This window comes from Bubalus kerabau, chromosome X (assembly GCF_029407905.1).
Source record: "Bubalus kerabau isolate K-KA32 ecotype Philippines breed swamp buffalo chromosome X, PCC_UOA_SB_1v2, whole genome shotgun sequence".
Taxonomy (NCBI): Eukaryota; Metazoa; Chordata; class Mammalia; order Artiodactyla; family Bovidae; genus Bubalus; species Bubalus kerabau.
The window spans coordinates 40141926-40286104 of NC_073647.1; positions in this window are offsets into that span (position 1 = coordinate 40141926).

The window sequence follows — 144179 nt, forward strand, 5'->3', positions numbered from 1 at the left end:
ATGTTCAGATTTACAATTGTGAATATATGAAATTCTACCTATCCACAGTCTACACCATACCTATATACATACTACCATCATCCATGTTGCTAAAACAAATATAAAAACACAAACAAGGACCTGTACAACATGATACTAGTATTATATTTTAGAACCTGACAGCAGGCTATTTTTATCTTTAGCCCAAACTGAATATTGACTTCGCCTTGATTTCACTCCCTTGGCAAGGGCAGAAACAACAGGTAAGAAGTCTCTCTAACCTCCCACAACCCAGTGCTTAACCTACAGGTTTATACACAACAATCCTTAGTGGATGTCTGCTAAATCAGTGGGGTTTACTATGAGGTATGTGTCCTTGGGGTACACAGATAATCTCCAAATGGTCCACAGGCATGACTACATCTAAGGACATCACTTTTCAGATCTTCTACCACCTTATGTACCCTTTCTAAAACTAACCTGCATGATGTAGGTTTATGCTGGTTCTCCTTTCACATGTTCACTTCAAAATCTCCCTCCCACTTACAAAATAAAGGCATCCAACTCATAAATCTGGAATCTTACTGTAGTGCCTTCAGTTCTACTGATAGCCTCCCAGATGCCAAACAAGAGAGAAATTTGCAGTACCATAACACTCCCTTTAAACAAAGAATGGAATTGAAATGTGGTATTTGGAGTTATCTTGGAAAGTTCTCAATTGAGATATATTGTAGAAAGGGGTGATGAAGAAAAAGATTGCTTAATGAACTCTCTTCATCCATATCCCAAATATTTTCAAAGAATTGATTATCAGTAAAGTTTTGTGAGAACAAAAGAAAGAAAGCACTGTTAAGAAATATTGAGAGCAATGGTATTTAATTTCAGATAGGTGATGAACTCAAGATAGTGCTTTGTGCCTTATCCATCTTAAAAAGTAAGTAAAGTGTTAGTTGTTCAGTCATGTTCGACTCTTTGTGACCCCATGGACTGTAGCCTACCAGGGTCCTCTGTCCATGGAATTTTCCAGGCAAGAATACTGGAGTGCATTGCCATTTGTTTCTTCAGGGGATCTTCCCAACCTAGAATTGAACCCAGATCTCCTGCACTGTGGGCAGATTCTTTACCTCTGAGCCACCAGGGAAGTCCTACCCATCTTAGATTTAGAATTCAAAAGTAAGATGCAGTCATGGAGAGTATACTAATACTGTTATTTAAACCAGAAAAAAAAGTTAGACTTTTTCTGACAGAGACTGATTAATTTGACAATGAAGACTGCCTTTGATAATTAGTTTATTTGACAAATTGGTTGCCAAATTTTTAATAAGCTAAATCTGCAATCCCACTATTTTGAAAATAAATATATTTAAAGCTCATAACAAGATGAATCATTTTATATCAGACATCTTTTATTTTCAAAAGTAAGTTGGAATTAACAATATTTTCATTATTCAAAGCTTTCCAAATATATATATATATATAAAGGCACCTATAAGTGAGGAATACATTTACCTAGGACCACTTACAAATTTTCAGAATAGCTATGAGGACATATTGGAGAAGGAAATGGCAACCCACACCAGTATTCTTGCCTGGAGAATCCCACGGACAGAGGAGCCTGGCAGCCTACAGTCCATGCGGTAGCAAGAGTTGGAAATGACATAGCAACTAAATGACGACAACGATGAGGACATATGTTCTGTAATGGCAGGAACCTTTATTTTCTTTGGGTGACTGCTTCATTTTAGCCTACAACAATACCTGACACAGAGTAGACACTCAATAAATATTTGCTGCTAAATTAATAAAGGTTTTTGTATTCCTCTGCGATTGGTTCTCAGCATGTTGAAGAAAGAGCAGCACATCAAAATTTGGAATCTTTTTAAACTCCACAATTTTCCACTTACAAAGTTGACCCAGTTGAACCTTTTACATAATTTAGTGCTGTTAGTTTTGTCTTTTTCTTCTGGAATTCACACATAATTTTTTCATTATTTTTTTGTATTTATTGGGAGGAAAGTTTGGTGATATACCTGTTTTGTCTTTTTCTTCTGGAATTCACACATAATTTTTCATTATTTTTGGATTTAAGGGAAGGAAAGTTTGGTGATATACCTAAGTTTTCTTAGAAATCCAAACTTTGGAAAGCTGTTCCATACTTAATGGGAAAATGAAGACAAAGAGATATTCAATGACTTAAACTCACTACTATTTCTAGTCAGAGTGTACTGCTCTTGACTGTTATCATAATGTAGTGAACCAATTGGCCTAATAACAATAACATGAAAAAGAATTTTAAAACAGGAATACATTTAACCAAGATGGTGAAAGAACTGTACACTGAAAACTATAAGACACTGATGAAAGAAACTGAAGGCAACACAGATGGAAAGGTATAACTATGTTCATACATTGGAAGAATCAATATTGTTAAAATAACTACATTATCCAAGGCAATCTACAGATTCAGTACAACCCCTATCAGAATTCCAATGGCATTTTTCACAGAAATAGAACAAACAATTGTAAAATTTATGGAATAACAAAAGACCACACATAGCTAAAGTTATCTTGAGAAAGAACAAAACTGAAGTAATTATTTTTTTCTGATTTCCAACTATACTACAAAGCCACAGTAATCAAAACAGTATGGTATTGGCATGAAACCAGGAACATGGATCAATGGAACAGAATTGAGATCCAAGAAATAAACTCCTACATATATGGTCAACTAATGTATGGATGTGAGAGTTGGACTGTGAAGAAAGCTGAGCACTGAAGAATTGATGCTTTTGAACTGTGGTATTGGAGAAGACTCTTGAGAGTCCCTTGGACTGCAAGGAGATCCAACTAGTTCATTCTAAAGGAAATCAGTCCTGGGTGTTCATTGGAAGGATTGATGCTAAAGCTGAAACTCCAATACTTTGGCCACCTCATGTGAAGAGTTGACTCATTGGAAAAGTCTCTGATGCTGGGAGGGATTGGGGGCAGGAGGAGAAGGGGACAGCAGAGGATGAGGTGGCTGGATGGCGTCATTGACTCTATGGACATGGGTTTGGGTAAACTCTTGGAGTTGGTGATGGACAGGGAGGCCTGGCGTGCTCCGATTCATGTGGTTGCAAAGAGTCGGACACGACTGAGCGACTGAACTGAACTGAACTGAATTTACAACAAAGAAACCAAGAATATATAATGAGGAAAGGCAGTCTCTTCAATAAATAGTGGTGGGAAAACAAGATAGCCACATGCAAAACAAGAAAAAATAAAACTAGATTCCTATCTTACTCCACATGCAAAAATCAAATTAAAATGGATAAAAGATTTGAACATAGGGCCTGAAATCATAAAACTCCTAAAAGAAAGCATAGGGGATAAGCTCCTTGCCATTAGTCTTGGTGATGTTATTTAGATTTGACACCAAAAATAAAAGCAACAAAAGTAAAAATAAATTAATGTGACTACATCAAATTAAGAGCTTTTGCACAGCAAAGGAAACCATCAACAAAATGAAAAGGCAACTTACAGAATGGGAGAAAATATTTGCAAGTCATGTATCTGAGAAGGGGTTAATGTCTAAAAAAGTAATTTTTAAAAATCCTACCACTCAAAATAAAAAAAAACTATCTGATTGAAAAATGGGCAGAGGGACTGCATAGACATTTTTTCCACAAAAAGGTGTACAAATTGCCAACAGGTATATGAAAAGGTGCTCAACATCAGTAATCATCAGGGAAATGCAAAACGAAACAACAAGATAATCACCTCACACCTGTTAAAATGGCTGTCATCAAAAAGACAGGAAATAACTAGTGTTGGAGAGGATGTGGAGAAAAGGGATCCCTTGTGTACTGTGTATGGGAATGTAAATTGGTTCAGTCACTGAAAAACAATGTGGAAGTCCCTAAAATTTTTTAAATAGAGCTACTATATAATCCAACAATTGGACTGCTGGGTATATATCTAAAGGAATTTAAAACAGGAGCTCAAAGATACTTCACTCCCATATTTCTGCAGCATTATTCACAATATTGAAGATAATGGAAACAGCCTAAGTGTCCATGGATAAATCAATGGATAAATAAGATGTGTGTGTGTGGTGTGTGTGTGTGTGCACATGCATGTGTGTTTGTATGTGTGTTATATATACACAACAAAATATTATTCAACCTTGAGAAAAAAGGAAATCTTGCTATTTGTGACAGCATGGATGGAACTTGAGGGAATTATGCTAAGTGCCATAAGCCAGACAGAGACAGACAAACACCACATAGTATTACCTATATGTGGAACTAAAAAAAAGTCAAACTCTTAGCAACAAAGAGAAGAAAAGTGGTTGCCAGGGGCCAGGGCAAGTAGTGGGGAAAAAATGGGAGGTTGATAAAATGTTAAAAACTTTCAACTAAAAGATTAACAGGATCTGAGGCTCTAATGTAAAATATGGTGACTATAATTTGATATAATACTATATTGTAAAACTGACAGTTACTGAGATAAAGAACTTACAGATTCTCACTAAAAAAGCATAGATACATGAGGTGATGGATATGTTAATTACTAGAAGGGGAATGTGGCCAAAAAGAAACAAATCCAAGCTCCCTATTCTGATTTGGGCTTACTTCGTATACAGTATTCAAATGTCAAAAAGAATTATATTACATGCAAACTTTTGGTTTAAAATGAAGTCACTCAGTCATGTCCAACTCTTTGCAACCCCATGCACTGTAGCTTACAGGGTCCTCTGTCCATGAGATGTTCCAGGCAAGAATACTGGAGTGGGTTGCCATTTCCTTCTCCAGGAGATCTTCCTGACCGAGGGATTGAACCCAGGTCTCCCACATTGTAGGCAGACGCTTTACTGTCTGAGCCACCAGGGAAGTCCTGCTGTTTGGTTTAAAAACCAACAGCAAATCTTAAATTACCTTCTCTGATAACCAGGGCGGAATTTATAGAATTTTATAAGTAATAAAGGTTATATGCTTTGTTCATTTTGAAACTAAAGGTTTGTACTCAGATATGAACCTGTTGCTTTCTTTTCTTGTTTTGTGAAATTTGTTTTGATTGATTGCTTCTAGAATGAGAGCTACAATAGATGCACTCCATCAAGTTCAAGTCCATGTCTATTTCATGGTTTTTTCCCAAGTTTCAAGGATAGGTTCTGACACAGAGACGAATCTCAAAAACGTGTGTGTGTTTGCATGTTCTGTAAACAGTACAGATCAGAACAGTACAATCATGCAATATGAAGAACAGTGGAAACTTAGTAATTATTATCCTGAAAAATATAAAATTTGTAGTTGGTTGACAGCTATCATCTTGTTATATGAAAGATATTTGTTTGTATACTTTGACAGCATTCAAACAAATAAATAAAAATATAAGAATTGTAAACCAAAAGAAAGACATTCCTAAGAACTCAGGCATATAACTAGAAACACTCAATTTTCTACAACTAGAAAAATTCAAATATCCTTATAATGGATGCTGTAGGCTGTATTCATTTTTAAGAACAAAATTAGATGCAGTTAATGCCGGCTATTGAACTAAAAATCCCATAATTTTATAAATCCTATGGTCCTACCACTAACTTGTGTTAAACATTTATTACATGTGTTCATTACCGAAATATAGTTTTACTTAGTTTTTTCTTTGGACCTATGTGATAAAACTTGTTATGATCACTATCTTACATATTTAAAACTACAGTATTTAAAGTAACTTACCCATGTTACCACAGGTATCAGGTGGATGAACTGGGTCTTGAAACATGTGAAGGCTGTCCCTAACTTTAGACTGAGTAAAATAACTCTCACCTCTATCATGCCCTTTTATTGTAACAACCAGCTACTTTCAGTGGTTGGGTCCAGTGAGTTACACTTACAACTTTAGAAGAGTGAATGATCAAATATGCAAAGTCTATGGGCAAGCTGTCTAAGAGTACAGCTAATTACTGGCATCAAAACTGGATCTTCAACTCAAAATCCCCAACAGCCAGTGGGGATTTTTATAGTTTTTTTTTTTTTTTTAAGTTTAAGAAGTATGTGGAATCTAAAATATGACACAAATGAACTTATCCAAGACAGAAACAGTGTCACAGACATAGAGAACAGACTTCCAGTTGCCAAGGACGAGGAAAGTACAGGAGGGAAGGATTGGGAGTTTGGGGTTAGCAGATGCAAACGAGTATATAGAGAATGGATAAACAACAAGGTCCTACTGTATAGCAAAGAGAACCATATTCAGTATCCGGTTATAAACCATAATGGGAAAGAATATATATATTCTTTCCAATTATGGTATATCTATATATGGTACATATATATATGAAAGTCATTCAGTCATGTTTGACTCTTTGCAACCCCATGGACTGTACAGTCCATGGAATTCTCCAGGCTAGAGTACTGGAGTGTGGAGTGGGTAGCCTGTACCTTCTCCAGGGGATCTTCCCAACCCAGGTCTCCCATGTATATATATGTCTGTGTATGTGTGTGTGTGTGTGTGTGTGTGTGTGTGGTGTATAACTGAATCACTTTGCAGGAGTGCTTAAATTAACACAACATGTAAATCAACTGCAATAAAAAATTTTAAAAAGTATAAGATGGGAAAAGACAAACTCTCTGAACATTTTTTTTGTGAATACAATGTATTCAGTAACCCAATGGCAGCTGATGTAGGAGAATTCTTTAGTATTAGCAATGACAATATCCTTGCAGGGTTTAAGCCTTAAAAATCCATGCCTTCAGCCATGATACATGAACTGAGACAGGAAGAAAGAATAACTAAAGGGCTTTGGGGAGATTTACACTCCCAGCACCTGGCAAACTGTCCCATGGATTCTCAGGCTCAGTGAATTTGACATTATGTGAAATTTTAAACCCCCATGCTGAAATTTACAGACATTGTTGTCTTTTGTTTTTGATGGAATTGGGAATAAGTCATCTAAAACTTGTATGATAAACCTTACCCTGCAAACCTTATACAACTTTAGTAAAGCAAATAAGCAAAGCAAAGTGCGTTGGAAATTTCCTGTATTTACAGATAGAACAGTCTTTCATCATATTCCAAGGAAACAGTAAATGATCTGGTACCATTGCTTGGGGGCTTCCCTGGTGGCTCAGTGGTAAAGAATCAGCCTGCAGGAGTTCAGTTCAGTTCAGTTGCTCAGTCGTGTCCGACTCTTTGCAACCCCATGAACCGCAGCACGCCAGGCCTCCCTGTCCATCACCAACTCCCGGAGTTTACCCAAACTCATGTCCATTGAGTCGGTGATGCCATCCAACCATCTCATCCTCTGTCGTCCCCTTCTCCTCCTGCCCTCAATCTTTCCCAGCATCAGGGTCTTTTCAAATGAGTCAGCTCTTCATATCAGGTGGCCAAAGTATTGGAGTTTCAGCTTCAACATCAGTCCTTCCAATGAACACCTAGGACTGATCTCCTTTAGGATGGCTGGCTGGATCTCCTTGCAGTCCAAGGGACTCTCAAGAGTCTTCTCCAACACCACAGTTCAAAAGCATCAATTCTGGGCTCAGCTTTCTTTATAGTCCAACTCTCACATCCATACATGACTACTGGAAAAACCATAGCCTTGACTAGACGGACCTTTGCTGACAAAGTAATGTCTCTGCTTTTGAATATGCTGTCTAGGTTGGTCATAACTTTCCTTCCAAGGAGTAAGCATCTTTTAATTTCATGGCTTCAATAACCATCTGCAGGAGACGTGGGTTCAATCCCTGGATTGGGAAGATCCCCTGGAGAAGGAAATGGCAACCCACTCCAGTATTCTTGCCTGGGAAATCCCATGGACAGAGGAGCCTTTGTGGGTTACTATCCTTGGGGCTACAAAAGAGTTGGGCATGACTTAGAGACTAAACAAAAACAACCATTTCTTAGGAAGTCAAAAACTTATTTTATCAACTATCTTTTTTAATACAGTTATGTCTTGATTGAATAGTATCCTCATTTTGTTTGCTTGAAAATAAAGAGATGGATTACTTAGACAAAGCTGGATGGATTGCCTGGCAATTTAGAAGTCATCTCAGTATAAAGAAATGCTGACTGAGTCAAAGCTTTGTCTTCCTATCTCTTGGCCATGCAGCTAAGAGAAGACATGTCTTGCTTTTCGGGTGCATCACAACAGCCATCTCTGAGCTCTCCAGTCACATTCTCAAGATTAAGCCCTGGAACTGACAGTCATTTAAAGGTTTATACTCAGCAGCAAGATAATCCTCATGGAAAAGAATGCCCATGAATTAATCTTCCCCAAAAGCCTGAAGTCACATTTTTCAACACTTTTTGAAGCCATTTCCCTCAGATGTTGACTGCATTTTTGAATTGTGGTTTTGGTACCCAAATAAAAATTTATAAGTACCATAAATTAAATTGTTTTAGAATACTTGTCATATTGGGAAAAGAAAGTAAGGCTATCAGTTGAGATATTACTTTTTAACCCTTAACATAGCCAAGATTAGTTGATTGTGGACTCTGAAGTCATATAGATTAAATTTTCATCCTTGATTACATTAAAATCCATGGGACTATCTTGCATGTTGAATAGGTCATTTGTGATTTCTAACATCCTATATTGGAGAAGGCAATGGCACCCCACTCCAGTACTCTTGCCTGGAAAATCCCATGGATGGAGGAGCCTGGAAGGCTGCAGTCCATGGGGTCACTGAGGGTCAGATACGACTGAGCGACTTCACTTTCACTTTTCACTTGCATGCATTGGAGAAGAAAATGGCAACCCACTCCAGTCTTCTTGCCTGGAGAATCCCAGGGACAGGGCATCCTGGTGGGCTGCCATCTATGAGGTCGCACAGAGTCGGATACGACTGAAGTGACTCAGCAGCAATAGCAACATCCTACATGGGTCATTTGGAAAATGTTCATAGAGTTATATGCTGCTGCTACTGCAGAGTCACTTCAGTCGTGTCTGACTCTGTGTGACCCCATACACGGCAGCCCACCAGGCTCCCCCGTCCCTGGGATTCTCCAGGCAAGAATATTGGAGTGGATTGCCATTTCCTTCTCCAATGCATGAAAGTGAAAAGTGAAAGTGAAGTCGCTCAGTTGTGTCCGACCCTCAGCGACCCCATGGACTGCAGCCCTCCAGGCTGCTCCGTCCATGGGATTTTCCAGGCAAGAGTACTGGAGTGGGGTGCCATTGCCTTCTCCTAGAGTTATATAGATCCTCCAAATATTGAAATATTTCACTATACAGTATCAAAAATCACATTTCTTAAGATTACTACCAGTCTGATCAGAGAAAAACTTCATGTATTGGGAAGCTGTCAAACTTATAGCAACAAACAGAAATTTTCCAAAAGTTTATACTTTAACAGTTTGAAGCTTGATTTTTACTGTTGGGAACAAATGTTGTCAGTTAATTTCCTTGAAGTTATAAGCTCATTTATATCATTTTGATAAAATGCTTGCCAAAGAGGAGAGATGAATGAATGACCATATTTGTCTGTCAGTTAGTCTTTCTAGAAACAATAGGATTCTATAAAAGAAAGCAGCCAGTTTGGCTCTCAACTCTGTCATACAAGTCCTTTCTATTAGAAGACAACCTTGATGCTTCAGTATGTGGATGAAGCAGTTTATCCAAAAGGTAGGACTTTCTATCCCCACCTTGACAGACAAGCTATGGGGAGCAGTTGCTTCCAGTGAGAGCCCTTGAGGTCAGAAGGCCTCAAAATGGTGGCCAAGGTGGGGACAAAAGAAAACTGAATGAGCCATGTGATAGACCTCTATTTATTTATTTATTTATTTTTTCTATTGAAATATTTTTTTTAATTTTATTTTATTTTTAAACTTTACATAACTGTATTAGTTTTGCCAAATATCAAAATGAATCCGCCACAGGTATACATGTGTTCCCCATCCCGAACCCCCCTCCCTCCTCCCTCCCCATTCCATCCCTCTGGGTAGTCCCAGTGCCCCAGCCCCAAGCATCCAGTATCGTGCATCGAACCTGGACTGGCAACTCGTTTCATACATGATATTTTACATGTTTCAATGCCATTCTCCCAAATCTTCCCACCCTCTCCCTCTCTCACAGAGTCCATAAGACTGTTCTATACATCAGTGTCTCTTTTGCTGTCTCGTACACAGGGTTATTGTTACCATCTTTCTAAATTCCATATATATGTGTTAGTATACTGTATTGGTGTTTTTCTTTCTGGCTTACTTCACTCTGTATAATAGGCTCCAGTTTCATCCACCTCATTAGAACTGATTCAAATGTATTCTTTTTAATGGCTGAATAATACTCCATTGTGTATATGTACCACTGCTTTCTTATCCATTCATCTGCTGATGGACATCTAGGTTGCTTCCATGTCCTGGCTATTATAAACAGTGCTGCAATGAACATTGGGGTACACGTGTCTCTTTCCCTTCTGGTTTCCTCAGTGTGTATGCCCAGCAGTGGGATTGCTGGATCATAAGGCAGGTCTATTTCCAGTTTTTTAAGGAATCTCCACACTGTTCTCCATAGTGGCTGTACTAGTTTGCATTCCCACCAACAGTGTAAGAGGGTTCCCTTTTCTCCACGCCCTCTCCAGCATTTATTACTTGTAGACTTTTGGATCGCAGCCATTCTGACTGGTGTGAAATGGTACCTCATAGTGGTTTTGATTTGCATTTCTCTGATAATGAGTGATGTTGAGCATCTTTTCATGTGTTTGTTAGCCATCTGTATGTCTTCTTTGGAGAAATGTCTATTTAGTTCTTTGGCCCATTTTTTGATTGGGTCATTTATTTTTCTGGAGTTGAGCTGTAGGAGTTGCTTGTATATTCTCGAGATTAGTTGTTTGTCAGTTGCTTCATTTGCTATTATCTTCTCCCATTCTGAAGGCTGTCTTTTCACCTTGCTAATAGTTTCCTTTGATGTGCAGAAGCTTTTAAGGTTAATTAGGTCCCATTTGTTTATTTTTGCTTTTATTTCCAATATTCTGGGAGGTGGGTCATAGAGGATCCTGCTGTGATGTATGTCAGAGAGTGTTTTGCCTATGTTCTCCTCTAGGAGTTTTATAGTTTCTGGTCTTACATTGAGATCTTTAATCCATTTTGAGTTGATTTTTGTGTATGGTGTTAGAAAGTGTTCTAGTTTCATTCTTTTACAAGTGGTTGACCAGATTTCCCAGCACCACTTGTTAAAGAGATTGTCTTTAATCCATTGTATATTCTTGCCTCCTTTGTCAAAGATAAGGTGTCCATATCTGCGTGGATTTATCTCTGGGCTTTCTATTTTGTTCCATTGATCTATATTTCTGTCTTTGTGCCAGTACCATACTGTCTTGATAACTGTGGCTTTGTAGTAGAGCCTGAAGTCAGGCAGGTTGATTCCTCCAGTTCCATTCTTCTTTCTCAAGATCGCTTTGGCTATTCGAGGTTTTTTGTATTTCCATACAAATTGTGAAATTATTTGTTCTAGCAAAAACAAGACCCCTACATATGTTGTCTACAAGAGACGCACCTCAAAACAAGGGACACATACAGACTGAAAGTGAAGGGCTGAAAAAAGATTTTCCATGCAAATAGGGACCAAAAGAAAGCAGGAGTAGCAATACTCATATCAGATAAAATAGACTTTAAAACAAAGACTGTGAAAAGAGACAAAGATGGTCACTACATAATGATCAAAGGATCAATCCAAGAAGAAGATATAACAATTATAAATATATATGCACCCAACACGGGAGCACCGCAGTATGTAAGACAAATGCTAACAAGTATGAAAGGAGAAATTAACAATAACACAATAATAGTGGGAGACTTTAATACCCCACTCACACCTATGGATAGATCAACTAAACAGAAAATTAACAAGGAAACACAAACTTTAAACGATACAATAGACCAGTTAGACCTAATTGATATCTATAGGACATTTCATCCCAAAACAATGAATTTCACCTTCTTCTCAAGCGCACATGGAACCTTCTCCAGGATAGATCACATCCTGGGCCATAAAGCTAGCCTTGGTAAATTCAAAAAAATAGAAATCATTCCAAGCATCTTTTCTGACCACAATGCAGTAAGACTAGATCTCAATTGCAGGAGAAAAACTATTAAAAAATCCAACATATGGAGGCTGAACAACACGCTGCTGAATAACCAACAAATCACAGAAGAAATCAAAAAAGAAATCAAAATTTGCATAGAAACGAATGAAAATGAAAACACAACAACCCAAAACCTGTGGGACACGGTAAAAGCAGTCCTAAGGGGAAAGTTCATAGCAATACAGGCACACCTCAAGAAACAAGAAAAAAGTCAAATAAATAACCTAACTCTACACCTAAAGCAACTAGAAAAGGAAGAAATGAAGAACCCCAGGGTTAGTAGAAGGAAAGAAATCTTAAAAATTAGAGCAGAAATAAATGCAAAAGAAACAAAAGAGACCATAGCAAAAATCAACAAAGCCAAAAGCTGGTTCTTTGAAAGGATAAATAAAATTGACAAACCATTAGCCAGACTCATCAAGAAACAAAGGGAGAAAAATCAAATCAATAAAATTAGAAATGAAAATGGAGAGATCACAACAGACAACACAGAAATACAAAGGATCATAAGAGACTACTATCAACAATTATATGCCAATAAAATGGACAACGAGGAAGAAATGGACAAATTCTTAGAAAAGTACAACTTTCCAAAACTCGACCAGGAAGAAATAGAAAATCTTAACAGACCCATCACAAGCACGGAAATTGAAACTGTAATCAAAAATCTTCCAGCAAACAAGAGCCCAGGTCCAGACGGCTTCACAGCTGAATTCTACCAAAAATTTAGAGAAGAGCTAACACCTATCCTGCTCAAACTCTTCCAGAAAATTGCAGAGGATGGTAAACTTCCAAACTCATTCTATGAGGCCACCATCACCCTAATACCAAAAATTGACAAAGATCCCACAAAAAAAGAAAACTACAGGCCAATATCACTGATGAACATAGATGCAAAAATCCTTAACAAAATTCTAGCAATCAGAATCCAACAACACATTAAAAAGATCATACACCATGACCAAGTGGGCTTTACCCGAGGGATGCAAGGATTCTTCAATATCCTCAAATCAATCAATGTAATACACCACATCAACAAATTGAAAAATAAAAACCATATGATTATCTCAATAGATGCAGAGAAAGCCTTTGACAAAACTCAACATCCATTTATGATAAAAACTCTCCAGAAAGCAGGAATAGAAGGAACATACCTCAACATAATAAAAGCTATATATGACAGACCCACAGCAAACATTATCCTCAATGGTGAAAAATTGAAAGCATTTCCTCTAAAGTCAGGAACAAGACAAGGGTGCCCACTTTCACCATTACTATTCAACATAGTTTTGGAAGTTTTGGCCACAGCAATCAGAGCAGAAAAAGAAATAAAAGGAATCCAAATTGGAAAAGAAGAAGTAAAGCTCTCACTGTTTGCAGATGACATGATCCTCTACATAGAAAACCCTAAAGACTCCACCAGAAAATTACTAGAACTAATCAATGACTATAGTAAAGTTGCAGGATATAAAATCAACACCCAGAAATCCCTTGCATTCCTATACACTAATAATGAGAAAACAGAAAGAGAAGTTAAGGAAACAATTCCATTCACCATTGCAACGGAAAGAATAAAATACTTAGGAATATATCTACCTAAAGAAACTAAAGACCTATATATAGAAAACTATAAAACACTGGTGAAAGAAATCAAAGAGGACACTAACAGATGGAGAAATATACCATGTTCATGGATTGGAAGAATCAATATAGTGAAAATGAGTATACTACCCAAAGCAATCCATAGATTCAATGCAATCCCTATCAAGCTACCAACAGCATTCTTCACAGAGCTAGACCTCTATTTAGAACCATTTAATCTCTAGCCTCTGACTGGTTCCAGAGACTTAATCTTTCAAAAACATCAGAAACTGGAACCTGCAGAGAGGTAGACATGAGTAACTTTTTCATCTTCCTTTTTACCACTATGAGGTTTTACCTTCTTTGTCTATATTACTACTGGGAGAGCTTGACATCCTCTGGAAGCTTTGTAATTGGGGGCCAGGAGGCAAGGTGTTAACCATAATATAAATCCTATATTTCAGCCCACAGTCAATATGTTTAGTCTTTGTGACAATGCCATGTGTCTCCCTCATTAGGCCTTGAAAAAATTCAACTGCAGACACATGTTATAGTATTTGAATCCTAGAATATTGTATTCTACTTAATAAACTTTTTTTTTATTTCAGACTGTTGAAATGACTATATTGCCCACTTTTTCTTCTCTAATATCAGCCACTGTGAGGGCCTGCTGCAGAGTCCTATTGCCTGTTTCAAATGTAGCTCTGAACACATCCCTTCCTTGCTCAAAAAGTTGTCTTAACTTGCTAGAAATTCCCTTGCTCATCTTCTCTATCCTATGAAGTGAAAGCTCATTCCACAAGGCCAAATATTTGCATTGACTGAAACACAGCAGTACTTAATCAGTGGTAACAATCTGAAAATACCTAAAGTAAAATAACATTTTCTTCCTGAAACCCTCAATGATGATCTAGTCTATAAGTCATATAATTAAAATATTGAAAAGATAATCTATGAAACACACTGTTCTGGCAATTCATAGAGCAATGACCAATATATATAATGATCGTGCTATCAGAAGACTTACAGTCTACTTCAGAGATGTTTGACCAAAAGATAAATACACAATATAAGCTTGAGTAATGATAAGACCTATGAAGAAAAACAAGTGACTGAGGGTTAGAGTGGTGAGTTTATTTCAATGGAGGTGATGAGAACGGCTTCTCTGAGGAGATAGAATGTGGGCAGACAACCAAATAACCAAGAATTGGCCAGCCTTGTAGAAATTCAGACATGTAATTATGGTGGCTTAGACTAACAGTAGAGATAGAGTACATAAATTTAAAATAATTTATCATTTTCATCAAAACTTCTACATCACTTTGATTTTATAACTATTGTCATATAATACTTGATATATACACAGCTGAATTGCAAGCTACTTGAAAGCACAGAATATATTTTTTCTCTCTTTGTATTCTTGTACCAACAATGGTGCCTGGCACAAAGTAGGCACTTGGTACATGTTTACTTGCTGTTGTCATTCAGTCTCTAAGTCATGTCCGACTCTTTGTGACCCTATGGACTGTAGCACACCACGCTTCCCTGTCCTTCACTATTTCCCTGAGCTTGCTCAAACTCATGTCCCTTGAGTTGGTGATGCCATCAAACCACCTCATTCTCTGTCGCCCTCTTCTCCTGCCGTCAATCTTTCCCAGCATCAGGGTCTTTCCCAGGGAGTTGGCTCTTCACATCAGGTGGCCAAAGTATTGGAGCTTCATGTTTACTGACTGAATCTAAATTTCTAAACCTTCTTGCCTGCCTGCACGAATCTGTGACAGCTGCATGATACCTCTTGTACAGACTGAATCTATTCTGATCCTCTTGCATTCTTCCCTCAGTGTTCTAGGCAGGCTTACAAGACACCTTTATAATGAAAGAGCTTACACAGCCATTCTATTAATCACATACAATTGTCAGTTCCAGATTAACTGCTTGTGGAAAAATTAGATGATCAAATAATTGTTATGTGTAATCGGCTGCTTGAACTCACTAAATAAGGTTTAAATGGTCAATTGTTCCAGAAACTAGCCTCCAAAGCCAACAGTTGGCTAATTTCATGTGTAATGAACTGTGTCTATTATTTTACCACCTGCAGCTAATTGTCTATAGATAATTATACCTTAAGAATGGAAAACTGCCCTTAGAAGTTGAGCCTAAGTTGGTGTCCAATATACTATATCTAACAGATCTCTTATTATAAGCAAGATAAAAAAGAATCAGGTCAGAAAAAATTTAGAGAAATGAAAACTGTCTCCTCTAGCGCTAGGGTCTTTTTAATGACCTCGGTGTTTCTTCAAGTTCATTTGCATATAAGCATATTTGTGTTTATCTAAAGTCTCTGTCTGAAAAGCAGAAGCCACAGGTCATCCTTCAGCATTTCTATCACCACCCCTCACTCATATGATCTGAAGATGTATCCAGATGATTATGGAGAGGACTTCATATTCACAAAATATAGCCATCTAATGTACTGGGCTGCTGCTACTGCTGCTAAGTTGCTTCAATCGTGTCCGACTCTATGCGACCCCATAGATGGCAGCCCACCAGGTTCTGCCATCCCTGGGATTCTCCAGGCAAGAACACTGGAGTGGGTTGCCATTTCCTTCTCCAATGCATGAAAGTGAAAATTGAAAGTGAAGTCACTCAGTCGTGTCCGACTCTTAGCGACCTCATGGACTGCAGCCTACCAGGCTCCTCCATCCATGGAATTTTCCAGGCAAGAGTACTGGAGTGGGGTGCCACTGCCTTCTCCAATGTACTGGGCTAGTTCTCATTAAATCACTATTCAAACTAACCAGCTGAGATTAAATATTTTCATGTCAAAATAGTCTGTTTTTATTAATAGCAGATGTTTGAGGAACAAAGTAAAAAGGCATGTGGAACTCAAACATTTGACTTTAGATATCATCTGATAAACTAATTCTAATAAATTAGTGGACACACACACGCACAATATACACATATAAATTCCAAAGTGAAAGTGAAGTCGCTCAGTCGTGGCCAACTCTTTGTGACCCCATGGACTATAGCCTATCAGGTTCCTCCTTCAATGAGATTTTCCAGGCAAGAATACTGGAGTGGGTTGCCATTTTCTTTTCCAGGAGATCTTCCTGACCCAGGGATTGAACCCAGGTCTCCTGCATTGTACGCAGATGCTTTACTGTCTGAGCCACCAGGGAAGTCCTAAATTCTAAAATGTTGGTCAAACAACAAACTAACTGATAAATATTCGTAAAGAAGTCTATGTTAACACTCCATCGTTGAGATGTTACTTTTAAATGATGTCTTATTGTCAACCTGAAGTTCAATACCAAAAGAAGGTCATTTGAAAATGGTTTTCAACATGTTCATCTTGCAAAACAGATGCCTCAAATCACTGATTGTATAATGGAAGGGGGAAAATATCCACAATCCTAAAGTTGTTCAAATTAACATCTTAGAAGATCTTTATAAATAAACACTGCCAATGCACTTACTGATACTCATTTTTAAACCAATAAAAAAGCTAATCAATTAATTCACACTGTGGTTAAGTGGGGGGGAAAATCAACAGATGGTGTGAGAACTCTGATCAAGATGGAGCTCTATCAGTAAAACTACTTTTTAACTTTGTTATTTGGGGCAAAGAATTTAACCTCTCTGAGCCACATCTGTAAAGTGAGAACAATATTGACAATTTACCAGAGCATTTGTGATAATTAAGTGAGATAATATTGTATTTTAAATGCTTTACAAAATGTGATACCCTGTGAAAAAAGTGAAAAGGTGAAATAGAAAAAACACTAAATAGAAATAGAATGAGACGATGTGTTTGAATCCTAACACTGCCACTAAATGGACTTGTTCTCTTGATAAATATGTAGACAGATGATTGAAAAAAATTAATAAATGGACTGCATCAGCCTTATTCATTGAGTCACGTGGTACTATGTATTTTAATAGTCACTATTGGTACAGACGTGAATCTTTCCCACAGGGAGTTGACACTATGAAGGAAGACTAACAAAAAAACAAACAAACAGATGACTTGTTATGTAGTAATAGATAACTGGGACATTATGGGACCCATTCATGGGCATCAAACATGGAATCCACCTTCACTTGGCATTTTGAAATTAAGCATATCACTTTTTATTAATCATTCATGCACCAGGAAATCTTAAAATTGCATAATTCTCAGATACCAGGTAAGTAAGCGTTTCTAAGGATCTAGAGGTTATTATCAGGCTTCTCTGGGTTAAATTAACGAATGTATATGGGATCTTGTAGAGTTGTAAAAATTATTAACACTGCACAACAAAAGGAAAAATAATTAACCAAATCATATCTTGCTACAGATTTATAAGCCAGTTCAACATGGCTCCTCCAATTACACATGAAAGTCCTTTCCAAAATAAACCTCAAACAAAGCATGTCTTCATAATCATTGTATTTCTTTCCTTTTTGATTAATATTCTTTAATATTAGCTCATTTATGTTATTAAGTAATATACTATTACTTTGCCTACCCACTGATAATCTCCTCTGTTTTAACACTTACTCCTGTTTCTTCAGAATAAGAAAGGAATAATTTTGTGTGAAGTTTAACATATAGTCTTTGAAAATTATAATTAATTTCAAAAAAAGAGAAGTCCACTTTGTTCTAAATCCCAGATGACTTTTTCCCAGTTAATTAAAAGCCAAGAGAATAGAATTTGAGTGCATACAAATTGTGGGGGAAAAAAGTATGCCTGTTATACCTATGAATGGCAAGCTCAGATATTTCATTTCCTCTGATTCTTATAGCATTATTATCAAAATGGAGAGATCAGAAATTCACCTCCTACTTTAATGGTAATGCCTATATGATAAGGGAATTGATAAAAAGCAGTGAAGATTACTCTGGAAAAAAGATCAAAGACTCCCAAGAAGTATTCAGTATTAACTTGGATCCAACACACATTAACTGAGAAGAATGGGGCTAGGGAGTTCCAAAGCACTGGAGAAAGAAGGTTTTCTAATTGCACTGGGCAAGTTTTATAACCTCAGAAGTTAGTTTCTCTCAATTTGCTATCCAAACTTTGAGTTAAAAGTGAAGCTGTGCAATGCATGGGTTTGATAAGAAACATAACATCAGTCAACTATGAGATGTTTTTCCAACTCCTATATGACCTGAAAACAAGAAAATCAGTCCATCTTTGAATATCATATGCCTCAGGTTTATCTTCTCTAGTCTGGAGTAAAGTTGCTCCCACTCATCCTAATCCCAACTGGTAAATAACTGCCCTGTGTTGAATGAGTCTAAGAAAATGATAGGAAATTTATCTACTTCCAAACTATGCTTGGAAGATAGTCTGCAAACTTGTCCTTATTATTGATCTCTTTTGTTTAAAATTTCTTTTATTCATTTTGATGTTTGGCAAAACTAATACAATTATGTAAAGTTTAAAAATAAAATAAAATTAAAAAAATTCTTTTATTGAAGTATAGTTGGAATGAAGCCAGTACAGAGGGAAGCAGAGACAAATGATGGAGAGATTGAGTCCTGAAGACAATGCTTGTGCCCCTGGATCAAACCATGCCTGAAGCTAGTATATCCCCTGGACTTTTCAGTTATGTGAATCAATAAATACCCTTCTTTGCTTAAGTTTTTAACAAAGTATAGTTGGGTCACAGTGTCATGTTAACTTCTACTGTACAGCAAAGTGATTCAGCTATATATGTGAATATATTATATGTATATATATAATATATATACAAACAGTCCTTTTCATATTCCTTTCCATTATAATGTATCAAAGGATATTGAATATAGTTCCCTGTGCTATACAGTAGGATGTTGTTATTTATATATTCTATATATTGATATAATAATCTGACCAATGCTGGCTCTCTTTAGGGAGTGCTGCCTATATGGATTACAGAAGCACAGACCAAGTTAGGGTTACACATTCTTCTATTGCTCCCATCAAACCAGATGGCTTTTCTCCTCGGTTTGACTCCAAGGCCCAGGGGTACCCAGAGTCACTGCCTTGTCTCTGCTTCACTGTCTATGAACTGATTTGTGCCTCTAACTTTGGATTTTGTGTTAATTAATTTATCTAAATTGAAAGATAATTACTTTACAACATTGTGGTGGTTTTTGCCATACATCAACATGAATCAGCCATGGGTATACATGTGTCCCCTGTTCCAAACCCCCTTCCCACCTCGCTCCCCATCCCATCCCTCTGGGTTGTCCCAGTGCCCAGGCTTTGAGTGTCCTGCTTCAAGCATTGAACTTGCACTGGTTATCTGTTTTACACTTGGTAATATACATGTTTCAAAGCTATTCTCTCATATCATCCCACCCTTCCCTTCTCCCACATAGTACAAAAGTTTGTTCTTTAAATGTGTATCTCTTTTGCTGCCTTGCATATAGGATCATCATTACAATCTTTCTAAATTCCATATATATGCATTAATATACTGTATTGATGTTTCTCTTTCTGACTTAAATCACTCTGTATAATAGGATCCAGTTTCATCCACCTCATTAAGAACAGACTCAAATGTGTTCTTTATAGCTGAGTAATATTCCATTGTGTATATGACCACAACTTCCTTATCCTTTCATCTGCTGATGGACATCTAGGTTGCTTCCATGTCCTAGCTATTGTAAACAGTGCTGCAATGAATATTGTGGTACATGTGTCTCTTTCAAATATGAATTCCTTGGTGTGTATGCCTAGCAGGGGACTGCTGGGTCCTATGGTAGTGCTATTTCCAGTTTTTTAAGGAATCTCCACACCGTTCTCCATAGTGGCTGTACCAGTTTGCATTTCCACCAGCAGTGTAAGAGGATTCTCTTTTCTCCACATCCTCTACAGCATTTATTGTTTGTAGACCTTTTTATGGTGACCATTCTGATCAGAGTGAGATAATACCTCATTGTGGTTTTGATTTGCATTTCTCTAAAATTCAGACTTAAATTGAAATTAGGGAGGAGCACTAGACCATTGAGGAATGACCTAAATCAAATCCCTTACGATTGTACAGTGGAAGTGAGAAATAGATTCAAGGGATTAGATCTGACAGACAGAGTGCCTGAAGAACTACAGACAGAGGTTCGTGATATTGTACAAGGGGCAGTGATCAAGACCATCCCAAGAAAAAGAAAAGCAAAATGGTTGTCTGAGGAGGCCTTACAAATAGATGAGAAAAGTAGAGAAACTAAAGGCAAAGAAGAAAAGGAAAGATATACCCATCTGAATGCAGGGTTCCAAAGAATATCAAGAAGAGATAATAAAGCCTTCCTCAGTAATCAGGCAAAGAAATAGAGGAAAAAAATAGAATGGGAAAGACCAGAGGTCTCTTCAAGAAAATTAAAGATACCAAGGGAATATTTCATGCAAAGATGGGCTCAATAAAGGACAGAAATGGTATTAACCTAACAGAATCAGAAGATATTAAGAAGAGTTGGCAAGAATACACAGAACTATACAGAAAAATCTTCATGACCCAGATAATAACAGTGATGTGATAACTCACCTAGAGCCAGACATCCTGGACTGTGAAGTCAAGTGGGCCTTAGGAAGCACACTACGAACAAAGCTAGTAGAGTTCATGGAATTTCAACTGAGCTATTTCAATTTCTAAATGTACACCCATGGCGGATGCATGTTGATGTATGGCAAAATCAATACAATATTGTAAAGTAAAATAATAATAATAACAATTTAAAAAATTTTTAAAAATGATGATACTGAGCAAGTGCTACACTCAATACAAAAGCAAATTTGGAAAACTCAGCAGTGGCCACAGGACTGGAAAAGGTCAGTTTTCATTCCAATCCCAAGGCAAGGCAATGCCAAAGAATGCTCAAACTACCACACAATTTCACTCATCTCAAACGCTAGCAAAATAATGCTCAAAATTCTCCAAGCCAGGCTTCAACAGTATGTGAACTGTGAATTTCAAGATGTTCAAGCTGGATTTAGAAAAGGCAGAGGAACCAGAGATCAAATTGCCAGCATCTGTTGTATCATAGAAAAAGCAAGAGAACTCCAGAAAAACATCTACTTCTGTTTTATTGACTACACCAAAGTCTTTGACGGTGTGGGTCACAACAAACTGTGGAAAATTCTTCAAGAGATGGGAATACCAGACCACCTGACCTGCCTCCTGAGAAAATGTATGCAGGTCAAGAAGCAACAGTTATAACCAGACACGGAATAATGAATTGGTTCCAAATAGGGAAAGGAGTACATCAAGGCTGTATATTGTCACCCTGTTTATTTAACTTATATGCAGAATACATCATGCGAAATGCTGGCTTGGATGAAACACAAGCTGGAATCAAGATTGCCAGGAGAAATATCAATAACCTCAGATATGCAGATGACACCACCCTTATGGCAGAAAGCAAGGAGGAACTAAAGAGCCTCTTGATGAAAGTGAAACAGGGGAGTTAAAAAGCTGGCTTAAAACTCAACATTCAAAAAATGAAGATCATGGCATCGGGTCCCATCATTTCATGGCAAATAGATGGAAAACAATGGAAACAGTGACAGACTTTCTTTTCTTGGGCTCCAAAATCACTGCAGATGGTGATTGCGTCATGAAATTAAAAGAGATTTGCTCCTTGGAAGAAATGCTATAACCAAACTAGACAGCATATTAAAAAGCAGAGACATTACTTTGTCAACAAAGGTCCATCTAGTCAAGGCTATGGTTTTTTCTGTAGTCATGTATGGATGTGAGAGTTGGACCATAAAGAAATCTGAGCACCGAAGAACTGATGCTTTTGAACTGTTGTGTTGTAGAAGACTCGTGAGAGTCCCTTGGACTGCAAGAAAATCCAACCAGTCAATCCTATAGGAAATCAGTCCTGAATATTCATTGGAAGGACTGATGTTGAAGCTGAAGCTCCAATACTTTGGCCACCTGATGAGAACTGACTCACTGGAACAGAATGAAGGGAGGGAAAGATTGAAGGCAGGAGAAGGGGGCGACAGAGGATGAGATGGTTGGCTGGCATTACTGACTCGATGGACATGAGTTTGAATAAGCTCTGGGAGTTGGTGATGGACAGGGAAGTCTGGTTGGTGCAGTCAATGGGGTTGCAAACAGTGGGACAGGACTGAGAGACTAACCGAACTGATCTGAATAATGGGTGATGTTGAGCATCTTTTCATGTGTTTATTAGCCATGTGTATGTCTTCTTTGTAGAAATATCTCTTTCTTTGGCCCATTTTTTGATTAGGTTGTTCATTTTTCTGGTATTGAGCTGCATGAGCCGCTTGCATATTTTGGAGATTAATTCTTTGTTAGTTCTTTCATTTGCTATTATTTTCTCTCATTCTGAAGGTTGCCTTTTCACCTTGCTTATAGCTTCCTTTGTTTTTTCAAAATTTTTAAGTTTAATTTGGTTCCATTTGTTTATTTTTGTTTTTATTTCCATTACTCTGGGGAGTGGGTCATAGAGGATCTTGCTGTGATTTATATCTTTGAATTTTCAATGTGGTGTGAAAACAGAATAGTGTTCTCTAACTCTCCAGAAGATTTAAACACTAGTCTTTTACTATTCATAAAGTGAGCAATATGCTTCCCCAAACATACTTGACTCTTGTTCACCCCTTTGTTTTGAAAACTGTCTTTGTTTCATATATCAAACATTTATATACACCTGTCATGGGCCAGGCACTATCATGTGTTTTATGAATATTAACTTGCTTAAATGCAATAACAATTCTGAAGAAGTTCTGTTACTACCCTATCCTTCAGCAAGGAAATCGAGGCACAAAGAAGTTAAACACCCTGCCCAAGTTCAACAGCTGATAAACTGGTTTCAAGTTCAATCAGCCTAGATACAGAAACTGTATTTTTTTTAAATTTTTTTTTAAATTTTATTTTTAAACTTAACATAACTGTATTAGATTTGCCAAATATCAAAATGAATCCGCCACAGGTACACATGTGTTCCCCATCCTGAACCCTCCTCCCTCCTCCCTCCCCATTCCATCCCTCTGGGTCGTCCCAGTGCACCAGCCCCAAGCATCCAGTATCGTGCATCGAACCTGGACTGGCAACTCATTTCATACATGATATTTTACATGTTTCAATGCCATTCTCCCAAATCTTCCCACCCTCTCCCTCTCCCACAGAGTCCATAAGACTGTTCTATACATCAGTGTCTCTTTTGCTGTATTTTAACCAGCTTGTATCCTATCAAAGAGCCAAATATTCAGCTAGAAACACAGAAGAGGGATGCAAGCGGTGTTTATTGTGCTGGTCTCATGTGGAAGGGATTATGAAGTGATCTTAGATGAAGCATGACTTCCTGAGGTAAATAATAAGTATTTTCCACATCCCTGGTATTATAATTATTTTAAGAAAATGTGACATATGTGGGGAGTACAATCTGATTCAAAACTTTTAGTCATCTTTCCCCATGTATCAATCACTCATTGTAATTAGTAGAGTTTATTTCTGCAATTCTTTAAATCTATAATAATAAGTTCTTGATTTTGACAACAATTCCATTCAGAAAGATATTGCACATTCCATAAGAAAAGCAATTAGAATTGTAAAAATCCAATTAAAATGGAATATCTTGATTTTTACATAGTCCTCTCTCTGTAAGACAAAGGATCTCAATTTTAGAAAAGCCCCCCCAATATTGTCCTCCAGCCTCCTCTTAATATTCTTTACAAAAATGAGCTGTCCCTCTATATCCATCTGGTTGATTTTCACCAGGCTGAAATACCATTCCATATTAATTTTATTATGTGTTTATTTCATTGGAGTATATAGCACCTTTTCCAGAATGTGAATGAAGACAAGTAGCTATGATTTGGAAGAACATTAAATACATAAGTATGATTGACTTTTCCTCCTCTATTTTTTTTGCTCCTGTCTTCATAACGAATGAAAATCCTAAAATCTTGTTTTGGAACGGATTAGTAGAATTTGAAAAGACGGAGTTCATTTTTAGACAACAGCTGGAGAGAAACAATATCAAGGCTTGCTGGCTGAAGTATGCTTTGTAAGATGCTAATGAATTTTCAAGCTGGTTTTAGAAAAGGCAGAGGAACCAGAGATCAAATTGCCAACATCCGCTGGATCATGGAAAAAGCAAGAGAGTTCTAGAAAAACATCTATTTCTGCTTTATTGAGTATGCCAAAGCCTTTGACTGTGTGGATCACAATAAACTGTGGAAAATTCTGAAAGAGATGGGAATACCAGACCACCTGACCTGCCTCTTGAGAAATCTGTATGCAGGTCAGGAAGCAACAGTTAGAACTGGACATGGAACAACAGACTGGTTCCAAATAGGTAAAGGAGTACGTCAAGGCTGTGTATTGTCACCCTGCTTATTTAACTTGAATGCAGAGTACATCATGAGAAACTCTGGACTGGAAGAAACACAAGCTGGAATCAAGATTGGCAGGAGAAATATCAATAACCTCAGATATGCAGATGACACCACCCTTATGGCAGAAAGTGAAGAGGAACTCAAAAGCCTCTTGATGAAAGTGAAAGAGGAGAGTGAAAAAATTGGCTTAAAGCTCAACATTCAGAAAACGAAGATCATGGCATCCGGTCCCACCACTTCATGGGAAATAGATGGGGAAACAGTGGAAACAGTGTCAGACTTTATTTTTCTGGGCTCCAAAATCACTGCAGATGGTGACTGCAGCCATGAAATTAAAACACGCTTACTCCTTGGAAGGAAAGTTATGACCAACCTAGATAGCATATTCAAAAGCAGAGACATTACTTTGCCAACAAAGGTTCATCTAGTCAAGGCTATGGTTTTTCCAGTGGTCATGTATGGATGTGAGAGTTGGACTGTGAAGAAGGCTGAGCACTGAAGAATTGATGCTTTTGAAGTGTGGTATTGGAGAAGACTCTTGAGAGTCCCTTGGACTGCAAGGAGATCCAACCAGTCCATTCTGAAGGAGATCAGCCCTGGGATTTCTTTGGAAGGAATGATGCTAAAGCTGAAACTCCAGTACTTTGGCCACCTCATGTGAAGAGTTGACTCATTGGAAAAGACTCTGATGCTGGGAGGGATTGGGGGCAAGAGGAGAAGGGGATGACAGAGGATGAGATGGCTGGATGGCATCACTGACTCGATGGACGTGAGTCTGAGTGAACTTCAGGAGTTGGTGATGGACAGGAAGGCCTGGCATGCTGCAATTCATGGGGTCGCAAAGAGTCGGACATGACTGAGTCACTGATCTGATCTGAATGAATTTTCTGCAAAAGCAAAACACAACTTTTTATGCCCCCAAATTTTGGTAAAAAATATATATATATATTCTCTTTTTCTGAATATTTACTCTGCATATTGGGCTTTCCTGATAGCTCAGTTGGTAAAGAGTCTGCCTGCAATACAGGAGATCCTGGTTCAATTCCTGGGTTGGGAAGATCCTTTGGAGAAGGGATAGGCTACCCACTCCAGTGTTCTTGGACTTCCCTTGTGACTCAGCTGGTAAAGAATATGCCTGCAATGTGGGAGACCTGGGTTCAATCCCTGGGTTGGGAAGATTCACTGGAGAAGCGAAAGGCTACCCATTCCATTATTCTGGCCTGGAGAATTCGATGGACTGGAGTCCATGGTTTGCAAAGAGTTGAACATGACTGAGCAACTTTCACTTTCACTCTGCATATTGACATAGGAAAAATTCTGAGAAACCATATAATGAAGGCAAATCTAATTGTATTCATACATTTAGGGCTTCCTTGCTGGCTCAGATGGTAAAGAAGCTTCCTGCAATGCAAGAAACTTGGGTTCAATTCCTGGGTCAGGAAGATCCAATGGAGAAGGGAATAGCTACCCACTCCAGTATTCTTGCCTGGAGAATCCCATGGGCAGAGGAGCCCAGCGGGCTAGAGTCCGTAGGGTTGCAAAGAGTTGTAACACAAGTGAGCCACTAAAACTTTCACTTTCATTATTCCCTAAGAAGCAATCTATTGATATTTCTAAACATATAGTATGTCCTAGAAATATAGTTGCAAAAAGAGAGACAAGTTTCCTGGAGATGAGAATGGGTATACAAGGCAATGAATATGAAGTCTCATAGAAGCAATATGTGGACTCTGCTAGCCAGAAGTGCTGTTCTGCACAACCACTGCTCCCTGAGGATGTCTGATACATCTGTGCATTAGAAAGCTAGAGCAGTAGTCCTGGTAACATGCAATCTGGACTTTAGCAAGAATACTGATAGTAAGATTACAAAGGCAGGGCAAATTCACGTGGCATTGAGTAGATTCTGTAGAAATAACAGATAATCAGTGTGAGACAGGACAGATTTTATCCAGGTTTGAATCTTAATGGAAATGTGCTTCTCAGGAAATATTTCTCTGGTCAAATCATTTTGGGAAGTTTCAAAGTTTGTTTGTTTCTCAGAGATTCATAGTATACATTGGCACGTGCATGAAAGCTCTCCTGTAAAAAAAGGCTGCTTATATTTAATTTTATTTTATGTTTAAACTTTACATAATTGTATTAGTTTTGCCAAATATCAAAATGAATCCACCACAGGTATACATGTGTTCCCCATCCTGAACCCTCCTCCCTCCTCCCTCCCCATACCATCCCTCTGGGTCGTCCCAGTGCACCAGCCCCAAGCATCCAGTATCGTGCATCGAACCTGGACTGGCAACTCGTTTCATACATGATATTTTACATGTTTCAATGCCATTCTCCCAAATCTTCCCACCCTCTCCCTCTCTCACAGAGTCCATAAGACTGTTCTATACATCAGTGTCTCTTTTGCTGTCTCGTACACAGGGTTATTGTTACCATCTTTCTAAATTCCATATATATGCGTTAGTATACTGTATTGGTGTTTTTCTTTCTGGCTTACTTCACTCTGTATAATAGGCTCCAGTTTCATCCACCTCATTAGAACTGATTCAAATGTATTCTTTTTAATGGCTGAGTAATACTCCATTGTGTATATGTACCACAGCTTTCTTATCCATTCATCTGCTGATGGACATCTAGGTTGCTTCCATGTCCTGGCTATTATAAACAGTGCTGCGATGAACATTGGGGTACACGTGTCTCTTTCCCTTCTGGTTTCCTCAGTGTGTATGCCCAGCAGTGGGATTGCTGGATCATAAGGCAGTTCTATTTCCAGTTTTTTAAGGAATCTCCACACTGTTCTCCATAGTGGCTGTACTAGTTTGCATTCCCACCAACAGTGTAAGAGGGTTCCTTTTTCTCCACACCCTCTCCAGCATTTATTGCTTGTAGACTTTTGGATCGCAGCCATTCTGACTGGTGTGAAATGGTACCTCATAGTGGTTTTGATTTGCATTTCTCTGATAATGAGTGATGTTGAGCATCTTTTCATGTGTTTGTTAGCCATCTGTATGTCTTCTTTGGAGAAATGTCTATTTAGTTCTTTGGCCCATTTTTTGATTGGGTCATTTATTTTTCTGGAGTTGAGCTGTAGGAAAACTTTATTTTCCAATTCTATGTGTTCACATCCCTTTCTACTATTTCAGCAAACAATTGAATAGGGGATAAACCTCAAGTGATTTTGCTATTCAAATAGTGTAGAATTATAGCATCTTAAAACTAGAAGAGACATAATTATCAGCAAGAAAATGATACCTCTTAACTTTAAGGCATTATTGTTTTGGTGGTAGGGGATCAACACAGTAGCGCTTTTCTGCCATAAAGATAGGGCATGATGAAATTCTTCAAATAGCCTGATTCTAAAATAGAATGAAGAAAATAATAAATGGAAAACATGAATTTGATGCAACAGTTTATTCTTTTTTAATTAAATTTTTGTCTCACAGGGCTGGGGATGTATTTTTCATTTTTGCATCCCTATTCATGATGCTTGATAAATATTTATTAAGTTAATCAGTGATGGAGGCCACTTAATACTTGTTTATGTTTCTACATACGAAAGTGAAATCCAAAAGAGCTCAAAAATCTACCCCAGGTCAAGTAGGTAGACTACAATAGACTATAGGTAAAGCAAGATGGCTTCAACAATTAGAAACAGGTATATCCACAGTGTTGCATTTCAATGACTCCAGTATGAGTTGTTCTACCATCAAAAATTACATGTTCAAATACTACAGTTCAGTTCAGTTTGGTCGCTCAGTCGTGTCTGACTCTTTAGGACCCCATGGACTGCAACACGCCATGGTTCCCTGTCCTTCATCAACTCCTGAAGCTCGCTCAAATTCATGACCATTGAGTCGGTGATGTCATTCAACCATCTCATCCTCTGTCATCCCCTTCTCATCCTGCCTTCAATCTTTCCCAGCATCAGGGTCTTTTACAAGGAGTCAGTTCTTCGCATCAGGTAGCCAAAGTATTTGAGTTTCAGCTTCAGCATCAATCCGTCCAGTGAATATTCAGGACTGATTTCCTTTAGGATGGACTGGTTTGACATCCTTGCTGTCCAAGGGACTCTCAAGAGTCTTCTCCAACACCACAGGTCAAAAGCATCAATTCTTCGGCACTCAGCTTTCTTTATGGTCCAACTTTCACATCTATACATGACTACTGGAAAAACCATAGCTATGATTAGATGGAACTTTGTTGGCAAAGTAATGTCTCTGCTTTTTAATGTGCTGTCTAGTATGGTCATAGCTTTTCTTCCAAGGAGCAAGTGTCTTTTAATTTCAAGGCTGCAGTCACCATCTGCAGTGATTTTTGAGCCCCCAAAATCAAGTCTGGCATTGTTTCCATTGTTTCCCCATCTATTTGCCGTGAAGTGATGGGACTGGATGCCATGACCTTAGTTTTCTGAATGTTGAGTTTTAAGTCAACTTTTTCACTCTCTTCTTTCACTTTCATCAAGAGGCTCTTTAGTTCCTCTTCACTTTCTGCCATAAGGGTGGTGTCATCTGCATATCTGAGGTTATTGATATTTCTCCCAGCAATCTTGATTCCAGCTTGTGCTTCATCCAGCTTGGCATTTTGCATGATTTATTCTGTATATAAATTAAATAAGCAAGGTGAAAATATACAGATATTACAAGATACTACTAAAATAAACCAAATACTTACAGTCTATTCCTGATTCAGTGAATTGTGGAGTATATCTTACACAGCACTACCAGATTTTGAAGCCAAACTCTCTCAGCAAGAGTGTTTTCCAACACATTATAATGGGCAACAGAGCAGAGGAATTAGAATGCAAAGTGTGAGTAACCAACAGAACTACAAAATAAGTGGATGTAATTTTCCCTAGATAATCACATCATTGCTGGTGTCTGCATAGTAATCTCTATTCTGCTTTATTTCCTCTCTGTATAAACTTTAAATATGCCTAAATGTGTATCAACACTGAAGTGAAAAGTGAAAAAATACATAAAACTTGCATTATATTTCTGATAGAATGTATGAGATATTAGGTATTGAACAGGCACAACTCAGAAAAAAATATATTTTGTACAGTAAATGACATATCTGATATAAAATTTCTAGGAAGTTATACCACTTCTAACGAGGTTTATGACTTACAGTTTTCACTGTATGATAAACACTATTGTATGGAATAATATATCAGGGTTTTCATCCTGTGCATGTATTCCAGCTGTCTCAAAATTGCTTTGTGTATGCCATCATGGCCTTGCCAATAAATACTTTCTTCAATTACTTCTATACAAATTTGCATCCATTAGAATTGTCCTAGAAATCCATTTTATGAAAATGTAGAGCCTAACTTACTCCCAGATTTTCTTTATATAGGAAGGTTTTGTTTTTCCCTTTTAATATAAATACCATACACATACCTGAAAGTACTCACATCATAAGTAAGCAGCTCAAAATATTTTCAAAACTGAACAAACTTATGCAATTAGCCCCTAGATCAAGAAACAGAGGAGGGCATGGCAACCCAATCCAGTATTCTTGCCTGGAGAATCCCAGGGAAAGAGTAGCCTGGCAGGCTACAGTCCATAGGGTCACAAAGACAGACACAGTGGAAGCAATTTAGTACACACACACAAGAAACAGAACATTACCAACATCTCACAATACTCTATTGTGCTAATTCCAATATACTATTTTCCCCAAAAGTAACCACTCTTCTGATATCTAACACCATAGAGTTTTGCCAGTTTTCATCTTGATATAAGTGGAATCATAGAGCATATATTATTTTGTGTCTGGCATTTCACTCAACACTATGTCTGTAAGGCATTCATGATTTTGCATGTAGTTCTAAATTGCTAATTCTCATTGTTATATAATATTACAGTACAGAGTGGCTTCCCAGGTGGTGCTAATGGTAAACAACCTACCTGCCAGTGCAGGAAACATAACAGACACAGGTTTGATCCCTGGGTCAAGAAGAAACCCTGAAGGAGGGCACAGCAATCCACTCCAGTATTCTTGCCTGGAGAATTCCATGGACAGAGGAGCCTTGTGGGCTACAGTCCATAGGGTTGCAAAGAGTCAGAACAGCTGAAGCAACTTAGCACACCAAGTACATAGTATTCCATTATGTGACTATACCACAGTTGAACTATTCATTCAGCATACAATGAACTTTTATGAATAGGAATTTTGTGAAAATATTACACATATGAAAATATTTCATATGGGTACATACCTAAGAATGGGATTCAAGGACAAGAGGTATGCATGTATTCAAATTTATTATTATAATTCAGTGTTCCTTTAGTTACAAATCAGGCTTCCCTAGTAGCTCAGCTGGCAAAGAATTTGCCTGCAATACAGGAGACCCTGGTTCAATTTCTGGGTCAGGAAGATTCCCTGGAGAAGAGATAGGCTACCCACTACAGTATTCTTAGGCTTCCCTGGTGCCTCAACTAGTAAAGAATCCACCTACAATGCAGGAGATTTGGTTTGGATCCCTGGGTTGGGAAGATCTCCTGCAGAAGGGAACAGCTACTGACTCCAGAATTCTGGCCTGGAGAATTCCAGTGACTGTATAGTCTATTGGGTTGCAAAGAGTTGGACATAACTGAGCGACTTTCACTTATTCACAAATCAAGTAAACATATATAGGTAGGTCTGCTTCTGAATTCTCTATTCTCTTCCATTTTTCAGTCTGTATAACTTCCGGATGTTCCAGCTGGATTTAGAAAAGTCAGAGGAACCAGAGAACAAATTAGCAACATCCGTTGGATCAACAAAAAAGCAAGAGAGTTGCAGAAAAACATCTGCTTTATTGAGTATGCCAAAGCCTTTGACTGTGTGGATCACAATAAACTGTGGAAAATTCTGAAAGAGATGGGAATACCAGACCACCTGATCTGCTTCCTGAGAAATCTATATGCAGGTCAGGAAGAAACAGTTAGAACTGGACATGGAACAACAGACTGGTTCCAAATTGGAAAAGGAGTACTTCAAGGCTGTATATTGTCACCCTGTTTATTTGACTTCTATGCAGAATACATCATGAGAAGCACTAGGCTGGATGAAGCACAAGCTGGAATCAAGATTGCTGGGAGAAATATCAATAACCTCAGATATGCAGATGACACCACCCCTGTGGCAGAAAGCAAAGAAGAACTAAAGAGCCTCTTGATGAAAGTGAAAGAGGAGAGTAAAAAAGTTGGCTTAAAACTCAACATTTAGAAAACTAAGATCATGGCATCTGGTCCCATCACTTCATGGCAAATAGATGGGGAAACAGTGACAGACTTTACTTTTTGGGGCTCCAAAATCACTGCAGATGGTGACTGCAGCCATGAAATGAAAAGATGCTTGCTCCTTGGAAGAAAAGTTATAACCAACTAGACTGCATATTAAAAAGCAAAGACATTGCCAACAAAGGTCCATCTAGTCAAAGCTATGGTTTTTCCAGTAGTCATGTATGAATGTGAAAATTGGACTATAAAGAAGGCTGAGAGCCAAAGAATTGATAGTTTTGAACTGTAGTGTTGGAGAAGACTCTTGAGAGTCCCTTGGACAGCAAGGAGATCCAAACAGTCCACCCTAAAGGAAATCAGTCCCGAATATTCATTGGAAGGACTGATGCTGAAGCTGAAACACCAATGCTCTGGTCACCTGATACGAAGAACTGACTCATTGGGAAAGACCCTGACACCAGGAAATATTTAAGATGGGAGGAGAAGGGGATGACAGAGGATGAGATGGTTGGATGGCTTCACTGATTCAATGGACATGAGTCTGAGTAAACTCTCGGAGTTGGTGATGGACAGGGAGGCCTGGCATGCTGCAGTCCATGGGGCTGCACAAAGTTGGACATGACTGAGTGACTGAACTGAATTATCCTTTCACCAATATCATACAATTTTAACTACTATGGCTTAATAATCTTTATATGTACTAAATTCTTGGAACTTGGTTCTTCTGTTTAAAACTGCATTGCCTACTTATAGTTGGTCCTTTGAATTTCCATTAAAATTTTGAAGTCAGCTTGTCAGTTTCCACAAAATAAACCTGTTGGACTTTTGATTGGGATTATGTTGAACCAACAGATTGATTATCAATGAAATGATATTTTATAATACCAAAGTGTCCCATCTATAAACATGGAATGGTTTCCATTTTATTTAAATGATCCATATAATTCTTGTCAACAGTAATTAATAGCTTATTTGTAGAGGTCTTTTACATATTTTGTTAGAGCTACTCCTAGTTTCTGTAAGTCTTTCCAAATTTTTTGTTCCTTCTCAAGATTATTTAGCCTATTCTAGGTCCCTCAAAATCAATTACATTTATGGAATCAATTTTCTAGTGTATTTAATAACCTACTTGGAATTTTGATTGAAATTACTATAAATCTATAGGCTAATCTGAAAAGAAGTATTTGAAATAATAAGCCTTCCCACCAATAAGAATGATGTATCTTTCCATTTTTAGTATCTTCTTTCATTTTTATCTAACTTTTCTCATAATTTCATGCACATAGATATAAAATTCTTAACAATTTATTAGCAGAGCAAATTCTACAATGTATAGAAAGAATTATGTACCACTAGCAAGTGGTATTTATTACAGGGATACAAGGCTTGTTCAATACTGGGAAACTGAGCAATGCAATCTACCACATCAACAGAGTAAATTGTAAACACTATAATATCACACAGTCACATAGGTGTTTTTCAAAGTCCATATTCAGCTAATCAACACTTTCTCCACCTTGTCATCCTAGGCTTTTAGCATAGTCTATGGTTTTTCCCAACTATAACCTTTTGCCCATGGTGGAAGCTAGTAATCTGAGATGAAGTGTTGGCAAGGTTGGTTCATTCTGAAGATTGAATAGACAGCCTTGAAATTAAATAACAAAACTGAGAGGATTCACACTTTCCAATTTCAAAACTTGCTACAAATCTTCAGTAACCACAATAGTGTATTAAAGGCGTAAAGATAGACATGTAAACAAATATATTAGAATTCATGTTTCAGAAACACTCCCATGTATCTATATTCAAGTGGATTTTGACTAGGGTATCAAGATCATTCAATGGGGGAAAATAGTCTCCTTAAGAAATGGGGAACACATGTATACCTGTGGCGGATTCATTTTGATATTTGGCAAAACTAATACAATTTTGTAAAGTTTAAAAATAAAATAAAATTAAAAAAAAAGAAATGGTCCTAAGTATATATTCAAATGGAAAAGAATGAAATTGGACTTTACTTCACACTATCTGCAGAATTTAACTTAAGATAAACCAAAGATGTAGATATAAGTATTAAAATCACAAAATTAAAAAGTAAACATATGATGAATAATAGGCTAGGCAGAACACTACAAACCTGGAGAAGCACAACAAATACTTAGGAAGATCTTGGTTTTGGTAACACTTTCTTAAATATGACAACAAATGCATAAGCAACATAAAACATTTCACATAAATTGAACATCAACGTTAAAAAAACTTTTGCATCAAAGGACACTAGAAAAAGAGTTAAAAAGACAGCCTCATATATCTGATAGGATTCCCTGGTGGCTCAGATGGTAAAGAATCTGAGACCCAGGTTCAATCCCCTGGAGAAGGAAATATCAGACCACTCTAGTATTTTTGCCTGGGAAAACCCACAGACAGAGGAATCTGGTGGGCTATAGTCCATGTGGTCAAAAAAACACATATGTGATATGGATCTAGTATCCAGAATTTCTGAAAATCTCTTAAAACTCAACAAGAATAAACAACCCAATTAAAAACAAAAATGGACAAAGGTCATTAATAATTATTTCTCCAAAGAATACATACAAATGGCCAACAAGTTCATGAAAAGATGTTCAATATCATTAACTAGAAAAATGCAAATCAAAACCACACCATTACTTCAGACCAAATAAAGTGTTAGGCACCCAGTTGTGTCTGACTCTTTGTGACTCCATGGATGGTAGCCCATCAAATTCCACTCTACATGGAATTCTCCAGGCAAGAATACTGTAGTGGATAGCCATTCCCTTCTCCAGGGGATCTTCCTGACCAAGGTTTCCAACTTGGCTCTCCTGCATTGCAGGCAGATTCTTTACTGTTGAGCCATCAGGGAAGACTTCACACCAAGAAAAAGGGATACAATTTTTTTTTAATGAACATAACAAGTGATGGGGACAATTCAGAGAAATAGCATCCTCATAAATTGGTGAACAGGAATATAATATGGTGTACTTGCTATGCAGAGTTCCAAAGAATAGCAATGAGAAATAAGAAAGCCTTCCTCAGTGATCAATGCTAAGAAATAGAGGAAAACAATAGAATGGGAAACACTAGAGATCTCTTCAAGAAAATTAGAGATACCAAGGGAATATTTCAAGCAAAGATGGGCACAATAAAGGACAGAAATGGTATGGATCTAACACAAGCAGAAGATATTAAGAAGAGGTGGTAACAAAACAGAGAAGAACTATACAAAAAAGATCTTCATGACCCAGATGACCACAACGGTGTAATCACTCATCAAGAGCCAGACATCCTGGAAAGCAAAGTCAAGTGGGCCTTAGGAAGCATCACGACAAACAAAGCTAGTGAGGTGATGGAATTCTGGTTGAGCTATTTCAAATCCTAAAAGATGATGCTGTGAAAGTGCTGCACTCAATATGCCAGCAAATTTGGAAAACTCAGCAGTGGCCACAGGACTGGAAAAGGTCATTCCAATCCCAAAGAAAGGCAATGCCAAGGAATGCTCAAACTACCACACCTTTGTACTCATCTCACACACTAGCAAAGTAATGCTCAAACTTCTCCAAGCCAGGCTTCAACAGTACATGAACCGTGAACTTCCAAATGTTCAACCTGGTTTTAGAAAAGCCAGAGGAACAAGAGATCAAATTGCCAACATCCATTGGATCATTGAAAAAGCAAGAGAAGGAGGTGGTCCTAAGATGGCAGAGGAATAGGACAGGCAGATCACTTTATCCCCTACAAATTCATCAAAAGAACATTTGAACACTGAGTAAATTCCACAAAACAACTTCTGAATGCTGGCAGAGGACATCAGGCACACAGAAAAGTGCCCATTGTCTTCAAAAGGAGGTAGGAAAAAATATAGAAGACAAAAAGAGAGACAAAAGAGGTAGGGACAGAGCTCCGTCCTGAGAAGGGAGTCTTAAAAAAGAGAAAAGTTTCCAAACACCAGGAAACACTCTCACTGCCAAGTCTGTGGCTAGCCTTGGAACCACAGAGGGCAACATAACCTGGAGGAAAAATAAATAATTAAATTTATTTTTAATTATTTAAATATATAATTTAAATAATTAATTAAATAAATAATTAAAACCCACAGATTATGTACCCAGTGGTAACTCCCCCAGCAGAGAAGCAGCCCAGATGCCTGCATCCACCACTAGCAAGTGGGCAAGGAGGCATGGGCAGCATTGCTTAGAGTAAGGACCGGGCCTGAATGCCCCAAGGGAAACCTGAAGAAACTAACTTGGGCTAGCAAACCAGACTGTGGGATAGCTACCACATGAATAGCTCATTCTATGAGTCCAAACTCATTCTATGAGGCCACCATCACCCTAATACCAAAACGTGAAAAAGATGCCACAAAAAAAGAAAACTACAGGCCAATATCACTGATAAACATAGATGCAAAAATCCTTAACAAAATTCTAGCAATCAGAATCCAGCAACACATTAAAAATATCATACACCATGACCAAGTGGGCTTTATCCGAGGGATGCAAGGATTCTTCAATATCCACAAATCAATGTAATACACCACATTAACAAATTGAAAAATAAAAGCCATATGATTATCTCAATAGATGCAGAGAAAGCCTTTGACAAAACTCAACATCCATTTATGATAAAAACTCTCCATAAAGCAGGAATGGAAGGAACATACCTCAACATAATAAAAGCTATACATGACAAACCCACAGCAAACATTATCCTCAATGGTGAAAAATTGAAAGCATTTCCCCTAAAGTCAGGAACAAGACAAGGGTGCCCACTCTCACCACTACTATTCAACATAGTTTTGGAGGTTTTGGCCACAGCAATCAGAGCAGAAAAAGGAATAAAAGGAATCCAAATTGGAAAAGAAGAAGGAAAACTCTCACTGTTTGCAGATGACATGATCTTCTACATAGAAAACCCTAAAGGCTCCACCAGAAAATTACTAGAGCTAATCAATGAATATAGTAAAGCTGTAGGATACAAAATCAACCAGCATAAATCCCTTGCATTCCTATACACTAATAATGAGAAAATAGAAAGAGAAATTAAGGAAACAATTCCATTCACCATTGCAATGAAAAGAATAAAATACTTAGGAATATATCTACCTAAATTAAAGACCTAGATATAAAACACTGGTGAAAGAAATCAAAGAAGACACGAATAGATGGAGAAATATACCATGTTCATGGATCAGAAGAATAAATATAGTGAAAATGAGTATACTACCCAAAGCAATCTATAGATTCAATGCAATCCCTATGAAGCTACCAACAGTATTTTTCACAGAGCTAGAACAAATAATTTCATAATTTGTATGGAAATACAAAAAACCCCAAATAGCCAAAGCAATCTTGAGAAAGAAGAATGGAACTGGAAAATCAACCTGCCTGACTTCAGGCTCTACTACAAAGCCACAGTCATCGAGACAGTATGGTACTGGCACAAAGACAGAAACATAGATCAATGGAACAAAAGACAAAGCCCAGAGATAAATCCACACACCTATGGACACCTTATCTTTGACAAATGAGGCAAGAATATACGATAGAGAAAAGACAATCTCTTTAACAAGTGGTGCTGGGAAAACTGGTCAACCACTTGTAAAAGAATGAAACTAGAACACTTTCTAACACCATACACAAAAATCAACTCAAAATGGATTAAAAATCTAAACATAAGACCAGAAACTATAAAACTCCTAGAGGAGAACATAGGCAAAACACTCTCCGACATAAATCACAGCAGGATCCTCTGTGACCCACCTCCCAGAATATTGGAAATAAAAGTAAAAATAAACAAATGGGGCCTAATTAAAATTAAAAGTTTCTGCACAACAAAAGATAGCCTTCAGAATGGGAGAAAAAAATAGCAAATGAAGCAAGTGACAAAGAATTAATCTCAAAAATATACAAGCAACTCCTGCAGCTCAATTCCAGAAAAATAAATGACCCAATCAAAAAATGGGCCGAAGACCTAAACAGACATTTCTCCAAGGAAGACATACAGATGGCTAACAAACACATGAAAAGATGCTCAACATCACTCATTATCAGAGAAATGCAAATCTAAACCACAATGAGATAACATTTCACGCCAGTCAGAATGGCTGCTATCCAAAAGTCGACAAGCAATAAATGCTGGAGAGGGTACAGAGAAAGGGGAACCCTCTTACACTGTTGGTGGGAATGCAAACTAGTACAGCCACTATGGAGAACAGTGTGGAGATTCCTTAAAAAACTGGAAATAGAACTGCCTTATGATCCAGCAATCCCACTACTGAGCATACACATCAAGGAAACCGAAAGAGACATGTGTACCCCAATGTTCATCGCAGCACTGTTTATAACAGCCAGACCATGGAAGCAACCTAGATGTCCATCAGCAGATGAATGGATAAGAAAGCTATGGTACATATACACAATGGAGTACTACTCAACCATTAAAAAGAATACATTTGAATCAGTTCTAATGAGGTGGATGAAACTGGAGCCTATTATACAGAGTGAAGTAAGCCAGAAAGAAAAACACCAATACAGTATACTAACACATATATATGGAATTTAGAAAGATAGTAACAATAACCCTGTATGTGAGACAGCAAAAGAGACACAGATGTATAGAACAGTCTTTAGGGCTCTGTGGAAGAGGGCAAGGGTGGGATGATTTGGGAGAATGGCATTGAAACATGTATAATATCATATGTGAAATGAATCTCCAGTCCAGGTTTGATGCATGATACAAGATGTTCAGGGCTGGTGCACAGGGATGACCAGAGGGATGGAATGGGGAGGGAGGTGGGAGGGGGGGTTAGGATGGGAACACATGTATACCTATGGCAGATTCATGTTGATGTATGGCAAAACCAATACAATATTATAAAGTAAAATAAATAAATAAATAATTCAACTTAAAAAAAAAGAAAGAAAGAAAGGAAAAAGTAAGAGAGTTCCAGAAAAATATCTACTTCTGTTTTATGACTATGCCAAAGCCTTTGACTGTGTGGATCACAATAAACTGTGGGAAATTCTTTAAGAGATGGGAATACCAGACCACCTGACCTGCCTCCTGAGAAATCTGTATACAGGCCAGGAAGCAAAAGTTATAACTAAACATGGAACAAGTGACTGGTTCCAAATTAATAAAGGAGTACATCAAGGCTTTATAGTGCCACCCTGCTTATTTAACTTCTGTGCAGAGTACATCATAAGAAACGCTGGACTGGATGAAGCACAAGCTGGAATCAAGATTGCCGGTAGAAATATCAATGACATCAGATATGCAGATGACACCACCCTAATGGCAGAAAGTGAAGAACTAAAGATCCTCTTGATGAAAGTGAAAGAGGAGAGTGAAAAAGTTGGCTTAAAACTCAACATTCAGAAAACTAAGGTCATGGCATTCAGTCCCATCACTTCATGGCAAATAGATGGGGAAACAATGGAAACAATGACAGACTTGATTTTGGGGGGCTCCAAAATCACTGCAGATGGTGACTGCAGCCTTGAAATTAAAAGACACTTGCTTCTTGGAAGAAAAGCTATGACCATACTAGACAGCACATTAAAAAGCAGAGACATTACTTTGCCAACAAAGTTCCATCTAATCATAACTATGGTTTTTCCAGTAGTCATGTATGGATGTGAGAGTTGGACTATAAAGAAAACTGAGCACCAAAGAGTTGATGCTTTTGAACTGTGGTGTTGGAGAAGACTCTTGAGAGTGAGTCCCTTGGATTGCAAGGAGATCCAGTCAGTCCATATTAAAGGAAATCAGTCCTGAATATTCATTGGAAGGACTGATGCTGCAGCTGAAACTCCAATACTTTGGCCACCTGATGCAAAGAACTGACTCATTTGAAAAGACCCTGATGCTGGGAAAGATTGTAGGCAGAAGGAGAAGGGGATGACAGAGGATGAGATGGATGGATGGCATCACCAACTCAGTGGACATGAGTTTGAGGAAGCTCCGGGAGTTGGTGATGGACAGGGAAGCCTGGCATTCTGCAGTCCATGGGGTCGCAAAAAGTCAGACATGACAGAATGACTGAACGTACTGTAGCTGCTATGGGATAACTTTGGTGGTTTCTCAAAAGTTAAATAGAATATGACTCAGCAACTCTACTCCTCCTTGTATATCTCAAATAATTGAAACCAGTTGTTCAAATAATATTCGTACTAGTGCTATTCACAACTGCTTCAAAGTAGAAACAACCCAAATGTTTTTTGCTCCTCCATATCCACAGTTCCACAATCACAGATTCCACCAACTGTGGATAATATAGTACTAGAATATGTATTTATTGAAAAAAAAATGCATGTATAAATGGACCTGCACTGTTCAAACATGTTTGTTCAAGGGTCAAATGATATATGTGCTGATACATGCTTCAACATAAATCAACCTTTGACAATAATACGCTAAGTGAAGTAAGTCACTCACAAAATGTCGCATGTTGCATGATTCCATTTACACGACATATCCATATAGGTAATATCCATCATAGGTAAATCCAGGGACAGCAGATTAGTGGTTGTCTGGGGCTGAGACAGACCTAGGTAAAAGTGTGTGTATGAGGGAAGAATAGTGGCTTGATTGTCCACCTAGAAGCTCACAATTTAAACACAGATTTGCAAGAAAAGCCTAAACCAGTGGAGAGTGGTAGACTTTCAAAAGTATCCAAGAGGAATTTGATTCACTCAGTAGAAATAGATGGGGGTAGGCTTGAATTAATATTAGAGAATCTTGATAGGATAATTAAAATGGACATATTTCCATACACATGTAATAAAGACTGACTAACTTAAATATTTGGTAGGGAAAAGTACATTAACATGAGTATTCACTCTTTCTCCAAATAAATTTTGCTTTGGCTAGGTCAGCTCTTTCCCTTCCCAACACCATAAGTATGGGTCAGTATTTCCCAAACTGACACATGAGATTTTAGTGATGCAATATCAAAGAGGGAAAAAGAAAACCAGAAAAGAACCCAGATGATCTATTTAATCAACTTCATTAAGACCCAAAAAAGAGAAGCAAGCATGAACAGTAGTAACTAGCTCGTTACCAGAGAAAACCTGTGGTTTGGTGAATGAGAAACTATGAAGTAGTTTCCAAGAATGAGAGAGTTTGGATAAAAAGGAAAGATAAAGTGTTGTTATGGTGCATGGAGTGAATACTTTATAATGTTTTTCAAGGTGATGAAAATCAATGTGGAGTTCTTTAAAAATTTCTTTTAGCAACTATACTAATTCTGTAATGCAACTCCCTGCAGAGACTTGGCCACAAAGACCATAGATTATGCTAAGAATTCTACATTGATTTTCTCTAGTTGATGGGATTTATTTCATGGGATTTATTTCAGGTGATTCTCTTTCCACATTTCTCACTTATTTTTTAAAAAATACTTTACAGGTATAATGCATTTTTTATATTCAGAGCTTCAAGTTTTTTAAAGACCAACATTAATTTTCACTAGTTGAAATAGTAAACAAAATATATAAAAATGTGAGGTGGGGGTAGAAAAACTGAAAGTTTGTAAAGTGCAAGAAACTTTTCAAGTCTAATATTTATTTAATACATTGCAAAAATTTTCACACTCACTAAGTCCCTAAGAGTATCTGTTTCATTGCATAGTAATGCACTGTACACATTTTATTTTAAAGTAAATATTTAACACATATTTATTCTATTTTAAATTACTTATATGAATGTATTTGTGTATATATTCAAAGTTATTTGTGTTACATGAAGAAAACATTAATTAAAAAAATATAGGGGATTTTTAAAATATCACAATTTCCTTTCCACCCAGTTCAGTCCGATTTATAATTCTACACTTAAAATGCTATTGTCAACATTATCAATGACATCCATATTACTAACCCTATAAAAATGTCTCTTTTCCTTATACAGTCATCCTCAATAGCATTCTACAAAGTTAAACTATCTTTCGTGGAGTGATTTTCCTCTTCTGGAATTCCCTTAAAAAAATTAATCCACAAGTAGGATCTTTTTTTTTTTTTGACATTTTGATCTTTTTAACCAAATCGCAAATGACTTACATGTGTCCTCATATAGGTCAACAACACATGTATAGATCTTATTTTCATTTCTGTGAATCAGATCAATTTTTTCTGATTGGCTTTTCTTATTGCTCCTTTTCTATTGTAAAATACACATAAAATAAAATGTACTCTTTTTACATCTGCTGCTGCTGCTAAGTCGCTTCAGTCATGTCTGACTCTGTGCGACCCCATAGACGGCAGCCCACCAGGCTCCCCCGTCCCTGGGATTCTCCAGGCAAGAACACTGGAGTGGGTTGCCATTTCCTTCTCCAATGCATGAAAGTGAAAAGTTAAAGTCAAGTCACTCAGTCGTGTCCGACTCTTCACGACCCCATGGACTGCAGCCTACTAGGCTCCTCCGTCCATGGGATTTTCCAGGCAAGAGTACTGGAGTGGGGTGCCATTGCCTTCTCCCTTTTTACATCTAAAGTGTTACAATTTAGTGGCCTTTATAATAGTCTGCAGTCCATCACTGGGTTTATTCTACACAGCTGGCTTCAGACAAATACGGAGGAAATATGTAGGCAAATAACTGCCCTAGTGCTCTGGTTCTACATGTGATGCTATCACACTGGAAAGACAGTAATAGTCACAGGTTCAAACTTGAGCATCATATTGGCTCTTCAGAGTCTACTTCATACTGCCTCATAAGAAATATATAAAATATGTTTATACATGGCTAATAAGCTTCTTTTTGTGGGGAACTGTAATTCAAGATGCCGAACTATCCCTGAATCTCACCAGGAAAACCTGTGAAAGACTCTGAACTGGACCAAAAGAAGCTTATTCAGGGAAATTAGTCATTATCTAACTCTTATTTTAGAAAGTGTGCCTCTCTCATTGTCTTTTGAGGTATTTACAACTCTTAATATTGTAGGTAACTGATAGAAATGCAAATATGGTCCAAATGAAGTTCAGTTTGCATTACATGAACACGTGGATAAGGAGGGCCAACTGTACTCCCCCCTTTTATATAAGGGACTTGAGCACATTTTGGTATCAAATGGGGTCCTAGAACCAATCCCCAGTGAATATGGAGGGACAACTTTAACCCCTATCTGAAGACTTCTTTCCTCCTGGTGGAAAAACAAATCACTTCTCTATCCAGTGGATAAAATCAATTTCGCATCTGCTGTACTTGTAAATTCTGTAAGTGTGGTACTCAGATTTCCCCTTTGAATCAGCTGTAACATCTTACTAGATCCTTTGCTAATTAAAGAATTAAATGAAATCTTTGAAGAATTTTATATGTGTGTGAGTCATGGTTTTATCATTTACTTTTGCAGTATCTTCAACAGTTTTGAAGGTCATTTTTCAGTACTCCCAGTGGATTTTCATTGGAGAAGTATACCTGACTAATAGCTTAAACTGTATCATCTCTTTTCTTGGCTCCCAAATGTGAATCCCAAGTGTCCTTGCTGACTCTTTTTAGTCTTTTTTCCCACCTCTCTGATGATTTAACATTTTTTTTCCTTTTATGAATGATTCTTTTGATGGCAGGAATGACTGGGAATTTGGTCTTATGGTTTATTTGGTGATCTCTGTAAATGAACTGGGCTTCCCTGGTAGCTCAGCTGGTAAAGAATCCATCTGCAATCCAGAAGACCCCAGTTTGATTCCTGGGTTGGGGAGATTCCCTGGAGAAGGGATAGGCTACCCACTCCAGTATTCTTACCTGGGGAATCCCCATAGACAGAGGAGCCTGGTAGGCTACAGGACACAGGACATGGGGTCACAGAGTCAGACACAACTGAGCGACAAAGCATAGCAAAGTAAGTGAATTAATGGATTACAAAGTTCTTATCTCTGGTGGGTGAAAGAAACCAAAGAATCTAGCTTGCTAACTTTTGTCTGTACCTACTGAGATAAAATAAATTAAGAATTTTGTAACCACTAGGAAGGAATTGGATTTTTTGGTATCTGGACTGTGAGTTTATTGTGTTTCTAAATCTCTTGTGCTTCTTGATTTCAAGATAAAATTAGACAATTTAATAGCAAGTTCCTTCTATCTCTGTATGATAATTCAGAAAGGCTATTATGTCTCATTGTGTTGAGTGTGCAATGTTTTATCTTCCAGAGAGAACTAAAAAAATTAGATTATAAGGACACTTAAATTAAGAGAGATCTGTCCTTGTTGGTTTATACAGATAAATAAGCACATACAAAATCAAATATACAGTAAATTCCCAGAAAATAGAGAAATTGAACTTCTAATTCATTAAATACGCTAGATTTAAAAATAATTATTCTTATAGAAACTAACTCAGAAACCTTTTAGGAAATCCAACTTTACACAATGAAAGTAAATCTTTGGTAAACAAGAGTAGTTTAATAACTTTAAATAAAATATCTATGTCTTTTCTAACTTATCAGCATTAAGTATACTGCAGGGATATAGTTTATCCTACCCTACTCAGATTTGTCCTTGATCAAGTAAAGTAATATCACTTTTCAATAATTAAAATTATGAAAACTGCAACCTGTGCTCAAAAATATTGAATCATTATTCTGCCAAACTTTATTTCAACAGTAATTATATTTTGTAGAATGTCACTGTGTCAGCTTAAGGATAATTGCCCGGGTGGTTAGGTCTGTCATTAAATTAAGAAAAATATGAAAAATTGTTGAACATATATATTATTTCTAAGCAATAAGAATATTGAAATATTATTAAGAATAATTTTAGCGTATATGCTTTTACCTCATTTTTTATGTTATAGGGTTTTAAAATATGGACCATGTTAATGTGTTGATTTCTGCAACTTAAAAGTCTGTGTAAAAGATATGTGTGGCTATTCAAAATAGTGCTGTATGTGCTCATGAACTTTGGTAACTGGCTAAAATATTTCTATAATATAGTTCTCAAGTATTACCCCCAATTTTCCCTATGAAATAGTATTTTGGCACATGAGTGTTTTTATTTGTGGGTGTCCTCCATCATATCCAACTATTTGTGACCCCATGGGAATAATTAACACTATATTTTGGAGTAAAGGTTATCAGATCAGATCAGTCGCTCAGTCATGTCTGACTCCTTGTGACCCCATGAAGCGCAGCACGCCAGTCCTCCCTGTCCATCACCAACTCCCGGAGTTCACCCAGACTCATGTCCATCGAGTCGGTGATGCCATCCAGCCATCTCATCCTCTGTCGTACCCTTCTCCTCCTGCCCCCAATCCCTCCCAGCATCAGAGTCTTTTCCAATCAGTCAACTCTTCGCATGAGGTGGCCAAATTACTGGAGTTTCAGCTTTAGCATCATTCCTTCCAAAGAAATCCCAGGGCTGATCTCCTTCAGAATGGACTGGTTGGATCTCCTTGCAGTCCTAGGGACTCTCAAGAGTCTTCTCCAACACCACAGTTCAAAAGCATCAATTCTTCGGCGCTCAGCCTTCTTCACAGTCCAACTCTCACATCCATACATGACCACAGGAAAAAACATAGCCTTGACTAGACGAACCTTTGTTGGCAAAGTAATGTCTCTGCTTTTGAATATGCTATCTAGGTTGGTCATAACTTTCCTTCCAAGGAGTAAGTGTCTTTTAATTTCATGGCTGCAGTCACCATCTGCAGTGATTTTGGAGCCCAAAAAAATAAAGTCTGACACTGTTTCCCCTGTTTCCCCATCTATTTCCCATGAAGTGATGAGACCGGATGCCATGATCTTTGTTTTCTGAATGTTGAGCTTTAAGCCAACTTTTTCACTCTCCACTTTCACTTTCATCAAGAGGCTTTCAAGTTCCTCTTCACTTTCTGCCATAAGGGTGGTGTCATCTGCATATCTGAGGTTATTGATATTTCTCCCGGCAATCCTGATTCCAGCTTGTGCTTCTTCCAGCCCAGCATTTCTCATGATGTACTCTGCATATAAGTTAAATAAACAGGGTGACAATATACAGCCTTGACGAACTCCTTTTCCTATTTGGAACCAGTCTGTTGTTCCATGTCCAGTTCTAACTGTTGCTTCCTGACCTGCATACAAATTTCTCAAGAGGCAGATCAGGTGGTCTGGTATTCCCATCTCTTTCAGAATTTTCCACAGTTTATTGTGATCCACACAGTCAAAGGCTTTGTCATAGTCAATAAAGTAGAAACAGATGTTTTTCTGGAAGTCTCTTGCTTTTTCTATGATCCAGCAGATGTTGGCAATTTGATCTCTGGTTCCTCTGCCTTTTCCAAAACCAGCTTGAACATCAGGAAGTTCACAGTTCACATATTGCTGAAGCCTGGCTTGGAGAATTTTGAGCATTACTTTACTAGCGTGTGAGATGAGTGAAGAATACAAATATGTACTTGTGTGTATGGGAAAGAATTTGAACTTGCCTGAAAAGAAGGTCTGGCCTTTATTCTTGGTATCTGTGAAGTCACCTCTAGGGTCTTGGAAAACATCTGCTTTTGTTTGCCTGGGAGCCTTGCATCATACTGGTTGGTATAACAATGTAATTTGACTGGGAGCTAGCCACCTCCATATAGTCTTAAGGTGAATGCTAGTCACATCAAAAAGATCAACAATGTGACTTAAATTGGGGGTCATATGGTATCAGTCTACCTGGATGCTGAGATTATTAGTTAATCAGTCACGCCAACATGATGATGCCCCAATAAAATCTCTGGACACCAAAGCTCATGTGAATTCCCCTGGTTGGCAATATTCCATGCATATTATCACAAATCAATTCCAAGAGAGTAATGTGTCCTGACTTCATAGAGAAAGGAAAATGGAAGCTCTGACCTTGGTAGTTCTCCTGGACTCTGCTCTATGCATTTTCTCCCATGCCTAATTTTATTCTGTATTTTCTCCTTGCAATAAACCATAATGGTAAGTATAACAGTTGTGGTGAGTCCTGTCATTTCTGTCCAGTGAAATATAAAACTTCAGACTGATTTGGGGAAGCCTCAAAGTTGCAGATGATGTCAGAACTGAGGATAGTTTTCTCTAATTTTGTAGTTGGTCCTAGACTTCATTATGCTTTTCAAAAAAAGGACATTCTGTCCTATAGCAGATATTCTCAGCCTTTTTTGGGGTCTCTGGATCCATCATACTCCTGGAAATTACTGTATATTCCAAATAGCTTCTTTTCCCATTGATTATAAAAGTAAATATTTACTGAATTAGACATCCAAAACTTTGAATTTTTAAACATATATTTATTGATTTATGTGAAAATAGGAATGATAAATGTTTCAAATGTTAACATAAATAACATTTTAGAATTAATGCAAAATTAATTTTGACATCATGGACCCCAGAGATATGTCTTAAATTATCACTTTGTTCCAGGTTATGGAAAAGCATAATGAATGTCAAAGCCTGGAAAGAATATTTACCATGGTTTGTATTTACTGTTACTGAAAAGAAGCTATTAAAATGTCAGCAAAGTTTACTCAATTTTGATGTCTCTGCTTCTTTGGTTTACTAATTAGTGTCCTCCTTCTGCTTCTATATTTATTTTTAAATGTTTTGCCACTTTGATTAAATAGGCAACTGGGAATTATAATAGGCCCAAAATGGAATCATTTGTGATAAGGCCCCATGACAGCAAATCAAGACTTAATACCTAACCTAATTGCAGTTACAACCACCCCAAGGACTGTAACCTTTAACCAATCAACCTGAAATTATCTGGTCAGCACTAATGAAATATCCTGTCCTATAGGTCCCTTAGCAGGGTGACCTTGCCTGAAACAATTGCTAATAATATACTTTTTCTACTTCTTTTACATCTAGCCTTTACTTTTTGACAAATCCATGGAGCAACTTTCTGTTTCATGATGGGATGTTGCCTGATTCATGAACCATTTAGTAAAGCCAAATTTACTCAGTTGAATTTTTGCTTAAACACAGGTAATTTCTGAGACACTCGTGGTCCTAATCTAATGTTCAAATCTCCTTTCAACAACTTAATTTTTTTTTCTTTCCATTCCTTCGATCCTAAATAGAAAAACAAACAATGTAAGCTTTCAGGGTATCTTTATACAAAAAACTATATTTTAAATTTCACAGAGGGAAAGATTTCTTTTGCCTTATAATCAGAGAGGCTTAGAAATAAGTAGTTTGCTTCATATTGTCACTCTTTCAAGTGTTACATGAGAAGAGCTGTCAAATCACAAGATAAATTCAACCTCCCCTATGTTAAATTTGTATAGGTAAAATAAGATTTATATAAATATTTCAGACAGTATATGCTTTATAGGAAGTCCCTGGAGATCTGTTAATGCCTTTGCCTTCTATAGTATGTTGCAGTTTCATGAGAAACACTGATCAAAAATATTAGGAAATAGTTCTGTCAAGTTTTCCTGTACTATACATCAGAGTGCTGTTATTTTCTCTGATGATATTATATAAGAAATCAGTATTAGGTTACCCCTCATAATTTCAGTGATTATCTAAAATGTTGATTAGTCAGAATTTTGCCCCTTTAATTTGAATCTAGCATTTTCAAGGGCAGTAGTTTCCAACTGTAGATAGATATCAGACTTAACCATGGAGTTTCATAAAAATGCATACACATAGGCCTTACTCTAGTATTATTGAATTGATTCATATTGATGATATTGGTATAAAACTTACTCGGTGTTACATCTTAAGAGTTTTTTCCCTCTAAATATTAGGCTTGTCCATTTTAATAAACTATTACTGTTGTAACATTCATGTCTGCTTTGAAATTAGGCTTAATAATTTTACTTGGATACAACTTATATCTAATTTTCTTAATGATTTTATTCCATTTGTCTTATATGCCACCAGACAACTAAATTTCCTTGTCAGTTGCATTATTCTTATTGTGAATGTCATAATAAATATCACACTTGAAAAACTGTCAATAATACATTAACCACAGCAATTTTAAGTGTGTGCTTTCTACAGATAATTTTTGCTTTGTTTTGATGTTTGTATGAAGGCTCTTCAATAAGCTAGAGGACAGAGTTTTTATCTTCAACAAAGGACAGTCTCAGTCTTATGAAGAAGGACTGTACCAAATACTTCAAACTATTGACACTTGAAAAAGAAAAAATATCTCAACTTTCAAACTGACATCAGTTAGACAACTGTCATGTTGTACCAGTAGACTGAGTTAGGACACCCTGGACTTTTTTAGCAGAGAATCAGATAGCTTCACAGCAACCCAAGATTCAGAAGAATGAGAATTAATTATGTAGACTGAAGGAAATTTTATTGCAGCTATTTTCTTGAAATATTGTTGATACTATTTTAATGCTTTATATTCTAAATATATAATGTAGCCTTTTCTTCTTAAAGCTATCTCTAATTAAACAATAATTTCATAAATTTTGCTTTTGTAATCTGAAATTAAATATTTTAAAATGACATCGATTTTCACTTACTTGTGTCTCAGATGATAAAGAATTTGCTTGCAATGCTGGAGACCCGGGTTCGATTCCTAGGTTGGGAAGATCCCCTGGAGGAGAAAATAGCTACCCACTCCAGCATTCTTGCCTGGAGAAGCCCCATGTACAGAGGAGCCTGGCAAGCTACAGTCCATGGGGTCACAAAGAATCAGACACAACTGAGTGACATTCACTTTATTTTTCCAGAAAGTATACCAAAAGTTTACCAAATCACCTAACTTTTCATTACAATATTGATACTTACATTGGCTCAGTAAGAATCTGCCTTCCTTCTTATAGGGACATTATTAACAAGTTGATTGTACAACCAAGGCACTACCTGAAAGGCCATATAGGAGAGCAATGCTCTTTAATTCATATATAACAAATCACTTTTATTGAAATAGTTTGGCTTTAACTTTGATGTCAATGCCTATAAAATCTTCCTAGGAAAACTGGCTTGCTACCTGAATTTCAGGGTGCCAGACTTAGAGGCTTTAAGAAAAGTCTTTCTGTTAGGCCAAGAAGCTTGAGACATGTTGAGGACCCTGAAAAAGCAGAAATTCACTCAAATCCATATGAAGTATACATACAATCTCGTGAAGAGGGTGTTTGAGATTTATCCCCTAGAATTAGAATAGCAAAAGAGAGACTCGGGAACACCAGAGCCTTTTAAAAATTCAATCTGAGATTAATAATTATGTAAATATCAAGATAGAAACTAATTTTGTGGCCTTCATAATTTTTTCAACAAGGTATGGCTCTAGATTTGCAAAACAAACTCATGGAAGACTATGATTCATTTTGATATTTGGCAAAACTAATACAGTTATGTAAAGTTTAAAAATAAAATAAAATTTAAAAAAAATAATAAAAAAAAAAAGAAATTAACACCATTGCTGCACCTATGTAAACAGGACAAATCTACTGAAACCAGTCTTATTTTGTGACTAAGAACGATTTTTATAAGACATTATTAAGATTACAGGTGGCACTGTTAAGAAAGATTGTGAAAAACTTTGAAATGGACCAAAAAAATCTGTATATACAATGGAAATCTAAATACTGCCTAAATGAATTTTTGGATTCTATGGGTTTTGCCTTTAAGTTTTTTACAATTCTGTACTTTGGAGATAACTGATAGCCATGTAAATGGCTCTTGCCCATAGACATGCAAATAAATTCTGTCCAGTAGAAGAACAATTGATTTGCCTTTGTGGGGACAAAAAATAGACTTAGGTCTATTTCCCAAAAATATACAGCCACTGAACCCTTTTCTCTGTGGACAGCGGAAAACATTTTGTAACTGTTAGGTTTAGTTCAAAAGTGCAAGCCTCTGCCAGAATCTTACTATTCCAATAGCCTTTTCAATGGGCCCTCTATTTGCCTCTTTCATAGCTAATTACAAGGTAAGTTCTGAGGTATGTGAAGCAAGAAATCCAAAAAGCTCCCAGATTTTGAGTGTAGTTTAGGATGTTGTGATTTTTATTGGACTGACTCTTGGAGAGTCATGAATTTTGTCACTGTGTTCCCGTACCACCTACATGTGGATACCCAGGGAGCTTGATAAAAAATACAAATTTTCTGAATCTGCATTTACCAAACTATTCAAGGCATTCATACATACATGAAATAGGGATAGAATCACTAATTACTATGGCTTCTGTTACAGTTCATAAAGCTTCAGAGAACTTAGATGATTTGGGTCAAACATTTCTGTTATCTATGACACTGACCATATTACATCACCAGAGGAGTCGTCTAACTGTAGCTATTTTTCGTCTTTAAAAAGATACAGTACAATTAACCATCTAAGTCTTAACTGCAGCTCCATCATCATTACTTTTCATACTGTAATTTTCTTTTCATACCTGAAGCAATTTTCTTCAAGAAAAATTGAGATACCAACGGAATATTTCATGCAAACATGGGCTCAATAAAGGACAGAAATGGTATGGACCTAAGAGACCTAAGAAGAGGTGGCAAGAATACACAGAAGAACTATACAAGAAACACCTTCATGACCCAGATAATCACAATGGTGTTATCACTCACCTAGGGCCAGACATCCTGGAATGTGAAGTCAAGTGAGCCTTAGGAAGCATTACCATGAACAAAGCTAGTGGAGGTGATGGAATTCGAGCTGAGCTATTTCAAATCCTAAAAGATGATGCTGTAAAAGTGTTGTACTCAATATGCCAGCAAATTTGGAACACTCAGCAGTGGCCACAGGACTGGAAAAGGTCAGTTTTCATTCCAATCCCAAAGAAAGGCCATGCCAAAGAAAGCTCAAACTACCACACCTTTGTACTCATCTCACACACTAGCAAAGTAATGCTCAACATTCTCCAAGCCAGGCTTCAACAGTACATGAACTGTGAACTTCCAGATATTCAAGCTGGATTTAGAAAAGGCAGAGGAACCAGAGATCAAATTGCCAACATCTGCTGGATCATGGAAAAAGCAAGAGAGTTCCAGAAAAACATCTACTTCTGCTTTACTGACTATTCCAAAGCCTTTGACTATGTGGATCACAACAAAGTGTGGAAAATTCTTCAAGTGATGGGAATACCAGACCACCTGACTTGCCTCCTGAGAAATCTGTATGCAGGTCAGGAAGTAACAGTTAGAACTGTACACGGAACAGCAGACTAATTCCAAATAGGGAAAGGAGTATGTTAAGGCTGTATATTGTTACCCTGCTTATTTAACTTATATGCAGAGTAAATCATGAGAAATGCTGAGCTGGATGAAGCACAAGCTGGAATCAAGACTGCCAGGAGAAATATCATTAAACTCAGATATGGAGATGACACCACCCTAATGGCAGAAAGCAAAGAGGAAATAAGGAGCCTCTTGATGAAGGTGAAAGAGGAGAGTGAAAAAGCCGGCCTAAAACTTAATATTCAGAAAACTAAGTTCATGGCATCTGGTCCCATCACTTCATGGCAAATAGATGGAGAAACAGTGAAAACAGTGACAGACTTTATTTTTCTGGGCTCCAAAATCACTGCAAATGGTGACTGCAACCATGAAATAAAAAAATGCTTGCTCCTTGGAAGAAAAATTATGACCAACCTAGACAGCATATTAAAAAGCAGAGACATTACTTTGCCAATCACAGTCAAAGCTATGGTTTTTCCCGTAGTCACATATCAATGTGAGTTGGACTATAAATAAAGCTGAGCGCCGAAGAATTGATACTTTTGAACTATGGTGTTGGAGAAGACTTGAGAATCCCTTGGACTGCAAAGAGATCTAAACAGTCCGTCCTAAAAGAAATCAGTCCTGAATATTCATTGGAAGGACTGATGCTGAAGCTGAAACTCCAATACTTTGGCCACCAGATGCGAAGAATTGACTCATTTGAAAATACCCTGATGATCGGAAAGATTGAAGGTGGGAGGGGAAGGGGACGACAAAGGATGAGATGGTTGGATAGCACCACTGACTCAATGAACTTGAGTTTGAGTATGCTCCAGGAGTTGATGATGGAAAGAGAGGCCTGGCCTACTGCCTTCCATGGGGTCACAAAGAGTTGGACACTACTGAGTGACTGAACTGAACCGAACTTCATTACTTTCATACTGACCACTCTACTCACTTTGTAGATACAGGCATAACTTCTTTAGGGGCAAGAGAACATTGGACTAGAATGTCCAAAAGTACCTGTGTCACCACCTGGAAATCTTTCCAGTGAAGATATTATTTTGGTAAGGTTTCTCAATGCAATAACACATTCAAATACCTGGACAATGGGAACTGTAACTGAGAATGGTTTTCAGAATGTTAGTATCTTTTTTTGCAGTAGAGTTATTTACTAAAGACAGTTTGTTTTTTGTGGTCAACTTTTGGTCGGGTCAAATTTAAGTAGGCATGAGAAACAGGTGGGGAGAGGGGGACTGTTTCATGTAGGTCCTCAGGAATATATCAATCATGATGGAAGAAATTCTGTTATTCATATTAATACCAGTCTTCCTGTTTTAAAGATTAACAATCTAGTTATCTAATGGGGACTGTTACAGTGTTATGTTGGGGTATTCATATTTTAACGAATAGATTATTATCCTATGGGCCAAGTGATGTGTACTATGCTTAGTCTTTCAGCCATGTCTGACTCTTTGGAACCCCCTATACTGTAGCCCACCAGACTCCTCTGTCCATGGGATCCCCCAGGCAAGAATACTGGATTGGGTTGCCATTTCCTATTCCAGGGGATTGTCCCGAACCAGGGATTGAACCTGCGTCTCTTGTGTCTCCTGCATTGGCAGGCTGATTCTTTACCACTGAGCCACCTAGGAAGTAAGGCCAAGTGATCCAGCATAATTTATCTGTTAATGTTCACTCATGCTTGGGATAATTTTTACAAGTATTGAATCACTTCTTTAACTCCTTAACAAGTGAAAATTTAGTAATTCTTTGAATCTCTGGTTAAGGCAGGACATGGTCCATTTTTCCACATTAGTAGCTTGTAGAGAAGCCTACTTCTCTACATCTATGGTTATATAAGCCATACTGAGCCTAGAACTAGAAATTCTGAATCACTACAGAAAACTGATGCAAATATCCCTTGAAAAGAAGCATCTTACATTTTGCAGAAAACTGTGTTTTGAAAGGTAGGCACATGGAAGATGCGTATTTTACCATTACACACAAATGGAAAGATATTGACCTTCAACCACATATTTGCACAGTGGGAAACACATTTCAGTGACTTTGAAATAAAAGGTCACTTGTCTCCTATAATCTTGTAATAAAAATGCTGTAATCCCACAAAAAAATTGACAATTCAAACAATTCCAATGGTTAAGCTATGAACTGCTCTTTCTTGTCACATTATATGATGTGACAAGATTTTATAAAGCTTAATGGGATGTAAACACTGATATGTCCCCATTTACAGAAGAGAGACAACTCCAATTATGTTATATCTATTTTCTAATGAGGTATAATTGAAATAGAGCAAACACAGTTATCTCCTTCCAGCTAGCCAATCAAATGTTTCTCCCACATACAGAACATGAAGAGCAAAGAAGAGATAAGAAGTAGACTTCTCTTTCTGATCCTGACAGCATATACAGATTTTTCAACAAATATCTATTAAGCGCCTACCATGTGTCAAGCCAGTGGGAAAGTGAAATAGTAAAGGTATAAATAAAAAAATACAAGTTGGACAAACATCCTACTTTCAATGAGCTCATTATCTGGTATTGGAGACAGAAAAAGAGAGAAAAGTAGTAAGACTAGGGCAATGGTAACCCACTCCAGTACTCTTGCCTGGAAAATCCCATGGAAGGAGGAGCCTGGTAGGCTTCAGTCCATGGGGTCGCTAAAATTCGGGCACGACTGAGTGACTTCACTTTCACTTTTCACTTTCATGCATTGGAGAAGGAAATGGCATCCCACTCCAGTGTTCTTGCCTGGAGAATCTCAGGGACAGCAGAGCCTGGTGGGCTGCCATCTATGGGGTCGCACAGAGTCAGACACGACTGAAGTGCCTTAGCAGCTTAGCAGGGGAGCAGAGGATAATAATTAAGCCAGGTAAGGCAACCCAAGGAAGTGAAGTGAAAGTCGCTCAGTCATGTCCAACTCTCTGCGACCACATGGACTATACAGTCCATGGAATTCTCCAGGCCAGAATACTGGAGTGGGTAGCCTTTCCCTTCTCCAGGGGATCTTCCCAACCAAGCTAGGGATCAAACCCATGTCTCCCACATTGCAGGCAGATTCTTTACCGCTGAGAAACAAGGGAAGTCCAAACCAAGAAAGGCTCTGTGGAAAAAAGGTTCTCTGAATTGTGTATCTAAATGAATAAGAATCCATTACAAAAAGTGAACTTAGTCAACTTTCCTACATTCTACATTCAAACTGTGCTTTTATATATAAGGTGTTTCTTGTCACATAGTTTGCCTTATCTAGTCTCAAAATCTCTGCCTGTTACATAGCTTAGTTGTTTTTACATTTACTGTAACTATTGACACATTACTTCCTTAGGTAGTTCAGACACCTAAGTATCTGCCTGTAATGCAGGAGACCTGGTTTGATCTCTGGGTTGGGAAGATCCCCTGGAGAAGGAAATGGCAACCCATTCCAGTACTCTTGCCTGGAAAATTCTCTGGACGGAGGAGCCTGATAGGCTACAGTCCATGGGGTCACAAAGAGTCAGACACAGCTAAGCAACTTCACTCCACTTCATTGACACATTTGCTCTTGTCTGACATGTTTTATCCTATTTGTTGCATAGTGCTTTTTTTCTTATTTTCATCCCTTATTCATTTGAAATTTATGCTTGTGTCCAATGAGAGAAATAGAAGGAATTATATTCTTTTGTCCAAATGACTATCCATTTTCCCAACATCATTTATTAAAAATCAATTTCTGATTAAAAGATTTAAGATACTATCTTCACTATATACTAAATTTCTGTGTGTACTTGGGTCTATTTCTGGACTTGCCATTCTATTCCTTTGATCTATTTGTCCACTCAATTGCTAGTCACACAGTTTTAACTATACAGGCTTCATATTATGTTTTAGTGTCTGGTAGTGCTATAACCCCTAATATCCTTTCATTCAGTGTTTTATAGTTGAGTGTGCACATTTATTTTTCACATAAACTTCAGTATCAACTTCTCTAGCTCCCTAAAGAAATTTAATATATTTTCGTTAGGATTGTGTTATATTTATTAAGTAATTTAGATAGAACTGACATTATGATGATATTGAGACAGCCTGGTGGCTCAGATGGTAAAGAATCTGCCTGCAGTGTGAGAGACCCAGGTTCGGTCCCTGGGTTGGGAAGAACCCCTGGAGAAGGAAATGGCTACCCACTTCAGTATTCTGACCTGGAGAATTCCATGGACTGTATAATCCATGGGGTCACAAAGAGTCAGACATGACTGAGCAACTGTCACTTCACTTCACCTCAACTAAGAATAAGTGATGTGTTTATATTTGTTCAACCTTATTTTTTGTTTCCTTCAAGAATGGCTAATATTATAGTTTTCATTATATATAGTTATAAAATTTCTTATTAAATTTATTTTTAGATATTTTATCTTATTTTTTGCTCTCATAAATGGGATTTTCTCTTCCATTATATCTTCTGAAAAGGAGAGTGTTAGTCACTCAGTTGTGTCTGACTCTTTGCAACCCCATAGACAATAGCCCACCAGACTCCTCTGTCCATGGGGTTTTCCAGGCAAGAATACTGGAGTGGGTACTTATTCCTTCTCCAGGGGATCTTCTCGACCCAGGGATCAAACCCAGGTCCCTTCATTGTAGGCAGATTCTTTACCAATTCTAGTTGGTTATAATTTGTGAACATAATGGTTATTGCTTTTCCATGTTAATTTTGTATACTACTACTATGCAAAACTATTTTATAATCTTAATATAGATTTTCTAGGATTTTCCAGAAGTACTATTTGCCATTTCATAATAAATATAGTTACATTTCTTTTTTTTTCCCCCAAGTCTTGGGCTTCTAATTTCTCTTGACTAATTTCACTAGTTAACACTTCCAGAACATGTTAATTAGGCATCATTGCCTTATGGGAATCCCTCTAATAGTTCCTTATTAAATTATGTGTGTGTGTGTGTGTGTGTGTGTGTATACAGTTGACACTTGAATAACACAGGTTTGAATTGCTCAGGTCCACTTATTTATGTACTGTTTTTCAAGAGTAAATACTATAGTACTACACAATGCATGATTTGTTGAATGCACAGATGCTGAACCACAGATACGGAGGAACCTTGGATACAGTAGGCCAACTATAAATTATACCCAGATTTTTTTGACTGTGCAGAAGGTTGGCACCCTTAGCCCATGTATTGTTCAAGGGGCAACTGAGTATATATACTTAGAATTTAAGGAAATAGGAACCATACATCCATTTCTAATTTCTCAAAAGCTTCTGAAGAATGGAGACTGATTTTTGTCAAAGACATTTCAGTCCATTATTAGCATGAATACAGACAAATAGATCAATGGAACAGAATAAGGACTCCATATATAGACCCAAACTAAGGTAGGTATTTGATTGTTGAGATAAATTCCAATGAAATTAAATGCAAAATAGAAAGCTTTTCAACAGATGGTACTAGAACAATTGGTATCTGAATGGTAAAATGAACCACAACCCTTAATTCATAGAAAGGCCCCAATTCTTTTTATATGATCAGGGACATAAATATAAAATCTAGAATCTATACAGATTTTGAAGAAAAGAAAAAAACAATAATTTTTTAACCTTAGGGAAGCACATTTTGCCTTAAAAAGATATAAAAAGTGACTAGCTGTAAAAGAAAATTGATCAATTGGGTTTCCTCAAAATTTAAGAATTCTCATCAAAAGATATGGTTAAAGTAATAAAGAGTCGAGCCATAGACTGAGATAAATATTTATCATAGAGTCAATTTTTTTTATGTGTAGCAGTTATGTTCTATAAAGTAACCATGAGCACTGAATTAGCAAATATTGAGCTATTGCTCCTAGGGGGAACACAAGGTTAGTTTCCTGTCAGCCTCAGCTCAAAACATTTTTGTCAACAGATCAATACATAACAATGTTTTATGTGTGTTTCTCTATAAAGACATCTTATTTAATATATAGTGTTGATTAATTAACATTGAACTCACAGCCAACAGTACTATAACTCATCCCTGAATGAAGTTTATTTAACACACATATTTTCTCCTTAAGATACATCTCAGAATTATTTCACTTAAGAACACAAGACAGCACCTCAGCACTACACTTGGGGGCTATTATAAAACAGTGAAATCACCAAGAAAAAGCATGAGAAGGTGAAAAATGTGCCACTAAATAGACTGCAAAAAAAGATGCTTGTTTACAGTATTAGAGCGGAAACAAAAGCAGAGAATTCCCTTCTTTGCCCTCAACTAGGAACATGGGTGTCAAGCAACTCAAATTTTCTGCCACTTCATACATCACTGTGAATGACTAGGAAAGTGCAACAAGTGTTGATTTTGGATTTAACAAATAAATTTTAGTGAGGAGGCAAACTCACAAATATGAATCTGTCAATAGTATGGATTGACTGTATGTATCCCTGAATATATAACAGATGGTTAGACTTTTTAGTAAAATCAAGAGGCAGAAGTAATCCATGACTCTAGAAATCAGAGCACTGTTTTCCTTTTTGAGGGATACAGACAAAGCAAGTTTCTGGGATGATGGAAGTGTTTCATATCTTCATTTGGGTGATCTGAGCTTGTGCAGTTTTCAGAACTTATCAAACCACGTGTTACATATTTGTAAATAATGTCTCAGCAAAAATAAAACATTGAAGACAGTTGTTTTCTATCATATCTCTTTCAATGTACATGTATCACCGTACATAAAGTGTCTGTATTCAATATACAGCTGACTTATTTTTATTAGCCTAAAATTTTCTTTCAATTGGAGTATTCTTATTTGTTTTACTATGATTCTAGGATAATTATTTTTAAGCCTATCAAGTTATTTTTTTTATTTGTCTCATGTGATATTTGTCAATTGCTTCCTTCTATCTTGTCTGTTTTGGGACTAGTCAGTTATTTCTTTCCATTATTCCATTTTTTTCTCTATTTGTTTTATATTTCCATTATCTTTGTTATTCTTTTATGATTTCCTTAGTGACTAAAATATGTAACAGTGACTGATTACAGTCTGAAAGTGAAAGTCGCTCAGTTACTCTGACATTTTGCGATCCATGGACTCTTCCATGGAATTCTCCAGGCCAGAATAGTGGAGTGGGTAGCCTTTCCCTTCTCCAGGGAGTCTTCCCTACCCAGGGATTGAACCCAGGCCTCCCGAATTGCAGGTAGATTCTTTACCAGCTGAGCCACAAGGGAAGCTACAGTATAACTTAAGCTAATACTCTTACCACAACAGGAAAGTGCCTACAAACAGTTAATCTCCAATTATTACTTCTTGCTTTTTCTTCCATTTTTGTCCTGTACTTTACTTCTAGATATAACAGGAATCTTTTAAGACACTACTGCCTTAGTTGTTTTGAAAGACCAATTTTATTTATTTTTTAAATTTATTTAATTGGAGTCTAATTACTTTACAATATTGTAGTTGTTTTTGCCCTACATTGACATGAATCAGCCATGGGTTTACATGTGTTCCCCATCCTGAACCCCCCTCCTACCTCCCTCCCCATCTCATCCTTCAGGGTTATCTGAGTGCACCAGTCCTGAGTACCCTGTCTCATGCATTGAACCTGGACTGGCGATCTGTTACAAATATGATAATATACATGTTTCAATGCTATTCTCTCAGATCATCCCACCTCGCCTTCTCCCAAAAGACTGTTCTATACATCTGTGTCTCTTTTGCTGTCTCTCCTATAGGGTTATCATTACCATCTTTCTAAATTCCATATATATGCATTAGTATACTGTATTGGTGTTTTTCTTTCTGACTTATTTCACTCTGTATAATAGGCTCCAGTTTCATCCACCTCATTAGAACTGATTCAAATGTATTCTTTTTAATGGCTGAGTAATATTCCATTGTGTATATGTACCACTGCTTTCTTATCCATTCATCTGCTGATGGACATGTAGGTTGGTTCCATGTCCTGGCTATTGCAAACAGTGCTGTGATGAACACTGGGGTACATGTGTCACTTTCAGTTCTGGTTTCCTCAGTGTGTATGCCCAGCAGTGGGATTGCTGGATCATAAGGCAGTTCTATTTCCAGTTTTTTAAGGAATTGCCACACTGTTCTCCATAATGGCTGTACTAGTTTGCATTCCCACCAACAGTTTAAGAGGATTCCCTTTTCTCCACACCCTCTCCAGCACTAATTGTTTGTAGATCTTTAGATATCAGCCATTCTGACCGGTGTGAGATGGTACCTCATTGTGGTTTTGATTTGCATTTGAGTGATGTTGAGCATCTTTTCATGTGTTTGTTAGCCATCTGTATGTCTTCTTTGGAGAAATGTCAGTTTAGTTCTTTGGCCCATTTTTTCATTGGGTCATTTATTTTTCTGGAATTGAGCTGCAGGTGTTGCTTGTATATTTTTGAGATTAACTCTTTGTCAGTTGCTTCGTTTGCTATTATTTCCTCCCATTCTAAAGGCTGTCTTTTCACTTTGCTTATAGTTTCCTTCCTGTGCAAAAGCCTCTAAGTCCCAGGGTTCAGCCCCGGTTGGATCCAGGGATTCCCTCAGGAGGACGGCTTAGGTGAAAGGATAGCAAAAGGGGAGAGAAAGAGGCTTGATTTGACTGGTTTACATGGGAAACTAATAAAACCTGTGACACCAGATTTGCTCTGACCACGGAGGCTGCAGATGCCCTCTCGAATTGTGGAATATGCCTCACCTTAGGCACCTTCTTGAGTGGGTCTTAGAAGCCCAGGCAAGTAAGTGGTCTCAGAAAGCACCCACGCTCAGTCAGTCATCCTGAAGGAAAAACAGAGGAGAAAAGGAGAGAAAAGGAAGCAAGAAAGAATGACACGGGGATACCAAGCCTGATGAGCAAGGCCCATAGCTTTATTTTCAAAGGGAGCTTATATACCTTAAGTTGTGCATAGAGGATAATAGGGGGTGTGAAATCATGCAAAGTCAGCAATCCTTGATCCTTATCAGACCAGGCTTTCTTTTCTGCAAACTTATCGTATACAAATGGTTTAGGTGATTTACATCATCTTCTGGCCAGAAGGCCTGTTAACATTTTATGACTCTGATAAAGGTTTGTCAACCATAAGACTTATTTTCTCTAAGAGTAATTATTTTAAAGTTTGGCACCATCCTCCGAAGGTGTAAGATAAAGTTGCATTCCTATAGGGCAAAGGTGCAGTGGGCTTACAACAAAGGAAAGAATTTATTACCTTAAGGGTCTAAAGTTTTTACCGTCAAGGCCACTACTTATTTTTCTATATACCAACTATATTAATTAATATACTTCCAAGGATACAATACAGGGGATGTGGAAACTTGGCAGCAAGCATTGGCTCAACAATGAAATCCTCTACTAGTTCTATTCTAACAATTTCTAACTCCCCGAGAGGCTCTATACTATTTGAGTATCTTAAGCTTCCCATGCCTCTCGCGGTTGGGAGACTGTAAACAATCGTATGTGTAGCTGTAGGGGTCCGGATAAACCTGACAGGCAAGTTAGAAAGCCATCTGAGGGGTTTGGATCGAAACATTCCTATTATGCCTAGGAGGCTAATTAACTAGAGCTCTAAGTTGATTTCCTTCAGAGAAAGGTGGTCAGGAATAGCCCCCCGTTAATGTCAGAGGAGTTGGTGAAAATCGTAAAATAGTAAAACAGACCGATTCTGGTTTTGGGGTAGATGCTCAGGCAGATCCAGGGGAGGCCCCTCGAGTCCTGACTCACCTTTTCATATCAGGCCTCTCCGCATGACCTTTGTCATGGGTGGGAACTCCCACGCTGGCTCCCAGCATCTAAGCTTAATTAGGTCCCATTTGTTTATTTTTGCTTTTATTTCTATTACTCTGGGAGGTAGGTCATAGAGGATCGTTCTGTGATTTATGTTGGAGAGTGTTTTGCCTATGTTCTCCTCTAGGAGTTTTATAGTTTTTGGTCTTACATTTAGATCTTTAATCCATTTTGAGTTGATTTTTTGTATGGTGTTAGAAAGTGTTCTAGTTTCATTCTCTTACAAGTGGTTGACCAGTTTTGCCAGCACCACTTGTTAAAGAGATTGTCTTTAATCCATTGTATATTCTTGCCTCCTTTGTCAAACATAAGGTGTCCATAGGTGCGTGGATTTATCTCTGGGCTTTCTCTTTTGTTCCATTGATCTATATTTCTGTCTTTGTGCCAGTACCATACTGTCTTGATGACTGTGGCTTTGTAGTAGAGCCTGAAGTCAGGCAGGTTGATTCCTCCAGTTCCATTCTTCTTTTTCAAGATTGTTTTGGCTATTCGAGGTTTTTTGTATTTCCATACAAATTGTGAAATTATTTGTTCTAGTTCTCTGAAAAATACCGTTGGTAGCTTGATAGGGTTGAATCTATAGATTGCTTTGGGTAGTATACTCATTTTCACTACATTGATTCTTCCAATCCATGAACATGGCATATTTCTCCATCTATTTGTGTCCTCTTTGATTTCTTTCATCAGTGTTTTATAGTTTTCTATATCTAGGTCTTTTGTTTCTTTAGGTAGATATATTCCTAAGTATTTTATTCTTTTGTTGCATTGGTGAATGGTGTTGTTTCCTTAATTTCTCTGTTTTCTCATTGTTAGTGTATAGGAATGCAAGGGATTTCTGTGTGTTAACTCATAGAATGAGTTTGGAAGTTTACCTTCCTCTGCAATTTTCTGGAAGAGTTTGAGCAGGATAGGTGTTAGCTTTGCTCTAAATTTTTGGTAAAATTCAGCTTTGAAGCCATCTGGTTCTGGGCTTTTCTTTGCTGGAAGATTTCTCATTACAGATTCAATTTCTGTGCTTGTGATGGGTCTGTTAAGATTTTCTATTTCTTCCTGGCTTAGTTTTGGAAAGTTATCCTTTTCTAAGAATTTGTCCATTTCTTCCAAGTTCTCCAATTTATTGGCATATACTTGCTGATAGAAGTCTCTTATGATTGTATTTCTGTGTTGTCTGTTGTGATTTCCCCATTTTATTTTCTAATTTTGTTGATTTGATTCTTCTCCCTTTGTTTCTTGATGAGTCTGGCTAATGGTTTGTCAATTTTACTTATCTTCTCAAAGAACCAGCTTTTAGCTTTGTTAATTTTTGATATGGTCTGTTTCTTTTGCATTTATTTCTACCATAATTTTTAAGATTTCTTTCCTTCTACTAACCCTGGGGTTCTTCATTTCTTCCCTTTATAGCTGCTTTAGTTTAGAGTTAGGTTAAATATTTGACTTTTCTCTTGTTACTTGAGGTAAGCCTGTATTGCTATCAATCTTCCCCTTATAACTGCTTTTACAGTGTCCCATAGGTTTTGGCTTGTTTTCATTTTCATTCGTTTCTATGCATATTTTGATTTCTTTTTTTATTTCTTCTGTGATTTGTTGGTTTTTCAGAAGCATGTTTTGTAGCCTCCATATGTTGGAATTTTTAATAGTTTTTTTTTTCCCCTGTAATTGACATCTAATCTTACTGCACTGTGGTCAGAAAAGATGCTTGGAATGATTTCAATTTTTTTTTTTTTTAATTTACCAAGGCTAGATATATGGCCCAGGATGTGATCCATCCTGGTGAAGGTTCCATGTGCACTTGATAAAAAGGTGAAATGCATTGTTTTGGGGTGAAATGTCCTATAGATATCAATTAGGTCTAACTGGTCCATTGTGTCATTTAAAGTTTGTTTTTCCCTGTTAATTTTCTGTTTAGTTGATCTATCCATAGGTGTGAGTGGAGTATTAATGTCTCCCACTATTATTGTGTTATTGTTAATTTCCCCTTTCATACTTGTTTGCATTTGCCTTATATATTGTGGTGCTCCTATGTTGGGTGCATATATATTTATAATTGTCATATCTTCTTCTTGGATTGATCCTTTGATCATTGTGTAGTGTCTTTCTCTCTTTTCACAGCCTTTATTTTAAAGTCTATTTTATCTGATATGAGTATTGCTACTCCTGCTTTCTTTTGGTCTCCATTTGCGTAGAATATCTTTTTCCAGCCCTTCACTTTCAGTCTGTATGTGTCCCCTGTTTTGAGGTGGGTCTCTTGTAGACAACATATGTAGGGGTCTTGTTTTTGTATCCATTCAGCCAGTCTTTGTCTTTTGGTTGGGGCATTCAACCCATTTACATTTAAAGTAATTATTGATAAGTATGATCCCGTTGCCATTTACTTTGTTGTTTTGGGTTCAAGTTTATACACCCTGTCTGTGTTTCCTGTCTGGAGAAGATCCTTTAGCATTTGTTGGAGAGCTGGTTTGCTGGTGCTGAATTCTCTCAGCTTTTGCTTGTCTGTAAAGCTTTTGATTTCTCCTTCATATTTGAATGAGATCCTTGCTGGGTACAGTAATCTGGGCTGTAGGTTTTTCTTTTTCATCACTTTAAGTATGTCCTGCCATTCCCTTCTGGCCCAAAAAGTTTCTGTTGAAAGATCAGCTGTTATCCTTATGGGAATCCCCTTGTTTGTTATTTATTGTTTTTCCCTTGCTGCTTTTAATATTTGTTCTTTGTGTTTGATCTTTGTTAATTTGATTAATATGTGTCTTGGGGTGTTTTGCCTTGGGTTTATCCTGTTTGGGACTCTCTGGGTTTTTTGGACTTGGGTGGCTATTTCCTTCCCCATTTTAGGGAAGTTTTCAACTATTATGTCCTCAAGTATTTTCTCATGGCCTTTCTTTTTGTCTTCTTCTTCTGGGACTCCGATGATTTAAATGTTGGGGTGTTTCACATTGTCCCAGAGGTCTCTGAGGTTGTCCTCATTTATTTTTTTTTTCTTTTTCCCCTCTGCTTCATTTATTTCTACCATTTTATCTTCTACCTCACTTATCCTATCTTCTGCCTCCATTGGTTCCCTCCAGAGTGTTTTTTATCTCATTTATTGCATTATTCATTATTGATTGACTCTTTTTTATTTCTTCTAGGTCCTTGTTAAACATTTCTTGCATCTTAATCCTTGTCTTCAGGCTATTTATCTGTAACTCCATTTTTTTTCTCAAGATTTTGGATCATTTTCACTATCATTATTCTGAATTCTTTTTCAGGTAGACTCCCTATCTCCTCCTCTTTTGTTTGGTTTGGTGGGCATTTATCATGTTCCTTTACCTGCTGAGTATTTATCTCCCTTTTCATCTTGTTTAGATTGCTGTGTTTGTGGTGGGCTTTCTGTATTCTGACATTTTGTGGTTCCTCTTTATTGTGGGGTTTCCTCCCTGTGGGTGGGGTTGGACAAGTGGCTTGTCAATGTTTCCTGGTTAGGGAAGTTTGCATCAGTGTTCTGGTGGATGGAGCTGGATTTCTTCTCTCTGGAGTGCAATGAAGTGTCCAGTAGTGAGTTTTGAGATGTCTATGGGTTTGGTGTGACTTTGGGCAGCCTCTATATTGAAGCTCAGGGCTATGTTCCTGCATTGCTGGAGAATTTGTGTGATACGTCTTGCTTTGGAACTTGTTCGCCCTTGGGTGGTGCTTGGTTTCAGTGTAGGTATGGAGGCTTTTGGATGAACTCTTATAGATTAATGTTCCCTGGAGTCAGGAGTTCTCTGATGTTCTCAGGTTTTGGGTCTTACTTCTGGTTTTCAGTCTTATTCTTACAGTAGCCTCAAGACTTCTCCATCCATACAGCACTAATGATAAAACTTCCAGGTTAATGGTGAAGATTCTCCACAGTGAGGGACACCATGAGAGGTTCACAAAGTTACATGGAGAAGAGAAGAGGGAGGAGAGAGATAGAGGTGACCAGGAGGAGAAGAGCGGGAATCAAAAGGGGAGAGAACAAGCTAGCCAGTAAACAATTCCCTATGTGCTTGCCACAGTTTGAAACCCTCAGAGAGGTTCATGGAGTTACATAGAGAAAAGAAGAGGGAGAAAGGATATAGAGGTGAGCAGGAGGAGAAAAGGGGGAATCAAAAGGAGAGAGATAGATCTAGGCAATACTCTGTTCCCTAAGTGTTCTCCACATCCTGGAACACACAGAGAGATGCACAGATTTGGGCAGAGAAGAGAAGAGGGAGGGAGGAGATAGAGGTGACCTGGGGGAGAAAAAGGAGAGTCAAAAGGGGGAGAGAGTAATCAAGCCAGTAATCACACTCCTAAGTAAAAATGGGTACTGAAGATTGGAATCTTAAATGTATAAAATTGATAACAAATACCAAAAAGCAAAGATTAAAAATCTAGAGTATAGGTTAGACTCTCAAAAATACAATATTAAAAAAAACACACAAAAAATAAGAAATATATATGAAGTTTGCTTAAAAAATAGGGTCTTTTTTTGCAAGGTAATAGTAGGTTGTAAAAATGAAAATTAAAGGAGTAATAGAGGACTTAAAAAAAAGAAAAAAAAATTTAAGTGATAATAGTAAAAATACATCTAGGAATTTCTCTGGAGCTGTTGCGGGCAGTGTGGGGTCAGTTCATTTTCAGATAGTTCCTTGTTCCATCTTATACTTCTCAAGATCTATAGGCCCTTTCCATTGTATTCAGTGTTAACAACAGGGATTTTAATCTGTTGCACCTGTCACTTCCAAAATGATTCCCTCTGTTTATTTGGCTTCTTCTGTTTGCAGGTCTCTTCAGTGTCTAATTTCTGCCCTGACACAAGGAGGCGAAGGTGGTCTCTTGTTTAGGCTCACTTGTTCAGTCGTGCTGTGGGGAGGGAGGAACACTGCAAACAAATATCACTGGCATGTGTGGGGAGTGGGTTGCCCCTGCTCACGGAATGTGTGCTTTCTCAGTCTACACTGCTCAGGCTTCAGGTTGCTCTGCGGGGAACGGGCCCTGGGTTGTGTGCACTTCCCAAGTCTAAGCCACTCTGGTTCAGGTTCTCAGGTACTCCACAAAGGCACAGACTTGGTTGGGCCTGCATTTTGTGGCCTTCCCAGGTCCTAGCAGCTCAGGCGACTGAGTTCTAGGTGAGCGCACTCTCCTCAGGCAGCAAGTGTGTCTTATTGACTCCCTGGTCCCAGCCTCTCAGTTTCCTGGGTGGCAGTGTGCACGCCAGTCTCTGGTGTTCTGTGTGTCTCTTCTGGGGAGCTGATCTCTGGCTGCAACCCTCCCAGCAGATGTCAACCGTCCAGAATCCCAGGAAGTCTTGGTTAGAAACTGAAGTCCTGTTTGCAGTTTGTTAGGGGATGGCATCTCTGGGGCCGAGTTTGCCCCTTTCCAGCTCTGGCTGGTGCCTGCCTGCCCCCTGCCTCCAGTGGGAGATGGGCTGGTCTGCAGCCTGCTAGCTCTTCTCTGGTATTTGCTCAGTCCTTTGTTCTGGGAGTGGCCTGGCAGTGCCTTAGGTTAGGGCTTTTCATAGGATAGTTCTCCCTCTCTCTCTTTTTTTTTTCCTCTCTCTCTCTCTGGCTATCCCACAGTTTAGGTTGCTATCCCACGTTAGCTCCCTCAGATTGCCCTCAGGGCATTCAGGCCTGGTCCTTACCCTAAGCAGTGTAACCCGTTCCTCTTCATTCAGCCCCCACCTGCTGGTGGTGGATGCGAGTGTCTGGGGTACTTCTCTGCTAGGAGTTGCCATTAAGCACATAATCTGTGGCTTTTATTTATTTATTTTTCCTCCCAGTTATGTTGCCCTCTGAGATTCCAAAACTTCCCACAGATCCCCCAGTGAGAGGGTTTCCTGGTATTTAGAAACTTCTCCTCTTTTAAGACTCCTTTCGTGGGATGGATCTCCATCCCTAACTCTTTTGTCTCTCTTTTTATCTTTTATATTTTGTCCTACCTCCTTTCGAAGACAATGGGCTGGTTTTCCGGGTGCCTGATGTCCTCTCCCAGTGTTCACAAGTTGTTTTGTGGAATTTGCTCAGCGTTCAAATGTTCTTTTGATTAATTTGTGGGGGAGATAGTGGTCTCCCCATCCTATTCCTCCACCGTCTTAGGACCCCCCCCCAATTTTAATTTATAATTACCTACATGTCTTTCTTTTGCATTCCTCTTAAAACAAAAATTTTTAAAAAGAGGCATTTCTGGTTCCAACCATTCTCAGCCAGTCCCTCATTTCATCTTAACTAGTTCTATTTTTGCACAATATTAATGATGCTAACAAATATTCCTGTTCTTCCTTTCCTGGCACATTTTCTCACTACCCCTAAGAGCAGCAAAGCATTACTGAGAGTGAATTTGTGTGTACACACAGCACTTAGCAATGCCCCTGCCCTAGAGAAATAGGTGCTCGACACACATTCATTAAATGATCCTGGCACCCCAGCTTTTCCCTGTTAAGCCTTTCAATTTCTCATTCCCACACCCAAAGTTTAATCAGGGCTCTGGCTTTGTGATGCCCTCTCCAAGGAAGACTAAGGAGCCTGAGGTTGGAGACAGAGGGCTGAGAGGGAGGATATGTCATAAGATGGTACATAAAAACCTGAACACATTTTTTGGCCAACCCAATAGCATATACTAGGGGTAATTAAGATTAACTACTTCAGAAAGCCCTCAAAGTACAGAAAGAAGGAATGTAGACACTGTGAGGAAGAGAGACAGGTTGTCCTCCAGCAAACATGTCTGGAAAGAATAACAAATTATTTCTATCCTTGTCAAAAACCTAAATTCCTCCAAGTATTGGGGTATGGTGTGGCATGAGGCCGTTTTGAGATTAGTAGCAAAACTGTACAAACATATTACTCATGAAAAACCCTGACATGATCAAAGGGAGATCACATCACACATGAGTGGTCATAAAGATCTTCCCCTATTTTTCAACACAGAGATGCAACATTGACAATCTACTTCCCAAATTCACATATTGCTCAGATGTGGTAGATGGTCTACAATAGTCTGATGCTTGCTGTCTCTGTCCATCTGTCTGACTGTCTCTCTCCTTTTCCTCTTTCTCTTTCCTATCGGCATTAGGTTAAGAGTTAAGAAGCATCACCATACATGAGGATAACAGCCTAGGCAATACCTCCTGAATATTGGTTCTATTGTGTCCTCATATTCTTCAAATATAACTTTAAAATATTTTTTAAAGAATATTAAAAAAGCAAAAGCTTCCTGGGAGACTAAGCTTAACCCCTAATAAACTGGTAACAAATGTTTAAAGGGTATTTTCAAAATCAATTAATAAGAACATAAGAAAGGAAACTCATAAACTTGGAAGCAACTAAGAGAGCTATCCAAAGAGTGGAATAAGCGAGACAGAGAAAGAAAAATACTCCATGATTTCATTATATGTAGAATTGTCAAATTCATAGAACCAGAGAATGGAATGATGATTGCCAGGTGCTGGAGGGTGGGGGAAATGAGATGTTAGTCAAAGAGTACAAAGTTTCAGTCATAAGATGAGTAAGTCCTGGGGATCTTCTATATTAATACAATCATGGTGGCTGTAGTCAATAACACTATATCATATACTTGAAATTTGCCAAGAGAGTAGATCTTAAGTGTATCAACACACACACACACACACACTCAGTCACAAGGTAATTACATGAGTCAATGGATACATTAATTAACTTGATTTTGGTAGTCATTTCACAATCTATATATATTTCAAACCATCATATGGTATAGCTTAAAAAATCATATTGTCCAACCTAAATATATACAAATTTAATTTGCCAATCATACTTCAATAAAATTGGGAAAAAATAAGAACAGGTTTCAGTCTTTGAGAGGAAAATCAATGTTGGGCTTCAGCAGTAGAGAAATCTGAGACAGGAGAGTATTTGAGGAGCTCTAAAAGAGAAGCATGGCCAATGAGAAGTTGATAGGTGGAAAAATGTTAGGGAATTTTGCAATATAGGGGTAAATGCCCAGCTGACAAAGGAGGACTATTTTCTCAAAACAATGTTTTTCCAGTTTTAATCAAGCCTCAACTTGCAAAAGTATAAATTCTTGAAGGACCTAAGTGGAAGTGCCTTCCCAGGAGCCCATAGTTTCCATGTATGTTCTCTTAGAATAAAATAGTTAGAATAAAACTTAGAATAAAAAGTTCCTCGAGGTAGCCCAACCCTGAAGAGTGGGTGCCTGCACTCCAAAAGAGGCACGTGTGCTCACAGCTAGAGCCCCACCCCCGGGCTACCACCATGCCCTGAATGTTGTACATTACTCTTCACAAAAAAGCGTCATTCAATTTGTAGACCACATGAATGACACCTTCCTGTGAAAGGCACTGCACACTGAATGGCTCACTGTGGTAGCCCAATCCAAATATGATCAATCTATTTAATATCCAGTGGGAAAAGTAGGCATCTAGTATGAAAACATGGGGAATTTTAGCACAATGATAGAAACTGTAAAAAAGTTAAATGGAAAGGCTTTTTAAGTCTTCACAGGTTTCTGCCTTTACATGGCATTGAGATAATAATTATGAGCACGTCAAAATTACCCTTTATCTCTGAAACAAGTCTGTTGTTTTTATGTATATGTAGTATTTCCTTTTACCTCTTTCTTATGGTCTTTGTTTCTATGCTAAAATTATTCATCTGCTCACGCAAGATGTCTACTTGTTCTATTAAATACTTAAATACATCATAGTTATGGTAAAGTCCTGGTCTGATAGGTGGAATGGGGCTTCCCTAGTGGCTCAGGCAGTAAAGAATTCACCTGCAATGTGGAAGACCTGGGTTCGATCCCTGGGTTGGGAAAATCCCCTGGAGAAGGGAATGGCTCCAGTCTTCTTGCCTGGAGAATTCCATGGACAGAGGAGCCTGTGGGTTAGTGTTCATGGGATCACAAAGAATCTGGATGATCTTGGAATCTGGTTTTATTCTTTTCTTTGTCTCTTGATAGGAGCTTTTTTTTGTCTTTCTTTAGAGTGTGCATTTTAAAAATTTCATGTGATGCTGAACATCATGTGTACGTACAACAGTGAAAAATTAGATAAATCTTTGCACTTGGAAATGAACATACCACTTCTTCTGTCAGGCTTTGCTTCTGTGATGGGGCAGGTGAGTCAGTCTTGTCAGTTATTAACTTGGGAATGGTATCAATATCTAAGCGATATTAACTTAATCGCTGTGGTAGTTAGCTTACATGCAACACCAGGTTTGAATTCTTCAAGCACTGTTTTGTGCTTAAGGTAATGTCAGGGTTCCAGAGGGTTTTTCTCAGTACTTTCTGCTTTAGTCCTTGATCTCAGACACCTATCACACCTAAACCATACAGTGATCTCTCTCCAGGCCCCTACCCCTTTCCCAGGGGTGCTCTTGTTTGCATCATGGATGCTTTCTCAGATCAGATCAGTCGCTCAGTCATGTCCGACTCTTTGCGACCCCATGAATCGCAGCATGCCAGGCCTCCCTGTCCATCACCAACTCCTGGAGTTCACTCAGACTCACGTCCATCGAGTCAGTGATGCCATCCAGCAATCTCATCCTCGGTCGTCCCCTTCTCCTCCTGGCCCCAATCCCTCCCAGCATCAGGGTCTTTTCCAATGAATCAACTCTTCACATGAGGTGGCCAAAGTACTGGAGTTTCAGCTTTAGCATCATTCCTTCCAAAGAAATCCCAGGGCTGATCTCCTTCAGAATGGACTGGTTGGATCTCCTTGCAGTCCAAGGGACTTTCAAGAGTCTTCTCCAACACCACAGTTCTAAAGCATCAATTCTTCGGCGCTCAGCCTTCTTCACAGTCCAACTCTCACATCCATATATGACCGCTTTCTAGGCCAGTACAATTCATTTACTTTTGCTTGCACTGGTAAGCCAGTCCCTGTATCCCATTTCTCATGGGAGGGGATATCTGTCCTTAAAATCAGGCTACTTAGCAGATCTAAGACCTTAGATCCCCAAGGGGTTCAAGAAAAATTATGAGTCTGTTGTTTATCTGACTCTCTCATGTCACATCATTCACTGTTCTATATACCATGCAGAAGCAGAATTGGATGTATGCCTTCTAGTTGTTATTTCTTAGCTTCTCTTCCATTTATTTTGGAATAATTTTAGATTTATAAAAAAGTTGTATATAACTAGAGTATGGTGAGTTCTCATGCACCCATCACCCAGCTTCCCATAAGCTTCTCATCTTATATAACCATGGGACATTAGTAAAAACTCAGAGATTAACAGTAGCACAATAATATCAACAAAACTATACACATTGCTTGGCATTTTCCCCACTAACTTCTTTTAAAATATTATTTATTTATTTTAATTGGAGGTTAATTACTTTACAATATTGTAGTGGTTTGCCATACATTTACATGTATCAGCCATGGGTGTACATGTGTCCCCCATCCTGAACCCCTCTCCCACCTCCCTCCCCATCCCATCCCTCAGGGTCATCCCAGTGCACTGGCCTTGAGCACCCTATCTCATGCATTGAACCTGGACTGGTGATCTATTTAACATATGTTAATGCACATGCTTCAATGCTATTCTCTTAGATCATCCCACCCTCGTCTTCTCCCACAGAGTCCAAAAGTCTGTTCTTTACATCTGTGTCTCTTTTGCTGTCTCACATATAAGGTCATCATTACCATCTTTCTAAATTCCATATATATGTATTAGTATACTCTATTGGTGGTTTTCTTTATGACTTACTTCACTCTGTATAATAGGCTCCAGTTTTATCCACCTCATTAGAACTGATTCAAATGCATTCTTTTTTAATAGCTGGGTAATATTCCATTGTGTATATGTACCACGACTTTCTTATCTATTCCTCTGAGCATGGACATATAGGTTGCCTCCATGCCCTAGCTATTGTAAACAGTGCTGTGATGAACATTAGGGTATACATGTCTCTTTCATTTCTGGTTTCCTCGGTGTGTATACCCAGTAGTGGGATTGCTGTGTCGTATGGCAGTTCTATTTCCAGTTTTTTAAGGAATCTCCACACTGTTCCCCATAGTGGCTGTACTACTTTGCATTCCCACCAACAGTGTAGGAGGGTTCCCTTTTCTCCACACCCTCTCCAGCATTTATTGTTTGTAGACTTATTGATAGCAGCCATTCTGACTGGCATGAGATGGTACCTCACTGTGGTTTTGATTTGCATTTCTTTGATAATGAATAACTCCCTTTTCTATTCCTCTGACAAGTAAAATTTCCCAGTCCTTTTTTTTGTTGTTGCTTTTCATGCCATGTATAGTGTTTAGTAGTACTGGTCAAGCATTTTCTACAGAGTCCCTCAAGCTGAGTTCTTCTGATGTTTTCTTTTGAATAGACTGGGGTTCTGAGTTTGAGGGAATACCACAGAGATGAAGTACTCTTCACATTGCATTTTATCAGGAGGTGTATCCACATAATTTAATTACTGGTAGTATTAACTTTAAATTCTTGTTTAAGATAGTATCTGTGTGCCAGATTTCCATAATGTAAACTCACTATTTTCACCTTGCCTACACTATTTATTCTGGAAGTGAGTCACTAAGCCTACCCAACATAGTGCAGAGGCATTAAAGTACACCTCTTGGAGAAGGAAGTATCTACATATATTATTTAGAATTCTTCTGTAGCTTCTCCTACATGTATTCACTTATTAATAATTTCATTATATCACTATGGATTCATGAGTATTTTATTATTTGGGTTTTAATCAAGTGCTATTGTTATCAGGCTCCTTGGAAAAAACCCTGATGCTGAGAAAGATTGAAGGCAGGAGGAGAAGGGGATGACAGAGGATGAGATGGTTGGATAGCATCACCGATTAGATGGACATGAGTTTGAGCAAGCTCTGAGAGCTGGAGATGGACAGGGAAGCCAGGTGTGCTGCAGTCCATGAGGTCACAAAGAGTCGGACCCAACTGAATGACTGAAATGATTTCTATTTGCCAATCAAAGTATTCACTTTGGGAATTAGAAGTTCTTTCAGGTTGAATCATTTATCATGCCCCATGCTTTTTGGGGAACACTTCTTTAATTACTGATACTCCAAACTGCTCAAGATTTATCTTATATTTCATTTCAGTTCAGTTCAATCATTCAGTCATGTCCGACTGTCTGTGACTCCATGGTCTAGCATGCCAGGCCTCCCTGTCTATCACCAACTCCCAGAGTTTACTAAAATCATGTCCATTGAATCAGTGATGCCATCAAACTATCTCATCCTCTGTCATCCCCTTCTCCTCTTGCCTTCAATCTTACCCCAAATCAGGGTCTTTTCAAATGACTCAGCTCTGTGCATCAGGTGGCCAAAGTACTGGAGTTTCAGCTTCAACATCAGTCCTTCCAATGAATATTCAAGACTTATTTCCTTTTGGATTGACTGGTTGGGACTCCTTGCAATTTAGGGGACTCTCAAGAGTCTTCTCCAACACCATACTTCAAAAGCATCAATTCTTCAGCACTCAGCTTTTCTTCTACTCCAACACTTACATCCATACATGACTACTGGAAAAACCATAGCCTTGACTAGACGGACCTTTGTTGGCAAAGTAACATCTCTGCATTTTAATATGCTCTCTAGATAGGTCATAACTTTTCTCCCAAGGAGTAAATGTATTTTAATTTTGCAGCTGCAGTCACCATCTGCAGTGATTTTGGAGCCCCAAAAACATAGTCTTCCATGTTTCCACTGTTTCTCCATCTATTTGCCATGAAGTGATGGGACCCGAGGCCATACTCTTTGTTTTCTGAATGTTGAGCTTTAAGCCAACTTTTTTTCTCTCCTCTTTCAGTTTCATCAAGAGGCTCTTTAGTTCTTCACTTTCTGCCATAAGGGTGGTGTCACCTGCATATCTGAGGTTATTGATATTTCTCCCAGCAATCTTGATTCCAGCTTGTGCTTCATCCAGTCCAGTGTTTCTCATGATGTACTCTGCATATAAGTTTAATAAGCAGGGAGACAATATACAACCTTGATGTATTCCTTTCCCTATTTGGAAAGAGTCTGTTGTTCCATGTCCAGTTTGAACTGTTGCTTCCTGACCTGCATACAGATTTCTCAAGAGGCAGGTCAGGTGGTCTGGTATTCCCATCACTTAAAGAATTTCCCACAGTTTACTGTGATCCACACAGGCAAAGGCTTTGGCATAGTAAATAAAGCAGAAATATATCATTTTATGGATTCCCTTCTTTTTTCAATGATCCAATGGATATTGGCAATTTGATCTCTGGTTCCTCTGCCCTTTCTAAATCCAGCTTGAACATCTGGAAGTTCACGGTTCACATACTGTTGAAGCCGGGCTTGGAGAATTTTGAGCATTACTTTACTAGCGAGTAAGATGAGTACAAGTGTGCAGTAGTTTGAGCATTCTTTGACATGGCCTTTCTTAGGGACTGGAATGAAAACTGACCTTTTCCAATCCTGTGGCCATTGTTGAGTTTTCCAAATTTGCTGGCATGTTGAGTGCAGCACTTTCACAGCATTATCCTTTAGTATTTGAAATAGCTCAACTGGAATTCCATCACCTCCACTAGCTTTGTTCATAGTGATGCTTCCTAAAGCCCACTTGACTTCACATTCTAGGATGTCTGGCTCTAGGTGAGTGATCACATCATTGTGATTATCTGGGTCATTTCTTCTGTGTATTCTTGCCTCCTCTTCCTAATATCTTCTGCTTCTGTTAGGTCCATACCATTTCTGTCCTTTATTGAGCCCATCTTTGCATGAAATGTTCCTGTAGTATCTCTAATTTTTGAAGTGATCTCCAGTGTTTCCCATTATATTGTTTCCCTCTATTTCTTTTCACTGATCACTGAGGAAGGCTTTATCTCTCCTTGCTATTCTTTGGAACTGTGCATTCAGATCGATATATCTGTCCTTTTCTCCTTTGCTTTTTGCTTCTCTTCTTTTCATAGGTATTTGTAAGGCTTCCTCAGGCAGCCATTTTGCTTTTTTGCATTTCTTTTTCTTGGGAATGGTCTTGCTCCCTGTCTCCTGTACTGTGTCATGCATCTCTGTCCATAGATCATCAGGCACTCTATCAGATCTAGTCCCTTAAATCTATTTCTCACTTTCACTGTATAATCATAAGGGATTTGATTTATGTCATCCTTAATGGTCTAGTGGTTTTCCCTACTTTCTTCAATTTAAGTCTGAATTTGGCAATAAGGAATTCATGATCTGAGCCACAGTCAGCTCCTGGTCTTGTTTTTGCTGACTGTATAGAGCCTCTCCATCTTTGGCTGCAAAGAATATAATCAATATGATTTCGGTGTTGACCATCTGGTGATGGCCATGTGTAGAGTCTTCTCTTTTGTTGTTGGAAGTGGGTGTTTGCTATGACCAGTGCATTCTCTTGGTGAAACTATTGGCCTTTTCCCTGCTTCATTCTGTACTCCAAGGCCAAACTTGCCTATAACTCCAGGTGTTTCTTGACTTCCTACTTTTGCATTCCTTTCCTCTATAATGAAAAGGACATCTTTTTGGGGTGTGACTTCTAGAGGGTCTTATAGGGCTTCATAAAACCATTCAAATTCAGCTTCTTCAGTATTACTGGTCAGGGCATAGACTTAGATTATCATGATATTGAATGTTTTGCCTTGAAAACGAACAGAAATCATTCTGTCATTTTTGAGATTGTATCCAACTACTGCATTTCTGACTCTTTTGTTGACTATGATGGCTACTCCATTTCTTCTAAGGGATTCTTGCCCACATTAGTAGATATAAGGTCATCTGAGTTAAATTCACCCATTCCAGTCCATTTTAGTTCGCTGATTCCTAAAATGTCAACATTCACTCTGGCCATCTCCTGTTCGACCACTTCCAATTTGCCTTGATTCATGGACCTAACATTCCATGTTCCTATGCAATATTGCTCTTTACAGCATCGGACCTTTCTCCATCACCAGTCAGATCCACAGCTGGGTGTTGTTTTTGTTTTGGCTCCATCTGTTTATTCTTTCTGGCGTTATTTCTCCACTGATCTCCAGGAGCATACTGGGCACCTACAGACCTGGGGAGTTCATCTTTTAGTATCCTATCATTTTGCCTTTTCATACTGTTCATGGGGTTCTCAAGGCAAGAATACTGAAGTGTTTGGCCATTCCCTTCTCCAGTGGACTACATTTTGTCAGAACTCTCCACCATGACCCATCTGTCTTGGGTGGCCCTACATGGCATGGCTGGTAGTTTTATTGAGTTAGACAAAGTTGTGGTCCATGTGATCAGAATGGTTAGTTTTCTGTGATTGTGGTTTTAAGTCTGTCTGCCCTCTGATGGAGAATGATAAGAAGCTTATGGAAGCTTCCTGAGGGGAGAGACTGAGGGGAAAACTGGGTCTTGTTCTAACTGGCAGGGCCATGCTTAACTTATATTTAACTTGCCCCAACACTAGAATCAACCACTGCTCTGAGGATTCCAGATTCCTTTTATTAGAGAAGCAGATTTATAAACCAAAATCTAGTGTACAACTTTTGAGGTAGTATTTTCTCTTATTTACTTAGTGAGAAATATGTTCTAGGGGCTATTTATGTTGACCAACTAAGACAGAGACAAGGTGTAAAATATGGAACAGAGAAGATTCAAAGACATTAAAGATACTTATGTACAGTATAGTATATAGTAAATAATATTGTAATAACTTTGTATGTTGACAGAAGACCACTAGGCAGATAGTGCTGATCATTCTATAATGTGTATCAACATCAAATCACTATGTTACACATCTGAATCTAATATAATATGTCACTTATGCTTCAATTAAAAATGTATTAAGACCCTGCCTCTCACACCATCAATGGCTTTTTGTCCAAGAAAGGCTCAAGGACACTGAGTATTACATTTAATATAAAAAACCCTAAAATTCCTTTTCTAAAGTCTTTAAAATTTAAAAATAATTTAAAAACTAAAATTGAATACAGTAAAAGCATATAGATAGAAAACAGTCTGCAGTAAGACTGAATTATTCTGAAGGTACACAGACCTGTTATTTTAAAATCTGAATAGACCTGAGTAAACACTGTGAAAGTAGTACTTCCACAGCATCATCTTTTAGGATTTGAAATAGCTCAACTGGAGTTCCATCACCTCCACTAGCTTTGTTCATAGCAATGCTTCCCAAGGCCCAACTGACTTCACACTCCAGGATGCCTGGCTGTAGGTGAGTGAGCATACTATCGTGGTTATCTGGGTTGTGAAGATCTCTTTTGTATATTTGTTCTGTGTATTCTTGCCATGTCTTCTTAATATCTTCTGCTTTTGTTAGGTCCATACCATTTCTATCTTTATTGTGCCCAAGTTTGCATGAAATGTTCCCTTGGTATCTATAATTTTCTTGAAGAGATCTCTAGTTTTTCCATTCTATTCTTTTCCTCTATTTTTTGCTCTGATCACTGAGGAAGGCTTTCTTATCTCTCCTTGCTATTCTTTGGAACTCTGATTTCAAACGGGCATATCTTTCTTTTTCTCCTTTGCCTTTAGCTTCTCTTCTTTTCACAACTATTTGTAAGGCCTCCTCAGAAAACCATTTTTCCTTTTTGCATTGCTTATGCTTGGGGATGGTCTTGATCCCTACCTCCTGTGCAATGTCATGAACTTCCGTCCATAGTTCCTAAGGCACTCTATCAGATTTAATATGGTATTCAGTTCAGTTCAGTTGCTCAGTCATGTCCGACTCTTTGTGATCCCATGAATCACAGCATGCCAGGCCTCCCTGTCCATCACCAACTCCCAGAGTTTACTCAAATTCATGTCCATCAAGTCGGTGATTCCATCCAACCATCTCACCCTGTATCATCCCTTTCTCCTCCTGCCCCCAATCCCTCCCAGCATCCGGGTCTTTTCCAATGAGTCAACAATTCACATGAGGTGGCCAAAGTATTGGAGTTTCAGCTTCAACATCAGTCCTTCCAATGAACACCCAGAAATGATCTCCTTTAGGATGGACTTGTTGGATCTCCTTGCAGTCCAAGGGACTCTCAAGAGTCTTCTCCAACACCACAGTTCAAAAGCATCAATTCTTCTGTGCTCAGCTTTCTTCACAGTCCAACTCTCACATCCATATATGACCACTGGAAAAACCATAGCCTTGACTAGACGGACCTTTGTTAGCAAAGTAATGTCTCTGCTTTTTAATATGCTATCTAGTTTGGTCATAATTTTCCTTCCAAGGACTAAGCATCTTTTAATTTCATGGCTGCAATATGGTATTAGATCTGGGCAAAAATTTCACAAACGTAATTGCTAATTCAACCCTTAAAATGGTTTGAACAAGCTTATATCAGAGGTGACACCAGTTTTTAATCCCATTCCCCAACAGAAGAATATAAAATTTACAACATACCTTTCAGGCACTATTCCAGTCCTGTGATCATGTCCAAAAGTGTGTGGCTCTTGCGTCACTCATTCTCTTTCTCTTTTATGTAGCATTTTTATTAAGAAATAACAACTGTAGAAAAAATTAGGGGAAAAGTCAATGTATTATTTATTCAAATTTAAGAACGCTGCAATATTTATTCAGACTTAAGTGATCCTGTTGCCACTTCATTCCTTCACATGTAGTATTTTTATAATTAACATTAAAATTGTAAGGAGATAACTGAAAAGATCTGGGCACGATATTTTCCTTTCTCTCAACTTTTCAAAGTCACTTCAGTTCAATTCAGTCACTCAGTCACATCCAACTCATTGTGACACCATGAACCGCAGCACACCTGGCCTCCCTGTCCATCATCAACTCCCGGAGCCCCCCAAACCCATGTCCATCCAGTCAGTGATGCCATCCAACCATCTCGTCCTCTGTTGTCCCCTTCTCCTCCTGCCCTCAATCTTTCCCAGAATCAGGGTCTTTTCAAATGATTCAGCTCTTCACATCAGGTGGCCAAAGTATTGGAGTTTCAGCTTCAACACCAGTGCTTCCAATGAACACCCAGGACTGATCTCCTTTAGGATGGACTGATTGGATCTCCTTGGAGTCCAAGGGACTCTCAAGAGTCTTCTCCAATACCACAGTTGAAAAGCATCAATTCTTCAGTGCTCAGCTTTCTTTATACTCCAAATCTCACATCCATACATGACCACTGGAAAAACCATAGCCTCGACTACATGGACCTTTGTTAGCCAAGTAATGTCTCTGCTTTTTAATATGCTGTCTAGGTTGGTCAAAACTTTCCTTCCAAGGAGTAAGCGTCTTTTAATTGCATGGCTGCAGTCACCATCTGCAGTGATTTTGGAGCCTAGAAAAATAAAGTCAGCCATTGTTTCCACTGTTTCCTCCTCTATTTCCCATGAAGTGATGGGACCAGATGCCATGATCTTCGTTTTCTGAATGTTGAGCTTTAGGCCAACTTTTTCACTTTCCTCTTTCACTTTCATCAAGAGGCTCTTTAGTTCCTCTTCACTTTCTGCCATAAGGGTGGTGTCATCTGCATATCTGAGGTTATTGATATTTCTCCCGGCAATCTTGATTCCACCTTGCGCTTCCTCCAGCACAGCATTTCTCATGATGTACTCTGCATAGAAGTTAAATAAGCAGGGTGACAATATACAGACTTGATGTACTCCTTTTCCTATCTGGAACCAGTCTGTTGTTCCATGTCCAGTTCTAACTGTTGCTTCCTGACGTGCATACAGGTTTCTCAAGAGGCAGGTGAGGTGGTCTGGTATTCCCATCTCTTTCAGAATTTTCCAGTTTCTTGTGATCCACACAGTCCAAGGCTTTGGCATAGTCAATAAAGCAGGAATATACCTTTTTCTGGAACTCTCTTGCTTTCTTGATGATCCAGTGGATGTTGGCAATTTGATCTCTGGTTCCTCTGCCTTTTCTAAAACCAGCTTAAACATTTGGAAGTTCACAGTTCATGTATTTCTGCAGCCTGCTTGGAGAAATTTAAGCATTACTTTACTAGCGTGTGAGATGAGTGCAATTGTGCAGTAGTTTGAGCATTCTTTGGCATTGCCTTTCTTTGGGATTGGAATGAAAACTGACCTTTTCCAGTCCTGTGGCCACTGCTGAGTTTTCCAAATTTGCTGGCATATTGAGTGCAGCACTTTAACGCATCATCTTTCAGGATTTGAAATAGCTCAACTGGAATTCCATCAACTCCACTAGCTTTGTACATAGTGATACTTCCTAAGGCCCACTTGACTTCACATTCCAGGATGTCTGGCTCTACGTGAGTGATCACACCATCGTGATTATTTGGGTCATGAAGATCTTTTTTGTACAGTTTTTCTGTGTATTCTTGTCACCTCTTCTTAATACCTTCTGCTTCTGTTAGGTCCCTATTGCCAAATTCAAGTCACTTATTATGTTATAATAATCAATGCTTAAAATTGATTATATTCAAATAAAATTTTATAGTAGTCTAAGGTTTTTTCTTGTTTTTATTGTATGTTGTGCCCAGTGATTTTATTTATTTTTTTATAATTGAAGTATAGTTGATTTGACTGTGTATAACAGTGATTCAGAATTTTTACAATTACATTTGATTAAATGTTATTATAAGATAATGGTTATAATGACCTGTGCTATACCATATATTCTTGTTGCTTAACTATTTTATACATAGTTTTAATTTAGATTTCTCTAATAATTGGTGATGTTGAGCATCTTTTCATGTGCCTATTAGCCATCTGTATGTCTTATTTGGAAAAAAAATGTCTATTCATGTCTTGTGCTCATTTCCTGACTGGGTTGATTTTTCGATACTGAATTGCATGTCAGTTGCATCATTTGTAAACATTTTCTCCGATTCTGTAGGTTGTTTTTTTTTGCTGTGTGGACGGTACCATCTTAATCTCTAAATATATGGTGAAATCAGAGGGGAGTTTCTAATCACTGGGAAGGTTCTAGGCTCTGAGAAGAAAGGCTAATAAATGAGTTAGAGAGTAAAGAGATTTGGTGTTTAAAGTTTTTTTGTGTAAGGACAGAATTTTAGCAATTCTATAAGAGACCTGAATACTATGAATAAATAGATCTCCTGAGGGTCTTCCCTGGCAGTCCAGCAGTTAAGACTCTGCACTTCCACTGCAGGGGGCATGGGTTCCAAGATTCCATAAACCACCTGGAGTGGCTAGAGGGGAAAAAAAAAAAAAGATCTTCAAGAATAAGGCAGGTTCCTTATGTAGTACTATTGTTTATACATTGAGGATAGACACCGTCTGTATATTATGTGTAACTACCAGAACCATAACTACAAAGTGAGTTTGGGGAAAGCACTAACCATTTATTTGTATTCTCAGCCCAGCTGTGATTAACTTGCTTTCTGGAGAAAGTGCTGCCCCGAGACTATGCATAATTAGAACCTAAGAGAGAGAATATGAAGTCCTCAACTCAGAATTTACCATAGCTTTACAGCACTGAGCACAAGTCTTCTTCACCCAGATTCACCAAGGAGAGAGGATCTTCCCCAAATTCTGTGACAGAGAGCCTAATTCTGGACTATCTGAGGGACTAAATTCTAGAAAAGTAGTGAGCTTTGCATGAGATAAGTGACTGGAGCCTCTCAGGTCCTGAGATCTGGTCAACATGAACAGTACTGGACTACTTACTGCCATCTCCACCAAGGGAGAAGCAACTGTGCTGTATATATTTTGCTTTTCAATTTGTATGCCTCCTCTTCTCTGACATGACTGCAAGTTCCGTGAAGGCAGGGCCAGTTCTGCAGCCATGCATCACCTCATATCAAAAATCTGCATAGTACATGCATTCTGCATATCCCTTAAATTTTTTAAGGGATAAAATTGCTACAATGATGGTCCAGTCTTCCTAATAACAGGTGGACACTTATCAGGAAACCTACTTGTAACACTTAAAAAGCACTTATTTTGGATATGTGAAAAAGACTAGTATCTGATCTCTGTCTCCTCCTAAGTGCTATTGTGTCCCTACCATGAAAGTACATCCCCAAAATATATGTAAACAAAACTTTGGTATGTATTTAGTGCCTCATGCAAAGAGGAATAGACATCCAGAAAGCCCCCTAAAAAGTTAACTGAAAAATGTTTCTCCAAAAAAAAAAGAAAAAGAAAAATAAAGACATTGTAAATAAGCCAACAACAACAAAAACACTATACTCCAAGCTTAAGGCACTTTAATTGGATTTTAATTAGGGATAAATAGATTCAATGCATTAGATCTGATAGACAGAGTACCTGACGACTATAGACGGAAGTTCATGACACTGTTCAGAGGTTCAGACTTCCCCGGTGGCTCAGATGGTAAAGTGTCTGCCTACAATGCGGGAGACCTGGGTTCAATCCCTGGGTCGGGAAGATCTCCTGGAGAAGGAAATGGCAACCCACTCCAGTACTCTTGCCTGGAAAATCCTATGGACAGAGGAGACTGGTGGGTCATAAAGAGTCGGACACGACTGAGTGACTTCACTTTCACTCTTCACTTTCGTGACACTGTGCAGGAGGCAGTGATCAAGACCATCCCCAAGAAAAAGAAATGCAAAAAGGCAAAGTGGTTGTCTGAGGAGGCATTACAGGTAGCTGTGAAAAGAAGAGAGGCAAAAGGCAAAGGAGAAAAGGAAAGATATACCCATTTGAATGCAGAGTTCCAAAGAATAGCAAGGAGAGAAAGAAAGCCTTCCTCAGTAATCAGTGCAAAGAAATAGAGGAAAACAATAGAATGAGATAAGTGATGACTTCAAGAAAATTAGAGATACCAAGGGAACATTTCATGCAAAGATGTGCACAGTAAAGGACAGAAATGGCAGGGACCAATTACCAGAGCTTGCTCAAACTCATGTCTATCGATCAGTGATGCCATCCAACCATCTCATCCTGTCTTTCCCTTATTATCCTGCCTTCAATCTTTCCTGGCATCAGGATCTTTTCTAATGAGTCAGTTCTTCATATCAGGTGGCCAAAGTATTGGAGCTACAGCTTCAGCATCAGTCCTTCTAATGAATGTTCAGGACTGATTTCCTTTAGGATGGACTGGTTGAATCTCCTTGCTGTCCAAGGGGCTCTCAAGAGTCTTGTCCATCACCACAGTTCAAAAGCATCAATTATGCAGCACTCAGGAAAAACCATAGCTTTGACTAGATGGACCTTTGTTGGTAAACTAATGCCTTTGCTTTTTAATATGCTGTCTAGGTTGGTAATAGCTTTTCTTCCAAGGAGCAAGTGTCTTTTAATTTCATGGCTGCAGTCACCATCTGCAGTGATTTTGGAGCCCCCCAAAATAAAGTCTGTCACTGTTTCCCCATCTATTTGCCATGAAGTGATGGGACCAGATGCCATGATCTTAGTTTCTGAATGTTGAGTGTTAAGTGAGCTTCTTCATGCTCCTCTTTCCCTTTCATCAAGAGGCTCTTTAGTTCCTCTTCACTTTCTGCCATAAGGGTGGTGTCATCTGCACATCTTCACTTTCTGTAGCCTGCCAGGCTCTTCTATCCATGGGGTTCTCCAGGCAAGAATACTGGAGTGGGTTGCATTCCCTTCTCCAGGGGATCTTCCCAACCCAGGAATTGAACCCAGGTCTCCTGCATTGCAGGCAGATGATTTACCAACTGAGCTATGAAGGAAGCCTAATGTATATACTATAGATATGATGAAACTGTTTTTGGAAAGCTAGATAGAATTCTCTCCTTCCATGCATATACTACTGGGCTGGATTATTCTGCATTCAGTTTAATAAGGCTAAATTATTTTGAAGTAGCTGTGAAACAGTAGCCATGTACTCATTTTAAGTTGATATGGGGAAATAATGAACATTCTTTGTCTCAGATGTTCCGGTGTACCATTCCCATCACCCTACTAAACATCTACGACTCCCAAAAGACAGGAAAGCACAAAGCTCAGTCTCAGAGCTTAGTCATGGTGAAGGAAATGATAGCTTACAGTGAACAATGTCAGATTCGTAATTTCTGAAAAAGAAGATTTAGCTTCAGGATTCAGGCTTGATCACTCAGAGATTTTATGTGGCAGAAGTTTTATTATAGTGAAAAGGGACAGAGAAAGCTTCTGACATAGACATCAGAAGGGGATGGAGAGTGCCCCCTCACTAGTCTCAGCAAGGGAGCTTTAAACTTTTTCACTTGGTTATTCAGTTCAGCTCAGTTGCTTAGTCGCATCTGACTCTTTGTGACCCCATGGACTGCAGCATGCCAGGCTTCCCTGTCCATCACCAACTCCTGGAGTTTACTCAAACTCATGTCCACTGAGTCCATGATGCCATCCAACCATCTGTCATCCCCTTCTCCTCCTGCCTTCAATCTTTCCCAGATCAGGGTCTTTTCCAGTGAATCAGTTCTTCACATCAGGTGACCAAAATATTGGAGTTTCAGCTTCAGCATCAGTCTTTCCAATGAATATTCAGGACTGATTTCCTTTAGGATGGACTGGTTGGATCTCCTTGCAGTCCAAGGGACTCTCAAGAGTTTTCTCCAAAACCACAGTTCAAGAGCATCGATTGATTATTAGCATCACAGTACAAAAGCATCAGTTGGCTATTAAAATAAATCAAAAGAATGTTTCAAGGTTGTAAAGGTCTTTCTAGACCCACTCTCACAATTTACATTTTAAGATAATAGGATTAGAACTAACAATAGAAAGATCTTACCAGATCCACTCCCATAATATATAAGATGGCAGGATTAGTCAGAAGGTTCTTAAGGAGAAACCTGTCCTCAGGATACATTGCTGTTATATAATCATCATACAGAGTTTAAGGAAAAACATACCCTTGAGCAATATGAGTTGTTTTGTTCTGTAATTATTAGCCCTGGGCTTAAAGAAAAAACTGTTTTATGTGACTAAATCGAAGGAGTGTAAAAAAAACAGTTTGTCCTTTCTCCTCCTTGAGAGCCTCAGACCCCTTTCTCTTCCTCAGGGATCCCAGACTTCTAATCAACCTACCTAAGAATTAACTCTCAGAAACATGTTTCAGAAAATAAACAATTCTAAATATCTTGATCCTTTCTTTGAATTTCTTGAAATTCAAAAAATTTGAAAAGTAACCAAAGTTAGATTCTACAGAAATATTTATATATACCAATTTCTCTTTTGTCCACTTCTCTCTTCCTTGAAGTATTTGGGCCCTTGACATGTCTCTCCAAACTTCTCAAGGGAAAAGAATAACAACTCAGAACTCTCCTTCAACTGTCAGCCATAAGTACAATTTCTCCTCTACATATCTTATGCCTCAGGAGCTTTAAAGAAATCTTCTTTGTAGGAACCTATCAAACAGCAAAAGATTTTAAGACCCCATACCCCACAAAACCACACATAGACACATCCAATCACACAATAATCTAAAACAAACGATTAAATCTCACAAGAAAAACACAAAGAACTAACCACAAGCCAAACTTATAAGTCAACAACAACAAAAAAAAACTCCAGCAACACACAATTCAAAGTCCAGACAAATATTGCTGCTGTTGCTGTTTACTCTCTAAGCTGTGACCAACTCTTGCAATTCCATGAACTGGAACCTGCCAGGCTTTTCTGTCCATGGGGTTTCCTAGGCAAGAATATGGGAATGTGCTGCCATGTCCCTTTCCAGGGGATCTTCCTGACCCAGGGAACAAGCCTGTGTCTCCTGTATTGGCAGGCAGATTCTTTACCACTGAGTCACCTGGGAAGTCTTCCAAACAAATGGCATAGACACATATCATTATGCAAATTAAAGTTCAACAGAAAACACAGTGAAATACAAAAAAAAAAGAACAAAAAGGAAATACAAAAAAACCATTCAATGCAGACCAACAAATACTAATCAGAATAACAATAAGAAAGAGCATACAAAGTCTAAAAATAAATTAAAATTCATAAAATCTAAAAGGAGCAAAAGTCAAAGAAAGCAAAATCCTACACATGAAACAAATCCAGCTTTCTAGTTCACCCCAAAGATATTGGAAAGTAACATACTGGGACTTAACAGCCTCTCTAATAATGTGAGCCAATTCTTTATAAAAAGTCAATCTCTCTCTCTCATGGGTGGCAAATATCAGTGCGCATATCTGTGTGTATGTATGTGTGTGTTACGGATATAATGACAACATTGAAGAGAAATAAAAATACTGGAAGGAATTTTGAAGTATCTAAGCCTTGAAGAGAGAGGCAGCATCACTCCATGAGAGGGTTAAAGGAGTTTGGAGGTCTGTAGGGAAGGGCATGAAGGTGTTCAAGCTACCAAAAACAAAAAAATCAAAAACCTTAAATATTGTGGGAGAAACACATAGGTGTAAACTTTTCAGGAATATTGAAGGTAGGAAGTATATTTGGGTTGTACATTGAGGGAAAAAACTAAGAAATATGGGAGAAGAAGGATCATGTTTGTACCCCAAATACTGTTCCATGTGTGGTCAGTTCTTTTGTGGATAAAAAACTAAAATACAGGAAGAACCCACATGGGATACTTTTCCCAGAGCTTTTCAAATTCCCAGTCAGGTCTTTGAAGAGGTGATCCATCCCAGTGGAGCTCTGTAATTAAATATCCACCCACCATCACTAAGGCCACCTCAAATGTTGTCCATATATACACATTGCTACACTCAGAGAGGCACTACTCAAAAATCAATATAAGTGAATAATGCCTTCCTGAGTAGAGCATGGAGCAAAACACAGGTGAAGGCGGCAGCCCTGTCCTTTATAGCAAAGTGATACAAAACCCTGAAGAACATTTAGGTGAAGTTTTTCCTAGGGCCTTCCTTCCCTAGGTTATAGAAGGCTCTGTAAAGGATCCCAGGAGTTGAACCTGCATTAGCTCAGTGGTTTCAAGGTTCCAGAAATGACCAACTTCCCCCTCTCAGGGTCAGCACTGATGGATTTGCTGTGTATTGCTCCACTCTAAGAAATGCCAATCATATTTCTATCCACATGGATGGCACTTCCTGAAGTGCAGCACTGCACGCAGCATAGTGAAACGTGGTGACCCTGCCCAAGCTACAAAACCTTCCCTCACTATGGTACTTTGTCAACATTACAACATTCTCAGCCAGTGAGGAATTGACAGAATAGACCCAAAAGACCTGGGGAACAATCACTGTGCTCCTCCCTTTTCCCCTTCCTTGAGTGTTTCTCTCCTCACCTGCTGTGAATTTAGTGGGACAGAATCTACATCTGAGAGAGAATAAGACTTCTTCCTTTCCCTTTCCCTCTTTCTCTTGGATATAGAATATTTGCCTACATTATTTTTCTTACGTTTTTAAACTTTTTAAAGTTTTCTGGTTTTGAAGGAGTTTTTGTTTGTTTTGGTCAGGCCACAGGCCATGTGGGATCTTAGTTACGCACCCAGAGACTGAACACACACCCTCTGCATTGGAAGCATGGAGTATTAACCACTGTACCACCAGGGAAGTCCTGAGTCCTGCTTATTTTTAATGTAATGTGGTTGGATCATGCAAAAGTACTTTGTATTTCCCATGTATTAGTTGTGCAGTTAAAAGAATCACATGACTTACTCATCTTATTTGAATACTGCAGACTCCATAAATCTCAGTTGGAACAGTGTTGGATAGAATTATCTTCTTCACACCTTGAGTCTTCCTTATATCACCATGTGGGCTTCTGCTTGGCACCCTCTGGTCATGGATGGAGGACTAAAGAGGCAACATTACAAATATGAAAGTCTGAAAATCAATGTGCAGACAGGGATCAAACCTGTGTCTTCTGCATTGACGGGCAGATTCTTTATCACAGAGCCACCTGGGAAGCCTTCCAAACTACTGACATAGGCACAAATCAATATGTAAATTAAAGTACAACAGAAAACACAGTGAAATTCAAAAAAAAAAAGAAAATACAAAATTCCAATCAACTCACACAAAAATTACCAATCAAAATAACAATAAGAGTATACAAAGTCAAATAATAAATTAAAATTCATAAAATCTAAAAGGAGCAAAAGTCAAACAAAGCAAAACCCTACACATGAAACAAATTGATAGGAAAAGTATAACAAAAACCGAACAGGAAGCAAACCCACAACTCCAAACTCTAAAAACCTCATAACAAAATTCTCATACACCATATCCCATGCACACAAATATATATGAACACATACACCTAAACATATGCAAACACATATGTGACTCTTCCCATCACCATATAAATACAAAAATGTCTTAGAACCAATGTCAAAATCACTGTCACCAATAAGTATAGACTAGGGTAATGAGACCAAGTGCTCAGAAAACCCTTCTAAGTGAAGAAAAGATGGGAATAGACACTATGATTAGTAAATAGATGTGGTATATCATAATACTATTGAGAAAGAAAGTAATTTCCTTCCATTTCTTTACAACCTACACATCCCCCAACTCCTTGGGATAAGGAGGGACATGAAGATGTTTGGAGATGGGTTGCAAATCACCTAAGCACCATTTACCAACACTTGATTGTGATTTAATTCAATTTTCCTGGAGGAAGGCATCAGGCTAAACCACATTTCCCAATACATCAATGTACAGTAAGTTTCATTTCTCTGTTGTGTGTCTGTGTGTGTGATGACAGTGGTGGTTTATGAATAGATACTCTCAAAACATGGAGAAATAAAAGTCAATGTAAATTTTTCTAATTTTTAAAACATCTTAGAGGGGAGTTAGGGTGACTAATCCAGATTGCCAAGGGTAAACTGAACTTCTCTCACTCTCTTTAGTCACTAAGTCATGTCCGACTCTTGCAACCCCATGGAACTTCTATTCTAAATCAAAGATAAGGAAAAATATCTCTGGAATACAAGAGATCCCATAGGACATCTCTTAGTATTTCTGGACCTGTGATTAATGTGAATGAAAAAAATACAACCACCAAATCCAGGACTACTAATGGCTAAGGCCCTTCAGGAAAGGTTTGGGTAAGTCCATCAAATAAAGAACCATGACCAGGTGAGGTGTTTACTGAAGGCAGAGTGAAAACAGAATGGGTAGTGGAAGAAGGTCATTATAAATGATACCAAAACCATATAACCAGTTACAGAAATGTGCAATTGTCATATTTCCTCATTTTGTTGTATACATATTTGCATTTTATAGTAAATTTATTGTTTTATTCTACTGTTCCCTTATCCTGCAACATGAAATCATAAAAAAATTAAAACATATTAATTAAATATTATAAAATTTACATCATAGTATTTCATTTATAAGATATTAAAGAGAAGAGTAAACATCACTCAAGAATTAACCTCCTCTTCTGGGAAAGGAGTTAATGCATTTTCAGTTCTATGTAGGATCATGTTGTATCACATTAGGGAGAATTATGACCTTGTTATTTTGTTCATTTTGAGGTTAACTGTGCTTTAAGGAGATACATAGGGATTCCAAATTGATAAGGGGTGAAATTTTGATGATTAATTTTAGGTGTCAATTTGACTGGGCAACAGTGTGTCCAGGTATTTGGTAAAACATACTCTGGGTGTTTCTGTAAGGGTATTACTGGATGAGATTTAAATTGGTAAATGGAGTAAAGCATACTGTTCTCCCTAATGGCGGGCTGCATCAAATCAGTTGAAGGCCTGAAAAAGGTTCACTGTCACTGAGTAAGAGAGAACTTCTCCTGCCCAACTTCCACTGAGCCAAAACAATTTTTCCCTGACTTTAGACTTTAAATGAAACATTAACTCTTTCTGGGTCTCAACCCTGCCAACTTTCAGACAGGAACTACATCATTAGTTCCCCTAGGTCCCCAGCTTTCTAGTTCACCCTGAAGATGTTGGAAAGTAGCATATGGGAGCTTAACAGCCACTCTAATAATGTGAGCCAGTTTTTACAAGAAATAAATCTCTCTTTCTCATGGGTGGCAGGTATCAATGTGCATATGTGAGTTACTGATATAATGACATCATCAAGGAGACATAAAAATATTCAAAGGAATTTTTTAATTTTTCCAATTCTTTTGGAAAAAACCTTGAATATTGTGGGAAAAACAAAAATAGGTGTAAACTTTTCAGGAGTATCACAAGTAGGAAGTATATTTGGGTTGTACATTGAGGGAAAAAACTAAGAAATATGGGAGAAGGATCATGTTTGTACCCCAAATGTTGTTCCATATGTGGTCAATTATTTCATGGACAAAGAGCTAAAATACAGGAATAACCCACATGGGATACTTTTCCCAGAGCTTTTCAAATTCCCAGTCAGGTCTTTGAAGAGGTGATCCATCCCAGTGGAGCTCTGTAATTAAATATCCACCCACCATCACTAAGGCCACCTCAAATGTTGTCCATATATACACATTGCTACACTCAGAGAGGCACTACTCAAAAATCAATATAAGTGAATAATGCCTTCCTGAGTAGAGCATGGAGCAAAACACAGGTGAAGGCGGCAGCCCTGTCCTTTATAGCAAAGTGATACAAAACCCTGAAGAACATTTAGGTGAAGTTTTTCCTAGGGCCTTCCTTCCCTAGGTTATAGAAGGCTCTGTAAAGGATCCCAGGAGTTGAACCTGCATTAGCTCAGTGGTTTCAAGGTTCCAGAAATGACCAACTTCCCCCTCTCAGGGTCAGCACTGATGGATTTGCTGTGTATTGCTCCACTCTAAGAAATGCCAATCATATTTCTATCCACATGGATGGCACTTCCTGAAGTGCAGCACTGCACGCAGCATAGTGAAACGTGGTGACCCTGCCCAAGCTACAAAACCTTCCCTCACTATGGTACTTTGTCAACATTACAACATTCTCAGCCAGTGAGGAATTGACAGAATAGACCCAAAAGACCTGGGGAACAATCACTGTGCTCCTCCCTTTTCCCCTTCCTTGAGTGTTTCTCTCCTCACCTGCTGTGAATTTAGTGGGACAGAATCTACATCTGAGAGAGAATAAGACTTCTTCCTTTCCCTTTCCCTCTTTCTCTTGGATATAGAATATTTGCCTACATTATTTTTCTTACGTTTTTAAACTTTTTAAAGTTTTCTGGTTTTGAAGGAGTTTTTGTTTGTTTTGGTCAGGCCACAGGCCATGTGGGATCTTAGTTACGCACCCAGAGACTGAACACACACCCTCTGCATTGGAAGCATGGAGTATTAACCACTGTACCACCAGGGAAGTCCTGAGTCCTGCTTATTTTTAATGTAATGTGGTTGGATCGTGCAAAAGTACTTTGTATTTCCCATGTATTAGTTGTGCAGTTAAAAGAATCACATGACTTACTCATCTTATTTGAATACTGCAGACTCCATAAATCTCAGTTGGAACAGTGTTGGATAGAATTATCTTCTTCACACCTTGAGTCTTCCTTATATCACCATGTGGGCTTCTGCTTGGCACCCTCTGGTCATGGATGGAGGACTAAAGAGGCAACATTACAAATATGAAAGTCTGAAAATCAATGTGCAGATAGACCAATATGTGCAAATAAAGATGCAGATAATGAAACAAACCAAAGATAATCCACACAAAACAGTGCAGTGCAAACAACAAGAAATTAAAATTACTATGGAATATTCTAAATAACACATTTAAATAACAGAATGGTTAAAGAAAGAATGCACAAAATACAACAAATTCAAATACACAAAACACAAGAAACAAACCAAAGTAAGCAAACACAAATAAAACAGCAACAAAAAATAATGCATGAATTAAATTTTAATGAAAATACCATAAACAAAAACAAGAATTAATTCATAAATTAAAAAAAACCCAACCATAGAGTATATCCTCACACACACAAGTACAAAACTCCCAAAACATATGCACTAAAAATGACTTTGCTGCTGCTGCTGCTAAGTCACTTCAGTCGTGTCCGACTCTGTGCGACCCCATAGATGGCAGCCCACCAGGCTCCCCCATCCCTGGGATTCTCCAGGCAAGAACACTGGAGTGGGTTGCCATTTCCTTCTCCAATGTGTAAAAGTGAAAAGGGAAAATGAAGTCGCTCAGTCGTGTTCGACTCTTAGAGACCCCATGAACTGCAGTCTACCAGGCTCCTCCGTCCATGGGATTTTCCAGGCAAGAGTACTCCTCAGTAAACACAAACTTCTCAATGGAGTCCCTATGCAACCTAGCACATATTAAGAATGGAGGCCATTCACTTCTAGGAAAATGCTGAGGATACAGGAAAATGAGGCGTGGACACTGTGATAAGTAAACAGAGGTGGTTACGGGACACTGTTAACAGACAGAGCAGAACAATTTCCCTCCTTTTCACTACAGCTCAAATGTCCTCATGCCTCTGGGTGAAGCTTTTGGATCTATGGGGATTTACAGACAGGCAATAAAATCCACAAATATTAGTTGCCAAGTCAACACCCTGATCCAATGTAAAAGAGCTTACCTAGGAGGTGATGTGGCATCAGGTTATCAGGATACATCCCATTCCTGGAGAGATGCATATAACACTTCCACCTTGGTTCTCAGGTTGTGCTTCAGTCCTATAGTAGCCTCAAAGGGGTGGTGCTCACTCACTGTCTTCTGCCCTTTCCTGTGACAGCCCTAGGTTAAGAATGACACCTCAAAATGAGCAAAATAGCTGGCATAAAAACAAGTACATACACCTAAGGAACAGAATAGAGAGACATGAAATAAAACCACATATGTATGGTCAACTAATCTTTGATGAGGGCACCAACAACACACAATGTGGAAAGAACAGTCACTTCAATAAATGGTATTGGAAAACTGATAGTCACATGCAAAAGAATGAAGTCAGACCCATATCATACACCATTCACAAAAATTAACTTGAAATGGATTAAAAATGTAAATGCAAGACCTGCAATGCTAAAATTCCTAGGGAGAAAAATAGGGAAAATCTTGATATTGGTCTCAGTCATGATTATTTTGGTTGAAACACCAAAAGCACAGGCAACACAAGTTAAAGTAAACAAGTGGGTCTATATCAAACTAAAAGGTTTCTACACAGAAAAGGAAACAGAAAATTGAAAAGGCAACCTATGAAATGGAAGAAAACATTTGCCAACCTCATATCTGATTAGGGGTTAATATTCTATAAGGAACTCATATAATTCCATAGCAAATCTTCCAAATAATCCAATTTAATAACAAGCAAAGGACCTGAATAGACATTTTTCCAAAGAAGACATACAGGTAGCCAATAGGCACATGAAAAGATGCTTGATATCACTAATCCTCATGGAAAAGCAAATCTAAATCACAATGAGATATCACCTCACCTATTAAAATGGTTATTATCAAAAGATAAGAAATATATTAGCAAGTATGTAGAGAAAAGGAAACCCTTGTACACTTTTGGTGAGAATGTAAATTGGCAGAGCCATTATGGAAAACAATATGGAGCTTCTTTTTAAAAATTAAAAATAGAACTACCATATGATCCAGGAATTCCAGTCCTGGGTATATATCCACAGAAAATGAAAACACTAATTCAAAAAGATATCTGCATCCTCACATTCATTGTAGCACTATTCTCAATAGCTAAGATAGGGAAACAACCTATGTTATCCCTCTCTCGCTCTTGCTCCATCCCCTGAAGGAGGGAATGGCAATCTACTCCAGTATTCTTGCCTGGAGAATTCCATGGACAGAGGAGCCTGACAGGCTAAGGTCCACAGGGTCGCAGAGAGTCAAACACAATTAAGCGACTTATTCAGTCATAAAAAGGAGGAGATCTTGCCATTTTTGAGAGCATGGATGAACCTGGAGGGCATTACGTCAAGTGAAATAAGACAGACCAAAAAAGACAAATATTATATGGTATCACATAATAATTAAAATGCAAACAGACCTAGTACATGAAAATTTCTGTGTGCCACCTTAACCCCCTATTGATATGGTGACCAGACAACATACAAAGCAATATTTACAGGAAGAGAGAGCATGTAGACTGAAAAAACAGGTAGATTCTGTCCCTGAAAGTGTAAAGGGCTTCTGAGTTCAGCAAAGGAAGATTCAAAGGTAAGATAGCATTTGGGTGAAGGAGAGGAACAAGGCTTCTGTGAGGAAATATGAAAGCTGATCATAGAGTAGTGTATTTAGGTTCACTGGAGGTGTATTTAGGTTCTTTAGAAAGAAGGAACTCTTGAGATTATAGAGAGGGCCACATCCCCAGCAGAATTCTTTCCAATTTGGTCAGGCCTTTTTAGAACAATGGGCTACAAATCTCTGAAGAATATGTATGAGAAACTTTTCCTGGGGACCTTCATATTCTGGGTCTGCCTTTTGTGTGTGTGTGTGTGTGTGGCCACAGTTTACATCTTACAGGATCTTAGTTCCCTGACCAGGGATTGAACTGGGCCCACAGCAGTGAAAACACTGAGTCCTAACCACTGGACCACCAGGGAACTCCCAGCGTCTGGGGTATTTAGGATGTGCTTCTGAGGGTCCTGAGTAACAACAGCTCAGTATGAAGGGTGGTACCTTACTAAAGGGAAGGCAGCTCTATGGCTGAAGCTTCAGCCCCACTTCCAGAACTACCACATATTCATGTGGTACACTGTACACCACCTCATTGCATATAATGTGGCAGCCCTGCTCAAGGACATCTCACGTAGCTTTCATTCCATCTTGCAGATCTTTATGCCTTTTAACAGACACCAGCATTTGTCCAAAGTGCCTCTGTAACCTCCATATCACTATTCTTCCTCTTCCGTCCTTCTCTGAAAGTCCCCTCCCCTATGGCATCCTTAATGAGCCTGGTTTCAGGAGCAAGGTAGAATAAATCTGTTTCTCTCTTCTTACTTAGGAATAACAATCTATATCTGCATTATTGTCTTGATTTTCCAATTATTAATGATATTAGTGCTTAGTTCATTAAAAACCGCTTTGCCACCCCTCCCAAAGTAACCCTTTAAGAAGAAAGTCAAACACCTCATTCTCCAGACTCCTGCACTGAAAAATTCCTGATGTTTTTAAAGTATTCTTTACTTAAACTCCAACCCACACATAAGCCAGAGAATAGCAGCAAGAACCTCCTTGGAGAGAAGAGTGGGGATTCAGGTGCCAGGATGGTGAGATCAGAAAGCCCACTTCTTCCTCAGGAGGATATTGGAGGAAAAAAAAAAAAAAAAAAACAGCCCATATAAACAAACAAAAGTGGTTGACAAAACAGAATTTCTTAGGCTTTCATGTGAGACCTGATTGCTGAGAGCATTTTTTTCCACCTTTCCACCTGTCTCTCAGGTGTTTTTAACTCTTATGACAACATGCAACTGCATAAACTCAGAATGAAATTCAGGGTAAAGAATTTCCAAAAATAAACAAGACTTTGACAGATTAACAACTAGAATCTGAAGTTCTTATAGATAGAGAAGTGGGAGGATTTAGGGAAATCCATACCTAGTTGTGGGCTTCCGTAGTAGCTCAGCAACAAAGAATCTGCCTGCAATATAGGAGACCTGGGTTCAATCCCTGGGACAGGAAGATCCCCTGGAGAAGGGAATGGCACCCCACCCCAGTATTTCTGCCTGGAGAATTCCATGGGCAGAGGAGCCTGGTGGGCTACAGGGTTTGTAAGAGTCGGACAAAACTTAATGACCAAACCACCAGCACCATACCTAGTTGTAATACTTTTCATTGAAAGAGAAAGGAAAACTGGGGTAAAGTAATAGATACAAATGACTCCAACTCCTTGGACTCTTCTACTCAATATCCATCATTGATAACAGAAACCTTAGAATAACTGAGACGAATCACATGAGGATATTGCTTTCATTTTAATGATCAAAGGAGAGGAATAAAGAGCCTACCCAGCTCACTTTCTGTTGCTAGATGGGAATTGAAAAACATTATGCCTACACTGACTTTTGTGTTGGGTGAGAGATTGTAAGATTATCTCCAGTCTTGAAGATTCTAACCAGTTCACCTCTTTCTTTCCAACTTTGAGTTTTCCTTTACTTCCTTTTGTGTTATTTCCAGCATTGCAGGTGTGCAACAGAGGATGAGATGGTTGGATGGCATCACTGACTCAATGGACATGAGTTTGAGCAAACTCTGGAAAATAGTGAAGGACAGGGAAGGCTGGTATGCTGCAGTTCATGGGGTTGCAAAGAGTTGGACACAACGTCGAGACTGAACAATAACAGTTGTATTTAGCTGAGCTGTGCAGGGTTTGGGCTACGCCACACTGTCTGAATGTGAAGTCTCTCATTCTACTGGCGAGATTTGGATTTGCAATGATTTTCAGTGCAATATGTTTTTGATTTTGGTTTGTTTGTTTGTTTTGTTTTGTGAATTCTGGTTTTAAGCCCATGGCAACTACTGACTGATAGTTCTGATGATGAGGGAGCTAATATCATCTCCCTGCCACAAGCATTCCTAGGCAATGTTTTAGAAGAGAGAAAAGGAAGTAGTAGTAATAGGATATTTATGACTATTTAGTCAAAAGCAGCTATTGTAAACACTGAAATAGGAAATGGGAGAATACAGGAAATCAGATATACCCATATCTGGCTTTTTCCACCACCACCACCTTACAAAACTCTTACCCTCATCCCAGCCCTAACACTCTCAATGGACATCTGAAGAGAGAGGTGGCAGAGTTCTCACTCATCCCTTTCGTCTTAGTCTAGTCACACTGTTATAAAAGTAACATAGACTGGATAGCTTGTAAACAAGAGAAATGTATTGCAACAGAAATGTATTGCTCTACAGGTTGGAGGTCTGAGATCAGGGTGACAACATATTTTAGTTTTGATGAAGGTCCTCTTTAAATCTCCCAATTTGGGTTAGGGAAATACTTCTTAGATAAAAAAACATGATCCATAAAAGAAGAAATTGAAAAACTGGACCTCATCCAAATTAAATTATTCTGGTCTTTGAAGGATATTGTTGAAGAGAATAAAAAGACCACACAGTAGAGAATGGGAGGAAATATTTGCAAATCACATATTTGATAAGGAACTTGTACTCAGAATTTATAAAGAACTCTCAATGCTCTTAACAAGTCAAATGCAATTAAAAATGGACAAAAGATTTAATTAGGCACTTGACCAAAAGAGATAGACAGATGAGGATTAATCATATGAAGAGACGCTCTACATCATTATCAAATAGGAAAATACAAATTAATACCACATGGAAACACCAGAATACATCTATATGGATTACTCAAATTAAAACGACAGGCAAGAAAAAGTACTGGTAAAGATGCAAAGTAACTGGAACTCTTATAAACTGGTAGTAGGACTATAAATTAGTACACACAACCACTTTGGAAAACACCTTGTTAGTTTCTTAAAAAGGTAAATATATGACTACTGTATGATCCAGCCTTTCAAAAAAAATTAAAGCATATTTCCATACAGATATTTGTACACCGAAGCTCATATGTATTCTATTTCCAATAGCCAAAGCTCAAGTCACTTCAAACTCGAGACAAATGTTAACCAACAGGTGAATTCATAAAAAAAAAAAAAACTATAGTATATCCATACAGAGAAATACTATTCAGCTATAAAAATAAATAAATATTGATTCACACAACAATATGAAATTATTTCAAAATAATTATGCAGTAGAAAATTAAGTAGACAAAAAGGCTACATACTTTATGGTTTCATTTTGATACAAATCTGGAAAATAAAACATAATCTGTAATGACTAAATACAGAGCAGTGGTTGCCTTAGCATATAGTGGTAACAGGAGGGGAAGGAAAAAGGGATCACCAAAGAGCAGGAGGAATCTTTAGGGGACAATGGACAAATTTCCTCCATTATATCTATTACTGTGGACAGGAATCCCTTAGAAGAAATGGAGTAGCCATCATGGTCAACAAGAGTCTGAAATGCAGTACTTGGATGCAATATCAAAAACAACAGAATGATCTCTGTTCGTTTCCAAGGCAAACCATTCAATATCACAGTAATCCAAGTCTATGCCCCAACCAGTAACGCTGAAGAAGCTGAACCTGAATGGTTCTATGAAGACCTACAAGACCTTTTAGAACTAACACCCAAAAAAGATGTCCTTTTCATTATAGGGGACTGGAAGGCAAAAGTAAGAAGTCAGGATACACCTGGAGTAACAGGCAACCTTGGCCTTGGAGTACGGAATGAAGCAGGGCAAAGGCTAATAGAGTTTTGCCAAGAGAATGCACTGGTCACAGCAAACACCCTTTTCCAACAACACAAGAGAAGATTCTACACATGGACATCACCAGATGGTCAACACCGAAATCAGACTGATTATATTCTTTGCAGCCAAAAATGGAGAAGCTCTATACAGTCAGCAAAAACAAGACCGGGAGCTGACTGTGGCTCAGATCATGAACTCCTTATTGCCAAATTCAGACATAAATTGAATAAAGTGGGGAAAACCAGTAGGCCATTCAGGTAAGACCTAAATCAAATCCCTTATGAATATACAGTGGAAGTGAGAAATAGATTTAAGGGACTAAATCTGATAGACAGAGTGCCTGATGATATGGATGGAGGTTCGTGACATTGTACAGGAGACAGGGATCAAGACAACCCCCATGGAAAAGAAATGCAAAAAAGCAAAATGGCTGTCTGAGGAGACCTTACAAATAAATAGCTGTGAAAAGAAGAGAAGCAAAAAGCAAAGGAGAAAAGGAAAGATATAAGCATCTGAATGCAGAGTTCCAAAGAATAGCAAGGAGAGATAAGAAAGCCTTCCTCAGTGATCAATGCAAAGAAACAGAGGAAAACAACAAAATGGGAAATACTAGAGATCTCTTCAAGAAAATTAGAGATACCAAGGGAACATTTCATGCAAAGATGGGCTTGATAAAACACAGAAATGGTATGGACCTAACAGAAGCAGAAGATATTAAGAAGAGTTGGCAAGAATACACAGAAGAACTGTACAAAAAAGAGCTTCACAACCCAGATAATCACAATGGTGTGATTAATCACCGAGAACCAGACATCTTGGAATGTGAAGTCAAGTGGGCCTTAGAAAGCATCACTATAAACAAAACTAGTGGAGGTGATGGAATTCCAGTTGAGCTCTTTCAAATCCTGAAAGATGATGCTGTGAAAGTGCTGCACTCAGTATGCCAGCAAATTTGGAAAACTCAGCAGTGGCCACAGGACTGGAAAAGGTCAATTTTCATTCCAATCCCAAAGAAAGGCAATGCCAAAGAATGCTCAAACTACTCCACAATTGCACTCATCTCACACGCTAGTAAAGTAATGCTCAAAATTCTCCAAGCCAGGCTTCAGCAAAACATGAACCGTGAACTTCCTTCCAGATGTTCAAGCTGATTTTAGAAAAGGCAGAGGAACCAGATATCAAATTGCCAACATCCGCTGGATCATGGAAAAAGCAAGAGTTCCAGAAAAAGATCTATTCCTGCTTTATTGGCTATGCCAAAGCCTTTGACTGTGTGGATCACAATAAACTGTGGAAAATTCTGAAAGAGATGGGCATACCAGACCACCTGACCTGCCTCTTGAGAAAGCTATATGCAGGTCAGGATGCGACAGTTAGAACTGAACATGGAACAACAGGCTGGTTCCAAATAGGAAAAGGAGTACATCAAGGCTATATATTGTCACCCTGCTTATTTAATTTCTATGCAGAGTACATCATGAGAAACGCTGGGCTGGAAGAAGCACAAGCTGGAATCAAGATTGCTGGGAGAAATATCAATAACCTCAGATATGCAGATGATACCACCCTTATGGCAGAAAGTGAAGAGGAAATAAAAAGCCTCTTGATGAAAGTGAAAGAGGAGAGTAAAAAAGTTGGCTTAAAGCTCAACACTCAGAAAACAAAGATCATGGCATCTGGTCCCATCACTTCATGGGAAATACATGGGGAAACAGTGTCAGACTTTATTTTTGGGGGCTCCAAAATCACTGCAGATGGTGACTGCAGCCATGAAATTGAAAGATGCTTACTCCTTAGAAGGAAAGTTATGACCAACATAGATAGCATATAAAAAGCAGAGACATTACTTTGCCAACAAAGGTCCATCTGGTCAAGGCTATGGTTTTTCCAGTGGTCATGTATGGATGTGAGAGTTGGACTGTGAAGAAAGCTGAGCGCCGAAGAATTGATGCTTTTAAACTGTGGTGTTGGAGAAGACTCTTGAGAGTGCCTTGGACTGCAAGGAGATCAAACCAGCCCATTCTAAAGGAAATCAGTCCTGGGTGTTCATTGGAAGGACTGATGCTGAAGCTGAAACTCCAGTACTTTGGCCACCTCATGTGAAGAGTTGACTCATTAGAAAAGACTCTGATGCTGGGAGGGATTGGGGGCAGGAGGAGAAGGGGACCACAGAGGATAAGATGGCTGCATGCCATCATTGACTCGATGGACATGAGTTTGAGTGAACTCTGGGAGTTGGTGATGGACAGGGAGGCCTGGTGTGCTGCGATTCATGGGGTCACAAAGAGTCAGACACGACTGAGCAACTGAACTGAACTGAACTGAATAATGTTAGGAGACAGATAAAGAAATTTCCATCCTTTGATCAGAACCTAAATTTTTGCCAAGAATTGAGGTGAGAGTGAAACCTGTGGCCCCCTGAGATGCAGGGATACCAAAACCCTTAGCTTTCCATAACCACTAATTTGGTTGAGGAAGGCTTACTTTTACAGAGTTCAAGACTATGTTTCCATAGAAGAATGTAAAAGTTGTAAAAGAATGTGTAAGTTGCTTCCCATGCATTGCTCCAGTTTTGCAGATGGTCTCCAACTACCCAACTACTATCTTCTTTCTCTCCCTCTGTGTGCAGGGTCAAGAATAGAAATCCAAAGGTGAACAAAAGGGAAAAATATAAGCATTTTATCATTATCAAGAGTTCTACCATGGCTGATTCATGTCAATGTAGGGCAAAAACCACTACAATATTGTAAAGTAATTAGTCTCCAATTAAAATAAATTAATTAATTTAAAAAAGAGTTTAAAGTATAGTTACCCATTGCCCATCCATTTTTCACATAACTAAAAAATAAGTGAACAAGCATACACATAATAAATCAATAAATAAATGTTGAATACTATATATCAGACTGACAGAGCTTCATCTAACTTAACAATGGTTACTTCTACTTCTTTGGTGACTTCAATTACGATTGAAGGTGAATCCAAGAAAGGGAAAATCTGGTTCTGCAGAGAGAAATATCAATGGTAAGACAGAGGAACATTATAACTTCTCCCATGTTGTGGTCCATATACCCAGGTCCCTTTTTTATCAAACTTTTAAACCCTCAAGAACATACATATGAAGGTTTTCCTGCTGCTGCTGCTGCTGCTGCTAGGTTGCTTCAGTCGTGTCCAACTCTGTGCGACCCCATAGACTGCAGCCCACCAGGCTCCCTGTCCCTGGGATTCTCCAGGCAAGAACACTGGAGTGGGTTGCCATTTCCTTCTCCAGTGCATGAAAGTGAAAAGTGAAAGTGAAGTCGCTCAGTCGTGTCTGACTCTTGGCCACCCCATGGACTGCAGCCCACCAGGCTCCTCCGTCCATGGGATTTTCCAGGCAAGAGTACTGGAGTGGCTTGCCATTGCCTTTTCCTAGGGTGCCCTAATTCCCTGCATCTTATTCCTTAGAAGGCATGCACAATGGTCCCCTGATGCAGCCCAGCACTGAAAACATGGTGCCATGGTTCAAGGAAAGACTCAGGCAGCCATACCTCCTCCTCCAGGACCACCATCATTGTTGTACATTACTTCATTCCGAGACGTGCCAATCACAAGTTTAGCCAGATGAATGGCAAGCCTTGGAATGGGGTACAGCACACAAACACGCTGAAGGTGGCAATTGCAGCCCTATTCAAACAGCCCTCCCCACGCCATTTCAGTCAATACCCTGACACTCTCAGTCCTCACTGGGCCCTGCTGCTCTAAGGAGAGAAGGAAAGCAGAGTGCCAATTAGTGCTGTCTCCCTCCACTTCATTCTGCCCCTTTGAGGTGAAGAGGAAGGTCAATGATCACCTCCCCCATTGGACTTGAAATTCTCCAAGAAAAGGGACCAGGGCTCCTTGGATAAATGACCAAATTTAGGGATGGGGCAGGGAAATTAGGAGACAAGACTAGAGCATCTTATAGTACAGAAAGTTATGAAGAGCTCAAGAAAACAAAAGGACAGGGACAATTGAGAGGACACAGGAGCCAACCTGAAAGGGCTCCCAATGGCCAAATCTGGAATAACAGTAGCAATAGAATGTATACTTTACCACTAGATTATCACCCCAAAGACAAAGTAAACATATATGAGTCCATATTGATATAAATAATTTAATAGAGAAGATACAAAATTTTTATAGAATAATTTCAAAAAATACCTATATATAGTACTCCTCCCAGAAGTGGCACTTAATCTTCCTTTTTGCCTTACTCCCACAATCCTGGAGTATAGGCTTTACTTACTTTACTTGTTATTTACTTTCAAATAATAAAGCATGGAAAGGGAAAAGATATTAATTTTCAGTAGAGATATGTGACAAACACTAATATAACCAAGTGATACAGGCTGATCACATCAGTGATGTCAGATATATGCCATGGATCCCCTGAGGTGATACAATGGGAAGGGCACTGCATCTCTGATATATTTTCTGAAACTCAATATCTTGAGTCTAATCTTGAAAGAAAACAATTAAGTGTATTATTTTGGGCTAAGATTGGAAGACTCACTACTGTTTAGATACCAATTTCCCCCAATTTTGCCTATAAATTCAAAGAAATAAGAATTTCTGACTTAAGAAATGTAAGTCAAATTTGCCAGCTGTATTTTTTTTTTGGTAATAATTCAGCAGTTGAGTCTTAAAATTTCTATGAAAATAAATCCAATTCACATGAAAAAATATAATCAAAACAATATTGAAAAAAATAGAACATATTTGTTGGTATCATACTACTCAGTTCCAAGATTTACAATCAAGCTAAAGTATTTGAGAAGAAAATAGTGATTCATCAATGGAACATCATAGAAGAGTTTATTTCTCTATATGTTTAACTGTATGGCCAACTGGTTTTGACAAAGTTAGCAAGGCAACCTAAAGGTAAAAGTAAAGTCTTTTTCAATAAATATTAATATAAATCTGGATATTCTCAGGTATAATATAAATCTCATCTTCCAGGATGATCAATCATAGAAACACCTAACTATTAAGGTAAAATAACAAAGCCTCAAAATGAAAACAAAGCAAACATAATTGTGACCTTGGAGTAAGCAAATGTTTCTTACAGAGTACATAAAAGCACTAAATTTGAGCTAAAATATTGATTAAAAACATTCACCAAGTTAAATGCTGTGCTAATTAAAAAATATCATTAGAAAAAAGTGGTTAGACCACAGATTAGGAAGAAACATTTATAATATATCCAGAATACACAGATCATTCTTACAACTCAAAAAAGAGTAGATAAACACCTCAATAAAAATTAGTAAATAAGTTTCACTGTTGTTTCACAAACATAAATAAATTGCCAACAATCACATGAAAAGATGGTCAAAACCATCAATTATCACAGAAATGCAGAATTCCCAGGTGGCTCAGTGGTAAAGAATCTGCCTGCCAAGCAGGAAACTCGGGTTCAATCCATGGGTTGGGAAGATCCCCAGGAGGAAGAAATGGCAACTAACTCCAGTATTCTTGCCTGGAGAATCCCATGGACAGAGGAGCCTAGCAGGCTATAATCCATGGGTTGCAAATAGTCGAACACAACTGAACACATACATGTTCTTACAGTCAAGCTTTTTTGGGGGAAAAAAAAGTACTGTTTAATTGCAAAGTCGTATCACAAATGTTTGAACAGGATGATTAGTGTACAATAATATTCTCTAAGGTTATACATTTTTCCTATAAGCAAAATCTCTTAAGAGTTCCACAGCTAGGTCTCTTGGAAGTTACAGGGCTCAACCCACCAAGTTAAAAAAAAATTGTTTATCATTGAATTCACTGTAATCTCTTTAGTTGAAAAGGCTTTGAAAGGCATATATAAAGTAAATGAAAGGGGAAGACAATAGACATGAACATGAATGCTGACATATTTTGACCAGAAAACCCAATTTCACGTAAGAATGTCAATCATCACCTGCATTTTACTATTTTAATGTTTAATGTTCTAAACAGATGTCTCAACTACTTAAGCCTAATAAAGTGAATGTTACTTTGTCTTTTATGCTTTTTGTGTGCTTATGACTTTGGAGAACTGTTGTATCATCTAATTGTGCACATTTCACTCTATCATGGGCCAACTAAATACCTTTTCCTATAATTCTTTCATTCAACAGCCATCTAGTGAGCCACTCAGTGGCCACAGAACACTACAACCACAGTAAAAGCTAAGGGGAATTCTCAAGCCCTGACCAACCTACGACCAATTGATTCATAAGATTCTCATTCCCTAGCCTCTACAACCCTATCTGGTTCTTATTCTGAATCTAACAGCTTTGAACTTCTTTTCGTTTACCCTCCAATTAACACTATTTTCATTTAGTGTGAAATTACATGATGATACACAAAAATTTATCTTTTTAAGTCTACAGTTTGTCAGTGGTAATTTCAGAAGTATAATACTAGACCAGCACCACCACTGAGCATTTTGTCATATTTAGAAATCAAGCCTTGGTTTGTCTCTGAAGGTTAATGTTTCTCACACAGATATCATCATAATCACTCCATAGAAAAGTAAAAAATTACAAACTTCAGTTCAGAAATGACAAAAACAGGAATTTATTCTCCAAATCTGTCAATTACTTTTATGAAAACTCATTCCATGGGAAGATTTCTGGACTAGAAAGACCCTGACTCTAGGTAATTCAAGGATCTCATGAATTTTCATTTTATTTACAAATTAACACCTGCTAGTAAAAAGTACTAATTCTTTAGCAAATTGCAAAGTAGTGATTGCAATTGCAACAGGAATGCTAATTCTCATTTGCCAAATGCTGTTTTTTAGAAAAGCTTACTGTAAATCAAGTCATTTACATTAATACCATCATGGTTTCACTGTTTTTAAATTGAAGCTTGTTATGTTAATTCTGAATTTCTACATAAAACCCAAATACAAAAAGGAAAACAAAATTATCAAGGAAATGTCTGTTTCATTAATATGTATATGTAGTTGTATGTCTTTGTGTGTATATGAGTGTGTCCATACATGTATGGGCATATGGTCTGAGGTATGTGTGCACGAAAGGAATATATTTAGATTTGACAATGGTTTCATAACCTGTTTTTTTCAAAGTGGTAATTAATTGATCATTGGGTATGTGTGAGATGATTTTGATTGGCATGTTGACAAGCAGTGTAGGCTAATAACTATGCTGTATTTGAATGGATATTAGAAAAAACTAATCAATACATAAAACCTTTGTCTTCAGGGATATTATTTTTCAGGAAGAAACCAAGCACAAAAATAATTTGATATAAAAAGATAAGAAGTAAATACTAGTAGAGGTAAAATATGAATATGGCAAAATTGCAAATATATCACATAGGCCCTGAAACTTAGGATATAATGATTTAAACCATGTTGTAAAAAATATAAATGGAACACAAAAATAAGCAGCTTTATATTTGTATTTGGCCAAAGAACAAGTTGAGGTAGTAGTGAATGGATTATGACAATGATCTTTTACAATGTAATTGGCAGTATGTTTATACCTATGCTATTAACTAGTGTTTACAGTGCTATATTGTGAACACGAGAATAAAGAATCACATGAACAAGCTTCGTTGCTTACACAGTAAAATATGCAAAACAGTCACTTCACATAAGTGAGAAAAAGAAACGTCTGTGATGTCATAGCTTCTTAAATCACTGAAATATGTCATTTGATATCTCATCGGGAATGAAGATGCACGTAACAAATTTTATTACATTAAATCACACATCACTTTCCCTGATCATGTATTACTACAGCAAATCTGAAGTTAGGAGGTTCCATAGAATCTGGATCACTAAGCTGGATTTTTGTTTTTTTACATTGAGGTATGGTTAATTTACAATGTGCTAGTTTCAAGTGTACAGCAAAGTGATTCATTTATATGTATACACACACATATATATGTATATATATTTCAGATTTTTTTCCATCATAGGTTATCATAAGATACTGAGTTCCCTGTGGTATACTTATTGTGGTAGGTCCTTATTGTTCACCTATTTTATATATAGTAGTGTATATATGTTAATCCCAAACTCCTAATTTCTCTCTCTCCCCCTCCCTTCTAGCCCCTTTGGTAACCATAAGTTTGTTTTCTATGTCTGTGAGTCTATTTATGGTTTGTAAATAAGTTTGTTTCATTTTTTTATATCCATATATAAGTGATATCCATATATAAGTGATATCATATGATATTTGTCTTTCTCTGTATTACTGGATACCATAATCTCTAGGTCCATTCATGTTGCTGCAAATGGCATTATTTCATTCATTTTATGGCTGAGTAATATTCCATTGTATACATGTACCACATCTTCTTTATCCATTCCTCTGTCATTGGATATTTAGGTTCCTTCCATGTCTTGGCTACTGTTAATAGCTGCTATAAACATAGGGGTGCATGTTTCTTTCTGAATTAGATTATTCTACAGATATATGCCAGTAGTGGGACTGTTGGGTCATATGGTAGCTTTATTCCTAGTTTTTTGAGGAATCTCCATACTGTTCTTTATAGTGGCTCTACCAGTTTACATTCCCACTAACAGTGTAGGAAGGTTCCCTTTTCTCCACACCCTCTCCAGCATTTATTATAGACTTTTTGATTATGGCCACTCTGACTGGTGTGAGGTGATACCTCATCATAGTTTTGATTTGCATTTCTCTAATAATTAGTGATATTGAGCATTTTTTCATGTGCCTCTTGGTCATGGAATTTTAATTATTGTATAGTGAGCTAGAAATTGTGTTGGAAATTGGTAAGGATGAAATTTATAAAGAAGGCCAAAACCTGGCCTAGCATTTTTGGAAATATCCAATTATATTACCCACAGATAATACACAATGTTGACAAAGGATTTTGATAATTTAATTTGAAAATGGTCACCATATTAGTTAAATTGTATTTCATGAGTTACAAAACTACTTATGTTAATCTCTTCCATAGTCATTCATACAACATTGGCCATAAACTCTTAGATCCATACAAGACTAATACCACCAGGACTCTCTGGCTCCTAAGACCTGGGATTTGTTTGGTAACAGAATTAAAATATCCTTCCGTCATTGTTGACCTTAGTGAGAGCTTTTTTAGGGTAAGGGGTATAAGTTTCTTGCAGTAATAATGAAGAGAAAAGAGGAAGGGAAGATATAGGCCGCTGAGTGCACAAACTTACCAGAAGGGAAGAGCAAGAGGTCTTTTGGTAGTAGATGAAAGTAATACAGAGAAGAACATGTTTGATCCACTTGTAGTTACCACCTGTCACTGAAGAAAGCTCAGGACATATTCCAAAATATCAAACAGCAAGAGTTAAGGAATTATTAGGGAGAAGAAAACATTTCAAGAACTGAATCAATAAGAAATGATAAATTACAAGCCCGCCATTATTCCATTATCACATAAAAACATAGGTCAGGGTCTGATCCTGTTGGACACACAGCATGAGTGAAGTTGCTATCCCTTCTTCGAGGCACAGAAACAACATGACCTTGTCAAATGAGTTACAAACAACCCCCTAGGCACAAGGCAGCCTGTTTTCAGGTGCCAGCTTTATATAGGAGCTATATGGGAACTCCAGCTCTCCAGACTTTAAACAACTTGGGTTTCTTAGGGTGATACAGCTTACTTTCCTCATTAAGCACTGAACTTCGATGCAACCAGTCTGGCTCAGAGAAGGAGAAACCTGGAGTCACAGATAGTTTATCATTCAGGAAACTCAGAATAAGCCACGAGGTTTATTTTAAATTTATTAAATATTCCTTCCTTCCTTTCCGTCTTCATTTCTTCCTTCTTTTCACATGTGTGTGTATGTATTCCTGTTTGATTTCACTTTCAATTGCTTCATTGTTTGATTTTATGCTGATATATACATAAAACATCATTTATATATTTGCCATTTATTATATAATTATATGTACTCATATTCATTAATACATAATTATAATCTCCTACTAATACTCTTTGCTACAAATCTCTTAATATATATCTTCTAATTAAACAGAATCCACATGTGTCCATTGGCACATTCTACATTTTTTAGGCCACCATATCTTGGTTATAAAACCAGACATGTGCCTCAGAAGGAAAAACAAACTACAAACAATATTTCTCATAAACATCAACACAACTATCTTTAGAAACAATTTTTTTGGCAAACCAACCTAGCAATATAAAAGCATAATACATTATAGCTCAGTGGAGTGTGTTCCATGAATGCACAGCTGCTGTAACATTCAAATATTGATATAATTTACTTCATAAAAAAATAAGAAAAACTGGATAATTATTTCAATTAATAGAGAAAAGTATTTGAAAAAATCAGCCCCTAATCATGATTAATTCCTTAGCAAACTATGAATAGAAGGGAATATCTTCCTGATAAATGATGACTACAAAGAGCAAACAAAATAAACAGGCTTTTCAAAATAATTACATTTAAAATAATCATTAAATCAAAGAATTTCATCAAATTCTTTGCCACTAACATTTGAGTGAAAAGGATTCCTTGAATGAAAATATTTAATAGTTGTAGAATACAAACCTCATGAGGGCAGAGACTTGATTTAGTTCACTGCTATATTCCTAGAGCCTACCACCAAAATGCCTGCCAGAGAGTAACAGTCAATAAATATTCATTAATGAAACTGGAGCCTATTATACAGAGTGAAGTAAGTCAGAAAGAAAAACACCAATACAGTATATTAACACATATATATATGGAATTTAGAAAGATGATAACAATGACCCTATATGCGAGACACCAAAAGGGACACAGATGTAAAGAACAGACTTTTGGACTCTGTGGGAGAAGGCGAAGGGGGGATAATTTCAGAGAATAGCATTGGAATATGTATATTATCATGTGTGAAATAGATCACCAGTCCAGGTTTGATGCATGAGACAGGGTGCTCAGGGCCGACACACTGGGATGACCCTGAGTTCAGGATGGGGAACACATGTACACCCAAGGCTGATTCATGTCAATGTATGGCAAAAACCACTACAGTATTGTAAAGTAATTAGCCTCCAATTAAAATAAATAATTTTTTAAAAAATTAAAAAAATAAATATCCATTAAAGAAATAAAGTTTTCTTTGCAATTAACTGTTGAATAAATTCATAAAGCTAGACATCTGATTAAAAATGAGAAACTTGATCTATTTGTCTGTTTTCATGCCAGTAACCAAATATTTTTATAGCTACCTGGGGTCTTTTGTGTTTCATTTAAACTTTTAAAATTTCTTATTCCAGTTCAGTGAAAAATGCCACTGGTATTTTGATAGGGATTACATTGAATTTGTAGATTTCCTTGGGTAGAATGGTCATTTTATTCTTTTTAAAGCGATGATAAATGGGATGGTTTCTTTAATTTCTTTTTCTGACATTTAATGGTTGGTGTATAGAAATGCAACAAATTTCTGTATATTATTTTTGCATCACGCAAATTAATAGAATTCATTGAAGAGCTCTAGTAGCTTTCTGGTAGCACCTTTATGATTTTCTAGGTAGAATGTCACGTCATCTGCAAATAGTGACAGTTTTCCTGAACCTATTTTCAAAAAGGAAAGGATAATAACAGTCTTTTAAACTATGACTACATACATCAATAATAAATAAAAAACTAGGGTAAAAGTGATGGAATTAATTGCATTTTAATTGCAACAAGAACAGCTGTTGTTGTTCAGTCACTAAGTCATGTTCGATTCTTTGTGATCACATGGACTGCAGCATGCCAGGTTTCCCTGTCCTTCACTATCTCCCAAAGTGAAAGTCACTCAGTCGTGAAGGATTTTGAGCATTACCTGGCTAGCACGTGAAATAAGCACAACTTTACGGTAGTTTGAGCATTCTTTGGCATTGCCTTTCTTTAGGATTAGAATGAAAACTGCCCTTTTCCTGTCCTGTGTCTACTGCTGAGTTTTCCAAATTTGCCAGCATATTGAGTGCAGCATTTTCACAGCATCATCTTTGAGGATTTGAAATAGCTCAACTGGAATTCCATCAACTCCACTAGCTTTGTTCATTGTAATGCTTCCTAAGGACCACTTGATTTCACACTCTAGGATATCTGGCTCTAGGTGAGGGAATCACACCATTGAGGTTATCTGGGACATTATGCCTTTTTTGTATAGTTCTTCAGTATATTCTTGCCTCCTCTTCTTATTCTCTCCTGCTTCTTTTAGGTCCTTGACATTTCTGTCATTTATTATGCCCACCTTTGCATGAAATGCTCCCTTGGTATCTCCAATTTTATTGAAGAGACCTCTAGTCTTTCCCATTCTATTTTTTCCCTCTAGTTCTTTACATTTTTCACTTAAGAAGGCTTTCTTATCTCCACTTGCTATTCTCTGTAACTCTGCATTCAGTTGGGTATCTCTCTCCCTATCTCCTTTGCCTTTGCTTTTCTTCTTTTCTCAGCTATTTGTAAGGCCTCCTCAGACAACCATTTTGCTTTCTGGCATTTTGTTTTCTTTGGATGGTTTTGGTCACCATCTCATGTACAATGTTGTGAACTTCTGTTCATAGTTCTTCAGGCACTCTGCCTATCAGATCTAGTCCCTTGAATCTATTTGTCACTTCTACTGTATAATCATAAGGGATTTGATTTAGGTCATACCTGAATGGTCTAGTGGTTTTCCATACATTCTTCCATTTAAGCCTGAATTTTCCATAAGGAGCACATGATCTGAGCCAGTCAGCACCCAGCCTTTTTTTCCTGACTTGATTTTACTTCTCCATCTCTGGCTGCAAAGAATATAATTAATCTGATTTTGGTATTTACCATCTAGTGATGTCCATGTGTAAGGCTGTCTCTTGTATTGTTGGAAGAGGGTGTTTGCTATGACCAGTGCTTTCTCTTTGCAAAATTCTGTTGCCCTGCTTCAATTTGTACTCCAAGGCCAAACCTGCCTCTTACTCCAGGTATCCCTGACTTCCTACTTTTGCATTCCAGTCCCCTATAATGAAAAGGACATCTTTTATGGGTTTTAATTCTAGAAAGTCTTGAAGGTCTTCATAGAACAGTTCAACTTCAGCTTCTTCAGCATGTTTGGTTGGGGCATAGACTTAGATTACTGTGATGTTGAATGGTTTGCCTTGAAAATGAACCAGATCATTCCATTGTTTCTGATATTACACCCAAGTACCACTTTTTGGATTCTCTTGTTGACTATGAGGGCTACTCCATTTCTTCTAAGGGATTCTTGCCCATAGTAGTAGATACAATGGTCATCTGAATTAAATTCGCCCGTTCCTATCCATTTTAGTTCACTGATTCCTAAAATGTTGATGTTTACTCTTGCCATCTCCCTGCTTGACCAATTTACCTTGATTCATGGGCCTAACATTCCAGGTTCCTATGCAATATTTTTCTTTACAGCATCAAACTTTACTTTCACTACCAGACATGTCCACAACTGAGCTTCATTTCTGCTTTGGCCCACCCTCTTCATTCTTTCCAGAGCTATTTCTCCACTCTTCCCCAGTTGCATATTGGACACCTTTGAACTTAGGGAATTCATCTTTCAGTGTCATATTATTCAGTCTTTTCATACTGTTCAGGAGGTTCTCAAGGCAAGAATACTGCAGTGGTTTGCCATTCCCTTCTCTGGTGGCCCACATTTTGTTAGAACTCTCCACCATGATCCATCCATCTTAAGTAGCCCTGAATGACATGGCTCTATAGCCTCACTGAATTACACAAGGCTGTGATCCACATGATCATTTTGGTTAGCTTGTGTTTTTCATTATGGAGGCTGTGGCACCGTGTTTTTGCTTCTTCTGTCTGCCCTCTGGAGGAGAAGAGACTTGTGCAAGCTTCCTGATAGGAGGGACTGGCTGTGGGGAAAACTGGGTCTTGCTCTGGTAGGCAAGGCCATGCTCAATATATCTTTAATCCAATTATCTGCTGATTGGTGGGACTGTGCTCCCTCCCTTTTAGTTGTTTGTCCTGGAGTATACAGGATCTATGGTAGGGTTAAAAGGCAACCTCCAAAAGGGCTTAGGCCAACAGTCTAAGAAGTCCTGCTCCCTAGGACTGCTGCTGCCAGTGCCCAAGGGAGAGATATTATCTTTCCCTTTTCTGTGATAGGCTTTTCCCTTTTCTGTGATAGGCATAAGTACTATATAACTTGTAAAGTGCCTATAGCAGTGCTTGATACATAGTATAAACAGTATAAATTATAGTCACTAAGGACACACAGATAGCTTAAAAAAAAGCAGAGATGCAAAGTCAAAAGAAATAAAGGAAGAGAAAATTCTTCAATAGCTAGCCTCCATAAGATGATTCATACTATCCTGAACCCTTCTTCTCTGTCCCATGAGCCAGTCTTACAGCTGGCATCTCAATTCAAGATCATCTCCCCAACAACCTACCACTGACTACCTTGAAACTCTACTGGTGCACCTAATCTGATCATTTCTCAAAGTCACATGTTCCAACACCCAAGGCCCAGTACATCCCATTGATTTTCTTTCCTCCTGTATCAGGATCATCTAGAAAGATGATGATCTTTGTAACACCTGTCTCCTAAATAACCAGAGACTCTGATTAGGCAAGGATTTATTGCAAAATGCATCACCATATTCCTGAGTGTCTACCTACGAATCAACAGTCAAATATTCAATATCATATTACATGCTATTATTGATGTGATTTTCAAGTGAGGAAACTGAAGCTCATTAAGTACCTTATTTGTCAATACATATCAGGTAATGAAAAAATTTAATACCTGGTCTGTCTGGTCAAAATCCCACTGATTTGTACCATACTGTACCATACTGTGGAATCAAGATTGGCGGGAGAAATATCAATAACCTCAGATATGCAGATGATACCACCCTTATGGCAGAAAGTGAAGAGGAACTAAAAAGCCTCTTGATGAAGGTGAAAGCGGAGAGTGAAAAAGTTGGCTTAAGGCTCAACATTCAGAAAACGAACATCATGGCATCTGGTCCCATCACTTCATGGGAAATAGATAGGGAAACAGTGGAAACAGTGTCAGACTTTATTTTGGGGGGCTCCAAAATCACTGCAGATGGTGATTGCAGCCATGAAATTAAAAGATGCTTACTCCTTGGAAGGAAAGTTATGACCAACCTAGATAGCATATTGAAAGGCAGAGACATTACTTTGCCAACAAAGGTCCATCTAGTCAAGGCTATGGTTTTTCCTGTGGTCATGTATGGATGTGAGAGTTGGACTGTGAAGAAGGCTGAGCGCCGAAGAATTGATGCTTTTGAATTGTGGTGTTGGAGAAGACTCTTGAGAGTCCCTTGGACTGCAAGGAGATCCAACCAGTCCATTCTAAAGGAGATCAGTCCTGGGATTTCTTTGGAAGGAATGATGCTGAAGCTGAAACTCCAGTACTTTGGCCACCTCATGTGAAGAGTTGACTCATTGGAAAAGACTCTGATGCTGGGAGGGATTGGGGGCAGGAGGAGAAGGGGACGACAAAGGATGAGATGGCTGGATGGCATCACTGACTCGATGGACATGAGTCTCAGTGAACTCCGGGAATTGGTGATGGACAGGGAGGCCTGGCATGCTGCGATTCATGGGGTCGCAAAGAGTCGGAGACGACTGAGCGACTGATCTGATCTGATCTGATCTGGTACCATACTGTACCATTTGTACCATACTGCCTATTTTCCCAAATGTGATTATTTGGAATACTACTAGTTAAAGTCAGAAATCTCAAAAGATTTTCTTTATAAACAGAAAACAACTGTTGAGATTGAATAAAGAAACAGTAGAAAAATGCTTATGTTGTAAATCTACTCGTGCACATTTTCATGAATTTTCCTGCATAATTTGCATTAGGAAGTCACATATACATTTTCCTGAACTTTTCAGTTCAGTTCAGTTCAGTCGCTCAGTCGTGTCCGACTCTTTGTGACCCCATGAATCACAGCACGCCAGGCCTCCCTGTCCATCACCAGCTCCCGAAGTTCACTCAGATTCACGTCCATCGAGTCAGTGATGCCATCCAGCCATCTCATCCTCGGTCGTCCCCTTTTCCTCCTGCCCCCAATCCCTCCCAGCATCAGAGTCTTTTCCAATGAGTCAACTCTTCGAATGAGGTGGCCAAAGTACTGGCGTTTCAGCTTCAGCATCATTCCCTCCAAAGAAATCCCAGGGCTGATCTCCTTCAGAATGGACTGGTTGGATCTCCTTGCAGTCCAAGGGACTCTCAAGAGTCTTCTCCAACACCACAGTTCAAAAGCATCAATTCTTCGGTGCTCAGCCTTCTTCACAGTCCAACTCTCACATCCATACATGACCACTGGAAAAACCATAGCCTTGACTAGATGGACCGTTGTTGGCAAAGTAATGTCTCTGCTTTTCAATATGTTATCTAGGTTGGTCATAACTTTCCTTCCAAGGAGTAAGCGTCTTTTAATTTCATGGCTGCAGTCACCATCTGCAGTGATGCACATCAGAGTCCTCTTATTACAATGCTATATTTAGAACTTTAATTGATAACATATATTATATGATACCCTTTCAGCATTAAGCACTTGCACTGTAAATAGATAAGAAGAGTTCCTAATAAATCTCTGTGAACAAACAATTTCCATATCATCCACTAACCAAACTTGGGACTAGATACTCCTTTGCAATTCAGACCTCCTAATTCTCTCCTCACCACTGGTACCTCAGACAATATGCTGATTTTTATCCTCTCCATGAAACAGTCTCTTTTGTTTGCAAGATATCCACTTCTTATGCCCTTTAGTCCTTCAATATACTTTCTGTGAATTCACTTCTACATTCAGTTGTATAGACAAAGATTTTTGGTCATCCTTGAAATCTAATATTCCTCTTATTGTTATCCTTGACCTTCACAAGATCATACACTTCTCTCAAACTCCTCTGATTTATTTTTTTAGCAAATATTTCTTGAATGCTAACATGCAAAGTATAGATGATAATACAAAGCTATACATACAACTGGGTGTGTGCTCAGTCATGTCCGAATCTTTGCACCCCTACAGACTGTAGCCTGTCAGGCTCTTCTGTCCATGGGATTCTCCAGGCAAGAATACTGGAGTGAGTTGCCATGCCCTCCTCCAGGGGATCTTGCCAATCCATGGATCGTATCTGCATCTCTTGCTTTGCAGGTGAATTCTTTACCACTAGCAGCACTGGGGGGGTTCTTGAAAATGTTATGTATTTAGATTGCTTAATTATATGTCTCCCCTGCCAGACTATAATCCTGTCTCTCCTACTCCATCACCCTCCATCTAAACTAGATCTAGATTATACCATCATGGTCTGGACCTTCTCATCCACCTGCCTTGGCACTAGGATTGTATACAGTTTTTCTGGATTGTATACAAAAGATTGTACACAGTCTTTTTCTTTCTTTTGCTTCTCTCTACCTGCTTGTGAGAAAGGGCCAATTTTGTTAGCAGCTTTGTCAATTTCCAGATTTTGCAAGTCTGTGCCTAGTAAAATTATTTTAAGATAATGCTAATACTCAGTACCTGCCTGAAGTGGGTTCTCAAATTTGATCATGAAACTCTATTCATTGCAATTTATTCATTCATTCATCAAATATTACTTAGTGCCTATCATACACCAAGCACTGTCCTAGAAACTGACATAACTCAGATTTCAAGTTCACCATATCCCTTCCTTCAACATGGAACAGTAGATGGCCATAAAGGAGATTGTAAACAATGGTGCAAATGAGACTCTTTCTTTCTTAGTAGCACAATACCATAAATTACCTCATGATATCCTCCTTCTTTTTATTATTGGAAAGGAAATCAAAATCATTTCATATTCAAAACTCAGCAGATTATGTGCTGCAAAGCCCAGATGTTTATGATTTTATTATCTGAAATTCATTTCTATTATAATTCATTGACAAAAATAGACAGATAGCCAGAGTCAGTGCATATATGCAGAAAAAAAATACCGACAATGTAAATGGAGGCATTGTTCTCTGTAACAGCGAAAGTGAAAGTCACTCAGTCATGTCTGACTCTTTGCAACCCCATGGACATATATAGTCAATGGAATTCTGCAGGCCAGAATACTGGAGTTGGTAGCCGTTCCCTTCTCCAGGGCATCTTCCCAACCCAGGGATCAAATCCAGTTCTCCCGCATTGCAGGGAGATTCTTTACCAGCTGAGCTACCAGGGAGGCCAAAACTGCTCCGAATAGTATTATTTGAATTTAGGTTATTTTCATCTGCAGCTTTCTTATTTGGTTATATATGTTATGTAGATATTTAGTAGCAATATAAATTATCTCTATGAGCGCCAAAGAATTGATGCTTTTGAACTGTGGTGTTGGAGAAGACTCTTGAGAGTCCTTTGGACTGCAAGGAGATCCAACCAGTCCATCCTAAAGGAAATCAGTCCTGGGTGCTCATTGGAAGGACTGATTTTGAAGCTGAAACTCCAATACTTAGGCCACCTCATGCGAAGAGTTGACTCATTTGAAAAGACCCTGATGCTGGGAAGGATTGAGGGCAGGAGGAGAAGGGAATGACAGAGGATGAGATGGTTGGATGGCATCACCGACTCAATGGACATGGGTTTGGGTGAACTCCTGGAGTTGGTGATGGACAGGGAGGCCTGGCGTGCTGTGGTTCATGGGGTTGCAAAGAGTCAGACATGACTGAGCATCTTCACTTTCACTTTTCACTTTTCACTTTCATGCATTGGATAAGGAAATGGCAACCCACTCCAGTGTTCTTGCCTGGAGAGTCCCAGGGATGGGCGAGCCTCGTGGGCTGCTGTCTATGGGGTCGCACAGAGTCAGACAACGACTGAAGCACCTTAGCAGCAGCAGCAGCAGCAAACTTTATTTCCTCTTATTGAGGCATACCATGGGAACACTGTTGTAAATACATGCACATCAGTTCAAAGCTTTATATAAAGGCTTATTTATCCTGCCAAGTTTCCCCAAATCAAACTTAAACACCCTTCAGAAGAGAGGAGAGTATTAGAAAATTGAGGAAAATTTACTCAAAGCTGTTATGGTGAATTACACATGATAGAGTTCTCATTAAATATTTGTTGATTTGATAAAATGAAAGGCAACTCAACCAATGATAATGGATTATATGTCATTATGTGGTAACATGTAAGTCAGTAAGAGAAGGCACAAGAATCTTATAGTTGATTTCTTCCTTCAGTTGAAGAGACAAAGTTAGAAACTTAGGGGGTTTTTTGTTTGGTAGTTTTTGACAGAAAGTCTAAACAGAGTAATAAATTTACTTAACAAAGGGCTTCAGATTAATACCAACCAACTCTCAGTACATTCAAAGAAACTGGATTATAGCTGAGAATATATCTGTACTTGGAAATAGGAAATGTTCATCTAATTCTTTGGAATTACATAGGAAATTACAATGTGTTACCTCTAATGGATGAGAGATTCTTAATAGCCCCATGCATTTATAATTTTTACATTCAGGTATTTCCAACTGGGTATGTACTTGATGTTCTCCTTTAATAGATTTTATCCGTTGATTAGTTGGTTGTCAGAAGAAATAATTTTCCATGAAGATAACAATCTTTATTTTGAATAATATTTTCATCCCTTTTAATGCAATATGCCATCAACTTCGGGCTTCCCAGGTGACCCAGTGGAAAAGAATCTGGCTGTCAATGCAGGAGACAAGAGTTTGATCCCTGGGTCAGGAAGATTCCCTGGAGGAGGAAACGGCAACCCATTCCAGTGTTTTTGCCTGGGAAATATCAAGGACAGAGGAGTCTGGTGGGCTACAACTCATAGAGTCATAAAGGATTGGACGTGACTGAGTGACCGAGCATGTACGCATGCCATCAATGTGATTCTCAAGTGCTTTTACTGATGAATACCAGTTCTGCTTCTTGCATGAACTCCAGACTTCTGTAATTTCAGTGATTTGTTTACTCACTGATTCATTTTCATACACTTCTGAATCAAGTATTTAAAGAAAATCTACTGGGTACAAAGCCTTGCCCTAGGCATTTATACATGTAATCTTCCATGTACCATGCTGTCCCAGAAAATATTTTATTGACTTTGATTCCCCAGTGGCATACAAAGAGGTTGTTGGTGTGACATTTCCAGCTGTTTACCCGTTACTGTTTATCACTACTTTTATCACTACTGTTTATCATTACTTTATTTTTCTACCCCACTGTCTCAATTTTGGGGCCACTCTCATCTATCAGATAAAACTCTCCTGATTTTCCTCTTAACTGACTGTGACTGTGAAAGTAAGGGATGACCCCTAGTTGTCACTGCCTTTGGTAGTCAGGCCTTTTTATGATGTCTTCTTTTTGAGTGTAGCTGAGCCCTACGACTTGATTCTGACCAAAGGAATATAGTGAAAGTGATGCTAGTCCACTTCTGGGATTATGCTAAACAGAAAGGTGGCATCTGTGTAGTTAGAAGATTCTCTCACTTGCTAACTTTGATGGAACAAGTGCCTATGTTCAGGAATCCCATGACTGAAGGAGTTGAATTTGACCTCCAGCTAACAGCTATCAAGAAAAATGAGATCCTCAGTCCAACAGTATTTATAGAAAACTGAATCTCACCAACAATAACAAGAGCTTGAGTTGCCAGTCCAGGTTCGATGCACGATACTGGATGCTTGGGGCTGGTGCACTGGGACGACCCAGAGGGATGGAATGGGGAGGGAGGAGGGAGGAGGGTTCAGGATGGGGAACACATGTATACCTGTGGCGGATTCATTTTGATATTTGGCAAAACTAATACAATTATGTAAAGTTTAAAAATAAAATAAAATTTAAAAAACAAAAAAAAAAACAAGAGCTTGGAGGTAAATCCTTTTCCAGTTGAGCCTCAGATAAGACCACAGCCCCAGCTGAAACTGTGATTTCAGTCTTGTGAAATCCTGAAGCAGAGGACCTAGCTAAGTGATGCCCAGATTCCTGACTCACAAAAAACAGTGAGAGAAAAACTGTTAGTTAAGGGATTGTTTGTGGTAATACTGTCAGATAATAGATAAATAATATCAGTGCTTCCATCTTAGTGGACTTCATTGGTTTTACTTTTCTCCATCCTCTTTTGAAATATCCATGTTCCAAAGTTATACACCTCAAAGATTTAGTTTTCTCTTCCTAATTTCTATGAGTGTTACTTATGTACAGCCATCATTCCTTGTTTTTACCTAATACATTTCAATTAGATTCCATAACACCATATTCTATTTTTGTCCAACCTCCATCCCATTTTCAGAACTATTATTTCAAAAATCGGATTATGTCATTTTCCATCATTAAAAAAGAATTTTCATTCCAACTCATTTTATGAGCTCAGTATTACCCAATATCAAAACCAGATAAAAATAGTACCAAAAAAAAAAGAAACAAAGGAAAACTACATACCAATAGAGCTCATGATATCATGATCTTACATTCAACAACACTCAACAAAATATTAGCATATAAAGTCTAGCATAAAATATAAAAATATTTGTATAAAAATATGTATATATGAAAATAATTATATACCATAACTGACAAAATGCACTCATTCTAGATTTGCAAGTTTGGTTCAGCATTTAAAATTACCTATTATAATCTACCATATTAATAATAAAAAGAAGAAAAATTATATAATCATATAAATAGATATAGAAAAAAATGGAAAAAAACCTAGAGCACACATTCATTAAAAATAATCAACATAGGAGTACAGGGGAATTACCTCAACTTGACAAAGACCATCTACAAAATATTTCTAGTAACTTAATGGTAAGACACTGGATAATTTTCCCTTAAAATTGGGAATGCAGCAAACATGTCAGCTCTCACCACTTTTACTCAACGTAACAGTAAGTTTTAGCCAGTGAAATTATGCAAGAAAAATAAATAAAAGGCAAACAAATTAGAAAGGGAAAAATTAAAAAATCTCTGTTTGCAAATGACAACTGTCAACAGAGAAAATCCCAAGTAATCTAAAAAAACCCAAAAACTCCTAGAAGTAAAAAAATATTTTAGCAGAGGTGCAGGATACAAGATAAAGACATAAAAATTAATTATATTTTTATATACCAACAATGGGCATATGGAAAGTGAAATTTTTTAAATGATACTTATAAAAATACTTAATAAAACATGTACAAAATCCATATGCTAAAAATCACAAATGTTAATGAAATAAATAAAAGAAAACCTGAATAAATGGAGAGGCAGATCATGATTATGGATTGAAAGAAAACATAGTAAAGATACATTTCCTCAAAGTTATTTATAGGCTTAATGTAATCCTTATCAAAACTAAATAAAGATTCTTTACAGATACACAGAATATTATCTGAAAACTTATGCAGAAATGTAAAGGCCCTCTAACATCTAAAAAATATTGATAAAATGAATAAACTAGGAAGAATCAGTCATTCATATTTTAAAGCTTACCACATAGCTACAGTAATCAAAACAGTACATTTATAGAGGGACAGACATGTGTCTCAATGGAACAGAACAGAGAACCCAGAAATAAACCCACAAAAACTTGCCCAAATAATTTTAGGCAAAGTTGCAAAAACAATGCAGTTCATTTCAACAAATGGTGCTAGAGAAATTGGACATACATTAACCGTCACACCCCAAATGACCTATGCCTCACACAGTTAACTCACAAGGGTAAAACGTATAATCAGTTCAGTAAGTCAGTTCAGTCGCTCAGTCGTGTCCAACTCTTTGTGACCCCATGAACTGCAGCACGCCAGGCCTCCCTGTCCATCACCAACTCCCTGAGTTCACTCAAACTCATGTCCATCGAGTCGGTCATGCCATCCAGCCATCTCATCCTCTGTCGTCCCCTTCTCCTCCTGCCCCCAATCCCTCCCAGCATCAGGGTCTTTTCCAATGAGTCAACTCTTCACATGAGGTGGCCAAAGTACTGGAGTTTCAGCTTTAGTATCAGTCCTTCCAAAGAACACTCAGGACTGATCTCCTTTAGAATGGACTGGTTGGATCTCCTTGCAGTCCAAGGCACTCTCAAGAGTCTTCTCCAACACCACAGTTCTAAAGCATCAATTCTTTGGCGCTCAGCTTTCTTCACAGTCCAACTCTCACATCCATACATGACCACTGGAAAAACCATAGCCTTGACTAGACGGACCTTTGTTGGCAAAGTAATGTCTCTGCTTTCGAATATGCTATCTAGGTTGGTCATAACTTTGCCTTAACCATATCATACATTGCCTATGGGAATATAAAATGTTATAGCCACTCTGGAAAGCAGTTTGGCATTTTTTTTAAAGTAAACATTAACGTAAAACATTTTAAAGTAAATATTATTCCTTCCAAGGAGTAAGTATCTTTTAATTTCATGGCTGCAATCACCATATGCAGTGATTTTGGAGCCCCCAAAAATAAAGTCTGACACTGTTTCCACTGTTTCCCCATCTATTTGCCAGGAAGTGATGGGACCAGATGCTATGATCTTTGTTTTCTGAATGTTGAGCTTTAAGCCAACTTTTTCACTCTTCTCTTTCACCTTCATCAAGGAACTTTTGAGTTCCTCTTCACTTTCTGCCATAAGGGTGGTGTCATCTGCATATCTGAGGTTATTGATATTTCTCCCGGCAATCTTGATTCCAGCTTGTGCTTCTTCCAGCCCAGCGTTTCTCATGATGTACTCTGCATATAAGTTAAATAAGCAGGGTGACAATGTACAGCCTTGACGTACTCCTTTTCCTATTTGGAACCAGTCTGTTGTTCCATGTCTAGTTCTAACTGTTGCTTCCTGACCTGCATATAGGTTTCTCAAGAGGCAGGTCAGGTGGTCTGGTATTCCCATCTCTTTCAGAATTTTCCACAGTTTATTGTGATCCACACAGAAGGACAGCCAACCAGTCCATTCTGAAGGAGATCAGCCCTGGCATTTCTTTGGAAGGAATGATGCTAAAGCTGAAACTCCAGTACTTTGGCCACCTCATGCGAAGAGTTGACTCATTGGAAAAGACTCTGATGCTGGGAGGGATTGGGGGCAGGAGGAGAAGGGGATGACAGAGGATGAGATGGTTGGATGGCATCACTGACTCAATGGACGTGAGTCTGAGTGAACTCTGGGAGTTGGTGACGGTCAGGGAGGCCTGGCGTGCTGCGATTCATGGGGTCACAAAGAGTCAGACGCGACTGAACTGAACTGAACACAGTCAAAGGCTTTGGCATAGTCAATAAAGCAGAAATAGATGTTTTTCTGGAACTCTCTTAACTCTTTTCCTTCTTTGATGATCCAGCAGATGTTGGCAATTTGATCTCTGGTTCCTCTGCCTTTTTTAAAACCAGTTTGAAAATCTGGAAGTTCACGGTTCACATATTGCTAAAGCCTGACTTGGACAAAACTATAAAACTCTGGGGTAAAATAGTATAGGAGAAATCTTTGGGATTTAGGGCACAGCAAAGAGTTCATAGGCTCAACATCAAGATCAATCAATAAAAGGGGAAAAAAAAACAATTTTACCTCATAAAATGCTTTTCATCAAGTCTCTTAAAAAATTAATTTTTTCTCTGAAAGTTCGTTTGAAGAAGATTAAAATATAAGCTATAAAATAGGAGAATATATTTGCAAACTATATAGTCAACTCCTATACAGAGTACATAAAGAACTCAGAATTAAAGAAAAAAATTTTGAAAAATACATAAACAGACATTTTACCAAAAAGGATCCATAGCCATCAAATAAGCAAATGAAAAGATAATAAAAATTATTAGCTGTAAATGAATTTCAAATTAAAATACTAATACAATATCAAGACATGCCACAATGGCTTGAAAAAAATAGTGACATCAAATGCTAGCGAGGATATGGAGAAACCATATCATACATTGCCTACGGGAATATAAAATGGTATAGCCACTCTGGAAAGCAGTTTGGCAGTTTTTTTTAAAAGTAAACATTAATTGCATTTCTAGGCATTGATACCAGAGAAATGAAAACATGTTCACAGAAAAACATGATTCCACAGAACCTGGAATCATCCTAGATGTCCTTCAACAAATGATTGGTCAAACAAACTGTAATACATCTGTGCCATGGAGTACTACTCAACAGTAGAAAGGACTAAGCTACTGATAACACATGGAAACCTGGATGAATGTTCAGGGATTAATGCTGAGTGAATAAAAACCAATTCCCAAAGGTGACACACTAGATGACAGAAAACAGGTTAGTGGATGAGATTGTGAACTAGGGGTTAGGGATTAGGTTTTGGCATGGCATGAGAGAGGGTGGTATTAAGGCTATGAAAGGGCAAAATAAGGAATCCTTGTGATGCTGGAATTCTCAGTGTTTTTATTATAGTAGCAGATATATGTGAACCTACCAGATAATGATAAAATTGTAAAGAACTTCACACACACACATATACACAAAGTACACCCAAAACAGAAAGTCTAAATAGGGTCTGTATCAATATAGTTTTCCTGGTTGTTTTATCGTACTATAGTTTTGCAAACTATTACCACTCAGGTAAACCCAGCAAAGTATACAGGAATCTCTCTGTTGTATTTCTTACAACCAACAGGGATCTATAATTATCTCAATAAAAAGTTCATTTTAAAAGAGCACTTCAGTAGTGTTCTGACTATAGACATATGCACATGAGTGACACAAAATTTCACAAGATGTCCTGTGTTGAGGATACATTACATCATGGACACAGTAAGTTCTGTGGCATTGCAGAGACAGATAAATCATATCAAACAGAAGAGGGAAAGACATAGTATACTGAAATCTACTTATATGCAGAGTACATGATGAGAAACGCTGGGCTGGAAGAAGCACAAGCTGGAATCAAGATTGCCGGGAGAAATATCAATAACCTCAGATATGCAGATGACACCACGCTCATGGCAGAAAGTGAAGAGGAACTCAAAAGCCTCTTGATGAAGGTGAAAGAGGAGAGTGAAGAAGTTGGCTTAAAGCTCAACATTCAGAAAACGAAGATCATGGCATCTGGTCCCATCACTTCCTGGCAAATAGATGGGGAAACAGTGGAAACAGTGTCAGACTTTATTTTTGGGGGCTCCAAAATCACTGCAGATGGTGACTGCAGCCATGAAATTAAAAGACGCTTACTCCTTGGAAGGAACATTATGACCAACCTAGAGAGCATATTCAAAAGCAGAGACATTACTTTGCCAACAAAGGTCCGTCTAGTCAAGGCTATGGTTTTTCCAGTGGTCATGTATGGATGTGAGAGTTGGACTGTGAAGAAAGCTAAGCACCAAAGAATTGATGCTTTTGAACTGTGGTGTTGGAGAAGGCTCTTGAGAGTTCCTTGGACTGCAAGGAGATCCAACCAGTCCCTCATAAAGGAGATCAGTCCTGGGTGTTCATTGGAGGACTGATGCTAAAGCTGAAACTCCAGTACTTTGGCCACCTCATGTGAAGAGTTGACTCATTGGAAAAGACCCTGATGCTGGGAGGGATTGGGGGCAGGAGGAGAAAGGGATGACCAAGGATGAGATGGCTGCATAGCATCACCGACTCGATGGACATGAGTTTGAGTGATTTCGGGGTATTGGTGATGGACAGGGAGGTCTTGTGTGCTGCAATTCATGGGATTGCAAAGAGTCGGACACAACTGCGGAACTGAACTGAACTGAAGCAAAACTCTAAGCAGTGGTTGACCTCAGTAACCTACAGTAAGCATTTTTGTATTTCTTTTAAACTTGATTTTTATAAAATGATTTTTGATTTATATTACTTAGAATTTAATTCCTTTTAATCTACTGATGTTTTCAAAAATAAAATTCCTCATGAACTAGAAATAATGTGTTAATGAACAGCAGCAAAACAAAAGAGAAGTACAGCAGACTTTTGGCAAGCCCTTCATTGTTACAGTGTTTGCATTTGCAGCCTTGGTCTCAACTTCCTTGTTCACAGCTGGAGAGTTTCTTTGCACTATTCTGGAAATGAGCAGGGTTTGTCTGATCAGGTTTTGCTCTACAATCCCAAGACAGTTTTGTAGGCTGTGGAACAAATCTACAAAGAGGCAAAACACACTCTAGGTTTACTGTATATGACAGTGAAATCATCTGATCTATTTTATATGACTGGCCCTTAAAACAGTTTAATCAAAGTCGAAGCAAAGTTTGAAGATACTCATTCTTGGGCTTGTGCAGGAATCCATATTCACATATAGGCACTCTCAAAGGAGTGATGCCAATTATTCTGATCACTACTCTTTTTAACTATTATACCATAAGCGTTTGCAGAGCGGAAAACTAATCTTTTCCCTTTGAAGATAATGACCTGGCTGCTTCTAATTTACCTATTACATGCTTTAATATGTACCCTTAGAGATAGAACTAATTAGTGACAATCTATATGCCAGGAACAAGGCTGTGGTTAGAAAGTTTTCCCTGTCTCCACATGCCTATGAGCCCCATTTTCCATATTTTTCTCTATTCCAAAATCAAAAATTATGAATAGCTAACAACTCTTCCCTTCCTATGACCTTCAAACAAAATTACTCAAAATATGATGATGATGATAACTATAATTTCTTTACTACTTCTCAAGCTGTAGGCTCATTAAATAATTATATCAATAATTTATTTCAATTGTGAAGATAATATTGAGAATGAAATTTGAGGTTTTATGGGAGCGCAAAATAGAGGGAGTTAATCTGTTCTGAGAGGTCAAAGAAGGCTTTCTGTTAAAAGTGATATTTAATCGAGAACTAAAGGGTGAGTAGTTGAGCAAACATGGGTGGAATAAGAGTGAACAAAAATTCCAAGCAGAACAGAAATCACCTGTAAAGGTGAAGAAGTCAGAAATAAGCATGAAACATTAATGAAGTAAATGAGTTTAGAGACAAAGGAAGAACCTGAAGACAAGAGAAGACCCTAAAGACACAGGAATGGTCCAAGTGATGCAGAGAACTTGTGAATTTGTTACAAAGTACAATGAAATAAATTGCACGTGTGCTATGAGACTAGATTGCAAAGAAGGGGTAAGTATGGGAAGCAAATACCAGGTAGAAGGCTACTAAAAACATCAGAAATGATGGTGACTTGAATCAGGTTGGTAGCAAATTCTACAGACTGGTAAACTAGCTCTTATAAAGGTAGAATAGATAAGGCATTATGATGGATAATCGGAGAAGGCAATGGCACCCCACTCCAGTACTCCTGCCTGGAAAATCCCATGGATGGAGGAGCCTGGAAGGCTGCAGTCCACGGGGTCGCTGAGGGTCAGACACAACTGAGCGACTTCACTTTCACTTTTCACTTTCAGGCATTGGAGAAAGAAATGGCAACCCACTCCAATGTTCTTGCCTGAAGAATCCCAGGGATGGGGGAGCCTGGTGGGCTGCAGTCTATGGGGTCACACAGAGTTGGAGACAACTGAAGTGACTTAGCAGCAGTAGCATGATGGATAATATGTGGGGATGGGGGGAGAAGTATGGATCAAGGATTATCTTTAGGCTTTTGACTGATGTTTTTAGTTTAGGTTTTTGACTTGTTATTTAGTTTAGTTTAGGCTTGCTATTCAGTTTAGGTTTTTGACTTGTGTAACTAGATTTTCCAGTAGTCATGTATAAACGTGAGAGCTGGACAATAAAAAAGGATGAGCACCGAAGAATTGACACCTTCCAACTATAGTGCTAGAGAAGACTCTTGAGTCCCTTGGGCTGCAAGGAGGTCAAACCAGTCCATCCTAAAGGAAATCAACTTTGACTATTCACTGGAAGGACTGATGCTGAAGTTCCAATAGTTTGGCCACCAGAGGTGAAGAGCCGACTCATTGGAAAACACCCTGATGCTGGGAACAATTGAAGGCAGGAGGAGAAGGGGACAACAGAGGATGAGATGGTTGGGTGGCATCACCGACTCAATGGACATGAGTTTGAGCAAACTCTGGGAGATGATGAAGGACAGGGAAGCCTGGCATGCTGCAGTCCATGGGGTAGCAAAGAGTTGGATACAACTGAGTGACTGAACAACAAGTAGATGGATCATGGTTACATTTGTAGAAATTGATGTGTTTGGTGGAAAGATGGGTTCAATTTTGGACACGTTTAGGTTGAGGTGTCTGGGAGATATCCAAGTGAGAATGAGTAATAAGCAGTGTAGTGTGTGAAAGTTGCTCAGTCGTGTCCTACTCTTTGCAAACCCGTGGACTGTCCATGGAATTTCCCAGGCCAGAATACTGGAGTGGGTAGTCTTTCCCTTCTCCAGGGGATCTTCCTAACCCAGGGATCGAATCCAGGTCTCCCATATTGCAGGTGGATTCTTTACCAGCTGAGCCACAAGGGAAGCACTGTAAAATATTAATAAATGGAAACTTTAATTAATTAGAGTTGGGAGACCAGAAAGGGGAACTCTCACATCCTGCAATGATAGCAGAGCCCAACAACAGCAACAAAAAGATTCTTCTTTCCTGTCAAGGACTCAGCCCCATGACAAGTCACAGACTCTTTGCTTACTACAGCTCTCCAAACTTCCTCTCCTGTCCCTGTCTTTTTCCCCATTTTTTAAAGTATTCTCCTCCTTCCCTTGCCCTATGGGGATTTGTGTGTGGCTTATAATTTTTATTCATTTAATTTTTTGTCAATAATATTTTTTGTGGCTTGATATTGCTGCAGATATTCAATTGCAATTATCTGCTGATCCTGAATAAACTAATTTCTGCTGGAGAAATAACTGGCAGGCTAAGTGTTTCAGGTTGATAGCATCTAAATATTGACCTTGAACAGAAAAGGGTTCTGGTCTAGAACTATTTATTTGAAGGCTGGATCATTGAAAAAGCAAGAGAGTTCCAGAAAAACATCAGCTTCTGTTTTATTGACTATGCCAAAGCCTTTGGCTGTGTGGATCACAACAAACTGTGGAAAATTCTTCAAGAGATGGGAATACCAGACCACCTCATCTGCCTCTTGAGAAATCTGTATGCAGGTCAGGAAGCAACAGTTAGAACTGGACATGGAACAACAGACTGGTTCCAAATAGGAAAAGGAGTACATCAAGGCTGTATATTGTCACCCTGCTTATTTAACTTATATGCAGAGTACATCATGAGAAACACTGGATTGGATGAATCACAAGCTGGAATCAAGATTGCTGGGAGAAATATCAATAACCTCAGATATTGAGATGACACCACCCTTATGGCAGAAAGCGAAGAACTAAAGAGCCTCTTGATGAAAGTGAAAGAGGAGAGTGAAAAAGTTGACTTAAAATTCAACATTCAGAAAACTAAGATCATGGCATCTGGTCCCATCACTTCATGGCAAATAGATGGGGAAACAGTGGAAACAGTGACAGACTTTATTTTCTTGGGCTCCAACATCACTGCAGATGGTGACTGCAGCTGTGAAATGAAAAGATGCTTGCTCCTAGGAAGAAAAGTTGTGACCAACCTAGAAAGCATATTAAAAATCAGAGATATTAATTTACCTACAAAGGTCCATCTAGTCAAGGCTATGGTTTTTCCAATAGTCATGTATGGATGTGAGAGTTGAACTATAAAGAAAGCTGAGTGCCAAAGCATTGATGCTTTTGAACTGTGGTGTTGGAGAAGACTCTTGATAGTCCCTTGGACAGCAAGGAGATCCAACCAGTCATTCCTAAAGGAAATCAGTACTGAATACTCATTGGAAGGACTGATGCTGAAGCTGAAACTCCAATAGTTTGGCCAGCTGATGCAAATAATTGACTCATTGGAAAAGACCCTGAACCTGGGAAAGATTGAAGGCGGGAGGAGAAGTGGTTAACAGAGGAGGAGATGGTTGGATGGCATCACTGGCTCAATGGGCATGAGTTTGAGTAAACTCTGGGAGCTGGTGATGGACAGGGAGCCCTGGCATGATGCATTCCATGGGGTCGCAAAGAGTCAGATACAACTGAGGAACTGAATTGAACTGAAGGCATTTTTTCAACAATGAGATTCCTAGTCATCTCACCTAGGAAGAGGGTGGACTAAGAAGAGGGCCTAGAACAGAGCTCCAAGGAATGCTAACATTTAAACACCAGGGAGTGAAGAATGACCCTATAAAGGAGAATAGGAAGAAGGGGGGAAAAGCACCCAGAAAAGCAAAAAGAAAATTTAAAATGTGTGTGAGTCATAGATACCAAGAGTTATGTGAAAGTTTACCATAATTTACTGAAAGTTCAATTAAGATCTGAAAGATGTTAACTGGATTTACACATAGAAACACACCCATAAAGTTAACTTTACCACTACTACTTCTGCTGATAAGAAAAGCTAACATATATTGAGTACTTTGCATATCTTCTCTCATTTATGCTTCATAATAACTATCATTATCCTCATTTTACAGAAAAATAAACTGGGTGACAGAGAGCTTAGGTAATTTGCCAAGCTGCTAAGTATATGGTAAAGTCAGAAGAGGAACCCACACACATCTTAATTCAGTAGGTATAGACTTAAACTTCACACTATAAAACTTCTTCCCAAGGAAAGAAAACAGAGCATAATAAGGGCCTCAATAAAAAGAGATGGAGCTGAAAGGAATGGATTAGATATGGAAAAAAAAAAGATGTAGGATAGAATGGAAAGAAGGGGAATCTTTCTATCTATAACACTCTATAATCCAGGTTTCTTTCAGTGTTGGGGAGTCTTAGCCATGCTAAAGATGAGAATGGCTCCTTGAGACATGAATCTTTAAGGTGGAAAATTCAGTACTAGGATCCTGTTATGTTTTCTAGGAACAGGGCCTAGCAACACATAGGAGATCTCTTCTCATAGAGACCCATGTGATGCTTGACATGGTATCTCAGATTCCTCTTCTGTCCTTTGGGTGTCAACTCAGATCCAAGGAACAGTTGCTGTGGAAATTTCTTGAGGACTTTGACTCACTTCATCTTGACACTTTATCAAGCAGACAAAAAACTTTTGTTTTCTGCCCTGGGCCTTCTCTGAGGCCATGAGTTGATACAGTGGTTAGAGTCTACTGGTCATACATGAATGTACATCCCAGAAATACAGAATAATTATTTTCACCACAAAGGCAACTCTCAAAAAATGCACAACGTGAACCCATGTCTAAGTGTTTATCTTCGTCAATTCCAGGGCAGACAATTCTGATGAGCAGCTTCATATTTTTCTCTGCACGCTCTGATAATCTCCTGACTTTTGTTTGCTCTTGATTTCTGACACTTTTTTCCTTGGCCCTCAACTTTTTTCAAGGTAAGTTTGGCTTGAAAAAGTCTGAATGAGAATCTGATTTTCCTTTTCTCTTAAGGGACTAGATATTTTTGCCTAGATGCCCAAGAGGTTATTTCTATTTTTCTCCTTTAAAATTCCACAGTTTTACTGCATATACTTCTTTGTTGTTCCAGTTTACTTTTCCCAGGTCTGTTTTGTACCCTTCCTAATACACTATTAAGATATTTTTATTTCATAAAAGTTTTATTGCATTATATTTTTTAGAATTTATTTTTAAATTGCTTTAATTTTTCCTTGGGGAATCCTATTATATGAATATTGTCAACAGCAGTACTTTAAACCACAAGACAATGGCAAAACTAATTTTAAAAACTCAAGAAAAGAAATATGAGGCAATAATTTTACATCAAGCTAAGAAGAAACAGAAGAAAGTGAGGGGCTCCCTTGCTAAGAATAGCTAAGATTATGTAAGAACAGGCAAATCCTAAAATTTCTTGGAAAATATGCAGGGTCTATTTGAGAACAGCAGCTGAAACTGGAAGGGATTTTTTCACACAATCCATTTTGTGGGTGGATGTAAAGAGCCTGTTGTAAGGTCTAAAAAAATAGAACAGTCTGGGTCCTATCGACTCTCAAAACAAACCAGCTAAACCTTCTCTTGAATTCTTTTCATCTTTTTCTTCATTTATTTTTTAAATTTATACTTCTCACATTTTATTTCTCTTAAAAGCATCATTCTATGCTTACTTGTGCTTGTAATCCTTCTAATTTAATCTTTATTTCTGAAATGACTTTTATTCATAATTATTTCTTGGCAAATCACATCATCCTGAGTTTAATTCAAATTTATATTGTTCTTTCATATTTTACGTTATTTTGTCAATCCCTTTTAACCTGTTTTGAAATATTAGATAACACATTTTGCTTTGTGGGTCTGTCTTTCTACAAATGCTTTCCTTGCCTGTAGTATATTATTCTGCTTTAAAAATAGAATAAGTCTATTTTTAAAATTAGTCACTGGTATAGTAGCCTTTCCTGATAACTTTTGATTGTTTTTATGTGAGATTCATTTTCCTAAACTTTTAGGGGGCTGGGGTGGGTTAGAATATTACATTTTCCTGCTTCATGGTTATAAAGTTCCCTTTCTTTGATTTCTGCAAAGTGTTCAAACTAAATGACCATATTTTTTCACAAATCTCTTGTCTCTCTTTCCCCACTGTTTATATCAACTGTCTCTTTCCTTTGACCCTGGTGTCCCTGGTTTTTGCAGTTGGGATTCTGCTCCCTCAATGGCTCTTCAGTGTAAGGCTTCTTACTGCTTGATACATTATGGACATATTTTTAAGTTAGGGCCAACAAGATTTGCATTAGGCAAGGGGTATTAGACAAAGAGAGGATCAATGATGATGCCAAGGTATTTATTTGGCATGAGCAGTAGAAGAATGGAGTTTTCTTTAATGAGTATGGAGGAGGCAGATTGAAGAGTAGATTAAAGTACAGGACAAATGGGAAATGAGAGTTCAGATTTAGTCGTGTTGATTTTAAGCAATATATTAGACATAAAAGCAGATATATAAAGTAGGCAATTGGATCTGGAATTCAGGGAGGCCGTCAAGGCTGAAGATATATATTTGGGCATTGTCAATAAATATATGGTTTTAAAACCATGACATTGGACAACACTCACAAGGGGGTGAGTAGAATTTATGCTATGTAAACAGATAAGACATCCAAGGACTAGTCTTAGGTGACTCCCAACAAGGAGACTAAGAAGGAAGTGCTAGTGAAACCTAGGAAATCAGAGTGTGGTACCTTAGAAGTTAAAGGGAAGAAAAGTATTTGCAGGATAAGGAAGCAATCAGCTGTGACAGAAGCTGCTCCTGTCTACATCAAATAAATCGTACCTACGAGCTAAACTGTGCTCTTAGTGCCAACTTGTGATCTCTTATTAGTCCATCCTTGTCAATATACAGATAGAGAAACTGACTGATTCCCCACATTGGGGAAGTACCTGATTTCAATTCTCAGAGATAGTTAGAGGCAGGCCTACTGTTAACACTCAAGTCACCTTACACCCAACCTACAGTGTCTGTTGCTTTTCACTAACACTCAGCATTCAATCATTTAGGTTTCCTCTCTGAGAAGTCTTGAATTGTATATTAACGAGTTGAGAATTCCAACACTGCAAAAATCCTTAGTAAATATTAAGTATTATGTTTCACATAGTTCATTGAAATCTAGGGAAAATGAAAGTGTTAGTCGCTCAGTCATGTCCAACCATTTGCGACCCCATGGACTGTAGCCTGCCAGTCTCCTCTGTCCATGGAATTCTCCAGGTGAGAATACTGGAGTGGGTTGCCATTCCCTTCTCTAGGGGATCTTCCCAACCCAGGGATCAAACCAGTGTCTCCTGCATTGCAGGTGGTTTCTTTACCATCTGAGCCATCAGGGAAGCCCTTAAATTTCCAGAGGGCTCTCATAAAAAGCCCTCTTTAAGAACTCAATCAGTATTACCCTAGATCTTCTGAAATCTCACTCTACCAGATACCCAGAAAACCAGCGTGCCACGAATTACCATAACCATCAATTCTAAAAATAAGGTGGAAAAAACACTAATTAACCATATCTTCCTTGGAGCAGGGGTTATCATCTGGTAATACCGTGAACACAAAGAAATCATGTCTTAGTGTCTGCTATAAGTTAGTTATCAACCTACAAATGCAAAGAGAATAGTACTCCAGCATATTTTGAAATTCAGAGATGGAAGTAAGAGTTAGTGAAAACAATCGCTTCTAATGAGCCCCTTCTGAACACTGCAAAGGATTAATCAATAATGTTTCACAAAGAAAAAGACTTGAAAATCTCCTTAGGCCCATTTAGAATACTTTGCTCTTCTGTCAATGTAATTAGCCTTTTCAATTGCATGTGAATTTACCTTTGCAGAGTCATATATTTCCTTACCTTGCTTGTCTTACACAATTCACAAACACCTCTGAGATTCAAGATGTTTTTTTCAATTTGGGGGAAAAAAAAAGAAAGAAAAAGGTAACAATGCAAAAACTACAGAGACTACTATGTTCCTTGCTGTTCAGTCACTAAGTCTTGTCTTACTCTTTGTGACCCCGTGGACCACAGCATGCCAGGCTCCTCTATCCTCCATTATCTCCCAGAGTTTGCTGAAATTCATGTCCATTAAGTCAGTGATGCTATCTAACCATCTCATGCTATGCCGCCCCCTTCTCCTTTTGCCATTTCAATCTTTCCCAGGATCAAGGTCTTTTCCAATGAGTCGGCTCTTCGTATCAGGTGGCCAAAGGGTTGGAGCTTCAGCATCAGACCCTCCAATGAATACTCAGGGTTGATATCCTTTAGGATTGACTGGTATGATCTCCTTTCTGTCCAAGGGACTCTCAAGAGTCTTCTCCAGCACAACAATTCTCAACCATTAATTCTTTGACACTCAGCCAAAGAATTATGTTCCAACTCTCACATCCATACATGACTACTGGAAAAACCATAGCTTTGACTAGACACACCTTTGTCAGTCAAGCTTGACTACTATAGCAAACATCTATGTATCTATGACATAGAATGTGACAGGTATTATTTTGCTATACTGCGTTCTGATCCTTTCTCTATTGTTTATGTTGGAAATATCCTCTCCTAATATGTCCTTTGTCTTTTAAATTTTTCATGATACCTTTTTTTTGTCCCATGAATGTTTTAAATCTTGATGTCATTTTCATTTTAAATAAATCTTTTAAAAGAAATCTTCTTTCCCACAAGATCATGCAAATGTTTTATGACACAGTTTAAACATGTTTAAAGTTTTTGATTCACAATTAGGTCTTTAATTCATTTGGAATTTATTATTGTGTATGGTGTGAAGTAAGGATTGGATTTTAGGTTTTTTTCGATTACCTTGAAACTAATTGTTCAAACGCCACACGTTAAATAGTCCATCCTTTGACTACTGATGTCTAATACCATCTCTGATACTTACAAAGTTTCCTTACATGACTCACTGATTCATTTATGTTAGTAAACAATAAAATAGCAATATTAATATATTTATCTGCTTTACAATAGGGAATTCCCAGAAAGTCTGTCTCTCTGGGCATGAGTGAGAAAATAAAATGCTTCAGTACAGCCCTTTGGATTTTTTTTCTATATTCACCCTCTGGTTTCAAGACAACTTCCAAGTTCATTTTAAAAAATGCATTGTAGAATGATGAGAAATAATTCAGGGTATGTGGCAATATAAAATGGTCATTATACTGTGGGGAGGCCAGGGCCACTCATACAGGGGACAAGCTATAGCTAGATTATAAACCAAACACAGGTCACTAACCAGCAATGTGACTTTGAGTAAGATACTTAGTATTTCAAGAGTGCAGTTTTGTCACCTATTAAATGATCATTATAATACTTCCAAGGCACAATGTTTATAAAAAATAAATGAGACATATATGAAAAATGCTCAGCACATAAAAAGAGTTTACTAATTGTAAGTTTCTCCATTCAAAAAAGATGAAGACATACAGTTGCATTTAACAATTAAATCTGTTTACTCAATTTTATAATTTTCTTTCCATTATTTTGGCAGTGTCCATTACCCGACTCGCTAAGCAAGTTATAATACTCTACTACCCAAGGAAATCTGAAGATTCAATGCAATCCCTATCAAATTACCAATAGCATTTTTCACAGAATTAGAAAAAAATTTACAATTTGTATTGAAACACAAAAGATCCCAAGTAGCCTAAACAATCTTGAAAATGAAAAACAAAACTGGAGGAATCATGCTCCCTGATTTTAGACTCTAATACAAAGCCACTGTAATCAAAGGGCTTCCCTGGTCTCTCAGTTGGTAAAGAATTGGTCTGCAATGCAGGAGACCTGGGTTCAATCCTGGGTTGGGAAGATCCCCTGAAGTGGGGCATGGCAACCCACTCCAGTATTCTTGCCTGGAGAATCCCCATGGACAGAGGAGACTGGTAGGCTGCAGTCCATGGGATCACAAAGAGTCAGACAAGACTGAATGACTAAGCACACACATAGTAATCAAAACAGTATGATATAGGAACAAAAACAGACACACAAATCAATGGAACAGAATAGAGAGCCCAGAAAAAACCTCTCACACTTATGGTTAATTAATTTATGACAAAGGGGGAAAGAACATGCAATGGAGAAAAGACAGTCTCTTCAGTAAATGGTTCTGGGAAAACAGAACAGCTACATGTAAAAGAATGAGATCATAACATTTCCTCACACCATATACAAATTCAAAATGGATTAAACACCTAAATGCAAAATCAGAAATCATAAAATTCCTAGAAGAAAACAGGGGTGGGACACTTGTCATAAAGCATAACAATATTTTGTCAGATCTTTCTCCCTAAGGCAAAGGTAACAAAAACAAAAATAAATAAATGGGACCTAATTAAATGTAAAAGCTTTTGCACAGCAAAGTAAAACACTGACAAAAATGAAAAGACAAGCTACTGAATGGGAGAAAATATTTGCAAATAATATGACTGATAAAGAGCTTAATATTAAAAAAAAAAAACAGCTCACACAACTCATTAAAAAAAAAAAAAAAAAAACAAGCAACCCAATTAAAAAATGGGCAGGTCTTAATAGACATTTTTCCAAAGAAAACATACAGCCTTCTTTGGAAAAGATGGCTAACAGTCATACAGAAAGATGCTTAACATTGTTAATCATCAGAGAAATACAAATCAAAACCACAATGAGATATCACCTCACAGATGTCAGGATGGCTATCATCAAAACAACCAAAAATATTATAACATATGTTGGCAAGGATGTGCAGAAAAGGGAAGCCTTGTATACTCTTAATGATAATGCAAAGCAGCCAAACAGTATGGAAATTCATTAATAAACTAAAAATAGGACAATAATATGACCCAGCAATTCCACTCCTCAGTACATATCCAAAATGAAAACATTAATTCAAAAAGATATATGCATCCCAATGTTCTTAACAGCATTATTTATAATTATTACAGTAGCCAAGATATGGAAGCAACTTAAGTGTTCCCTTCAACAGATGGATGCATAGAAAAGATGTGATACATATATACAACAGACTACTACATAGTCATAAAAAATAGTGAAATGTTGCCATTTGCAACAACATAGTCTTCAAGATTATTATGCTGAGTGAAAAAAGAGAAAGACAAATACTATAACAGTATCACTTACATGTGGAATCTAAAAATAAAACAAACAAGTGAATATAACAAAATAGAAACAGACCCACAGATATAGAGAACAAACTCCTGGTTACCAGTAGAGGGAGGGAAAGAATAAGGAGCAAGATAGGGGTAGGGGATTAAGAGGTACAAAATACTATGTATAAAATAAATAAGCTACAAGGATATATTGTATCACACAGGAAATATAACCAATATTTTATAGTAACTATAGATTCAGTATAACCCTTAAAAATTTTGAATCACTATGTTGTATATCTGCAACTTATACAAATCAACTAAACCTTAATAAAACCATCAATTTTTAAAAATAAACCTAAAGTGCTAAGACCTAATCAGTGCAAGAGACAGCTGGGGCCATGTTGAAATAACACTGCATGTGGAATGTGGTGGTGACTAATTACCTAATATTCCACTAATTAGACAGAAAAACTTGGACAAACATTCTAATCATTCTGATTTTCAGTTTCCTAATATGTAAAGTGGGGATGAAAATGCCAAACTATGAAACTCCTTGTACAGACCATGAAAGATCTATAAATCCAATCATATTAATACTATCAGTGAACACTACTGTGAGGCAGGTAGCAAGGAACCAATATCTGAAACAATCTCCTCCACAATGACTGAGAGAAGAAGCAAAGCTGACAACCTCAAGACCCTCAAGATTAGGGTTGCTAGATTTAGCAAATAAAAATACAGGATACACAAAATTGAATGTCAGATAAAGAAGCGATTTTTAGTAGACTTAGTATATTTCCCTAACAATGTTTGGACTTAAATATGCTACAACTTTTATTTTTTAAATCAAATTTAAATTAACTGTGTATCTGTTAGAGGTCATTGAGAGGATCCTAGAGCTGGATAAAGGCAATTGTGGGCTGTTTATCCCTTTCCCTGTCCTTGGAATGTACATTCTACCCACTGTTCCCACACTAGGAGTTACTTCAAGGACACAGCCTTCAGAGAGTAGAGTATTGAGGCCACCTGCACTGTATACATGAGTGAACCCCATGAAGACCTCTATATAATCTTTTAAGATTCTGGTGGGCGGATACACAGATGTACTTGTCTTTCAGGCACCATATAAGTTCTCTAGCTTATTAACACTGCCAGGTACAAACATGGAGTGGTCTGCCTCTCTCTTCAGTCTCTCTTTGCCCTGTCTATATGGGGTCCAGTTTTGAACTTCACCCAGGGAACTCACGAGGCTGTGAACCAACAATATCCTATATACTTCCAGGTAACCTTACTCAAAAAGCTTACATTCCTAGAGATCAGGAAAAGATGATCCAATGTTTCTATTCTTCTCAATTTCTAGTCCCTTCTGCAACCTCTGGCCCCTAACTTCTGCCAGTGAATGACTTCTTTCACTTGCCTGAAAAAATGCACCTTATCGTAGGTCAGTTCCCACAGAACTTACACCATCTCAACTGGCACGTCTAAGTCCACAAATTCTCCATTGGCTCTTCCTGCTGCTGTTAGATTTTTCTTGTCAGCTATCTCACAAAAAATAACATACCAAACTAATTTGATTCACACAGCAACTCTATGAGGCTGAAGCCAAGTATTGCACTCATTGGAACAATAAAGAAGCTGAGGCTCGGAAAATGAAGTGATATATGTAATACTGGATAGAGCAAGAACTAAATGACTTTGTTTGAATCCTGATCTAGGGCTCTTTCCATTGCACCCACATTCCCACCCCAATCCTTTATGGTAGTTATTATCTGGTCATATAGGTAGAAATTAATTAAGAAATTAATAGGCATTAATATGTATAAATGAGAGCTATTTGAATTACAAAATTGATGGTACTTGATATAATGGCTCAAGGTAAAACAAATCCATCCATTTAAACTGATGCAACCATAAAGATTCAGAAGTCCTACTTGTGGGCTTCCACAATTTTCTGTGGTTCATGAAGCACACCTGACTAGCTCACAGAGCTGGTTCAGCCACGTATGCATGACAGAAAACAGCTAACTGCAGGGTTTTCAGTACTCAGTGAAGCAGCAGGTTTTTACGTGTGTGTTCCAAAACTTGTGTATTGATCATTCAGTTTGGAAATTTTAGTTATCCTGGTGCAGGAAAATTCATACACCAAAATGCAACCCAGAAGCCAAATGGATTTCCAGCTATGGCAGAGAGTTCCAAAGGCAAGTCCCAAGTATATGCTTGATGTTTTGTCATTGTCTTTCCTATATTTTTTTTTCCTCTTATGATGCTCACATAGCAGGCAGCTCTTTGAAAGAACCAATAACACCTTTACCTCTTATAGCTCTGTCTTTAATTTCTCTTAAGTTTTAATAAGGCAAATACTCAAAGTCCTGTTCTTAGAGAGATGTGTAGTGAGTGAGTGATAGTTGCTCAGTCATGTCCAACTCTTTACAACCAAATGGACTATAGCCCTGTAGCCTGCCAGGCTCCTTTGTCCAGTAGAATTCTTCAGGCAAGAATACTGGAGGGGGTTGTCATTTCCTTCTCCAAGAGAGATGTGTAACATGCACACAAATCCTGTAAAGCAGTGGTTTTTGTAATTTGGCTCTACAGTGGAATAAATGTGAGGAGCTTTAAAATACTGAAGCCTGATTCTTAACCTTCCTCCCTTTTTTATTTAATTGGTCTATGGTGTGGTCTGATCACTCAAGTATTTACCTAAAGATTCCCTAGGTCATTAAACGTGCAAACAAGTTTGAGAACCACTAATTTAGGAAAGTGTGGGTACATATTTAAAAGCATTTGGAGGAGCTTTCAAAAATTCCCAGTGCTCAGGATAAACCTCCAATCAATTAAATAAGAATATCTGAGGGTGGGACCCACACATGTAATTTAAAGTTCTCCTGGTGATTCCAATGTGAAGACAGGGTTGCCAATCACTGCTTTAGCATCAGTGCCTTTTCCTGCCCTTTTCTTGGCATACAATTCACTGGAAGCAGACAGAAGACAGTTATTTGTTATTCTGTTTAAACTCACATTTGACTGAACACAGTGAATTCTGACTCATCGTGATTGCTTGAAAAGTACTTGTTTAATGCATGATCATGTTTGAAGATCTTAACACACTGAAGACACAGTGACTTCAATACGTAAACATGCATCCTGACATGACTGATAAAAAAAATGTATAATATGTGATATATATATATATAGTTTAATAAGATATGAGTATGTGAAATGCACTTATTATTTCTGGATTTTCTTTTTTATATAACTGCTAAGATAAAATGGAGGTGCTTATGCATATTCCCTATGGTTTCACCCCAGTTGTCAAAACAAAAGGACATGCAGGCGATACTTTACCTTTCTGACCAGTCTAGAGTTGCCAGATTTACCACAAAAAAAAATAAGAAAAGAAAAGCACCTCCAATCAAATTTGAATTTCAAATGAAAAACAAATAATTATTTTTAATATAAACATGTCCCATACAATATTTGGGTACTTATACCAAAAGAATACATATCCCCTGTTTCTCATTTAACTAAGTGCCCTATATTTTATCTGGCAATCTGAGACTAGTCCAGACTGTTGAGCATGCAAATGTCTTTAAAGTAAAAAGAAAAGTGAAAATACTGATAAAATATTTCTAATGGTTATAAAACTTCTTAGATGCTATCTTTTACATACATCTTCAAGTTGCTAATAAAAATAAGACTTTTACTTATCACTCCTATTTTAAATTCAATGGCTAATGATTTTATAAACTTATGAAGCACAAGGCTTCTGATTTAGGACATAGTTAAAGTTTCCAGGTGGTAATTAATCACCCAATGAAGCACTGTAGTTTTCAGAAGCAATTTACTTTGAATTTTCATCCTATTTAGTCTGCAGTGTATTTGGGAGCAGATTCAGGAAGTAACAGTATCAATCTTACTTAAGGGGCTTCCCTCATAACTCAGTTGGTAAAGAATCTGCCTGCAATGCAGGAGACCTGGGTTTGCTCCCTGGGTTGGGAAGATCACCTGGGGAACCCACTCCACTATTCCTGCCTGGAGAATCCCATGGACAGAGGAGCCTGGCATGCTACAGTCCATGGGGTGGCAAAGAGTTGGGCATGGCTGAGCAACTGAGTATACATGCACACCATATGGGAACCAATTTTACTAGGTTCAAAGACTGGTTCTGCTGTTGACTCACTGTGCAACTTTAGGCAAGAGTCTGCCCCTCTACACATGTTGATCAATTTGACAAGATCACCTTTGTGTTGATCAATTTGACAAGATAATCTTTGTGAGCTCTTTAAGCTCTAAATACTATGCTGGCTATCTTTTATCATTTTGTGTGAAAGTCGCTCAGTCATGTCCGACTCTTTGTGACCCCATGGAATAGTCCATGGAATTCCCCAGGCCAGAATACTGGAGAGGGTAGCCATGCCCTCCTGCAGGGGATTTACCAACCCAGGGATCGAACCCAAGTTTCCTGCACTGCAGGTGGATTCTTTACCAGCTGAGCCACCAGGGAAGCCCTGGCTATATATGCTGGCTATATTTTATCATCTTAATGCACCTAGACAGCATATTAAAAAGCAGAGACATTACTTTGCTAACAAAGGTCTGTCCAGTCAAACCTATGGTTTTTCCAGTAGTCATGTATGGATGTGAGAGTTGGACCACAAAGAAAGCTGAGTGACGAAGAACTAATGCTTTTGAACTATGGTGTTGGAGAAGGCCCTTGAGAATCCCTTGGATTGCAAGGAGATCCAACCTGTCAATCCTAAAGAAAATCAGTCCTGAACATTCATTGGAAGGACGATGCTGAAGCTGAAACTCCAATGCTTTGGCCACCTAATGCAAAAAACTGATTCATTGGGAAAGACCCTGATACTGGGAAAGATTGAAGGTGGGAGGAGAAGGGGATGACAGAGGATGAGATGGCTGGTTGGCATCACCAACTCAATGGACATGAGTTTCAGTAAGCTTCGGGAGTTGGTGATGGACAGGGAAGCCTGGCATGTTGCACTTCATGGGGTCACAAAGAGTTGGACACTACTGATCGACTGAACTGAACTGAATGCACCTTATATTCTTCCATTGCCAGCCTGCACTTGAGAAAGAATTATTCTGATCCTATTCATAGTATTTTAAACTTTCAAGGATTCTAAGATGATATTGTCTTTCTTAAAGACTCCAGGGAATTGTTAAAGAGAAATGAATCTCTAAATGCATTTATACATCTTTTAAATTTTCAGTATACTCAGACCAAACATTTTTTCTGACCCAATTCATAAGACAAAGACTTAACAAGCTCTGAGCTCAATCCACTGCAGCTGTGTCATTGCTTCCTAAAACCAAATCACTATGCCATGGAGGCAGAAGAATCCAGAATGAGTGTATTAAATTGCCACTTATGGTAAAAACTCCAAATAAAATATGCTTTAGTTCTTAGAGCTCTGGATGACTGTTTTAACCAAGAAAATCTCAAGGTCAGGAGGAAAATTTTATAAGATATACATAATCAAAAATCAGTATTTTAAGCAAAATATATTGTTTTTGAACATGCAAAGCAAAAAGAATTTAAAAATATTCACTAGTGGATAGGCATCGCTCCAGAATATTCATGACTAGTAGAGGAATATCCATTTACTGCTCTAATAACTTCAGGGAGTTCTCAGCTTTCAGAAGATGCAGAAGGATGTTGAGATCTTTATTTCAATCCCTGTAAAGTACCATTTTAAGGAGGTGTACATAGTAAATCTTCTCATTAGAGAACCACTGTTTTGACTATGCACTATACAGTTCACTTTAAATGGAAATATGAACTATTATTAGCCTATATCTACAGAATACCATTCACCTACATCAGAAAAAATACATAAGCATTATCTATGTAGATTTTTGTTATAAAGTTATTCACTTTTATTATTCATATCCACATTTTCTAAAAGGAATCCTAAGCAGATAGGCAGAAAACACATGTTTTTTAGTGTCAACTCTGTCCTTGGTCTTAGGCCAACTGTTATAAATGCAATAGCTAATAAAACATATATGATCCTAGAACTTTTGCAACAGTGTCAGAACTTATTTGATATGATTGCTCACCAGTTTGTGGGTCTTCTGCTTGGTGGCTGTACGGTGGGGCTAGTCTCTGGGTCCTGCTGCACACAAGGTTTTGTTTGAGCCCTCCAAGCATCTCTGGAGGGTATAGGGTTTAATTCTAAACGCGATTTCGCCCCTCCTACCTTCTTGTTGGGGCTTCTTTGCCCTTGGATGCAGTGTTATCTTTTTCTGGTGGGATCCAACATTCTCCTGTCGATGGTTTTTCAGCAGCAGTGATCTCTCTTGTCACTGAGCTTACCAAGAGAGTCAATAAAACATACACAAATTAATATTCTCACTATAATATAATTTCTCTTTAATTTAAAAGTCCATTCAAATATAGAAACTATTACTAGCATTAGCTGTGTTTGTTAAAAATCAGAACATTCTCTTAGAATCTCTAGGTTATGAAAAAGTAATTTGGAGCATTTTGTCAATTTTTGTGTTTTTGAGACTTTATGTCTGTTTTAATGTTTTTTTTTAAAATGTAGTAAAGTATACATAACATAAAATTTACCATTGAAACTACTTGAAGTGTATAATTTAGTGGCATTAAGAACATCCACTATGTTATGAAACCATCACTACTATTTATTTTCACAACTTTTTCATCACCCCTAGATAGAAACTTCATAATTATTAAACAGCAACTCCCCATATCCCCCTCCACCCAGCCCCTGGAAACCTCTAATCTACTTTCTGTTTCTATAAATTTATCTATTCTATAAGTAAAATGTTTTTGTAATTGTGGGTAGCTGAGAATATTTTACAAATAGCAAGACTGGAACAGTCTTTACTGATA